Genomic DNA, 144,179 nt, shown 5'->3' with positions numbered 1-144,179 from the left:
CTGTGACCCATTAAAAGGCTGTTATTATCATTACTTAACAATGGTAGTAAAGTAAATGTAGCCTATGTATAATGGCATAGTGTTCCAGTCATAGGTCAGGTGTGTTCAGGTGGGCTGTCTGTGTAGGGGAGACCGGGGGAAATTTGTATATATTTTGTTGTATTTTACTCTATTGCTCCATGTGAACTAAGCCAGTCATTTTTTATATAAGAAACTTACAGTGGTCTCCTAATCATTCATACTATTTATATGTCTGTACATAAGACATTTGGATCACAATATAGATTTTTTGAAAAGTTCAGATGTTCCAATTGGGAAATTGTAACATTAGCTGTGGTCAAAAGTAACACCGAAAATATAAACCAAATAAACTCACTTAATTCATAAATTTGAATGTTTTTGAAGTTATCATATTATCATAGACATATGTAATGATTTTGCAAGAAATATAAGTATGTTTTTGAACGCAACCAATATTTAATGTAACACCCCTGTTTGTGCATAGCCATTCGGTTCCTCTCAGAACATCTTCAATGATCTGATGGTACCCAGAACATATCTGTTTACAACTTCTTTGGTGCTCTACAGGACCCCAAAGCTATTTAAAGTTAGTATTTGTATAATTAATGTTTCATTCATACCATCTTAAAGTTAAAATCACTTGTTTTCTTAATTTGGCTGCTTGGCTCAGAGTAATTCGAACACTGCGTTACAATTGCCCCCAACCCTAGCAGCCATGACAAAACCTCATGTGCTTAGCAAGAGACAACAATAGTGACACATGTCAATGTTTAGCCAATAATTATAAATAACAATAATATGCCATTTAGCAGACGCTTTTATCCAAAGCGACTTACAGTCATGCGTGCATACATTTATTTTGTGTATGGGTGGTCCTGGGGATCGAACCCACTACCTTGGCGTTACAAGCGCCGTGCTCTACCAGCTGAGCTACAGAGGACCAACATATAGTGGTGACAATTATGCTAGTTTGAATTATTGGACATTAATGCTCGGGACAGTATAAAAAATATACAGTCTGTGGAAAAAACGACTCTCAGCCCCATAAAATGCAAATAGTGAGATATTTGGCTTAATCGTTTCAAGCTAAGAGAGAACCTAAGTGGGCATTTACTGAGTGAGTTTCATCACTAGTTTCTGTTTGGAGAAATTCAAGGTGCTACAATTGCCCCCGGTCTGAATGTTGGTGAGTTGAATATCCGGTTGTATAATGTTAAAATGGTTCTTGCATGGCTCTGTATAACAGTGGATAATGACCTGTTGTGCTGGAGCTAGAGTACCTGCCTGTACACTCTTAGAAAAAAGGGTTCCGAAAGGGTTCTTCGGCTGTCCCCATAGTAAAACCCTTTTTGGTTCCAGGTAGAACCCTTTTTGGTTCCAGGTAGAACCCTTTTTGTTCCAGGTAGAACCCTTTTGGGTTCCATGTAGAACCCTCGGTGGAAAGGGTTCTACATGGAACCCAAAAGGGTTATTCAAAGGGTTCTCCTATGAGGACAGCTGAAGAACCCTTTTAGGTTCTAGATCACACCTTTATTTCTATGAGTGTACAACCAAGGGTGTACAATAAACCAGAGATTCGTGCCAGTTATAGTACGTTGTCGTGTGCTACTCTACGTCTCCTGTGAGTATTAATGAGAATGGGATGCTAGCTACTGTATAGCCCAGGCTAGCCTACAAGCAAGCTAATAGCTCAACATAACTCTACAGTAAAAGCATGACACTATGCTTTAGGTTATCCTATACAGAGTCATTATAGGGGCTATGATTTCTTTGTTTCACCAGATGGATTGAGGCCTGCTACTCAGATGCTCACTTCAAGATAAACAGTTCTTCAAGTCATTTGACAGGAATGTCCGGAATTCCTATAATTATATCTAAAATGTAGGCCGTCTACCCCTTGAAAGAGACAATCATATCCTAAGGGGGAATATCAGACATTATTTTGTACAAGTCACATCAGATGTTGTTGTTGTGGCAAGACAAAACCATAGCCATAAGAAGTGACTTTCTGTTCACTTTGTCTGATACAGTGTTTTATGACCTATTTCTGTGTTGTGTGTGTTGAGAGTTTTCTGGAAGGCACCTTTTCATAGATGGGTGGCCATTGGCCAGTTTTTCTCCCTAAAGCATTGATATTTGATGTATCTTGGATGAAATGGAACTGATAGCTCATTTGACAGACAAAACCACTTTTCCGTCAATTTGTCACTTTCTCCTCAATCTGTCAATGTAGGACCCAATCTAAATGTATGTATATCTACCAGTCATCACAATACATGTGTTGCTAATGTATGTGGTTAGGAATGTGTTGGGTAGACATATTTAGTTTGTTATTAAGCCTATATGCCACTTTTATTTCTCACAGGCCTCAGTGTGACCCATTCTACTGTGACACAGTAGGCTATCTTCGTTACTCACCACAGCCCCCATATGTGATCTACACATTGTTGTTGTTCCATTTATTATTTCTAAACATCCTCTCAAAAAGAGCTGAATACAGGTAGGGGTCCCTACATGTACAGTATTCTGGACATGGTAAATTGCTATTGTATGTATTATGTTGAGTGTGACGTACAGTGTTTATTAGTATACAGTCGTGGTCAAAAGTTTTGAGAATGACACAAGTATTGTTCTTCACAAAGTTTGCTGCTTCAGTGTTTTTAGATATCTTTGTCAGATGTTACTATGGTATACTGAAGTATAATTACAAGCATTCCATAAGTGTCAAAGGCTTTTATTGACAATTCCATTAAGTTTATGCTGTCAATTAACTTCTGGGCCACATCCTGACTGATGGCAGCCCATTCTTGCATAATCAATGCTTGGAGTTTGTCAGAATTTATGGGTTTTTGTTTGTCCACCCGCCTCTTGAGGATTGACCACAAGTTCTCAATGGGATTAAGGTCTGGGGAGTTTCCTGGCCATGGACCCAAAATGTCAATGTTTTGTTCCCTGCGCCACTTAGTTATCACTTTTGCCTTATGGCAAGGTGCTCCATCATGCTGGAAAAGGCATTGTTCGTCACCAAACTGTTCTTGGATGGTTGGGAGAAGTTGTTCTCTGAGGATGTGTTGGTACCATTCTTTATTCATGGCTGTGTTCTTAGGCAAAATTGTGAGTGAGCCCACTCCCTTGGCTGAGAAGCAACCCCACACATGAATGGTCTCAGGATGCTTTACTGTTGGCATGACACAGGACTGACAAGCTTTTTTCCGGATGCCCCAAACAATCGGAAAGGGGATTCATCAAAGAAAATGACTTTACCCCAGTCCTCAGCAGTCCAATCCCTGTACCTTTTGCAGAATATCAGTCTGTCCCTGATGTTTTTCCTGGAGAGAAGTGGCTTCCTCGCTGCCCTTCTTGACACCAGGCAATTCTCCAAAAGTCTTCGCCTCACTGTGCGTGCAGATGCACTCACATCTGCCTGCTGCCATTCCTGAACAAGTTCTGCACTGGTGGTGCCCTGATCCCACAGCTGAATCAACTTTAGGAGACGGTCCTGGCACTTGCTGGACTTTCTTGGGCGCCCTGAAGCCTTCTTCACAACAATTGAACCTCTCTCCTTGAAGTTCTTGATGATCTGATAAATGGTTGAGTTACGTGCAATCTTACTAGCAGCAATATCCTTGCCTGTGAAGCCCATTTTGTGCAAAGCAATGATGACGGAACGTGTTTCCTTGCAGGTAACCATGGTTAACAGAGGAAGAACAATGATTTCAAGCACCACCCTCCTTTTAAAGCTTCCAGTCTGTTATTCTAACTCAATCAGCATGACAGAGTGATCACCAGCCTTGTCCTCGTCAACACTCTCACCTGTGTTAACGAGAGAATCACTGACATGATGGCAGCTGGTCTGGCACCGGTCAGCTGCTCCACTCCGGAGCCAGAGCAGTCCGCTCCACCGGTGCCTGATCCAGTTCCGGTCAGCTGTTCCACTCCGGAGCCAGAGCAGTCCGCTCCACCGGTGCCCAGTCCAGCTCTGGTCAGCGGCTCCAGTCCAGACCATGATGTCAGCCCCTCTCCAGGTTCGGGGTCTCCCACACCAGGGTCCAGACAGGGCCTGGCGTATCGTGGGAGGAAGGAGAGGGGAAGCAGCGTGCCGAGGTCCAGACCAGACCAGGGGCGCAACAGGGAGGCGGAGAGTGAGAGGTTGTCACGCCCTGAGCCGGATCCGCCTCCGAGGCGGAATGCCCACCCGGCCCCTACCCTGTTATGTTTATGTTGTGCGGTCGGAGGCGGATTCATTTTTGTCCTCTTTAATGGACATTGGCTTTTGGTCCATATCTCTAAAGCCATACATCCCACTGTGTTAAGTCCTGTTGTACCTTTGAGAGGATATTCTGGGCTTTTCAATGACATCAATGATGTGTGGGGTGAGATCGTAATAAGTTTATCTTCCTGGTTTTTCAAAGATGGCTGCCATCTCAATTGGCACATTTTATGGAAAGAAGAAGAACCCTACCACCAATGTTCCCACCAAGATGCACGCGTGCTGTTGGCGGTAAGTGCACCTGATACAGCTGCCCTGCGCGCCGTGTAGGCAAACTGTTGCCATTTTGAACCATTTCATGTGTCTGAAGGTACAAACTCTGCCTTCCCGGCAGGCCCAGAGAGCAAATCAAGTGTACTACCGCTGACCAATCGGATGGCTCAGATGACCATGTCTGCAGTAAGGTAGCAGGCATAAAAGAAAGCTACAGCAAAGTTGATACTGTGAGATTTCAAAACGTTTAAAACCATGACTAGAGAGAGACTGTCAATGAATACAGCAAAGAGCTGCTGTTTTTATGAGTGAGTTCATGTTTAAGTTCTTACTCAGCACTGTCAACACTTTGTATTCAACACTTTAATAAGCCATAAAATGTGCGTTCTTCCTATTTCCACTCAGCGCTACAACAAGCACTGCAGCAGTAATGAATGAGTAGGAAAGTATCTATAGGCTTGAGTTGTTATTATTAGTGGCTTGGGTCTTTTTTAATATTGAGGAATATTTCACTTTCTCTGTTCATGAATTTGTGCATGAGACAGAAATAATGCGGTGCGACTTGAGTTTCACCATCAGCTGGAAGACGGTGTCCCTTTTAGGTCAGTGTCAGCGGAGGAAAGGGAGTGCGGAGGGATGTTGAGCGGCGGACCCTCAGTCTGCTGCTCTCTCCCTCCGCTGAGATTGACCATCAGATGCAGGCACCATCAGCCCAGTAAAATACAAATAAAAAGCAAATTATTAAAATGTATGCTCACTCAGCTGTGCTTCACAAGTAATACAACAACGTATCTATTACCGGTGTGATCATATAGCCTACTGTCACGCTCTGGCTCCGGGACTGTGTAGTTTGAGCCAGGGTGTATTCATTTGGTTGTGTTGGGTATAGGGTGTGTTCATTTGGTTGTGTTTGGTTTTGGTTGTAGTGTCTTGTCTCGTCATGTGACTCCCAATCGGAGGTAACGAGTGTCAGCTGTCGGCTCGTTATCTCTGATTGGGAGCCATATTTATACTGTCAGTGTTCACCTTAGGGTTGTGGGTTTTTGTTCCATGTTTCAGTCTGTGTACTGAGGACTTCACTATCCGTCATTGTTTATTGTTTTCTCGTTCGTGCACTTTAACTTTAATAAAGTCATGTTCGCTACAAACGCTGCGCTTTGGTCCACTCCTTCCGTAGACGGCCGTGACAGAAAAACCCACCAAAAAAGGACCAAGCAGCGTATCCAGGAGCAAGGAGACTGGACATGGGAGGAAGCGCCGGGTAAGGAGATCGAGAGGCTGGCGATGGCCCAGGTGGGCAAATCGTGGTCCTGGGAGGACATGCTCGGGGGCAAGGGACCTTGGGGGAGGATCAAGGCCCTGGCGAGAGAGGAGCAACGGCGTCAGCAGGGCCATCGTCGGAAGGACGAGAGGCAACCCCAAAAAGTTTTTTGGGGGGGGCACATGGCTTGGGCGGCTGGGCAGCAGGAGGCTGCCACAGGGAGACGTGGAGAGAAGGCTACCGGATTACGGGAGCCATTGGCGAGTAGAGGGAGGGAAGTAGTGGAGGCACGGCGTGAGAGACTGAGGTGTGTTACCAGTCCGGTCCGGCCCGTTCCTGATCCCCGGTTAAGGCCAGTGGTGTGTGTTCCCAGTATGGACCGGCCTGTTCCTGCTCCACGCACAAAGCCTACGGTGTGCGTCGACAGCCCTGTCCGGCCTGTTCCTGCTCCACGTACCAGACCTACGGTGTGCGTCGCCAGCCCAGCCCGGCCTGTTCCTGCTCCACGCACTAAACCTACGGTGTGCGTCGCCAGCCCAGCCCGGCCTGTTCCTGCTCCACGCACTAAACCTACGGTGTGCGTCGCCAGCCCAGCCCGGCCTGTTCCTGCTCCACGTACCAGACCTACGGTGTGCGTCGCCAGCCCAGCCCGGCCTGTTCCTGCTCCACGCACTAAACCTACGGTGTGCGTCGCCAGCCCAGCCCGGCCTGTTCCTGCTCCACGTACCAGACCTACGGTGTGCGTGCCAGCCCAGCCCGGCCTGTTCCTGCTCCACGCACTAAACCTACGGTGTGCGTCGCCAGCCCAGCCCGGCCTGTTCCTGCTCCACGTACCAGACCTACGGTGTGCGTCGCCAGCCCAGCCCGGCCTGTTCCTGCTCCACGCACTAAACCTACGGTGTGCGTCGCCAGCCCAGCCCGGCCTGTTCCTGCTCCACGCACTAAACCTACGGTGTGCGTCGCCAGCCCAGCCCGGCCTGTTCCTGCCACCCGCACCAAGTCTACGGTGCGCGTCGCCAGCCCGACCCGGCCTGTTCCTGCCACCCGCACCAAGTGTACGGTGTGCGTCGCCAGCCCGACCCGGCCTGTTCCTGCCACTCGCACCAAACCTACGGTGCGCGTCGCCAGCCCGGTCCGGCCTGTTCCTGCCACCCGCACCAAGTCTACGGTGCGCGTCGCCAGCCCGACCCGGCCTGTTCCTGCCACTCGCACCAAACCTACGGTGCGCGTCGCCAGCCCGGTCCGGCCTGTTCCTGCCACTCGCACCAAGCCAAGGGTGCGAGTCGTCAGCCTGGTCCAGCCCGTTCCTGCTACTCGCACCAAGCCAGGGGTACGAGTCGTCGGCCTAGTCCAGCCCGTTCCTGCTACTCGCACCAAGCCAAGGGTGCGAGTCGTCAGCCTGGTTCAGCTCGTCCCTGCTACTCGCACCAAGCCAAGGGTGCGAGCCGTCAGCCTGATCCAGCCCATTCCTGCTACTCGCACCAAGCCAGGGATGCGAGTCTTCAGCCTGGTGAGGCCTGTTCCGGCTCCACGCACCAGGCAAAGGGTGCGTATCGTCTGCCAGTTCCGGTCCATTCCTACCTCACGCGCCAAGCCAGGGGTGCGCGTCGGAGGTCCTGATCCAGCAAGCTGGGTCAGATCGGACCGGGGGCACTACGGGGGGAGTGAAGTGGGGTGGTGGTCAAGCCCGGAGCCGGAGCCGCCTCCGAGGAGCAACACCCACCCAGCCCTCCCCTATTTTGGGGTGTAGGCGCGGTCGGAGTCCGCGCCTTTAGGGGGGGGTATTGTCACGCTCTGGCTCCGGGACTGTGTAGTTTGAGCCAGGGTGTATTCATTTGGTTGTGTTGGGTATAGGGTGTGTTCATTTGGTTGTGTTTGGTTTTGGTTGTAGTGTCTTGTCTCGTCATGTGACTCCCAATCGGAGGTAACGAGTGTCAGCTGTCGGCTCGTTATCTCTGATTGGGAGCCATATTTATACTGTCAGTGTTCACCTTAGGGTTGTGGGTTTTTGTTCCATGTTTCAGTCTGTGTACTGAGGACTTCACTATCCGTCATTGTTTATTGTTTTCTCGTTCGTGCACTTTAACTTTAATAAAGTCATGTTCGCTACAAACGCTGCGCTTTGGTCCACTCCTTCCGTAGACGGCCGTGACACCTACCTCAGATCTTGAAATATATTTTTTTTAGATGGCCCAAACAACAATTCCAATGCAATTCAAGCAAAGCCAATATGTAGCGACAATGTATTGGGCCATTGCACAAACCTCATTGCTACAGTACTGTTTTTAATTGGTTAATGTTGCATAGGCTTACGTTTTTTACATTTGTACAAAAGAATCTGAGCGGTAGATCTCGGCTTGCATTTTGACTCAAAGTGATCTTGACTCAGAAAAGGTTAATGACTGTCACGGTTTCGGCCGAGGCTGCCTCTCTTCCTTGCTCGGGCAGGCTTCGGCGTTCGTCGTCTCCGGAATACTAGCTGCCACCGTTGCATGTTTCTATGTTCGTTTGCTTTTGTCTGATTGTTGTCACACCTGTTATCATTTAGTGTCATTAGTGTCCTATTTAGTTCTCGTTGTGTTTGTCAGGTGTTGTGTGTGATTGTTTTACTGTCGTGCCGGTAGGCTGGATATTTACTGTTTGCTCGGTTGAGCTAGTTTGCTCCTTAGTTTTGGAGTATTTTGTCGCACCTGTTTGTGCGCTTGTGTTTACGCCTACGTGCGGAGCTTTTGCCTCAGGGCATTTATTTCGTGTTTGTTTTGCTGTGCCTCACTAAAGTCTGTTGGACTAACGTACTGCGTCCTGCGCCTGATTCCACCCACACCCACCTACATCTACCTTGACAATGACCACTGTTCTAGAGTTTTCCCTGTTAATACTATCAAGGTTTCTCTTTACTGTGGCAATTGTAATCAAATCAACGCAATATTAGCCACTTTCAATGCAACATACAGAAACAAAACGAACAATGCAAGAGTATTGTTGTAGGCAGAACGCATTAGAGTAGGATTCTATTGCATGGACAGCACTACTCAGCCTGTACTGTGCGGCATAAACAATCAGAGCTGCAGTAGGCCTGTATGCAAATAGACCATTGCCATATATGGATCTGTGCCGTTTACTTTTAACTGGACTGTGTTTACAGCATGAGCAGTCGTGAGTAGATGCGCTTGTTTTGAGATCAAAGTGAAAGCTGCATGGAGCCACGTGTGCACATTTTGTTCATATCCTTTGCTAGTTACTGAGTTATTAGCCCAGTTATAGATCATTTGTAGTCAGCAATAGGGGAGTGATTGCTTCCTACAAGAGCACAAAACGTATACATTTCTAGACATCTTTGAAAAGCCAGTCAGGTAAAGAGCTTCTTTTTTTTTCTTAAAGGGGCAGTGTTGTATTTTGAGACAAGCTTGAATAAGCTAAGTAGCCAATAGGCAGAGGGTAGCATAATTTGTCTGATTCTCTGTAATAATGGTATGGGAATAATAATGCATTTTATTTTGTAAAGTGGTTTCTTGCATCAAACAACACAACAACATTTTCAGGCACCTCCTTGTCTGAAGGAATAGTGGATAAACAGGTTAATGTCAAGCCCTGCCAGTTTTTTTTCAAAAGTCTCATGGAATGTAGGCTTACATTGAACACCACACATTGGCTGCTACTATAGGCTGAATGATAGAACAGCTATTTCCATGTAAACATTTTATGGGATGCATTTTCTCCATTGTTTTTGATGGTGGGGCCACTCTGGTAGGCCTACATTATGATCAAATAGCCACAGTAGCCTACATGGCCACTGTTAAAACTGTAACTTAAAGCGGGTACAGCCTCAGTGTTCACAGTAAACACGCACTGGAAGTTGCACAGAATGTTCACAACATTCAAAAATTAGAGGGAACATTGCCTACCGCTGATCGGATTGAATCCTGTCACACGTCCGCATTGTCTCTGTGCTGCTGTGCTGTTTGTTGCTAATTGGCTACCTGCCAAACATTCTCGGCTTTTACTTTTAATAACTGTTTAATAAAACTCTGTATTTAACAAGTTTACCAACGTCTTAGTTTTTTCCTCACTCAACTTTTTTCATTAAACTTTTTCACTCCGGACGCTTTATCTGGCATGGATCTGCAGGACCTATTCCAGCCGAAAAAAGCTAAATAACATTATGCCTTCTCTTTGCAGTCGCTGTACTCATAATATACAGTGGTGGAAAGTACTTAAGTACAAATACTTTAAAGTACTACTTAAGTCGTTTTTTGGGGTATATGTACTCTACTTTACTATTTATATTTTTGACAAATTTTACTTCACTACATTCCTAAAGAAAAAATGATGTACTCGTCACATTTTGAATGCAGGACAGGAAAATGGTCCAATTCACGCACTTATCAAGAGAACATCGCTAGTCATCCCTACTGCCTTTGATCTGGTGGACTCACTAAACACACATGCTTAGTTTGTAAATGATGTCTGAGTGTTGGAGTGTGCCCTGGCTATACGTAAAATAAAATAAAACAAAAAAATTGTGCCGTCTGGTTCGCTTAATATAAGGAATTTGAAATGATTTATACTTTTACTTTTTATTAGGGCTGTCAAATGATTAAAATTTTTAATCAAATTAATCAGAATTTTCAGTGGATTAATCATGATTAATCACTATTTGCAATTACACCTGAATCCTAACCATTTTTTTTCTGAAATGCATACCAAAAGATAAATAACAGGACACAGATACATAATTTTCATATTATGTCTGTTTATTAACACAGCCAAATAATGGTGTTTTAAATCAAGCTGAAACATACTACACACCATAATATTTGTCTTTGTAATGTTCCATCACTTCCTCTTTGGCATTCCTCTTAACCAGGATGTACAATTTACAGTATTCAATTGAACAGAAAGCAATAAATGTAGTCAAATCATAAGTGACCTACCACATTTTTGCACAATTTGAGTCATCTGTGGAAAAAAACATTTTCAATAAAACTTTTAAATCAAACCAAAGAACAATCTTTTACCTTTTCCTCCATTCTTTAATCCAGTTGCTCAAAAATCCAGTTGCTAACTACTATAACATGTTGCACTGAAACTGGTCTTTTTGTTTGAACATCACCTTTCAAATCTACTGAGCTTCATCATCTTTCAGCCAGTTGCTGAGGCAAACTAACTTGTTCACATTTTCTGAAAGTAAAGCTGACCTTTTCTTGTTCACAATGTGACCTGCAACTGAGAAAAGTCGTTCACAGGGAACAGTGGTTGCAGGAGTGGCTAGATATTTGTGAGCTAGTGAGGCCAGCTTCTCATGGGCTCCTGAATGAGATGCCCACCACCTCAAGGGGCAGTCCTCCAATTTAATGGTGGGCTCTGCTCTGTACCTCTGTATGGCAGGTTGGACCTCTTCATCTTCTGATTCTGAATCTGAGCCCATTTGCAGAAGGCTGATTTTCTTCCTGGGTGGCCCATCATCATGTGTCTGTGAAGACCTTCTGGGTGATTCTTGTTGCAGCATCCCTTCAAGTGTGGTCCACACCTCTTCCCTGTCTGTCTTGGGCAGGCATTTCAAGTCTTTGAAACGAGGATCCAAAACTGTAGCAATCTGGAGCCATGCATTGTTGAGCTGTTCTTGACGGGATGCTAGGTCCTCCTTGAACTTGGTCTTGAATCTCACCACATATGCAGGGTCCTCATCACAGGCTTCCATCTTGAGACGCAAGTGGCAGAGAGAAGGTAGTACCACAGAACAGGAGACATAGGCCTCTCCACCCAGGAGCTCAGTTACATACCTACGCACACAAACACACACATGCACACAGAGACAGTGTATTATTAGAACAGTGGTTATCAACATATTATTATTATTATTATTATTATTATTATCATCATCATCATTATTTTTTACATAGATACATGTTATTGATATTTGACTTGGTTTAATTCATTCCAGAAAATAATCAAAGCGATGTTATTTGATAAGTTACAGACTGATTTACCTGCATGGCTCTAGAAGTGTCTCCAGCCTCTGCAGTTTATCCCACTCTGCTGCGGTCGGCAAAACGAGTTTGTGCTCCTGATTGTCCAGGGCTGCGATGACAGCCTCTTTATTTCTGCTCACGCGCTTGACCATTTCCAGCGTCGAATTCCAACGTGTTGGAACATCCTGGATCAATGGCTCTTGCTTCTTTCCCAGGCTGACTTGTTGTGCTTGAAGCTCCGCAGCATTTGCTGGGCTGTGCTTAAAATGACCGACAACTTTGCGAGCCTTGGCCAAAGCATTTACAAAGCCGCTGTCAGCAAGACTCACTGTGACACTTCTCTGCACCATGTGAGCGACACAGTTCATGTGTTCATAGCGTGTAAGTCGAATTGCGGCAACCATGTTGCGTGCACTGTCAATCCCAATGGTTGTAGTCTTGCCCTCGATGTCCCACTCACGTGCAACAGACAGGAACTGTTCTTTACAAGCCTCCGCAAAATGACGCTCCTCAGTTTTTAATATAGTCAGCGCAAAAGACTTCAGTTCCCACGTGTCACTGATTAAATGTGCAGTTACTCCGAGGTAATTGTTGTTACTCACTGATGTCCAATGGTCTCCTGTCAGGGCGATATGATTTACTTGAGCCAAGACCTCTTTCCTTTTTTCTTTTTCGTTTTCATAGAGCTCGTGGATTTTCTTCATAACTGTGGCTCTTGACGGTGGCTTATAGAATGAGTCTTGAGACGCCACTTGCAAAACATCAAGGAAACCTGAGTCTTCTACAATGCTAATGGGTCTACAATCCTTTGCAATCCATTTTGCTATTGTGTTGGTCAAATTATCTGAGGTTGATTTTGTTAATTGCCTGCAAACATTCAGCGTGGTCTGGCGCAAACCACTTGCTGAATCTGACGGCCCAGCAAACGCATGTTTGGCGTTGACATGGTACTTCAAGCTTGAACAGCTCCGGTGAAATTGAAACTCCTTCTTACAAATCTTGCAAATAACCTTGTACTTGTTAACTGTACCATCATCATTCTTTTTATATTTGAATCCGTCAATAGGCCCACTTTGCTCACCTTGCTCCATCTCGCCTCTAGCTCCCAACCACTTTCCTGACCTGAATAATTTGTCACACTGCGCATGCGTGAAATGCGTTAAAAAAATTGACGTAATTAACAGCAAACAACTAATTAACGTCGTTAACGCGCTATTTTTGACAGCCCTACTTTTTATACTTAAGTACATTTTAGCAATGCCATTTACTTTTGATACTTAAGTATATTTAAAACCAAATAATTTTAGACTTTTACTCAAGTAGTATTTTACTGGGTGACTTTCATTTTTACTTGAGTCATTTTTTTATTAAGGTATCTTTAATTTAACTCAAGTATGACAATTGGGTACTTTTTCCACCACTGATAATATATAGGAGATCTAAGGTGAGAATAGCCGAGTTGCAAGCCCGGCTTCAGACGCAAGGGCAATTAAGTGTAGGAAAAGATGAAACAGCGTCTATGCCACCAGTAAATACAGGTAGTAGTGTTAATCCCCCTGCACAGTCTCTGCAACCGGACAATTTTCTCATGGCTTCTGGAAAGAAATGCTGTTGGCATGCTCAACCGGTGTCGCTCATTTAGCCAATATAAACTTTCAACCGGTTTCCCCACTAAGCAAGGAGTTGGAGTCAGAGCCCGAGCCTACCCAGGTGTCTCCTCCACCCGTTATGGGGGGTCTGAGCAGCCGAAGCCTTCCACCATTAAAAACCCTAGTCGTTGGCGACGCCATTACCCGCAATATTAGACTTAAAAAGAATGATCCAGCGATCATACATTGTTTACCAGGGGGCAGGGTTACCGACGTAAAGGCTAACCTGAAGATGGTGCTGGCTGAGGCTGAAACTGTAGAGTGTAGATGGTATAGGGATATTGTTATCCACGTCGGCACCAACGATGTTAGGATGAAACAGTCAGAGGTCACCAAGCGCAACATAGCTTCAGCATGTAATTTTTTTAGAAAGATGCGTTGGCATCGAGTAATTGTCTCTGGCCCCCTCCCAGTTAGAGGGAGTGATGAGCCCTACAGCAGACTAGCACAACTCAATCGCTGGTTGAAAACTGTTTTCTGTCCCTCCCAAAAGATAGAATGTGTAAATAACTGGCCCTCTTTCTGGGACTCACCCACAAACAGGACCAAGCCTGGCCTGCTGAGGAGTGACGGACTCCATCCTAGCTGGAGGGGTTCTCCCATCTTATCTATCAACATAGAGCCCTGTTTAACTCCTCTAGCTTCAAAATGAGATAGGGTGCAGGCCAGGCAGCAGGCTGTTAGCCAGCTTGCCAGCTTAGTGGAGTCGGCCCTAGTTTTCCCCATTGAGACCGTGTATGTGTCTCGATCTAGGTCTGGAAAAAACAAACGTGGTGGTGTTCGCCTTAGAAATCTCACTGGAATAAAGACCTCCATTCCTGTCATTATTGAAAGAGATTGTGATAATACCTCACGTCTCAAAATAGGACTACTTAATGTTAGATCCCTCACTTCCAAGGCAGTCATAGTCAATTAATTAATCACTGATCATAAACTTGATGTGAATGGCCTGACTGAAACATGGCTCAAGCCTGATGAATTTACTGCGTTAAATGAGGCCTCTCCTCCTAGATACACTAGTGACCATATCCCCCCGCACATCCCGCAAAGGCAGAGGTACATTTATGACAGCAAATGTCAATTTATGAGAAAGAAAATGACTGCGTTTTCGTCTTTTGAGGTTCTAGTCATGAAATCTATGCAGCCTACTCAAACACTTTTTATAGCTACTGTTTACAGGCCTCCTGGACCATATACAGTGCTCCTCAATGAGTTCCCTGAATCACTATCAGACCTTGTAGTCACCTCAACATTCAAATGGAGAAGTCCACAGACCCACTCCAAAAGGCTTTCGGAGACATCATCGACTCAGTGGGTTTAGCCCAACATGTCTCGGGACCTATGCATTGCCACAGTCATCTAGTTTTGTCCCGTGGAATAGATATTGTGGATCTAAATGTTTTTTCTCATAATCCTGGACTACCAGACCACCATTTTATTATGTTTGCTATCGCAACAAATTATTTGCTCAGACCCCAACCAAAGATTATCAAGAGCATGAATTCTCAGACAAGAAAAGATTCCTAGATGCCCTTCCAGACTCCCTCCACCTACCCAAGGATGTCGGAGTACAAAAATCAGTTAACCACCTAACCGAGGATCTAAACTTAACTTTGCGTAATACCCTAGATGCAGAAAACACAAGAAACTAGCACCCTGGTATACAGAAAATACCAGAGCCCTGAAACAAGATTCCAGAAAATTGGAACGGAAATGGCTCTCCACCAAATTGGAAGTCTTCCGACTAGCTTGGAAAGACAGTGTAATGAATACTCAGGGAGAAAAAGGTGTAGATTCACGCGCTGAGCGCGGCAGGTGTTTATTTTGCCTTCGTAGGTGAAATCAATGAACAGAAATGAAAGACAGGGCTACGTTCAAGAACACAAGGTTGACTAAGAAAATAAATACAGAACCTTACAGTAATAATGCAAGAGGAAGGAAGAATGGGTGTAGGGTCTGAGTTACTGGTCGGAAGGTCAAACTGGTGGGAGAGAGCATCAGCTTTTACGTTTTTCTTTCCAGGGATGTAAGTAACATGAAAATGGAAGTGTGTGAAGAAGAGAGCCCAGCGGGCATGTCTGGAGTTTAACCTCTTGGCTCGCTGATATATTCCAGGTTACGATGATCTGTTAGGACGAGAAAGGGATGTTGTGCGCCCTCCAACCAGTGGCGCCACTCCTCGAGGCCAGCTTGATGGCGAGAAGTTCTGTATTCCCCACATCGTAATTCCTCTCAGCGTCGGATAACTTTCTGGAGAAGAAGGCACAGAGATGTGATTTTGGAGGTGTTCCCAACCGCTGAGAGAGTATGGCTCCTACTCCTACTTCGGAGGCATCCACCTCCAGGGTGAAAGGAAGGGTCGGATCAGGTTGGCTAAGGACAGGAGCTGAGGTGAAGAGGTGTTTCAAGTTGTTGAAAGCAGTCAGGGCGGTATCAGTCCATTGAAGGGTCTGGGTCTTTTGTCTGGTAATGGCAGTGAGGGGAGCAGCAGTAGAACTGAAGTTCCGAATGAACCGGCGATAGAAGTTGGAGAACCCAATGAAACGTTGGAGTTCCTTAACGGTGGTGACTTTGTTCTCATCCATGCTGACCCCTCCAGGAGTCAGTACGAAACCGAGGAAGTTTACCGAAGTTACATGGAAGGTGCTCTTTTCAGTCTTCACATAAAGGTTATGGTCAAGGAGCCGTTGAAGAACCCTTTGTACATGCTGTATGTGTTCCTTCAGGGAGTGGGAGTAAATCAGGATGTCATCAATGTAGACGATGAGAAAGCGGTTGATCAAATCCTGGAAAACCTTGTACATAAAGGATTGGAAGATGGCGGGGGCGTTAGTAATGCCGTAGGGCATGACCAGGTATTCGTAGTGCCCTCGTGCGATGATAAAGGCCGTCTTCCATTCGTCGCCCTCACGTATGCGGACAAGGTTATATGCACTTTGCAGGTCGAGTTTTGTATAGATGTTGGCGCGGCCCACTTGTTCAAGGGTCGCTGGGATCAGAGGAAGAGGGAAACGGTTCTTGACTGTGACGTCATTCAGGGAACGGTAATCAATACATGGACGGAGACAACGTCCTTTTTTCCAACGAAGAAGAAGCTGGACGCAGCCGGGGAAGAAGAAGGACGAATGAAACCGTTTGAGTGCTTCATCAATGTAGTTCTCCATTGCCTCATTTTCCGGGATAGATAGGGGGTAAACACGGCCCTTCGGTGGGGACACTCCAGGGAGTAAGTCAATAGCACAGTCCCCTGGGCGATGTGGTGGTAGAGTGGAGGCCTTGATTTTGCTGAAAACATTGCTATACTGGGCGTATTCAGATGGTATGGTGTGTGGCACTGCAGAGGCAGAGTCCTGAATGGTGGTGGCTCTGCAGGGTAGGCTGAGACAACTGGTGAAGCAGGTAGAAGACCAGGACAGTAGTTCACGTTGTCGCCACAAGATGGCAGGGTCGTGACGACAAAGCCAGGGGTGTCCGAGGATGAGTGGCTGTTTGGGGGATGAGAGTTCCATGAGTTGAATGGTTTCGGTGTGGAAGACTCCAATTTGGAGGGTGACGCTCTGTGTCAGGTGCGTAATGAAGCATGTGCCCAATGGCTGCCTGTCCAGGGCGATAATCTTTAAGGGAGGGGTGACAGGTGTTAGATCAATGTCAAGCTCTTGTACTAGCTGGTGATTGATAAAATTACCTGCTGCTCCTGAATCTATCAAGCCCTCTACATACTTAGTAACCCCCTTCGCGGTTATCAATACTGGGATGGAGAATTGCTTCTGGGAGATATTTAGAAATAAGGACACGCCTACCTGCATGGCAGCGGAGGGACCCTTCTCATCTCTCCGTGGGGGGCGAACAGGACAATGGCTGAGTAGATGATCTTTCCCTCCACAGTATAGGCAGAGCCCTTCTTGAATCCGCCTTTGACGTTCGATACACGGGAGAGGAGCATGGCCCAAATGCATTGGCTCTGGAAGACCCGGACGGGATGACGGAATCATGGAAAGAGAAGATTTCAGGTTCCTGGGTGGCAGAGTTCTTCGACGGTCGGCGATGAGGTGGTTGATGGAGATGGACATACGAATGTATTGATTTAAATCCTGATGGTCACCTCTACAGGCCAGCTCCGCTTGCAATTCCCTGTTGAGCCCTCTTCGGTAGACGGTAAGTAAAGCAGTCTCACTCCATCCACTCCCTGCAGCCATGGTGCGGAACTCGAGGGCATACTTAGCAGCTGAATTGCGTCCTTGTTGAAGTTCTATGATGAGGTCTCCAATAGGATGACCGGAAGGAGAGTGATTGAATACCTCTTTGAAGAGGGTGTGGAAATGGGTCTCGGATCCGAGTTCTGTGCTGTTGGGAGTCCATATGGCGGTGGCCCAATCCAGGGCTTTGCCTGGGAGTAGAGACACAACAAAATCCACCCTGCTCTTGTCGGTGGCGAAGTTAGTGGGGTTGTGCTCAATGTATTTGCTGCATTGCATCAGAAATCCCTGACATTTCCCAGGTGAACCATCATATTTTCCAGGCATGGATATGAATGAAGGAGGGCTATGGGTTACGATACCTGGCATCGGAGGAGTAGGGATAGGCTGGCCGATTAGATGGCCGATTATCTCCATACGCTCCTCTTGCCGGGTTAGGCGCCTCTGTAGCTCCGCTGAATCCATTCCGTTTTTTGGGTGAGGTATTCTGTAATGAATACTCAGGGAGAAAAAGGTGTAGATTCACGCGCAGAGTGCGGCAGGTGTTTATTTCGCCTTCGCAGAAGGCAGGAATCGTGGTCAAAGGCAGGCAATGGTCATACACAGGTAGGCAAACAGGCAGGAGAATCAAAAACTAGGACTGAAGGCTATAACTGGTTCTCACAAACGAGCTAGGAAAAGGCTTAGTAGAGTCAAAACGAACAATACCTCACAAGGCACAAACAGAAAGAACTGAACTAAATAAGGAGCTGATGAGACCAGGTGAGTAACTAACACAGGTGAAATCAATGAACAAAAATGACAGGGCTACGTTCAAGAACACAAAGAAACAGGGCTACGTTCAAGAACACAAGGTTGACTAAGACCTTACAGACAGTACCGTGCAATATCGAAAAAGCCCTCTGCTACCCGATCAGCCTACTTTTCCAACCTGATTGAGGAGAATAAAAGCAATCCAAAATTTATTTTTTATACTGTTGCAAAGCTAACTAAAAAGCAGCGTTCCCCAAGTGAGGATGACCTTCACTTCAGCAGTGATGATTTCATGAACTTCTTCTTCGACGAAAAGATCATGATCATTAGAAAGAAAATTACTCTTTGAATGTGTATTTCTCCAAAACTCAGTTTAAAAAAAAGCTGTTGCTCAGCAACTCACTGCCCTCCTGAAGACAAAAATGATGTATATGAAACGCTCCAGTCTGATTTTAGACCCCATCATAGTATTGAGACCGCACTCGTGAAGTTGGTAAATTACCTTTTAATGGTGTCAGACCAAGGCTATGCGTCAGTCCTTGTGCTCCTAGACCTTAGTGCTGCTTTTGACACCAATCGATCACCACATTCTTTTGGAGAGATTGGAAACCCAAATTGGTCTACGTGGACAAGTTCTTGCCTGGTTTAGATCTTATCTGTCAGACAGATATCAGTTTGTCTCTGTGGATGGTTTGTCCTCTGACAAATAAGTGGTAAGTTTCGGTGTTCCTCAAGGTTCCGTTTTAGGACCACTATTGTTTTCATTATATATGGTACTTCTTTGTGATGTCATTTAGAAACACAATGTCAACTTTCACTGCTATGCAGACAACACACAGCTGTACATTTCGATAAAATATGGTGAAGCCCCAAAATTGCCTAACCTGGAAGCCTGTGTTTCAGACATAAGGAAGTGGATGGCGGCAAATGTTTTACTTTTAAACTCGGATAAAACAGAGATGCTAGTTCTAGGTCCGAAGAAACAAAGAGATCTGCTGTTTGATCTGACATTTAATCTCAATGGTTGTACAGTCGTCTCAAATAAAACTGTGAAGGACCTCGGCATTACTCTCGACTCTGATCTCTCTTTTGACAAACATATAACAAATATTTAAAGAGCAGCTTTTTTCCACCTTCGTAACATTGCAAAAATCTGTTTCTATGGGTGTTCTATGAGTGTCCCCAGAGCCAGGGCGTGACAGGGAGTGCTCCTAATCTCAGTTTGTTACCTGTATAAAAGACACCTGTCCACAGAAGCAATCAATCAATCACATTACAAACTCTCCACCATGGCCAAGACCAAAGAGCTCTCCAAGGATGTCAGGGACAAGATTGTAGACCTACGCAAGGCTGGAATGGGCTACAAGACCATCGCCAAGCAGCTTGGTGAGAAGGTGACAACAGTTGGTGCGATTATTCGCAAATGGAAGAAACACAAAATAACTGTCAATCTCCCTCGGCCTGGGGCTCCATGCAAGATCTCACCTCGTGGAGTTGCAATGATCATGAGAACGGTGAGGAATCAGCCCAGAACTACACGGGAGGATCTTGTCAATGATCTCAAGGTAGCTGGGACCATAGTCACCAAGAAAAAAAATGGTAACACACTACGCCGTGAAGGACTGAAATCCTGCAGCGCCCACAAGGTCCCCCTGCTCAAGAAAGCACATATACATGCCCGTCTGAAGTTTGCTAATAAACATCTGAATGATTCAGAGGAGAACTGGGTGAAAGTGTTGTGGTCAGATGAGACCAAATTGGAGCTCTTTGGCATCAACTCAACTCGCTGTGTTTGGAGGAGGAGGAATGCTGCCTATGACCCCAAGAACACCATCCCCACCGTCAAACATGGAGGTGGAAACATTATGCTTTGGGGGTGTTTTTCTGCTAAGGGGACAGGACAACTTCACCTCATCAAAGGGACGATGGACGGGCCATGTACCGTCAAATCTTGGGTGAGAACCTCCTTCCCTCAGCCAGGGCATTGAAAATGGGTCGTGGATGGGTATTCCAGCATGACAATGACCCAAAACACACGGCCAAGGCAACAAAGGAGTGGCTCAAGAAGAAGCACATTAAGGTCCTGGAGTGACCTAGCCAGTCTCCAGACCTTAATCCCATAGAAAATCTGTGGAGGGAGCTGAAGGTTCGAGTTGCCAAACGTCAGCCTCGAAACCTTAATGACTTGGAGAAGATCTGCAAAGAGGAGTGGGACAAAATCCCTCCTGAGATGTGTGCAAACCTGGTGGCCAACTACAAGAAACGTCTGACCTCTGTGATTGCCAACAAGGGTTTTGCCTCCAAGTACTAAGTCATGTTTTGCAGAGGGGTCAAATACTTATTTCCCTCATTAAAATGCAAATCAATTTATAACGTTTTTGACATGCGTTTTTCTTGATTTTTGTTGTTGTTATTCTGTCTCTCACTGTTCAAATAAACCTACCATTAAAATTATAGACCGATCATTTATTTGTCAGTGGGCAAACGTACAAAATCAGCAGGGGATCAAATACTTTTTTCCCTCACTGTATGTGTGTAGGGATCAGGTTTGACACTGTGGGGGTACAGCACTTAAAGACTTCCACTTGCACTACTGGATGTCTTGGACCATAGTTTCCCCCAGAACAGAAACCAGATCAGGCTTCAGTACACACACCACGAAGGGAGGGAGCAGTTAACATAATGGTGTCCTGTCACCTTACGGTGGCTCACACCGGCTCCGCTAAAGAAGGTCCAACTGACGGAACCAAGGAGGTAACAGACACCTCAAGGCCACAGGGCAGTTTCATACCTCTGTGAGAACACATGGACAGTATCAGTGTGATAGCTGTGAAGGTTATGTTTTATGAATTAGGGGCTGAGCTGGATCAGACCTTGGTTGAAATACTTGAAAAATCATTTCAAATACTTTTGAGTGTTTGCTTGAGTCTGCCTGTAATGCCAGATGGGCTGGGTTTGCAGTTGTATGACTTTTCTATTGGTTTATTAAGCCTGGCAAGCTCAAACAGGCACAAGCCTGTTCATCTTAACACACACAGGCCTCTCGAATAAGGGGGGACATTTTGCAACATAACGATGTTATCATTTCAAACATATGAAATTGACAAAATAACTAATGGGACCAAATGGTTATAAATAATGTAATTCAAAATAAATGATCAGATTCAGTCAAATTTCTCAAATACATCCATTTTCCAAAAACACATTCAAAGGTTTTTCTAATTGTAAACTGAAGGTTTAATTATGTTTAGCTTTGGGTTGGAAGTTGCCTCAGCGCTTATCCATGAGTTAGTATTATAGTATTATTAAGAAATATATGAAAAATCCCTGCTAAATTCACTGGTTAGCTAATCCTGGACCAGCCCTATAGTAGCAGCAGTATCTCCAGTATGTCAATTAGGGTTTTATGAGCCAGTATTGCTACTCCCTGTCAGTGGGTGAAGGCCGTGTAACTTCCTGTACAGTTCAACCTTGGCAAGGTCAGCTGACAAGCTCTTGGCCATCCTATCAGTGGTCCTCTTCATACTGCGGGCAGCCTCGATAGCCCTGTCCAATGTCCTGTTGATGTCCTCATCCTAACACAAACAACATCAGTTTAGGGTTACGCTTGTACAGTTGAAGTCAGAAGTTTACATACACCTTAGCCAAATACATTTAAACTCAGTTTTTCACAATTCCTGACATTTAATCCTTGTAAAAATTCCCTGTCTTAGGTCAGTTAGGATCACCACTTTATTTTAAGAATGTGAAATGTCAGAATAATAGTAGAGATAATTATTTATTTATTTCATCACATTCCCAGTGGGTCAGAAGTTTACATACACTCAATTACTATTTGGTAGCATTGCCTTTAAATTGTTTAACTTGGGTCAACGTTTCGGGTAGCCTTACACAAGCTTCCCACAATAAGTTGGGTGAATTTTGGCCCATTCCTCCTGACAGAGCTGGTGTAACTGAGTCAGGTTTGTAGGCCTCCTTGCTCGCACACGCTTTTTCAGTTCTGCCCACACATTTTCTATAGGATTGAGGTCAGGACTTTGTGATGGCCACTCCAATACCTTGACTTTGTTGTCCTTAAGCCATTTTGCCACAACTTTGGAAGTATGCTTGGGGTCATTGTCCATTTGGAAGACCCATTTGCGACCAAGCTTTAACTTCCTGACTGATGTCTTGAGATGTTGCTTCAATATATCCACATAATTTTCCTTCCTCATGATGCCATCTATTTTGTGAAGTGCACCAGTCCCTCCTGCAGCAAAGCATCCCCGCAGCATGATGCTGCCACCCCCGTGCTTCACGGTTGGGATGGTGTTCTTCGGCTTGCAAGCAACCTCCTTTTTCCTCCAAACATAACGATGGTCATTATGGCCAAACAATTCTATTTTTGTTTCATCAGACCAGAGGACATTTTGCAAAAAAGTACAATCTTTGTCCCCATGTGCAGTTGCAAACCGTAGTCTGGCTTTTTTATGGCGGTTTTGGAGCAGTGGCTTCTTCCTTGCTGAGCGGCCTTTCAGGTTATGTCGATATATAGGACTCGTTTTACTGTGGATATAGATACTTTTGTACCTGTTTCCTCCAGCATCTTCACAAGGTCCTTTGCTGTTGTTCTGGGATTGATTTGCACTTTTTGCACCAAAGTACGTTCATCTCTAGGAGACAGAATACGTCTCCTTCCTGAGCGTTATAACGGCTGCGTGGTCCCATGGTGTTTATACTTGCGTACTATTGTTTGACAGATGAACGTGGTACCTTCAGGCGTTTGGAAATTGCTCCCAAGGATGAACCAGACTTGTGGAGGTCTACAATTGTTTTTCTGAGGTCTTGGCTGATTTATTTTGATTTTCCCATGATGTCAAGCAAAGAGGCACTGAGTTTGAAGGTAGGCCTTGAAATACATCCACAGGTACACCTCCAATTGACTCAAATGATGTCAATTAGCCTATCAGAAGCTTCTAAAGCCATGACATCATTTTCTGGAATTGTCCAAGCTGTTTAAAGGCACAGTCAACTTAGTGTATGTAAACTTCTGACCCACTGGAATTGTGATACAGTGAATTATAAGTGAAATAATCTGTATGTAAACAATTGTTAGAAAAATTACTTGTGTCATGCACAAAGTAGATGTCCTAACCAACTTGCCAAAACTATAGTTTGTTAACAAGAAATTTGTAGAGTGGTTGAAAAACGGGTTTTAATGACTCCAACCTAAGTGTATGTAAACTTCCGACTTCAACTGTATCTCACAGTCCGCTACTTACCTTTTATTTACTTACAAAAGGCATAGAAAACGGTTATGACATGAAAATATAATAACCTACAAAAAGCTCATTGGTTCCTTTAGGATTACAATTCTTTGTAAAAGAAAATCTAACAAAAAAATCAGTACAGCACAAGTACCAGCTGTGTTAAATTCTTACAAGTTAACAGTCCCACTTGTTACATCACAATTTCTCAGTAAATACAAGTAGAAAATGACTGGCACCCATTGATATGAAAGAATGTTCTCCATGTGGCCAGCCTCACCTTGCTGGCTTTGTGCCTGCTGGCTCTGCCCCCAGTCCTGGGGGGGCTGAGAGCTGGTTGAAAGGTCCGCTGAAAGTACACGTTGCTGGGCAGTAGAGCTGAGTCTGACTGGGTAGAGCGCCTCCGGTGGTGGGAGACAGACTGCTGCTCTTGCACTTTGAAACTATTGAGACCACGGAGAAGAGAGAGAGCATGAGTACAGTAGTGTAGGAGTAGGCAACCCTGGGAAGCATCTCAGGTCTTCTCTTTCACCTTCACTGATTAAGGTTCAAGCAATATGGAGGATAAATATGGATTCAAATAAGGCAAATAGATTATGGCAATAAATGATGAAACTATATCTTACCCAGCAGGTAAACTGCAGGAGGAGCCATAGTTGACTTGCAACAGAAGCTTCTGTAGAGGCTGAGAGGGGAGAGGATACCTGCCCTTAGAGTAGACATTCTCCATGTCACCTGGTGGTGCTACAATGAAAAAAGACAGAATCAACATCACAACCCCAATGAATCTGTTCAGTGTTATAATGAAATGGGTAGAGTAGTCATAATGGTACACAGTCATGGCAGTGTCACAGGGGTAGGAGTGGGCTGGTTGCTGGTCCTTACGTGGAGATCTGTAGCTGGAGTTCTTGTATGAGTGCCAGAGTGCTGGAGGACTGGGATGGGTGAGATTGGAGGTTTCCAGAGAACGGTTCTCCTCTGATGCTAAGAGGGAATTTAGTATTTAGTATTTTATTAGGATCCCCATTAGCTACAGCACTCTTCCTGGGGTCCACATAAAACATTACATAATACATAACACCAACAGACAATTACATGTAGAAACACACACAACTACCTTTATGACCACCAAAGATAACGTTAAGGCTAATTCTGCAAGCTGAAGGGCCAAAATCTAACTCAGCAACTAATTTAATATTTTGTTAAATATAATGTAAAAATCACTCTTGTTTTTCCAATTGTTCCTTTTATTTTACACCCATAAGCAGAAAGTCAATACCAGCACCACCAACCTGTATTCAAGTGTTGTTTGCTCTGGGGTTTCCCTGGTCCATCTGAGCAGGAGTAGGGCTTGCTGCTCCCTCTCCTGCCACCTAGTGGTGTCCTGTGGAATGGTAGCATGATCCCAGACCGGTCCGACTCCACACTGTCTGTACCTAGAGAAAACGACCACATACAGAGGGATTGTACGTTTTACACAAGTAGTGTACGACATTAAAAGCACATTATATGTATAACATGGAAAGCACATTATACATATACAATGACTTACATATATACATACTATTATCATCAATATTACAACTGACAATACTAACTGCTATCTACTACTGCAGGGGTCCCCCATTACATTCAGCCATCGGCCGATTTTTCCTTGAGCCGATGGTCGGGGGGCCTGAAAATAGTTATAAATAAGTAGTACACTCCAAATTTCAAACCTTGATTACATTGGGATACGATCACATATGCCTCTCTATTTATGTGTGGGAATACTTGGGAACAGATTTCCTAAGTTAAAATCACTTGGAACTGATTTCCCGGTGATTTTACAGTCTTATTTAAAAATATGTATCTCTATTTTTTGTTCATGTTCAGAAAATTTGGAGGGGGCAAATCAAATCTGCTGCCTATTTGGGAACCCTGTACTACTGCATTAGACATAGCAGGCATCAACCCTGAAGCAAAATAACGTTGTTGTTAACAACTTGGTTTTGATTACACTCCCAATATATTACCCCGGGTAGTAATGTACCTTTGCTCTTGCTGGGGTCTATATCTGAGGAGATCCAGTCTTCTATCTTGGAGTTGGTGTTGGTCAGACTCTGTCTGCTCCCTGCTGGTTTGTGGTGTGTCCTGGACCGGGTCTTGGGCCTTCTGTCTCTGTTCTGCCTGCATCTGGAGGTCAGGTAATCCATCCTCTGGGAGAGTTGTGGCAGCTTGACCAGACCCTCCTCCAGGTCTCTCTTCAGCTGGCACACCTCCGACTGCAGGGACTGGATGGCCTCACTGGAGAGAGAGAGAGAGGGGTTGGCCAACTCAAAAACAATAGGTTTTGGCCACTATGAGGTATTACCTGGCAGCCTGACCTGGTTACCAATTTCATATGATAAAGTTTACTCTTGAGTTGAATACTCTGTGCTTTTAGACTAACCTGTGACAGGAACAGGTGTGGGAGTGGCAGTCTCTCTGTGGCATATCCATGGTGATGCTATGGGAGGTTTTTAATTGGCGGTCAGGGCCGTGATGACTGAGCTGACTGGGAGTGTGGGATTCACCCTCTGTGTGTACATAAGAGCATTTAGTTCAGTGTTTGTCCTGCTGTACTGTCTACTGAATAACGTCTATACTTTCACTACGACCACAGCAGGCACTGTGATTCCTCATCACTCACCATGCAGTCCGGCAGGTGCACTCTGAGTAGTGCTGGTCACCCAGTGGTCCACTGCAGCGCTGCAAAGCTGCAGCTGAGCAGGTGTCTGTAGGCTGGGTCTCCTCTCTCCAATATCCCCAGTCAGATGGACAGTAGACTGCAGGCTAGGTGTCCTTTTTCCTGTCAGCCCAGCCGAATGGACATTTATCTGCGGGTTGGGTCTCCTCTCTCCCAACTGTACAGGGTGATGCATGGTGGTCTGCAGGTTGGCGCTGGAGCCTTCACTGTCACTCATACTGATAGGACTGGAGTTCCCATCAGGCTGGAGCTGGAGCCTGAGGTTGGGTCGTAACAATGTAATAAACATACATGAAACATTGACTTTGTCAGTTAGCCTGTTGTATGGATGTGTGTGCCTGTACCTTTCTGTGTGGAGTTTTGGTTGAGATAGTCCTGTGGCTGGGAGACTCAAGTCAGAGCTCCCAAACCCACTGTCTGTCTCTGGACTCACTATTCTCTGCAACAACAAAAATATATCCATGTAGCTACGCTTCTACTGTACAATATTACAATAATCTATGGTAGTGGCTAGGGAGTTAGAGTAAATACAGAAATAAAGAAATAAACATGGGACAGCTAATATAAGTCATAGAAGATGACGTTAACATAGAGGCGAAAGAAACGCACACCTATTTAGGCGAGGTGCTGGCTAACGGAGTAGAACACTTGAAAAAGAAAAGGAGAGCCGCACACTCTAGGAGCTCAGATGCAATCATTTAATATCCTAATAACCAACGCTTCGACAGACAAGCTGTCTTCATCAGGGTATAATGACAAACACTGCGGGTCACTAGTTTATATAGTGTCAAAGGACACACGTGTGTGTCTGTAATCATGGCCGGGTGTGGCCTAATAGCATTGGTTAATTCACAGATATACAGAACATACAAAAAACATGGATAGCATACGATCATAGATACAACTTGGCTACATAGGTCCACAAACATTTACAATGAATAGCAAAATCACAATCACAAGAATGGCTTCAAATCAAAGTCAACGTTGAGACCGAAGGGAGCAAGGGTCTTTAAATTAAAGATCCAGGCAGCCTCTCGTTTTAACAATAAATTGTCGAGGTCACCCCCTCTCCTAGGGAGGGTGACATGTTCGATGCCGATATAACGTAGGGACAAAATCGAGTGGTTCGCTTCCAAAAAGTGGGCAGCGACTGGGTATGTCGAGTTTTTGCACCTAATGCTACGATGCTCCGAGATTCGTACTTTTAATTCACGCTTTGTTTTACCCACATAATGTTTACCACAAGGACAAGTTATAAGATAAATAACTGCCTTAGTGGAGCACGTAATAACACCTTTGATTGGGATCTGTTTCCCTGTTTGGGGGTGTTTAAAGGATCTACATTTGTAAGTGCCATTGCATTGAGCGCAGCCGTTACACTTGTAGTTTCCATCCGGTAGAGGCGCAAATAGACGTTGTGCAGGGATATTTAGGGGTGGTAAATCAGAGTTTACCAATTGATCTCTGAGGTTTCTGCCCCGCGAGAATACAACCAAGGGAGGGTCCGAAAACACATTACCAATACTGTCATCGGATCTTAGAATGTGCCAATGTTTGTGAACGATTCCCTTAATTTGTTCAGAGCACTTTGAATAGCGTGTAGTTAGAACGCAATAATGTTTCTTTTTGCGAGACTGTCCCTGAAAGAGGTCAAGTCTCGATTTGTTTTGAATTTTCTCAATGGCAGTATTAATTTGACCATTTTTGTACCCCCTCTCCTTAAATGTTCTTTGCGTCGCAGCCATATTTCGGTTGAAATCTGATTGTTTTTTACAAATTATTTTGATTAGACAGAATTGGCTGTAGGGCAAACTGTTTTTCAAGGGAAGCGGGTGACAACTATCAGCCCTCAACAAACAGTTACGATAGGTTTCCTATAAAGATCAGTGTATAGAACATTATCCTCAATACAAAATCAGAAGATCAAGGAAACTGATTTGACGTGTGTCAAATTGCATAGTAAATCTCAGGTGCTCAGAACAAGAGAAAAGCATGGAATGCCTGGAGCTGTTTTAAATCACCCCTCCATAGAACAAAAATATCATCAATGTACCGTTTCCAAATAATAATGTTAGGCAAGAAAACATTTTTGAGAGGATTGAAAATGGACTGTTTCTCAATGTAACCCACATACAAATGAGCATAGTTAGGAGCCATAGGGGATCCCATAGCAGTACCCTTCGTCTGAATAGAGAAATCATTTAGAAACAGGAAGTAGTTGTGTGTGAGTACTATTTCAGCCAATAGAAGATGACGTTACCTGAGAAGTGGTGAGAGTGTGGTCTGTGATGCTCTGGGACTGGGTCTTCAGATCATAGGAGCAGGAAACCTCTCCAGCCAGACTCGCACTCCCACCCAGGTCACAGTCTGGGCTCAGGGGACTCTGCTGCAGGCTACAGTAACAACAACAACAATACATGGTCAAAATAAAAATATGAAGTTTCATTGGTAAATACTTGTCCCACATACCTTTCATGAATGTTTGGCATGTCAGTTTTGCATTATGAGACAGTACACATTTACATACATTTACATTTTAGTCATCTATTTTATTTCTGAAATCACCACATCAAATAACCACAACTGTATCAATTACACTATAGAGTGGGGATTAGTTGTGTGGTCCATACATTATGCAGATGTGATACATTATAGAGAAAAGAGGGAAGTGTTGAGGTGAATATTGAATTGGTTAGCTTGTTTACTTAGCTAGTACAGTACACTCAAATGCCAAAACACTAACCTTTCAGGTGTCCACAGTCTGTCTCGCAATCCCGGGTTCTGGAGAGCCAAATACTCCAGAACCCTATCATGAGCTATCCCCTCAAATAGGCCCGAGCAGGTCGAGCTCCTCTCCTCACCTTCTTCTTCCTCCTCCTCTTCCTCTGTGTTGGTGATGTCCAGTGTCTCCAGGGAGTCCTGTGAGAGCCTCCGGGGGAACAGACAAAAACACAGAGACTAAAACAAACTGTTCCTACTCCTAATGGAATCCAACACCACCTCTGTGCCTGGATGTAACATTATCCCCCATGGGAGGGCCGGAAGCGTGCCTGCTATCAGCACACATGAACATGTGCACACACACACACGCGCATGGATAGGGGCATACAAGCATGCACGCACGCACATACTATCCACTTACAGCATCCATCAACAGTCTACATGATTATCTGAATATCTGAATCGAAAGGCATTCATGCACCACAGGTACAGTAACTTGCCATTGATGTCAATGTCATGGAAAATACAGAAAATATCACTCCCCAAGATAGGATTTCTACTTGGGGTCATAAGGCATAAAAACACAAGTACTGTATGTAAATGGTACACAGTCTAGTATTGCAGGAATGTAGATGGTACACATTGAAGAAACCCATGAATTTACAGGCCTATGGAGCAGCTCAGAGATGTGTGATGTGTACCGTAGACTGACACTGCTGTGTCCTGTGCTGTTCAGTTGGGAGTCAGCAGGTGTGAGATCACAGCTCTGGTCTAAACCATCATGTCCAGGGACCTCACTGGCCTCTTCCTCATACTCCTTTTCCTCCCTCTCCACTGTCTCATAACCCCCAGTGGAAAAACAGGGGCCTGGAACCTGTAATGTGAGACCCTGTCCACAGAGAGGTTGACAAGAGGAGAACACACACATTTTGAGTAGCTAATGTGTCCTCACTGTGAAACATGAGCGACGTTGGAAATTATTGTCACTCAATGAGAGCGCTGGACACGCCTCCACTTACAAAACAAGGACCTGGGCTGCATTTCATTCTAAGAAGTTGTCCCCTCCCCAGATCTATGGCGATAAGGTATAGTTCCTCCTACACCATATCACTTTCAACTACTCAGTACTTTCAGATCTGTGAGGGGGAATGAACAGGGGCAGAGGCAAGGACGCAACTTTTGGGAATTAAATGTAGCCCTGTTCATCAGGACTACTGCTGCACAGAACACGTGTTGCGGTCAACATCCACAGCTCATGTTGCTCACACAAACACCTCTCACATGCATGCATGTAAGATGAAGGAAACGTAGATGGTGCAATTAGTCTCTTAAGGCTTAGTTGATCACACCTAACATTACAGAGGCTTATACCAGTGTAACTAACAGTGCAATAATCTATATAACTACTCGGTAAACGGCTTGTAAGTACATGCATTTATGCAGTAATCATTAAGGTATTTGAGTGAGTGAGTAAGTGAGAGAGCGAGCGAGTGAAAGAGTGAGCAAGCAAATAAATAGCAAAGCAGCGAATGAACAGCTATGCTAGGAGTAAGTGAGTGTGTTACCTCATGCAGGGGTGGTGGAAGTGAGGGGGTGAGCAGACCAGGGAGACTGGGACCCCCACACATTGACAGGAGTGTGGAGGATGAGTGAGGTGGGGAGAGCTGCTGCTCACACACATTCCTGTCAATCAGCTCTTTAATGTCCTCTAGATGCATCCCTATCCTGAATATCTCCCCCTCCACCTGCCTTCACACACACACAAATAACCAATAATGTGCATTAAATACCCCTCACATCATGCTGAATTCTACACAAACCTAGCCTGGGTGTCAGTCTGTTTCTGGTTTTAAAGTGGTTCACACACACTTTAGGGCCAAACTGTGCCAAGCCAAGCTGTAGGCTACTGAGCTGACCTAGTTACGCATCTACCATTTTTGCTGGAACCGTGCTGGAATGGTCTATGTGAAAAGAAAATAGCCGAGTCAGCACAGTACAGTTCTGGGTGGCCCTATAGTGTGAGTCAGGCAGATATACTGTATAACTCAAACTCCTCACACACAATAAAATATATCAGTTGACCTCTAACCTTTCGGGGTCGAACTGGCCTGTGTTCCTGGCCAGGCCCAAGTAGTTCTGCATCTCCAGAGTTCTGTGCTCCTCCTTCTTACTGATGTACCTCCTCTCCAGCTGGTCCTGGGAATCCATCATACTCTTAAACACCTGGAAAACAACACAACGTTATGAATTACATAACAATACACTCTGCTTATAGAATAAAGGAAATGAGAATCAACTGTTATTATAAGTTACAATTGTTACAACTGCTTTATAATCACATCACAGTCCTGAACAGAAAAATAATTTTTAAGCAATGAAGATCCATTTACCATTTCTTGCTCTTCAATAGTAATTGACATGGTGGTCAGACACGTTTTGAATTCATCCACCTGTAAAAAAATAAGTGTTTATAATTCAGTATCATTGAAATTATGGGTGATAACGCACCACTATAGAGCTTTGGTATGTTTTCCAGGTTACCTTCTGCAAAAACTGACTGATAATATCCCTCAACTCCCTGGTCATCCTTTCCCCTTCACTCGGACTCTGTTGGTCAGTCTGGGTCGGAGAAGTGCTAGGCTGTTTAGAGTGGTTTTGTTGGTTTGGATCCTCAATAAATTGTCCTGCAAACACAACAAAAGCTGAGACGATGCAGATCCAACATATGTTATGGCCTAAATTCTACAGCATTGAAAATGGAAAGTATCTTATTTGTAATTGTGTGATTTTTACTAATGTCATTGATTGAGTTGCATCATCTCATGTAAACTGGTTGTGTAATACATTTGGCTAGTTGTGACTTTGAGTGTAACCGGAATCTTATGTCATCCGACCCCATTTGTCACTAAGGAAACCGGTGGCTCTTGGCCAGGTAATTTGTAACAGAGAGAAGACCCGTCATAATATCAGATGTCAGAGACAGCATCTTGCCTGATGGAGATGGGGCGTTGGGGAAGAGCGTAGATCCAAAATGGCTTCCACCAGGACACGGAAGGCCTTGTTGGTCACCACAGTCAAACTCCAGGGTAAGGTCAGAGGGCGCTTGATTCTAATTTGTTGACACATTTTGAGATAAATTCAGTCCAAATTGACAATAATAAAAAGGCTGTCTAAAGGCTATATTTAATGAGATGAAATAACAGAAAGACCATAGAGAAAGAAGTGTTTAAAAAGAGAAAACGTTCTAAAGACTTACTTTTGTTCCCAGTCTCATCTGATCAATGAGGTTCTCAGCCTCTGCATATTTAGTGAGCAGTTTATCATATTCAGCCTGAAAGAGAGATGCCTTATGCATGAAGGATGTATGATGCATTTGTATAGAGGTGTGCGAGCTATACTACTGAACATGATGACCCACCTGAAGATGATGCACCAATCCTGGGGAGGTTTCTGTCTGTTTGTCCTGGTCTCTGAACACATAGGGTCTCTCTGAGGGCTGAATAGAGTCCTCCATCACTCTGTTGATCACCTCCAAAGCAGAGGACTTACCCAGCATGCCTGGTGAGGACTGAGCTCTGAGGAAGGTGGGAGACTGGCTAAAAGGTCTCACCGTAACACTGGTACTCTTCGGGATTTTCACTTTAGGAGCCACCTTGGAGAAGTCAGGGAGTGGGTAGTGGACTTGGCCCTGTCCATACTTTAATTCGCTGAAAGACCTGGTTCTGACCAGGGGAACTCCACAGATTTGGTCTTCCTCCTCATTTTCATCATCCTCTTTGGTTAGGTCTGAACCATTGCTACCATTACTGTCCTGTTCAGGGACTTCACTTTTACTGTTTGATATGTCACTATTTTGAGGAGAGTTGACGTCACTGTTGTAAGACTCATCAGCACTTTGTGTGTTCTTTCCCTCTGACGCAGTTGGACTATCACCACTCCTTTTTCCATTTTTCTCCTCTAGGTTTTTTCTTGGACTCATTTGAACACTCTTCCCTTCATCTTCTTCCTGTAGGCTCTGACTCCTCTCACTCTCGCTGCTGGCTCCCCCTGCGCTGCTGCGTCGTGGGGCTGCTCCACTATTATTATTATTGGGTCTCCCTGTGCTACTGCGTAAGGGGCCCCTGCTCAGCACTGTCTCGTCCATGCTCTCCAGAAGGGACACCTCCGGCAGGGTCTCTGCCTCGATCAGACTGCCTGAGCAGAACAGCTCGTCCTGGGAGAAGTGACGGAGCAGCAGCTGGGTGATGTCTGGGTGTGGGGCTTCACGGACAGGACTACTGCATGTGGGGACAGCCCCTGGTTTTGTAGAGTCAATAAAAGCTCCTTTACCCTCTCCCTCAGGTGGAGTTATAGATACATGGTTCATAGTGTTGACTTCTATTTGCATGTGACCTTGTATGATATTGACCTCCCCAACCATTGCTGGCAAATCAAAATTATCTCTAACATTGTGTCTTGAATGCAATGCTCCAGCTTGGTCTTTTGACAGAACATCAGCTATTTTGCAATTCTCCTTAGACTTGTGACTGTCATTGGTTGTGGGGTTAATGTACTGGCTTCCCAGGTCCCCGTCATATGGAAGGTCCTCCTGTTCTTCATCGGAGGTGTCTCCTGGGTTCTCATCCTCCCAGATGGTCTGCTCCTGCTCAGTGTTGGGTCTCTGGGCAGACACCCGCTTCACACTGCTCTTGGTCTTACCCTCCACCACTCTCTCACTCTGGCCACTGACACAGCTACTGCTCTCGGTGGAGGACTCCCCAGAGTCAGACACTGACAGCTCTACATTCTCTATGAATGACAGAGAGTAAGAAGTTGTGAAGTATTCATAGGAACAATATTTGCTACAGTCATTTTATGGATTGGCATGATGTTGTTACATAGCCTACGGCTGTTATAATATTTTTTACAATGCAATTGCTAAAGTATAACAATGGTGTTGCTAGAGTAAATACAGAGTTAAATCAAATCAAATGTTATTTGTCACATGCGCCGAATACAACAGGTGTTGCTTACTTACAAGCCCTTAACCAACAATGCAGTTTTAAGAAAGAATACCAAAAAAAAAGTAACAAATAATTAAAGAGCAGCAGTAAATATAACAATAGCGAGGCTATATACAGGTTACTAGACAGGTATGAGAGCAAGTTAACAGCGTAAGTCTTACCACTGAGATGGATGCTGTTCCCTGAGCCAGCCGACTCTGCCTGAGAGAGATGCACCGTGAAGGAGCCCTCCAGGTCACTGAAGTGGAGACTCTCATTCTCACTCAGGTCCACAAAGATACTCTGCCGGATACACTTCTCCCACAGCACAGAGGACTGAGGGGAAGAGGCTCTCCTCTGGGCTTCAGAATCCTCCTCTTGATCTTGGGGATCCCCTTCCATGTGCTCCTCACTCAGATCTATCCTGGTGCTGTGCTAGCCCACGGCTTCAAAACTTCCCCAATGTTTACCTCCTCCCTCAAAACTGTCCCCTCCTTAAAAGGAGCCCCTTCTCTGACCCAGTTTTCCACCGATGCCTTGACTCTAGTCGCCCGGGTCCCGTCTGCCTCGGTCTGCAGATAGAGAGAGGGAATAGGGAAGAGGAGGACAATGGCCCTGTTCATTCCTTAGCAATGCAGACAGGTGAACCGACAACAATGGATCAAGATGTATTAATCTCAATTATTCAAGCATCTGTATGCATTGTGTAGGCGTGAGTGATGTGTGTGTGTGTTTGAGGGTAGGTTTGTGTGTGAGTATGAGAGTATCTGTGCATATGAGTGAGAGAGTAGCCTAACCTACATTATGTGTGTGTGTGTTTGAGGGTAGGTTTGTGTGTGAGTATGAGAGTATCTGTGCATATGAGTGAGAGAGTAGCCTAACCTACATTATGTGTGTGTGTGTGCGTGTATGAGTGATGTGAGAGACTATATAAACTTGCTCTTCAACATAACAAGTGTGTGAAGGTGCAGTGCCATAAGTTCAAAAGCACAGACTAAGCCATATGCAGTCGGTATAAGTAGAATTCTATTAGGATAACTAATCTCTCTCTCACGTCTCATACAGTCGGTGCAACCTCTTAAAACAACCTCTACCCTATAAATAGTATGCCAAATTCAGGATGTTAATAGTAAACGTTCACATTTGGATATAGCCTTTTTTTATTTATGTAATGAATAAAAAAGACAATATCCAAATGTAAATGTTTATTACTAGGCTAATATCATGAATTTGGCGTACTACCTCTACCCCTGCTGCTAAATTTAAGTTATCAGCATATGCCTGTCCTGTACCTACTGAAACTCACCTGACCTGGCCCTTAGCAGTCCAACTTCAGCTTTGACAATCTCATCTGTTTAGAATGTGTTCTATCCTACACAGAATTGCTTCTTATGTGATCTTTAAGTTCTGACATAACACACCAGTTACAATTTCGTATGTGACATTATTTCAAGCTCTAGGGCAGGCTAATACCTGTGGCTTCATCAATAATGTACATTGTATCGCTGAACGTCTGGACTTGGCGCGAGGGGAGGAGTTTGGTTGCTTCGGTAACTCCTGAAACCTTCTATAAAAAAGCATGGCGGAGCAGCGAGCTCACTTCACTCCTCTTCTGACAAACGCAGAGCTTTTGAAAACACTTGTGTGTTTTGACCACCTCTCAATTTATGCAAACAATACTAACTTAGCTTGTTAGTTTGCTAGCAGCTAGCCTCAACATTATAAGCCAGCTAACGTTACTGGTTAACTTTCTTCAATAGTGCAACTAACGTTAGCTAAAGAGGCTCAGTAATATTTTTTCAGGCAGTCGATGCTGGTTAGCTTACTTACTAATTTCCAACCTCAAAACTGAGATGTTTGCATTAGAAAATGCCGTTACAGTAAAAAACGACTATCACAACTTATCTTTGTTTTAGTTTGCTGATGATAGCATCATTTTTGCTGACCCATTTGACATTTCGCAGCTGCATGAAGATGACATGAATGACTCATCTACAGTTAAAACATTCATTTTTCAAATGTCATTGGTCCAGCGCAATGACTGTACGGTCCAGAGACGGTTATTTTGGGCGTGGCTATCTTTGAATCTGCTCCGCTGATTGGCTATTGGACTAACAATGCACTCATCGAAGTTAGCTAGCCAAAAGTTTATTGCTAGCTAGGTTAGCAAAGTGCCGAATTTATAGCTAATAAATATAAAGTTGTAGAATAAAACTGGACTTTTATTTACCGTCGATGTATCGAAAAGGGGAGTAAAACCATTGTTCGAACTGGACCGCCTAACGTAAGTGGACTGCTAGCCTACCCAGTTAGCTAATTACAGTAGCTAGCTTGCTAACAGGTTGTAAAGGTTATCTGGTTGTGTACCCATAGCGTAGCGCTTTAGTTATAATATAAATACAAAATATAGCTATGGTTTTGGTTGTAGCTTGTAAGATTGTTAGAACTGGCTTGTTAGCTACCTAACTGTTAACGTTAGTTAGTTTTCTCACTTGATTTGCTGATCAAATCTGTCAGATGATGATTGAAGTTTTAAAAATAACTGAGTTCACCATTTGGGGAACGCCTTATGTTCGTCAAAATAAATATTTTCTATGTCATTATTTGTTAATCAAAGAGAATGAGAACGTTATATATGAGGAAATCCACGGTAACAGTGAGAGAGATGCTGAGGCTCAGATTTTTCACTTAATGTGATTTTTTGTATTTTAGGTAAAGTTTGTTAACAGAATGACAGAACAAACAGCACAAACCGTTATTCTGTTACCAAACTTTGCATAAAAAAGCGATTTGCACTGTTCAAGGAAATTCGTTTTTGTAAAATGATCAGTGGAAATTGTTAAAAGTAGTCCTCGTGCATAGAGTATGGTATGTTTAACTTTGCAATCATTGATTTTTGTTTGACATTCGTTTTAAATCATTCTCAGCATCATTCTGTTATCGTGGAATTGCCCATATGTCTCGTGTACAAAATATCTACAGTTTACTAAGTTAGTTACTGTAAAAGTAAAATTTCTATTTTTTGTCGAACTACAATAATATATATTTTCTGGGAAATCATGGTATGACTTAATTTCATCTTGGAAACGAATGAGGACACTAGGCTAGCTAGATATGACTAAAATGACATAGTAGAACTAGAAGAACATTCAACTATTGAAATTAATCTAGATATATAATTTTTTTAAACCAGGTTTCTCAGAGTCCCAATCCCTGCACTGAATAATTTCAGGTGAGGAGTGTTTCTCTTTCTAGATCTGTCCCTTTTGTTTTGATGGTGATTTCCCCCTGCTATCATGCATTATGCTTCTTTGGTGTTTCCATGTTTGCTTGCCTAATAAGAGGATGTGGACACAAAGAGAATAGATCACCCTGTGAGTACATTAAAGATGAGGTCATGGTGACAGTCCAGTGTGTGATGTGGGAGCCTCCTGTGAAGCTGGCCTTTCAAATTACTGCTTTTGTTGCCACAGCTGCGCTGTATTAGTAGATCACTTGGCCTTTTAAGCACTACTTCATACAGAGTGCAGCTTTGTCACCAGCTCTGACACACACACACACATACAATAAACATACAATACACACCCATTTGGCGCACACTACTGGAAAAGGCCTCACACACACTGGCAGCCATTGATTGCTAATTATATGCATATGTACGGGCATGTACTGTACGTAGTACGGCACAGACTCCCCAAGCACAAGCAGGTTCCACTTTGGATTCAAATAGTTCACATTCACCTGGCCGCTAAACAGCAGAGCAGAGCTCACCTAGTTCTCATAGCTTTGTTCTCCAAGATTTGGGGATCAATGATTTATGCAACTCCCCCAAATAGATGCAATGATACAGTGCCTTGCAAAAGTATTAATCCCCCTTGGTGTTTTTCAAAATTGTTTGCATTACAACCTGTAATTTAAATTGATTTTTATTTGGATTTCATATAATGGACATACACAAAATAGTCCAAATTGGTGAAGTGAAATGAAAAAAATAACTTGTTTCAAAGAATTCTAAAAAATAAATAACGGAAAAGTGGTGCGTGCATATGTATTCACCCCCTTTGCTATGAAGCCCCTAAATAGGACCTGGTGCAACCAATTACCTTCAGAAGTCAAATAATTAGTTAAATAAAGTCCACCTGTGTGCAATCTAAGTGTCACATGATCTGTAACATGATCTCAGTATATATACACCTGTTCTGAAAGGCCCCAGAGTCTGCAAGACCACTAAGCAAGGGGCACCACCAAGCAAGCGGCACCATGAAGACCAAGGAGCTCTCCAAACAGGTCAGGGACAAAGTTGTGGAGAAGTACAGATCAGGGTTCGGTTATAAAACAATATCTGAAACTTTGAACATCCCACGGAGCACCATTAAATCCATTATAAAAAAAATGGAAAGGATATGGCACCACAACAAACCTACCAAGAGAGGGCCGCCCACCAAAACTCACGGACCAGGCAAGGAGGGCATTAATTAGAGAGGCAACAAAGAGACCAAAGATAACCCTGAAGGAGCTGCAAAGCTCCACAGCGGAGATTGGAGTATCTGTCCATAGGACCACTTTAAGCCGTACACTCCACAGAGCTGGGCTTTACAGAAGAGTGGCCAGAAAAAAGCCATTGCTTAAAGAAAAAAATAAGCAAACACGTTTGGTGTTCGCCAAAAGTCATGTGGGAGACTCCACAAACATATGGAAGAAGGTACTCTGGTCCGATGAGACTAAAATTGAGCTTTTTGGCAATCAAGGAAAACGCTATGTCTGGCGCAAACCCAACACCTCTCATCACCCCGGAAACACCATCAAACACTATTTTTCATTGGCAGGGACTGGGAAACTGGTCAGAATTGAAGGAATGATGGATGGTGCTAAATACAGGGATATTCTGGAGGGAAACCTGTTTCAGTCTTCCAGAGATTTGAGACTGGGACGGAGGTTCACCTTCCAGCAGGACAATGACCCTAAGCATAATGCTAAAGCAACACTCGAGTGGTTTAAGGGGAAACATTTAAATGTCTTGGAATGGCCTAGTCAAAGCCCAGACCTCAATCCAATTGAGAATCTGTGGTATGACTTAGAAATTGCTGTATACCAGCGGAACCCATCCAACTTGAAGGAGCTGGAGCAGTTTTGCCTTGAAGAATGGGCAAAAATCCCAGTGGCTAGATGTGCCAAGCTTATAGAGACATACCCCAAGAGACTTGCAGCTGTAATTGCTGCAAAAGGTGGCTCTACAAAGTATTGACTTTGGTGGGGTGAATAGTTATGGACACTCAAGTTTTCTGTTTTTTTGTCTTATATCTTGTTTGTTTCACCCCAAAAAATATTTTGCATCTTCAAAGTGGTAGGCATGTAGTGTAATTCAAATGATACAAACCTCCCAAAAATCCATTTGAATTCCAGGTTGTAAGGCAACAAAATAGGAAAAATGCCAAGGGGGGTGAATACTTTCGCAAGCCACTGTAAGCTTGCTACAAATAGTTGCTCCAAAGATAAGCAGTCTACAATGTTCCCAAAATTAGGTTTTCTGTATACTCATTGTGGCTACAATATGGGATTGTGGAGTGAAATATAAAACTTTGCTGAAATAACCGCCATCTTGGCGTGGCTGTAAGATTCTGGCCTCACCCTGATGTGATAACCAGCGCTTTTTGGTTACAGTTCTGCTCCGTGGTGTGGATGGATGGCCTCCGGCCGGTCCCTGAATTTAGGTTGTCAACAAAGAGAGCTCACAAACACACTTTCCGCAGGTCATCATGTAGGCTAGGCCCTAACTGCAAATGTTCCATTGGATCTATCACTGTTAAAGAGGGCTCAGAAGTACCCCAAAGTTATGTTACTCACTGTAATCAAAAGTGATCTAAAGTCAAGCTGCCAAACTCATTTCTATCCCGACATCACTTGCGTAAATCCTGCATACACCAGGAGGCATCTGTTCAAGCCTCAATCCCTAATGAAAGGGAAGGATTGGCGCTATATAATTCCATCTAATTACATGAGATTTGTGTGCACCAGAAGAAGTAGCCTAATGTGTGTAAGAGGTTTTTACTGATCACAGTAAAGTCTTTCTCATGTCTGCTCTGCTGCCCGCCGGGGTTCTAGTGGTGAGGGGTTAAATTGAGGATGGTGGTTTTCTGGAGTGAATTCAATGCCCTGCTGCTCTCTGTGACCTCTGATCTTCATGTAACCACTGAGTCTTTCAATTTAGCTTCAAAGTGAGATGATGCATTGGTTTTATTAAGCTGTATCCACAACCCAACGAGCAGATCAACAAAGAGGAGGTTTATGGTGGACCATCCCCAACCAGGTTGAAAGTAGATTACTCCTGGATTAGGAAAGTGATGATTGACTCACAAGTCTTTCAATAATCTTTGTGAATATCATTTGGTTACAAGTTGTTGTGATACTATTTTTGCTAATCTACTATCAGAATATTCCTCTCTATTATCCACCGATAAATGACCGATTTAAAATTCATCAATTAATATGCACCTGCATTATACATTTGAATACCGGTTACTGTCTGTCCTTTACATTTGTAATGATTATGCTCTTGATGCTTAGTAGTAGCTTAAATTGGTGTTTGGGAAAACCTGTTTACTACTCTCTTTACTACTAAAACGTGTGCGTAGGCAAAGAGGGGGCCTACTTGACCTCATGTGGGAACGAGGTGGCGGTTGGTCTTGCTCTGGTGCTATACCTTACCTACTAGACTTGCTTATCACTGTACTTCCAATGGAATTTCCACACAGGTCTTCGCTGTACAGGACTTGTTTCAAGTCTGCAGCCAGGCTACTTTCCCTACTTCTCACTAAATAATAACAAGTTCAATCGATCTACTAGTAGGTTTAATTATCTTTGCTGTGGTGGATACATGTTCTCTTACGATTTGCATACAGTATTAAATGTATCTGTTGTGATTGGTGAAAATCCTTCCCTGCTTGCCTAGGTTAGCTGTATCCTCACACGCACCCTTCGGTAGATCCTAGCACACCTCCGAGCACTCATGGTTGAGTCATTGATTGACAGCTTGCATGTGGTGTGGCTGCCACTGACCCAATCCATCCATCGCCTATTCACTCCTCTCTTACACCCCCTACCTGCGCTGCTTGTGCATGCTGTTTAGTGGGTGTTGCCATGGCATCGTGTGGTCAGAATGAGGCTTTACACACAGCAACTTGTGTTTTCTTCACAGAGGGCTGCTGAGGAGTGCCGTGCCGGCGCTGCCAAGCCAAGCTCAAACTGTAGCCTCACGGACTGACGGACAACACTGTCTGAGGATCTCTCTCTGTCATTCCTGGGGCTATGTGTCGGCTTTAGAGCAGTCGAAGGTCAATCAGTCAAAGGCGAGCACAATTTTACTGTAAAGGTGAATTTTAGGATTTTGTTCTCAAGACTATTTCTCCTGGACCATCAGATGTTTTTCACTTTTTGTTTTTCATCGTCACAATTTTTCAGATTTAAACTGGGATCGTCCCACTTATAAATCTTCAATGGATTCCATTGGCTCTTTGGTTAGCATTCGAGATGAGGACCAGTCCTATCATGTCCGCTACAGGTAGGCATGAACCTACTCATACCCCCATGCATTATACTGTCACTGTCTCAATCTTTGGTCAACATATTTCGTTTCAAATACAACCTAGAACGGGTGCTTTAAACTTTCCTTCATACTAGTGAAAAAAGGTGTTTCAACAGATGGAACAAGAATTTAACAGAACTGATGTGTAGGATTTTACACATGTAGACAAAGTAGCCTAGATCTCATACTGGTGTCTCCATAAGTCTGTCGCATGGGATGAGATCAGCTTTTCCATGTAGCTTTCAGGTGTGAATTTGTAGGCTAGATTTCCCACTTCCATTTAACAGAAGTTGTTAAATGAGATGGGTGGTAGTGGGTATGGCCAATGGAACGGTTTGTAGAGGCTCTCTTGGCCGCAGAATATTTTTTTCCTGCAATTCTACACATTTTCCCATGGGGCTCTGAGAATTTTCAATTTTAAAGCTAATACTTTATAGCTGGCTTTAGTCGTTTTTAAGTTTACACTCAAAATGTTTAACCATCCCCAAAATTATTACATCACAACTATGAAATAATACATATGGAATCATGTAGTAACCAAAAAAGTGTTAAACAAATCAAAATATATTTTATATTTGAGATTCTACAAATAGCCACCCTTTGCCTTGATGACAGCTTTGCACACTCTTGGCATTCTCTCAACCAGCTTCATGAGGTAGTCACTTGGAATGCATTTCAATTAACAGGTGTGCCTTCTTAAAAGTTAATTTGTGGAATTTCTTTCCTTCTTAATGCGTTTGAGCCAGTCAGTTGTGTTGTGACAAGGTAGGGGGGGTATACAGAAGATAGCCCTATTTGGTAAAAGACCAAGTCCATATTATGGCAAGAACAGCTCAAATAAGCAAAGAGAAATGACAGTCCATCATTACTTTAAGACATGAAGGTCAGTCAATACAGAACATTTCATGAACTTTGAAAGTTTCTTCAGGTGCAGTCGCAAAAACCATCAAGTGTTATGATGAAACTGGCTCTCATGAGGACTGCGACAGGAATGGAAGACCCAGAGTTAACTCTGCTGCAGAGGATATGTTCATCAGAGTTACCAGCCTCAGAAATTGCATACCAAATAAATGCTTCACAGAGTTCAAGTCACAGACACATCTCAACATCAACTGTTCAGAGGGGACTGTGTGAATCATGCCTTCATGGTCGAATTGCTGCAAATAAACCACTACTAAAGGACACCAATAATAAGAAGAGACCTGCTTGGGCCAAGAAACACAAGCAATGGACATTATGTCAAAATTTGAGATTTTTGGTGTGGGTGAACGGATGATCTCCGCATGTGTATTTCCCACCGTAAAGCATGGAGGAGGTGTTATGGTGTGGGGGTGTTTTGCTGGTGACACTGTCTGTGATTTATTTAGAATTCAAGGCACACTTAACCAGCATGGCTACCACAGCATTCTGCAGCGATACGCCATCCCATCTGGTTTGGGCTTAGTGGGACTATCATTTGTTTTTCAACAGGACAATGACCCAACACACCTCCAGGCTGTGTAAGGGCTATTTTACCAAGAAGGAGAGTGATGGAGTGCTGCATCAGATGACCTGGCCGCCACAATCCCCCGACCTCAACCCAATTGAGATGGTTTGGGAAGAGTTGGACCGCAGAGTGAAGGAAAAGCAGCCAACAAGTGATCAATATATGTGGGAACTCCTTCAAGACTGTTGGAAAGCATTCCAGGTGAAGCTGGTTGAGAGAATGCCAAGAGTGTGCAAAGCTGTCATCAAGGCAAAGGGAGCCTACTTTGAAGAATCCAAAATCCAAAATATATTTTGATTTGTTTAACACTTTTTTGGTTACTACATGATTCCATATATGTGTTATTTCATAGTTTTGATGTCTTCACTACTTTTCTACAATGTAGAAAATAGCAAAAATAAAGAAAAACCCTTGAATGAGTAGGTGTGTCCAAACTTTTGACTGGTAATGTAACTGTTGATTGTTTTGCTGAATATCAATGTTCTAACCCTTTTTATCTATACTGAACAAAAATATAAACGTAACATGCAACAATTTCAAAGATTTTACTGAGTTACAGTTCATAGATGGAAATCAGTCAATTGAAATAAATAAATTAGGCCCTAATATATGGATTTCACATAACTGGGCAGGGGCGCAGCCATGGGTGGGACTGTGAGTGCGTAGGCCCATCCACTGGGCTTTATTAAGGACATAAATATTCCTCAGCACCCCTCCTCAGACGATCCCGCAGGTGAAGAAGCCGGCTGTGGAGGTCCTGGGCTGGCGTGGTTACACGTGGTCTGCGGTTGTGAGACCGGATGGGATGTACTGCCAAATTCTCTAAAACGACGTTGGAGGTGGCTTATGGTTGAGAAATGAACATCCACTTTTCTGGCAACAGCTCTGTTGGGCATTCCTGCAGTCAGCATGCCAATTGCACGCTCCCTCAACTTGAGACATCTGTGGCATTATGTTGTGTGACAAAACTGCACGTTTTAGAGTGGCCTTTTATTGTCCCCAGCACAAGGTGCACCTGTGTAATGATCATTCTGTTTAATCAGCTTCTTGATATGCCACACCTGTCAGGTGGATGGATTATCTTGGCAAAGAAGAAATTCTCACAGAGATTAAACAAATTTGTAGACAACATTTGAGAGAAATAAGCTTTTTGTGCGTATGGAACATTTCTGGGATCTTTTATTTTAGCTCATGAAAAATGTGACCAACACTTTACATGTTGCATTTATATTTTTGTTCAGTGTATATAAAGTTTCATAATGCATAACATGATTTTAGTAGGCTATGTCTAATGCCAATATTATTTGAGAGCTTTCTGTGCATTTTTGCTGTAGGACACAAAAAGATGTCAAAGAGGGCGTAACAATCAAAGCCAGGCTGCATGAATATGACTGTTAATACACCCGTCCCTGTAAATACTCCCCTGTGGATACTCCTCTTTGACCCTATCTGGGGTTAAAGTGACCAGGGGTAGGCTATGTTCAGGGTGAAACATCCAGAACGTTTCAGATAGAAATGTAATCGTACAGCTTGCACAATCCCAATTCTACACAGCAGACAATTATGTCTGAAGACAATACATTTCTGTCTGAATGTTCTGTAAACATTGAAGCCAACTGAATAGCCTAGTCCTCAGAAGAGCAGTCAGAGAGATCTGTGTATTGTACTGTAGAGACCACGTCGATAGGAAGTTAGCCCTACCATAACAAACAAACCCTAATAAACCAAGGCTATATTTCTCAGGAGGTGGAAGGAAGTAGCCAAACAAACTCCACATTCACAGTCAGATGGAGTGAGAGGGATGCTAGTCCTGGGTTTGCAGACGGGGTAAAACATAGTAGAAGATGTTCCGTTTTTCTTCAGCTTCTATAACTTGAACACTTAGGTTAATGTGTGGTTTTGGTTTCTAGTTTATTTAAACTGTGGCCACTTTGGAATGTTAAGACTAAATAAACTTGTAGTTATTTGAGTGTTAGTGGAAGGGGCAAGAGGTTGTTTTGGACCAGAATTTTTTTTCCTGTCTGTGCCTACTGAGCATCTTGGATCAACAAGAGGAGACCTCTATTCCTAACCTATCTTCTACCTAAACCGCTTCTGCTGCCCCCTGTAGGATGGAGGCGTCCTGCCTGGAGCTGGCCCTGGAGGGGGAGCGGCTCTGTAAGGTGGGCGACTACCACGCTGGGGTGTCCTTCTTCGAGGCAGCCATCCAGGTTGGCACAGAGGACCTGCAGGTGTTGAGTGCCATCTACAGCCAGCTGGGCAACACATACTTCCATCTGCACGACTACGCCAAGGCGTTGGAGTTCCACCACCACGACCTCACCTTGACCAGGTAGGAAGGAACACACCTATGACCAGGGCTCATATTCATAATGTTTCTCCGAGTAGTACCATTGTCCCCTCTTATCAGCATTACCTCACCACACAACTAACCTGTCTGTAGTGTTTTCCCTATGCGCCGGCCTTCATTCATATATTTATAAATACGTCCCCGATTTTTGCGAAACGCTTAGATAAACATCTTAGTATATATTTTTTTACGTCAACTAGCCGCTGTTATGGTTATGTATCAATGTTTGATTGCTACTTCCTCTCTTTTTATATTTGTCCCACTAAAATATATTTTGACCACTTGAAAAAATGAACGGCTACTTTTAACTTAAAAGTTTCAATTTGATAGTCAGAAAAGTCAGTCTAGACCTCTTCCGCTAGAATGAACGATATGAATCTTCTAGCGATCTATTGATAGGACAGGCGCATGTCAGTCATACAGCGAGCGATGACAGAAAAACACTGCTGGTTTGACAGTATGCTGTCTGTCCCACCTGCTGTACCTGTGGGATTTGTGTGCGCTGTTGTTGGTTGCAGTCAAATGTCTTTACACGGAGGGAGAGCGCATGATGCTCCTTCAGTCGTCTCTGTGAGTGAATCTGCACATCCCATGTAATGGAAGTGGTAACGATGAGTCAAAATCCACTTAGCCTTTTTATTGTTTTCTGGCACATTCATTTATTTTCTTTTTGCGTGTTTCCTATAGCCAGCCACAGAGCCAAGGCGCATAGGTTATTTACTGTGCTTTGATTGACAATATAACAGCATGTGTTGATTAGTTATAAAAGGTGTCAAATTAACTGAATAAAGTCGATCTCCTATATCCCTTTGCCATTTATAAACCGTACACCGTAGTTAGAAGTCCATGGTATCGCACCGGGACAAGTAAACCAAAGATCACGTTTGTATTTTCCTAGGATATGAAGCCCATTTCGGGACTTAACCGACAGTGACGTTTCAGTGAGTGACTCGTCGGTGTAGCCAACCGAATCGCATTGGTGAGAGCTGTTCATTTGGCTCCCTAATTTGCATATTGGTAGGCTTTTTGCCGATTATCTGCAGATAAATTATGAAAATATACGATGAAGATGGTGAATCCTCACTGCAGGAACAATAGGTAGTTGAGAGAGAGACTCATTCTGGTCCAAATATGATAACGATCATTTTAAATACATTTCTGTCAAATCAGAAATATATAATACTTAAGACTGATATAACCCTTTTAATTTTTTCAATTTAACCTTTTTATTTGTTGTTGAAGATCATGTGGGCTATTTACTTCATTTTTCTGTTGTAATAAAAAATAAACATAATTTGAAGAACAAACATCATTGTGCCAATTCATATCTTGCAGTAAAACTGTAAATTAGACTTTAATTTCGAAGGCAGGTTTAATGTTCTCCACTTAAAGTATTCAATAATTTCACTCAGTGTTTCGGATGGAATCAAGACACTAGAATGTACCAGAGGCCACCAAAATAGAGCTTGTTCTGCAAATTACCGTCTCGACCCGGGGAGGCCTGGCTGGCTACTCTATGTACTTTGGGAAAACACTTTGTCTGGACGGAAGCATTTTGCAGTTTTAAGTTAGGTGAACATTCAATCCCATTTAATTATGTTTTATGGTCCCATTCTCAGGACCATCGGGGACCAGCTGGGAGAGGCTAAATCCAGCGGTAACCTAGGCAACACATTGAAGGTGTTGGGTAGGTTTGATGAGGCTGTGGTCTGCTGTCAGAGGCACATCGACATTGCCATGGACCTGCACGACAAGGTGAGATTGATTAATTCATTATGGTTATTGGGCCTCCTGCAACTCATTTGCTGTTTATTCTGGTGTTTAAATGCTTTTTTCAATGTTTCGGAGTTGACATTTTCCCTGTTTTTTTGTCTCTGTTAGGTGGGGCAGGCGAGGGCACTGTATAACATTGGGAACGTGTATCATGCAAAAGGCAAGAGCATCTGCTGGAGCGGGGCGGAGCCAGGAGAGTTCCCCGAGGAGGTCACGACTGCACTTAGGAAAGCAGCGGAATACTATGAGTAAGTTAATGTGTTTGTGTGCAAGCATTTCGTTCATGTGTGTTTGGTACGTGTCGCACCTTGTAAGTCAGATACCATAGAGTAGACATAAAAGTACATACTGTAATACTATATATACACTACCAGTCAAAAGTTTGGGCACACCTACTCATTCAAGAGTTTTTCTTTATTTGTACTACTTTTTACATTGTAAAATAATAGTGAAGACATCAAAACTATGAAATAACACATGGAATCATGTAGTACATTTTTATTTTTTCAACAAATCAAAATATATTTTATATTTGAGAATCTTCAAATAGCCACCCTTTGCCTTGATGACAGCTTTGCACACTCTTGGCATTCTCTCAACCAGCTTTATCTGGAATGCTTTTCCAACAGTCTTGAAGGAGTTCTCACATATGCTGAGCAGTTGTTGGCGGATTTTCCTTCACTCTGCAGTCCGACTCATCCCAAACCATCTCAATCGGGTTGAGGTCGGGGGATTGTGGAGGCCAGGTCATCTGATGCAGCACTCCATCACTCTCCTTCTTGGTAAAATAGCCCTTATACAGCCTGGAGATGTGTTGGGTCATTGTCCTGTTGAAAAACAAATGATAGTCCCAATAAGCCCAAACCAGATGGGATGGCGTATCGCTGTAGAATGCTGTGGTAGCCATGCTGGTTAAGTGTGCCTTGAATTCTAAATAAATCACAGACCGTGTCACCAGCAAAGCACCCCCACACCATAACACCTCCTCCTCCATGCTTTACGGTGGGAAATACACATGCGGAGATCATCCGTTCACCCACACCGCGTCTCACAAAGAGATGGCGGTTGGAACCAAAAATCTCCAATTTGGACTCCAGACCAAAGGACACATTTCCACCAGTCTAATGTCCATTGCTCGTGTTTCTTGGCCCAAGCAGGTCACTTCTTCTTATTGGTGTCCTTTAGTAGTTTGTAGTTGGTTTCTTTACAGCAATTCGACCATGAAGGCCTGATTCACACAGTCCCCTCTGAACAGTTGATGTTGAGATGTGTCTGTTACTTGAACTCTGTGAAGCATTTATTTGGGCTGCAATATCTGAGGCTGGTAACTCTAATGAACTTATCCTCTGCAGCAGAGTTAACTCTGGGTCTTCCATTCCTGTCGCGGTCCTCATGAGAGCCAGTTTCATCATAGCGCTTGATGGTTTTTGCGACTGCACTTTAAGAAACTTTCAAAGTTCTTAAAATGTTCTGTATTGACTGACCTTCATGTCTTAAAGTAATGATGGACTGTCATTTCTCTTTGCTTATCTGAGCTGTTCTTGCCATAATATGGACTTGGTCTTTTACCAAATAGGGCTATCTGCTGTATACCCCCCCTACCTTGTCACAACACAACTGACTGGCTCAAACGCATTAAGAAGGAAAGAAATTCCACAAATTAACTTTTAAGAAGGCACACCTGTTAATTGAAATGCATTCCAGGTGACTACATCATGAAGCTGGTTGAGAGAATGCCAAGAGTGTGCAAAGCTGTCATCATGGGAAATGGTGGCTATTTGAAGAATCTCAAATATAAAATATATTTTGATTTGTTTAACACTTTTTTGGTTACTACATGATTCCATATACAGTGGGGAGAACAAGTATTTGATACACTGCCGATTTTGCAGGTTTTCCTACTTACAAAGCATGTAGAGGTCTGTCATTTTTATCATAGGTACACTTCAACTGTGAGAGACGGAATCTAAAACAAAAATCCAGAAAATCACATTGTATGATTTTTAAGTAATTAATTTGCATTTTATTGCATGACATAAGTATTTGATACATCAGAAAAGCAGAACTTAATATTTGGTACAGAAACATTTGTTTGCAATTACAGAGATCATACGTTTCCTGTAGGTCTTGACCAGGTTTGCACACACTGCAGCAGGGATTTTGGCCCACTCCTCCACACAGACCTTCTCCAGATCCTTCAGGTTTCGGGGCTGTCGCTGGGCAATACAGACTTTCAGCTCCCTCCAAAGATTTTCTATTGGGTTCAGGTCTGGAGACTGGCTAGCCCACTCCAGGACCTTGAGATGCTTCTTACGGAGCCACTCCTTAGTTGCCCTGGCTGTGTGTTTCGGGTCGTTGTCATGCTGGAAGACCCAGCCATGACCCATCTTCAATGCTCTTACTGAGGGAAGGAGGTTGTTGGCCAAGATCTCGCGATACATGGCCCCATCCATCCTCCCCTCAATATGGTGCAGTCGTCCTGTCCCCTTTGCAGAAAAGCATCCCCAAAGAATGATGTTTCCACCTCCATGCTTCACGGTTGGGATGGTGTTCTTGGGGTTGTACTCATCCTTCTTCTTCCTCCAAACACGGCGAGTGGAGTTTAGACCAAAAAGCTATTTTTTTGTCTCATCAGACCACATTACCTTCTCCCATTCCTCCTCTGGATCATCCAGATGGTCATTGGCAAACTTCAGATGGGCCTGGACATGCGCTGGCTTGAGCAGGGGGACCTTGCGTGCGCTGCAGGATTTTAATCCATGACGGCATAGTGTGTTACTAATGGTTTTCTTTGAGACTGTGGTCCCAGCTCTCTTCAGGTCATTGACCAGGTCCTGCCGTGTAGTTCTGGGCTGATCCCTCACCTTCCTCATGATCATTGATGCCCCACGAGGTGAGATCTTGCATGGAGCCCCAGACCGAGGGTGATTGACCGTCATCTTGAACTTCTTCCATTTTCTAATAATTGCGCCAACAGTTGTTTCCTTCTTACCAAGCTGCTTGCCTATTGTCCTGTAGCCCATCCCAGCCTTGTGCAGGTCTACAATTTTATCCCTGATGTCCTTACACAGCTCTCTGGTCTTGGCCATTGTGGAGAGGTTGGAGTCTGTTTGATTGAGTGTGTGGACAGGTGTCTTTTATACAGGTAACGAGTTCAAACAGGTGCAGTTAATACAGGTAATGAGTGGAGAACAGGAGGGCTTCTTAAAGAAAAACGAACAGGTCTGTGAGAGCCGGAATTCTTACTGGTTGGTAGGTGATCAAATACTTATGTCATGCAATAAAATGCAAATTAATTACTTAAAAATCATACAATGTGATTTTCTGGATTTTTGTTTTATATTCCGTCTCTCACAGTTGAAGTGTACCTATGATAAAAATTACAGACCTCTACATGCTTTGTAAGTAGGAAAACCTGCAAAATCGGCAGTGTATCAAATACTTGTTCTCCCCACTGTATGTTATTTCATAGTTTTGATGTCTTCACTAATATTCTACAATGTAGAAAATTGTAAAAATATAGAAAAACCCTTGAATGAGTAGGTGTGTCCAAACCTTTGACTGGTACTGTATATATATATATATATATATATATATATATATATATATATTTATTTATTTTAATTTTTTTTAAACAAAAAACTCTTTTTCAATGTTTTGTCTATATTCAGAGCAAACTTATCCATAGTGAAGGAGCTTGCAGACCGGGCCGCCCAGGGCCGAACATATGGTAACCTTGGCAACACACACTACCTGTTAGGAAACTTCCGGAATGCAGTGGCATCACATGAACAGGTAATGAAAATCTTATCAAAGTTTATAACATGACATTTAGCGCTTGATTCAATAAAAACTGCACTGCTGTAGCATGTAAAACGCACCATTTTTATCCTATGACCAAATGGAATAGCATAGTGGTTTTCGTACTATAGTAGAAATACCAGTTAGACTCACTTCACTGGAAGATTAATATTAGCTTGTACACAAAGAAACTGCATAAACATTGCTGAGGCAAGTTTGATTAAATCCAGCCAGTTAGTCTTTTGTCAGCTAGATTTCCTTTTTCAATGGTTCTCTGTAGTTAATTATAATGTCCTGTACTGCTCATTACAGTCCACAGAAAGACTATAGATAAACACGACATAATGGAAGACTAGAGTCACTGGCTGGCTGTACCGAGACCAAGCTGTTGAAATTTGTATGTTCGTCCATTTGTTTTCCTTTCCCAGCGCCTCCAGATTGCCAAGGAGTTTGGCGACCGCTCAGCAGAGAGAAGGGCCTACTGCAACCTGGGGAACGCGTATATATTCCTGGGGGAATTTGAAGTGGCAGCCGAGCATTACAAGTGAGCCAAACCCCCAGCCCAGCCCAGCCATTCATTTTCTCTTAATGAAGTTCACTGCCTCTGTCTTGGAGTCCATCTGAGAAAACAACACTTATTTCTGTCTGGACTCTGGAGGGTTTAACACAGTTAAGAGGCTGTAGGGATTTTCAGGAGAGAGATGGCAGGCGCTATGCCTCAAAGGACTATAATGTCAAGAGGGCTAGCAAACTGATTTAGTGTGTGTGTGCATTCATAAACTAAACTTAATTTCAGGACCAGAGTAGCCTTTGTGTGTCACTATGAATGAGAGCCAGTGATCTAATGTGGTTGTAATGTGGTTGTCAGGAGGACTCTGCAGCTGGCCAGACAGCTGAAGGACCGGGCTGTGGAGGCTCAGGCCTGTTACAGTCTGGGCAACACCTACACACTCCTCCAGGACTACGAGAGGGCCATAGACTACCACCTCAAACACCTGATCATAGCACAGGACCTCAACGACAGGATTGGTGAGGGCCGGGCTTGCTGGAGTTTAGGGAACGCTCACACCGCCCTGGGGAACCATGACCAGGCCATGCACTTTGCTGAGAAACACCTGGAGATCTCCAAAGAGGTACCACATCCCCTATCCCCTATAGATATACAGTTCAGTACACAGCCTTCAAGAGCCTGTCCATTATAAAGAGGAGTTGATCTGTAAATGCAGCATGGTCAATCCCAGTTTTGTGTGCATCTTCCAGACTGGTGACCGGAGCGGGGAGCTGACGGCCCGTATGAACGTGTCAGACCTGCAGATGGTGCTGGGGCTGAGCTACAGCACCAACAACTCCACCCTGTCTGAGAACCCCATCAAGGACATAGACTACAACCTGCACGGAGCCAGGCCCAGGATGGGACGGAGACACAGCATGGAAAACCTGGAGCTCATGAAACTCACCCCAGACAAGATCAATGTAAGTTACTGGGTTTAACGGTGCAATCTGGAACTTTCTCTTCCCTAGGCCTAGTGGCAATTCAAAGTGCACCATTGACCTGAAATTAGTGAGATTAATTACACATTGCACCTTTTAAAATGTATTGTTTTGTCTTTAAAACATAACCAAAGATTGGTTTGACGTGTGTGTGTCCTCTCCCTCTTGTCTCCAGGCTCAGAAGTGGATCAGTAACATCCTGACCAAGCAGTCTAAACCCACCCTGGCTAAGAGCTCCTCCAAGCTGTTCTTCGTCAGCCGTCTGCGGGGGAAGAAGCACAGGGCTGGGGGCTCCAGTAAAGTCCTGCAGGACACCAGTAACACCCGCCAGACCCATGCACAGGGACCACAGAAGGTTAGAGGGAAACCTGCATTTCAGATATCCACCTAGCGTGTGCTTTTGTATGTGTTTTGTGTGTCTGTGTATGCATGAGAGGGAGAGCGTGAGATTGACGTGACCTCTTGTACTTATTTCATTGTGGATTGGAATAAAGTATTCAAATCAGTGGTGGTTGGTGCCGTTTAAGATCAGGGAGGACAATGTTTTTTTTTATGGGCCTTATTTCTATTACATCATATTGGACTACTGTCATTCGTATTCCATTCACCCAGCTCAGTGTAACAGCAATGGGTTTAGGCTACTACATGATACTCTAATTGGCCCTATACCCATCATGACGTTGCTACAACCTAGCCTACAAATGAAAGTTTATAACGTAGGTGCACAAGTCAAGAGACAAATTGGAGGAATCAAGGTGACAGACACTGACACATTCAATACAGCCTTGCACACTCTTGCCTACATCTAGCAGATCTCGGGTGTAATCATTAGTCCAAAAACAAGTTTCTATTGGAAAAATTGAGGTCTCTCCCTGTTTCGTTCTGTTTTCTTCTGTTTAGGAAACATTTTGCAACAGAATTTGCGGAATGAATACACCCCTGATCACCTGCACACACAGTTATTTTTCATAGCAGCCACATACAGCATCATCACTTTGCTTATTGTATGATTCCTTCTTGCATCTACGCGCTCTCCTCCTCTCACCTTTTCCCATCGATTGTGGACTTCAGTGCACAAAAAAAAAAATCTGTGACACAGGAGGTTGGTGTCACCTTTATTGGGGAGGACGGGCTCGTGGTAATGGCTGGAGTGGAATGGTATCAAATACATCAGACCCATGGTTTGCATGTGTTTGATGCCAAATCTATTACTCTGTTCCAGCCATTATTATGAGCCATCCTCCCCTCAGCAGCCTCCACTGGTCTGTGACCAGGTGCAATAACCTCTCCAAGCTAAACCTTCATACCATAACTGCTAACCGCTACACAGCCTACATCGTTGTCACCATATTAACGTTATAGTCAACAAACTAGAACTAACACTTTAGTAAACCCACAATCCAATCCATGTGTACAGTCACGCAGTACAGTGTAAAGCAAGCAGTTTAGTAGTTACACTGGGGCCCTGGTGGCAATAAATTAATCAAATCAAAAGCTTACATTGACTTGGAAGAGTTGCTGTGTTGGATAGCCTTAGCCAGCTAGCTAACATAAATAGCATTTCTCTCTGTTTAAGTCAGGTTGTTGAGGTGGCTAAATTAGCTCCATTAGCTAAGTAAGTGAAAGGTAAACTAAGAAAAAAATAATACAATGAAATATAGCTAGCTCTCTCTCTCTCTCTGCTGCTTCTCCTTAATTTTTGAAGAAATTAATTTGTTAAAAACCGTTCAGCTATTGTCTTTCTCTCTTTAATTCAACTACTCACCACATTTAATGCACTGCAGTGCTAGCTAGCTGTAGTTTATACTTTCAGTACTAGATTAATTCTCTGATCCTTTGATTGAATGGACAACATGTCAGTTCATACTGCAAGAGCTCTGATAGGTTGGAGGACAACCTACACAGTCATAATTACTGTGTAAGTGTATGGAAGGGGGTGAGAACCATGAGCCTCCTAGGTTTTGTATTGAAGTCAATGTAGCCAGAGGACGGAAAATAGCTGTCCTCAGGCTACACCATCGTGTTATCCTAGAGGGTGCTGTTGAGGCTACTGTAGACCTTCATTGCAAAACAGTGTGTTTAATCAGTTATTTGGTGGCGTGAATATATTTAGTATAGTTTATCTAAACAAATTAATTGTTTCATGTTTCGTATTTACATTTTTATGAAATTCACTGAGTAGGATGGTCCTCCCCTTCCTCCTCTGAGGAGCCTCCACTGATTCAAATATGTCTCTCTCTCTCACTCACTCAGAGGGCCAGTCCAGACATGCTCGGGGACGAGGGCTTCTTTGACCTGCTGAGTCGTTTCCAGAGTAACCGGATGGACGACCAGCGCTGTTCCATACTGTCAGTCAGTACCAGCTCTGACTCTCCACCCAGAGCCATGAGGAAATGTGAGTACACACACCAACATTTCTCTGTGACCTCCATGATCTCTCGCTCTGACCTCTCTCCCTCTCCTTCAGCAATGTCAGAGGCGGCCGCAGAAGCAGGCCTGGGCTCTGGGTCTGGTGCCCAGGGTTGCCGGTTGGAGGAAGGTGGAGGTCCTAGGGGTAGTTTGCCCGGCCTTCGGCTCAACCAGCACAGCAGCCAGGCTGTCCTCAGCCACCTGATGGCTAACGCAGACAACACTGAGCCTGACGACGACTTCTTTGACATGCTCGTCAAATGCCAGGTGTGAGGAGTAAATAGACTCAACTTTTCACTAGGGTGGTGTTCAGTAGGGCACAACCTAGCAAAAAGTTGTGCTAGATCTCAGTGCTTTATATTGAAAGGGGGTAAAAATCTTCCTTTTCATATTGGTAACTGTTCCACTTTTTACCTCCTATTCCCTCCTCCCTCAGGGTTCCCGTCTGGATGACCAGCGCTGCGCCCCTCCCCCGGCCCGTGGCCCCACCGTCCCAGACGAGGACTTCTTCAGCCTCATCATGAGGTCCCAGGCCAAACGCATGGATGAGCAGCGGGTCACCCTGCCCTCCGCAGCAGGCTCTGCAGCACGCCCCTGCTCCAACTGAGCCTTGCCCAGGGAGAGGACCCCAACAGCGGGGTGAAAACCCAGGAGACGGGGCTTCTGGAGGAAAACAGTGTGGAAGTTTCGTCCGCTTGTGGAGATGAAGACATTGATACTGTACTCAACAGTGGATGGGGCTATTTTACATAGACTATACATGGTTGTTGGTGGGATTCAGAAGCCTCATTTCCCAGTTGAAAGCACTGCCAGCATTAATGTAGTAGCCTATAGGGAACAATGCAACATTCAAAAATTCTAAAGGAACCCACTGATGGTTCTAGACTATGGAACCAGCTGTCTCCATTTTTCCTAATGACTAAGATTCTACCTTGTACTCTTCTTTCTGGAACTGTACTAGACATGTAAAACTGCACAAACGAACATGAACTAACATATCAGACGAGTAGGTTCAGGGCACTACTGTTTTTAATAATTGTAATTTTTGTATAATTATGTACTCTATAGAATATATCTTTAGATACATGCGTCATGACTGCAGTTTTGTTTGTATTTATTGTACCTTTTTTTTCAGAATGATTTTGTTTTATTTAGCTCTTGCATACTGCCGTTTCACTTCCCCTTGTGGCTTGATGTGGTTGGTTTGATTTTACACCAGATTTTTCTGATGTAGACTAGACTTAAAGACGGGTACAGCACTATATTTCATGTGTTTTTGAATTGTCTATATGTGTATATTAGAAGTTGTGGTTATGAATGGAGGGTGGGTGGGGATACCTCATTTAGGTAAACAAAAAAAAGCTCTTTCAGCCTAAACCATCTTTGATAAAAGAATGAATTCACCAATGAGTGTGTACAGTCCCTGATGCTCTTTTGTACTTCCTATATTTTTTATGAGATCAGAGGAATAAAGCCTCATTTATTTAGTATATAAATCATTATTCAAAAACTCTTGTAGTGTGTTTTCTTATTCCACTGTTCTCATCTGCAAAACAGCATGAAGCAAGAGTGCTTTCTTTATATTCAGTACAGCTTGACACATGGAGATGGCACACCAAATCAAAGCATAGAAGGATCGGCTACTGGAATTAAATGAAGAATGACTGCCCAAAGTAGAGTTCGATGGTGAGGTGTTGTTGATGGCCTATGCTCCTCATGGAGTGATGGGCTTAAGTATGATACAAAATACCTTATTAGTCCTTATGAGATGCTGTTTATCGAACTCCAGGCTTTGCTATGGTCAGATGACATGAAAATAGAGCTTCCTGGCTACGCACACAGTGATGGGTTTTGTCTTGAAAAACAACCATATGCAGAAAATTACCTCATATCTACAGTGAAATATGGTGGTGGATCTTTGATGTTATGGGGGTATTTTGCTTTCACTGGTCCTGGAAGCAAAATAGGTCAACGGCATCATGAACTTTACCAAGTACCAGGACATTTTAGGCAAAAACCTGGTTGCCTCTGCCAGGAGGCTGACACTTGGCCGCAAGTGGATCTTCCAGCAAGACAATAACCCCAAGCACTAATCAAAATCCACAAAGAAATTGTTAATTGACCACAAAATCCACATTTTGCAATGGCCATCTCAGTCTCTGGACATGAACCCCATTGAAAACCTGTAGTTTGAAATGAAGAGGGCAGTCCATAAGAGCAAACGAATGATATCAAGGATCTGGGAAGATTCTGTATGGAGGAATGGCCCAAGCTCCCTCCCACTGTGTTCTCCAACTCATAAAACATTTTATAAAAAGGCCCTGTGTTGTTATCCTCACAAGGGGAGGGTGCTCGAGTATTGAAAACGGGTGGCAATAAATTTGACCAATCTTTCAGATGTAAGCGTCTCTTTCTCTGAAAGAGAATAAAATAATATATTTTTTTAGCATACAACAGAGCTCAGTATTTGTATTTATTTTATACAGGCTTTTTTGCTCATCTTTATCAAGGCTGCCAATAATTATTGACCTGACCGTATACACAAACACACATTAGGTTGAAGGCTGGAGCAGAGGGCAATAAGTACAGTTTTACACAATCGCCTAACGTACAGTAACATGCTAGAAGCACAGTGGTGTGTTATTGAACTATAACAAACAGATGTAAGCGTCAGTTCTTGAATAATACATTTCAAACTTCAGAACTTAGTACACACTTTCACTAGTCCTATGCCATTGCATATTTTAGGGGGTAGATCAGCTTTAATATTGCAGATAGATTGTAGCTTCCATCAATATAATTGTCTACATCATATCCGATCCCCCATATTTTTTTGTAAATATATATATAATATATATATTTTATATTTTCCTTTATTATTTTTCCGAACCCTACCACCCCTCTCCTAATTGGAGTAATCTACTTCCATGTTATACATACGATATACATTTTACAGACACAATGTATTTTACAATAGTTATCTTTAGTTTGTTTTTAATCCAATCCTTCAGCTACCCTCAACCCCTCTCAGCTATCTCTGAAGACCATCCAGTTTGATTTCTATTTGCCATATATTTCTAACTGTGCTATTTCACAAAGGTTCTGAACCTACAGTGCCTTCGGAAAGTATTCAGACCCCTTGACTTTTTCCACATTTTGTTACGTTACAGCCTTATTCTAAAATGTTATTTTTGTTTTTAATGCTCAGCAATCTACACACAATACCCCATAATGACGAAGCGAAAACAGGTTTTTAGAAATTTTTGCAAATTTACTTATTTACATAAGTATTCAAATCCTTTGCTATGAGACTTGAAATTGAGCTCAGGTGCATCCTGTTTCCATTCATCATTCTTGAGATGTTTCTACAACTTGATTGGAGCCCACCTGTGGTAAATTCAATTGATTGGACATGATTAGGAAAGGCACACACCTGTCTATATAAGGTCCCACAGTTGACAGTGCATGTCAGAGCAAAAACCAAGCCATGAGGTCGTAGGAATTGTCCATAGATCTCTGAGGCAGGATTGTGTCGAGGCACAGATCTGGGGAAGGGTACCGCAAAATGTCTGCAGCATTGAAGGTCCCCAAGAACATCATTCTAAAATGAAAGAAGTTTGGAACCACCAAGACTCTTCCTAGAGCTGGCCACCCGGCCAAACTGAGCAATCGGGGGAGATGGTCATTCTGACAGAGCTCTAGAGTTCCTCTGTGGAGATAGGAGAACCTTCCAGAAGGACAACCATCTCTGCAGCACCCACCAATCATGCCTTTATGGTAGAGTGGCCAGACGGAAGCCACTCCTCAGTAAAAGGCACATGACCGCCCGCTTGGAGTTTGCCAACAGGTACCTAAAGGGCTCTCAGACCATGAGAAACAAGATTCTCTGGTCTGATGAAACCAAGATTGAACTCTTTGGCCTGAATGCCAAGCGTCACGTCTGGAGGAAACCTGGCACCATCCCTACGGTGAAGCATGGTGGTGGCAGCATCATGCTGCGGTGATGTTTTTAGCGGCAGGGACTGGGAGACTGGGAGGTTCTCCCCCAAGATTTGACGGTACATGGCCCCGTCCATCGTCCCTTTGATGCGGTGAAGTTGTCCTGTCCCCTTAGCAGAAAAACACCCCCAAAGCATAATGTTTCCACCTCCATGTTTGACGGTGGGGATGGTGTTCTTGGGGTCATAGGCAGCATTACTCCTCCTCCAAACACGGTGAGTTGAGTTGATGCCAAAGAGCTCGATTTTGGTCTCATCTGACCACAACACTTTCACCCAGTTCTCCTCTGAATCATTCAGATGTTCATTGGCAAACTTCAGACGGCCCTGTATATGTGCTTTCTTGAGCAGGGGGACCTTGCGGGCGCTGCAGGATTTTAGTCCTTCACAGCGTAGTGTGTTACCAATTGTTTTCTGGGTGACTATGGTCCCAGCTGCCTTGAGATCATTGACAAGATCCTCCCCTGTAGTTCTGGGCTGATTCCTCACCGTTCTCATGATCATTGCAACTCCACAAGGTGAGATCTTGCATGGAGCCCCAGGCCGAGGGAGATTGACAGTTATTTAGTGTTTCTTCCATTTGCGAATAATCGCACCAACTGTTGTCACCTTCTCACCAAGCTGCTTGGCAATGGTCTTGTAGCCCATTCCAGCCTTGTGTAGGTCTACAATCTTGACCCTGACATCCTTGGAGAGCTCTTTGTTCTTGGCCATGGTGGAGAGTTTGGAATCTGATTGATTGCTTCTGTGGACAGGTGTCTTTTATACAGGTAACAAACTGAGATTAGGAGCACTCCCTTTAAGAGTGTGCTCCTAATCTCAGCTCGTTATCTGTATAAAAGACACCTGGGAGCCAGAAATCTTTCTGATTGAGATGGGGTCAAATACTTATTTCCCTCATTAAAATGCAAATCAATTTATAACATTTTTAAAATGCGTTTTTCTGGATTTTGTTGTTGTTATTCTGTCTCTCACTGTTCAAATAAACCTACCATTAAAATTATAGACTGATCATTTCTTTGTCAGTGGGCAAACGTACAAAATCAGCAGGGGATCAAATACTTTTTTCCCTCACTGTATGTATGTGTGTGTGTATATATATATATATATATATATATATTTTTTTTTTTTTTTTTGTTAGAAAAAAAAACATATGGGGGATTGGAAGTGATGCAGACAATTACATTGATGGAAGTTACAATCTATCTGCAATATCAAAGCTGATCTACCCCCTAAAATATAAAAAATATGCAATGGCATAGGACTGTAGTGAAAGTGTGTACTAAGTTCTGAAGTTTGAAATGTATTATTCAAGAACTGACACTTACATCTGTTTGTTATAGTTCAATTACACACCACTGTGCTTCTAGCATGTTACTGTACGTTAGGCGATTGTGTAAAACTGTACTTATTGCCCTCTGCTCCAGCCTTCAACCTAATGTGTGTTTGTGTATACGGTCAGGGCAATAATTATTGGCACCCTTGATAAAGATGAGCAAAAAAGCCTGTATAAAATAAATACAAATACTGAGCTCTATTGTATGCTAAAAAAATATATATATTATTTTATACTCTTTCAGAGAAAGAGATTAAGTAATAAAAAAAAATCTCAAAGATTGGTCAAATTTATTGCCACCTGTTTTCAATACTCCAGCATCCTCCCCTTGCGAGGATAATAACACGGGGTCTTTTTATAAAATGTTTTATGAGTTGGAGAACACAGTGGGAGGGAGCTTGGGCCATTCCTCCATACAGAATCTTCCCAGATCCTTAATATCCTTTGTTTGCTCTTATGGACTGTCCTCTTCAATTCAAACTACAGGTTTTCAATGGGGTTCATGTCCAGAGACTGAGATGGCCATTGCAAAATGTGGATTTTGTGGTCAATTAACAATTTCTTTGTGGATTTTGATTAGTGCTTGGGGTTATTGTCTTGCTGGAAGATCCACTTGCGGCCAAGTGTCAGCCTCCTGGCAGAGGCAACCTGGTACTTGGTCAAGTTGCTGATGCCGTTGACCTATTTTGCTTCCACAAATGGACAGGTATTGTCCTTTCCATGGTAGCAAGATCTCACCTATTTTTGCTAACTTTCTATTAAAATGTATTGTAGTGAAAGCATTTATTTCTTTTGGAATATGAATACCGAGTATGTCCAAATCAGCGTACAATGACACCTTTGTTTTTAAACCCTGGATTTCTAGCCCCTTGATATTATTGTTGGATCTGATTTCAATAGCTAACATTTCGATGGCCATAATAAATAGATATGCTGATAGTGGACAACCTTGTTTTACTCCTCGACAGTTTAATACTTTCTGAGAAGTAGCCATTATTTACTATTTTACACCTAGGGTTACTACACATAACTTTAACCCATTGTATAAGAGATTCTCCAAAATTGAAATATTCCAGGCATTTATATATAAATTCCAGTCGTACTTTATCAAAAGCATTTTCAAAGTCAGCTATGAATACCAGGCCTGTTTTCCCAGATTTTTCATAGTGTTCTATTGTTTCCAGTGCTTGTCTTATATTATCTCCAATGTATCTTCCATGTAAAAAAAACCTGTCTGATTAGGATGAATAATATCCGACAATACCTTTATAATTCTATGCACTATGCATTTTGCTAGAATTTTTGCATCACAACACTGAAGTGTAAGGGGCCTCTGAGTACATCAAAAAAGGTTTGGTATACATCAACTGTTATGCCATTCAGCTCTGGAGATTTCCCAGACTTGAAGGCTTTAATTGCATTAGTATGCCATTGCATATTATTTGATATTATGATTTCGCTGTATTATGAAGGACATCACAGATCACACAAGTTCAGTCTGAAGTGTCAAAGAGGCTTTTATTTAGATACCACAGCAGTGATCACACTTTCAATAAGCTCTATTCATTTCTCTTAGTCACTTAAAACAAGGTTTAGAAAAGCTACATACCGGAACCACTATTTAATTTCATATCAACAGAAAAGGATGACTATATATTACAATAACATTTTAAAAGAATAAAAGATAAATAAATACATCTATTTATTAGTTTGGCCTTTTAATTTAAAATGAGAAACTGTACACAAAGAACAAAGCCTAAAACTCAAGCCTGCATTTTGATAAGTCAAACAAGTTATTAATGGAGTGTCTAGTGACAAAGTGCAAAATACAGAAACTGAAAGTAACAAACGCAAAACACCCTTAATACGGGTTTATCAATTGTGTTGTAGAACAATGCCATGCTTTTTCTAAGATATTGTGCATAAGCTACTCCCTTTTGAAATGGGCAGAGACTGCCATTTTGGTAGCAACCAGTAACATTGCAGATTAAAATAAAGGTATACTACAGTGAGTGTTGCTTAACTGTACGCTGAAGCTGGCCAAGCCAAAAAGTAGATCTGTAATTCCCTTCCATGTCGATATTAAAACAAGTATTTTATTTTTTCCATTTGCAGGCAAGCCATAGCAAGAGACACCATAACAACTGCCTGAAGACAGCATTTTGCACCAAACACTGATTCAACATTAAAAACGTACAAGCAAATGTACACATTTTTGTCTCCAATATTTACAAAGCCTAAAGCAGAAATGCGGTGGGCAGTAACAGTAACGTTAGACATCTCCCACAGTAGTGCTATAGTAGTAGTATTGACAACAGCTAAGCAACCGATAGCTAATTGATCGATCAATGCAACAGATTCAACTCCGCAAGGAGCACCTGATTTACTGAACCACACACTGACATATTGTCAGCATTTTAGATCACAACATCCATTTCTTGGTTTCTTCTCAAATAATAGCAGCATAGTAACACATGCTGTAACAAAAACACTGACAGTGCAAACGAATGAGGAATGTACATTTGTTCTTGAAAGATCTCACAGATAACTTAAACTTTTGACCTGAAATGGAGAGGACCCACATGGGTTTCTGTATTGATTAAGCTTTCCTAGTGGAGACTGGATAACTCAAGGCACCATATCAAACAATGCACTATAGCAAAACATCTCTCTCCTTATTGAAAACATAATGGAGTAGATGCAAGTGTAGGGAGTCTGCTGTGTCATTTGTAAATGAAAATGTTGAAGAGTCATTGGGATGAGTGGAGGAATGGAGTGACAGAGCAAAGGGAAGGGTCAGTTGGTGCACTTTTTCCACTTTCCCCATTTTACACACACACACACATACACACACACACACACACACACACACACAACTAGAGGATGTGAGAGTTGCTCACAGAAGCAGCGATGTTGAGGGGAGCTGAGCATGATATGAAATCAAACCGAAATACAGCTAAAAGATACTCACAGACAGCCACACAACCAAATGTACAGAGGGATAAACTGTCCTGTTTGTTGAAAGTGGTAAAAGAGTGTGAGGAAAAGGGTGTGTCCAGGTTGTGTATTAAGGGTTATGCATGTCTACTGTGTGTTTTAGGGGTTGTGTTGAGTGAGTATGTGCCTGTTAGGTGTTGTGTGTCCAGAGTGTGACGGTACGGTCAGCGGAGGAGGAGAGGAAGGACAGGTCGTGTGTGTGCCACCTGCACTGGATCACCTTGTCACCGTGCTCCCCTACCAGAGTCAGGGGCAATGGCTTCGTTAAGTCACCTACAGAGACAAACACACATTTCAATATATTGTGAGTGCAAAGGGCCCAAATACACATGCTTGGACTTGTGAGTCCAATTCATTGATTGCAGCTTAAACAAATAAATACTTAATTAGCTTCTTTGTGCTTTGGTAAGACTACTAACGCGCATTTACACAACTAACAGTTACACAGTTGAACAACACACCCGTCATTAGAGACCATTTAGTGACTAGCGGAAGATCTCAATTGCATACTCCTCGCGCCCTCTTTGTCTCCTTCTCACAACCCATTGGATGAGAACGCCAGCGGTCCCTCCCCTCTGTCCTTCTCCTCCAATGGGTTTTGAGATGGAAACGAGGAGTGAGGACGCGAAGAGTATGCAATTGAGATCTTCCCTATATGTCTTACTTACCTTGCAGGTTGCTGATCATGACCTTGGTGTCGTAGGAACCAGTGAGCAGGTAGTGTGCCTCGGGGGAGAACCTAACGGAGCGCACGTCGCTGGAGTGGGGCCGGTACGTCTGCACCACGCGTCCTCCTCTGATGTCATAGAGCATACAGCTGCTGTCCTCCTGTCCCGTCGCTAGGAGACGACCGCTAGGGTCCACCGCTACCGAGGCAACAGGACTGCCTGAGAGGGAGAGAGAGAGAGAAAGAGTTAGAAAGGAGAGAGACCAACAAGTAGGTCCCATAAATGTGTGTCTGTTTGTTTGTGTGTGTGTGTGGAAGCAATACCAACCTGATCCATGGAAGGCAGTGCCCACCACTCTAACACAAGTGGGTATTCTCAGGTCCCAGAACCTCACAGTCTTGTCCTGAGAGCCTGACGCTATCATCCACCCTCCCCACGTATAGAGAGACAGAACATGACCTGAGGATAAACACACAGACCATCAGTCTCACATCACTCTCACGTGGAAGCCTTTATTTTCCATACAGGAATGACGATGATAAACTAAGTAGTACACGAGTGTGTGTGAATGAGTCCTGCGAAGCAAATGAGTGTTTGTGTGCGTGTGTGTACCTGTGTGTCCACTGAGAGCGTGTAAGCCCTGTCCTCTCTGACAGTCAGTGGTGTAGATGTTACAGTCACCGGCCCCAGCGCTGATCAGAATGGCCCCTCCACTCTCTGGTCCCTCCATGAACGCCAGGTCTCTGATGGTCCCATCATGCATACTGAACTCAAGGTCTGGACCTGAGAGAGAGACAGAGATAGCGAAGAGATAGAGGGTGGGGGGTGTGAGACTCAAACTTAAACGGAAAGAGTGTGTGTACCGAACTGAAATCAAGAGAACTGTAACTTTCATTGTCAGGTGTATATTGAGTAAATTCCTATTTAATTCAGTCATTTCAGGAGATCAATTACATTTTTAAGGATTTAAACAACCCGTGTTTAGAGTGGATTTAAATGTAATAGATTCCCAACGTTTGAATCGAACTGATTTCTAATGGAATTGAAACTCCGTATTGAGTTTACCTGTGGCATTGCAGGTCTCGGCACTGAAGGGCAAGACTTTGACATATTTGTCATTGGAGCCGGTGGCTAGTAGCTTTCCACAGTGACTCCAGGCCACACAGTAGATAGAACCTTTATGGTGTTTATTCCTCTTAAAACGAACCTCCGGCTGCTTGGTCATACCTGACACCCCACTGAGGGAAGGAAAAGGGGTGAGAGAGCGAGCGCGAGAGCAGAGAGATAAAGCTTAGTCTCATTACAGCAGAATACCTCGCAAAGGAATTGAACAGTAGATATCAACAATTTCAGGAATGATTAGTTATTAGGCTCTGTGTGTGTGTTACCTGGTGTCCAGCGGCGCGTCTGGGTAGGCACACACGCGTAGTGTCTTAGAGTTGGAACCGACAGCGTATAGCGCCCCCGTGGGGTGGAAGGCAACAGCGCGCACCGCCTGAGTGTCCTCCAGGGTGTTCACAGCTACAAATAGGGCCTTGGGCTTGTCCTCCTGCAACACACACACACAAAACAAACATTCGGGATGAGAATGAAGATATCCCACTAGCCCCAGGGAGCTACTTGTTAGCCCGTCAGCAGAGTTAAGAAGAAACACTTCTTACAATGTCTCTCATACACACAGAACTGCCCGCACACATACAGGGGCAATGGGTTTAACATAATTACCAGTATAATCTGAGTTGATCTTCTATGTCTTACGCTATCCATTATTCTGAAATAGAGCCAACAGCTCATGCCAACATGGAATACCCTTTATCGCTGCTGCTCGAACTCGAATCTGATGGATTCAATCTCCACTCATCACATTGCATAATCCAGGATTACTGTGCATGACCTCAGTGGGTACACTGAACTGATACTCATTGCCTCTCACTCCTAAAGAGTTCTACTAAGCCTACAGTGGGAGGTTAGACAGACTCTGTGTGTGTGTGTGTGTGTGTGTGTGTGTGTGTGTGTGTGTGTGTGTGTGTGTGAGAGAGAGAGAGAGAGAGGAGAGGGGGATAGGAACCTACCTCCTTACTTCGGGTTAGGGCTCCTGGTGAGTGGTCTAATCCGGAAGGCTGTCCAGCTACTTTCTGAGGACTAGACCACACACAGATACAACACATTAGTACATTACTCTGTGTATGTCCACAAAGACAAAAACATAAACAAATCTGCAATACAGACATATTTGTTTGTATCACACGCACTCACACACCCCTCACACGCACCCCTAGCTCACCTCTGGGAGACTACGGGGGATTCGTTCAGTGGGGGTACCCCCCGACCCGCTGTGGTGCATTGTGGGGTGCTGCTGACCAACCCTCCTCCATGGGGCTGGCCCTGCTTGGGGGTCAGGGTCACGGCGGGGTCAGGGGTCAAGCCTACGGGGTCACCGATGTTGTTGTTCTCGGGAGAGGGGCCCGTGCCATTACACTGCTGGGCCAGAGACTGGACATCCTCCCCTAGACTCTCCATCCCCACGTTCAACTCCTCTAGCTTCTGAATAGACCTGGGTAGAAAGAACACACAGGTTAATACACACACAGACAGACAGACAGGACAGAGAGACAGACAGACACGCCTCTGCCAGGCATTCGCCATGTCTCTTTAATAGTGTCAGTCATTTAAATATGACCGATGTCTGCTCTGCATAATTAGATTGTGACAGTCGGAGTCTGGCTCTGCTCCAGAGACATACAGAGCAGGTACCACAGGAGCAGCTGGTGCTCAGGGCATTAATGACAGTTCATAAAGAACAGAGAGGAGCAGCAGTGTTAATTTAAAGTGTGTGTGTGGGAGTAGGCAACCTTTTTATGCTTACATTAGAAATGTGCTATTTTTCATGGTTTTTCTTTTTTTTTTTTATGTTTTACTGAAAGATCCATGATTTGGTGCACATGAGGTGTGTATAATGATAAATGATGGGGTGTATAGTGGAGCTGAGTGTGGTACCCCAGATGGTTGGGTTGGGGGAGAGACAATGATGGGTCCCTTGTGGCTTCCTCCACCCCCACCCCCACGCCCAACCCAACCCCCAGGCACATGCTGCTCCATCTGGGGTACCACACTCAGCTCCACCATACATCATTACACACACCTCATATGCACCAAACCATAGACGCCCACCCGCAACACCACCACTATGAGCACCTCCCCCCCAACACACACACAAACCAACCTCCCCTTTCAGACCCTGTTACTGAAAAAGTAACGTGTGTCTCTCTAAGCATTAGTCAGCAGTTGTCATCTTGTCCAACAGGACACTCCAACTGTCCCATCTAGGCTTTGAACCATCCAGGCTGAGGCTAGATACTATAGTCGAGATGTCATCATAGGGTCAGGCCATGCTCTCTAGTGATGGGCATTCCAAATATTTTCTGTGAGCTGGATCTTTTAGTAGTTCATTTTTTAAAATGAAAAACCATGAAAAATAGCACATTTCTAATGTAAGCATAAAAAGGTTGCCTACTATTATGTCAGATTGTATATGTGAGTTCAAATACATTTTACCTGACGAAATTACATCTCTTGCAAAACAAAAGGACCATTTTTTTTTTTAACACACCGCAAACATTTTGCATGGACCAGAATGAGGCTCTCACCTCTACCTACTGTTCCTGCAGTGAGGAATAACCATCTTCAGACATGTTTTTATAACTTATCTACAGATCATCGTTGTTTGGAACTCAAAAAGCAGTAATAGCAGTAGGTAAATCAGGGAGCCAAATGAACGTCTCTTTCACAGATGCGATTCGGTTCCAGACGTTCACCAAAAAGATCTGTTCAAAAAGAGCCGTTTGTACGCGAACGACCCATCACTAATGCTCTCCCTTCTAGACTGCTATGTGCATCAGAAGGCCAAATCTCTTTTGATCTCTCCCCCCCCCCCCTCCCTGCATTATTTATAAGGTTTTATAATGACATCCTTAGTGGACCTTTCTTTGTCCTTTCCGATTTGTGATTTTAACTAGATTCAAAATGTTCCCATATTTTTTTATCATACTGAACCAACACTGTCCTGAATTTTTTGGATTTAACGTGTCTTTCCATTGCATCGTGTTAGGTCGAAGCCATGGGCTGTACAGGGAGGGGTATGTGTGTTCTAAATCGGCCAGGTTTGATTTAAACAATATGTTTAGCAACAACCCTTATTCCAAACCATTATTCCATCCATCACATGAAGTAACAACTAACTACATTACATAATGTAACATCTGACAGAACGTGGTCTGCCACAGATAGACCAGTCCAAGAGGAGAGTCATTACAAGGTTTAAGACAAAACGGCAACTCATCAAACCACAGAAAAGCAAGGCAACCTCACGTTTGTCATATTGGTTTCAGACTTTGTGCTGTGCAGTGATGGGTGAACAACTGCCCTATTGAGGAACTCAAGTCCTGTGCTGTGTGTGTCAGTGTGTTTACACGTGGGCGTACAGGCCAGTGTCCACATTACAATCTCTAACCTGTTGAGGAACGTCTCAGTGAGGCTGTGCTGCGTGGCGTCTGTCCCGGGGACTGGCTGGTCAGTGTGTTGCACGCCTCCCTCCAGCAGCATCTGCTGGTAGAGTTGTCTCTGCTGCTGCTTCTGCTCCAGGTGCTGCTGTACTCTCAGACGCTGGCGGTAAAACTCCTCATACTTCTCTGTGGAGTCACGCAGCTGAGGTAAAACACACACACAGTGAACATTACGTCATACATACAACCTGTTTTCGCTTTGTCATTATGGGGTATTGTGTGTAGATTGATGAGGACAAAACATGTATTTAATCCCATTTTAGAATAAGGCTGTACCGTAACAAAATGTGGAAAACGTCAAGGGGTCTGAATACTTTCCGAATGCAGTGTAAATACACCGACATGCACTGCTGGTAAAATCCTTCCAACCTCTCAGTAGTCACACACACCATATTCAAATAAACCAAATTCATAATTGTTTGAAGTACAGCCAACTTCATACATAGTGCCATTCACATTCAAAGCCAGCTTTGTCCCCACACCCCTTCCCTCTGTAATTTCAGGGAGAGAGGAAAAAGACTGAGTGTCAAAGGTCTGAGGACAGACAACTTCCCCTACTGTGGCCTCTGCAGGTCCATCTGATAGGCATGAACTTCCACACCGACCAGGGGCCAGGCGGGCAGCATGCCAAAGACGAGAGAGAGAGGGCTGGAAGAAATAAGCTGTTCATGACATGCATTGCCATCCCGCACCCTCGTTGACACAGGGACCACAACCAGTGTGAAATCCAATAACCTCACACACACACACACACACACACACACACACACACACAACACACAGTGTGGCAGAGGGAGCCATAAACCAGGGTCTCATCTGAAGGTGAAATCACACAGTCTAATTTCCAATTCTGCTCCTGGTCTGTTGATCGGTCTCCAAGGTGACAGGCATGGCAGAGCAGGGCTGTTAATTCACACAGTCTGACTAACGGCTAGACAGGACAGCAGTGGCAGGGTAGAGCAGAGTAGAGAGCAGTCTGATCTCCTCTAAGGCAAGGCTAGAGTTGAAGTGGAGTCAGGGGACTAGAGTCCTTTGGGCTGTACTGTGAGAGGACAAGAGACAGAGAGAGAAAGAGAGCGAGCGAGAGAAAGAGAGCAGGTGACAGGTCTCTTGGCTGTAACTCAGGCCCTGTACGCCCCAGACGAGTCTCACACACACACCAGACACACATTCATCTCTAAGTCCGCCCTATATTTAGACTGAGGGAGAAGGCCACCATCTTTGAAAGTAATCCTCTCCACAGGCCACAATCCCAATCATCACACATCAGACTCCAGGGTTTATATAAACTGGGTAAAAATTGTTGCCACCTCATGCACTTATTTTCTAGAAATCTGTATCTTTTGCAAGACAGACCTGGTTACATCTCATCTTCCTCTCCTCCATCAGGTATTTTACCTCATTCCTCTCTGCAGAGCCTGGTGACGGGGCGTCCTCTCCAGGGGCGGAGGCGGGGCGCAGGGTGCCTGAACTCATCATTTTATCCACGGGCGTGTCAGTCCTGGAGCTAGGAACAAGAACCAGAGAGACTACATTAACTACTACTCTAATGCACTACCAGACTAGCCTGAGTCCCACATATGTCTGTGTTGTCTTGCCAACACCAATCACAGCAATGGAGTTAGCAAGACATCAAATCAAATCCTAGTTTACTCATCACGTGCACAGCAGGTGTAAACGGTACAGTGAAATGCAAGTGCAGAGAGAGGGTTGCAGGGTACAAACAGATCTAGGGCTCAATCTAATACAGTACCAGACAACTCAGATATTCCCTACTGTCACACAGCTACTCCCTACTGTCACAGTGTTCGCATAAGTGGATGTTGTTGAGCAGTAGAAAACGTCAAGATAATCACTGAGCTTCTCCTTCAACAGTAGTCTCCAGTGTTTTTCTACCCCGCAGGCTAATCAACAGTCTACTTCAGTGGCTAGGCTAAATCAAACAGGTTCAATCATGTAATTACTTGGCCTACTTAGCCAATGTTTGGGGATTATTCTAGAGGGGAAAATGACTAGGTAGAGTGCATCATCCTGGTGGGTACTACACATTAATGGTAGAGGAGTTAAATTCCCCACTTACAATGTAAAACACATTCTAGACCTTGATGTTGAAAAGCGCTACCTGAATCCAACCCATCCTGCTCTCACCTCTCAGGCGACTCCTCAAAGATGCTGTGGCAGTCGGAGCTCTCCAGCATCAGACTCCTGCTCAAACTCTGGCCCCCTGTGTGGTAGTTAGCGAAGGAATGAGACATGGGGGACACCCCCTTCCCCCCCGCCGTGTCCCCCCCCGGGCCCCTCTTCTCCTGGCCAGACAGCCCGTACGACAGCCCGTCCAGGGCCGGGTTCAGGGAGCGGGACATGTAGGTGTCGGCGGACTGGGGACGGCGGAGAGGCGAGGAGGGGTAGGGGGACAGCTTGCTGATGAGCGGGGTGAGGAGGTCTGCGTAGCCGGCCTTGGCGGGCTTGACCAGGCGGTCCACGTGGATCTGGAGCAGCTTCTGCTCGAAGGCGCAGGAGAAGACACTGTGGGACAGGTTCTGCATCCAGGAGAGTAAAGAAAGGTCCAGGTCATCACAGCCGTTCCCACACAGCATGTCCACCCCCAGGAGCACCTCGCCCTCCGTGATCTCCTCGCCTGTCGCCTTGCTCTGGAGACAGAGGTAGTCAATCCGTCAAACTATCAGCCAATCAATATATCAATCAAGCACTCATGCATTGAATGAATCAATTATTCATTCATTCATTCATTTAATCAAGCAAGCAATGAAATCATAACATCATATTAAACTAAAACAGTAATATCAAGTGATGGATAGAATCTTATAGGTACTTTGTAAGTACCTGGCAGAACTCGACACAGCACTCGTACAGAACTCCTTTAATGAGGAGCTGGAAGAGGCGGTTCCCTGAGGCTCTGAACCCCGCTTCGCTCAGCTTCCTGTCTGCAGGGATGAACTCTGCCACCATGGTGCACGCCTCCTCAAAACACTGCACCCGCGCCGTGCTGGGGTTCCAGTCCTGGAGGGGAAACACTATACTGTTTAGTCATTTAGCTAAAACCCAAAACATGATGACACCTTTAAAATGTCTCAGTGTTATCTCATAGCGATCCATTTTGAGATAGTTGGAAAACTGCCACATTGATATACATCAGATACAGCATTATGAGATAATAAGTGCTATCTCAAAATGTAATAAAGTGCTCATACATGCTTATAATAATTTAATAATGGCTTTTGATACCTGCTTTCAGTAAACTGTTACCAAACCTTCTTCAAAGTAAGTATTAGAATCAATCACTGTGCTAGAATAACAGAGTACGATTCAAAAGGTCAGATGCTATATAATAATAATCATAATAATATATATTATTATAATATGATATATTATGCCATACATATACAAATGTGTCATGCCTTGAACTCAGCGTGGTTGGTGAGACGAGGCAGGGTGAGGAGCAGACATAGCTTGCTGTAGTCATCCTTAGAGGGACAGAACTCCTCCAGAGCATGAAGACACTTCACCGCCTCCTGCATGGTGAACTCCAACTGAGGGAGAGAGGGATGAAGGGAGGAGAGAGAGAGGTAGAGGGCAGAGGGAGAAAGAAAGAGAGAGTGGATTTTGGCCCACATCAGATTCACTCATTTTACGCTCACATGTAGCAGGACTTTGATTCAGTCTAGAAGGTTTGCAATAAAAAAAAAAAAAAAGGGCTTTGATCATATTTATTCATTTCTAGAGGCAATGTAACACTATCATCCCCAGTCCCTCCCCTCTAGACTCAACATTCCCGCAGAGACAGAGAGAGGGGGGATGAAAAATGATGTTTTGAACATCTAAACCCAGAATGTCTGTAGATCTTGTAGAAGAGCAGCTACCTGTTATCGCTCTCTGAGGCTTAGATTCTAAATATCAGGGTAGAAGGGCTTAGATCTCTATCATGTCCAAGGAGAAACCTCAGAAAGAAGAAAATGTCAGTGTTTCTTTGACCTGCTTCGAATAAATGTGTAAAAGAGATTTCACGAGATCTAACTTAGACCTAACACAATAAACACGTAGAAACGTGTTAAATCAGACTCACATGTCACACACAGTTCCACACTAACTCATGAAGAGCTGGGCTGACAATCTGACACACTTATACACACAGACACAGCTGGCTTGAGGAGCCCAGACTAATCCAGTCAGGCTACACAAGCTGGATTCAGATCTATACTGTCTGTGACTAAGCTAATATAGGACGATGGGTAGAGAAAGCTCAATGAATGTGTGTGGGCTAGGAGAAAATGAGGCAGAGTGACAGAAATAGAAAAGAGGTAGATGGAAAAAGAATTGATTCGTTGCTATTTTGTTTGCTCATTCAGAAGGAGACAGAGGAAAGGAGCCAGAAACAAAGACAGGGAGATGGAATATGTAAAGGCAGAAAGACACTAGAACAACGTGGAGAAGTGCGAGAGCGAACCTATTCTTTGCTTGTTGACTCACATGTTGTGGCTCGTCCTCAGCAGACATGGCATTGTTCACACACAGGGCCTCCAGAAACTTCTGCTTCAGGACGATGTAACGGAACCTATGACAAGACAACACAGCTCGACACAACAATAAAATATAGCCCCAGAGCTGGGTTGTCTCATCCTACAGTATCTATGTGTCAGTAAAGTAATTCAAACCCAGTATCTGCCTGAACATTCTAGCCTGGGTGTCAGTTTGCTAACGTGTTGTTGTTTGACAAGGCAATAATAGCACTGCTAACTGCAGAAATTGTCAGGTATAGTCAGACTACGTACATTCATTTCTGACCACAGAATTAGTGTTGTATCAATGCCTCACCTTTTCCTGTCAAACGTGTCCATGCACTCCAACGGCTGAATGAACTGGAGAACCTCGTCCCACTGCCCATCCAGCACCAGTTGTCTGGACAGAGATAAACAATACACAAACAAGTTAGTTATAGGGCCGGGTCGATACCAGTATCGCAATATTTTTTCCATGCCAAAAATGAAAACATGAAGCAGGCCAAACTCTTTGGTCCTTTAAAAAACTGCTGTATGTACAATATTGGGTACTATAGCTTGGAAAATAAATACATGTGACTCTGGATGACAACATTATGGCTGTTTTCCTAAAGAAGTTAAATCGGCTTCGTGTTTTGTTTCCTTGCCACGATACTAACGAGTATCGCGATAATGGTAATTGTCCCTGCCCCTAGTAGTTCATAAATCTGATGTAAAATGCTAAATAAAGTGTATGATCTTTGTGACACATTATGCGGCACCTATTACGTGCTCTGAGCCTATTCACACTAGCCAGATAATTTCAGTAAAAACAAAACAGAATAAAAATAAACTAAACATGTCAACAAAGGGTTCTCTAGTGGGGCCCTCTGTGTGAAAGTTGATGAAAATGCTTTGGAAAGCTGAACAGCAACAATCTCGTCTAATTAGTCTGTCAACTGTTGTATCGCAGCACACACTTATGGAGGTGTCCTGATATGCTATGGGTGAGCCAGACCTTTGTCATTCCAAACCTAGCCATGTAGTAAGACCCAAACAGTAATGTCAGGGTCATATTCAGTAGGGCACACCGTAGCAAAACATTTTGCAACTGAAAATGAAAAGTTCCTTATTGGATAAGTCCAGGTAGTCCCTCCCTGTTTTAATCTTCTTTTTTTGTTGTTGGTGCCTAATGAATACGACCCAGGTGTACCTGAGGAAGAGCATATCGTCAGAGTATAGTCCGTTGATGACTCCGCTCTCTTTCTCCAGGGCCAGCATGCTGATGTGAAGCTTCCTGGAGTTGAGGAAGTCCAGGATCACCTTGATGATCTCCACCTCCTTCACATTGATGATCTCTTCTGCTGTCATGGCGATGACGGGCTGACACACACACAACAAAACTCATGGTGAGTATACAAACTGAGGCTCTCTTGTTGATCGTAGGCAGCCTAGTATCTGTCTGGTTAACTAAACATAGCAGGCGTAAAATAAATGCCTGAGCGGGTCCCTGCATCCGGTTTTCAGAGGAAAAGGAAGCTAGGTTGAACATACTGTATCCATGAAAACCGGATATTTTTATCTGACCCTGTTGAGGTTGCTGTCTGGTAAACAATCAATTCCTAATGTAACACAATGTCACTTTATTGCCACACTGTGTTCAACCAATTATTTTTTTGTTCCAGATATTTACTTGGCCAACAACTGTTACAACTGACCTTGCTTTTGAATTTCAAGAAGTCTAGTCGAATTTATTTCAATTCCTACCTACAAACAAGCACAGGAAATCTAGGACCTTCTCTGTGCACCTACTTAATGTGGACAAAATGAGGAAAGCCTCAATTGCACCTAATGGAATCAAGCCCCAACTCTCTGGCTACTGTGATTAGCAGAAGGTCAGTGTCAGTACAAAGTCTGCAGCAGAGAGTAAATCCAATCACCCACACAGCTGTGTTATTAATTATGCAGTAACAGACAGTAACACATTATGGACTAGGATTGCATTAATGAATTGGGGGGTGCCACCGGAATGCTGACTAAGGATTTCGATAGCTAGTTAGCCTATGTCAATAGTCCTGCTATCTTGGTGTTGCACTGCAACCTGCATTGTTGACAAGGTGTCCAAGCAAGTGGTTGCTCAAAACATACTGATACATGCTACATCCTTTGACTTTTAAATTGATTTAGTTTAGGAATACACTTACGTGCAGTCAACAAATAATATTGCTAGATATCTGACAATGAACTGTACAGGCCATTCAGAAGAGAAAAAGAACAACCAAGCTGCATGCAGATCATGCCAGATGCACTGCTGGTGACAATGACAGCAGCAGTGGCAACAATTTAGCAGCAAGGAAACTATGCGTATCTCCTAAACATAAAGGATGAGCTAAGTATTACTTGTCGGGAAGGGTTCCAATAAACATCTATTTACAATATATAACTAGCTAGCTAGTTAGCTAGCCATGTAGCTAGGCACTGCAGCTATGGGTGGGGTTCAAACACAAATTAGCTAGCTAACTGCTAGATAAGTAGCTACAGTAGCTAGCTACTTCACACCAATCTGTTCTTGTCCAATGTTATAAAATAAACGACAACACAAGCTATGTGTCAGAAATATTAGCAAGCTAACTAGCTAGCTAGCAGCCAATGTTAGCTGGTAGCTACATACCACCAAGAGTACTGTTGTCAGGAACGCACACCCAAAACCGCTAACAGATTTAGATCATGACAAGCAGCCAGCCAACAAGAGAATGGCTAACCAGGGTGCATTCATTACGCCGATTCTATTGCAAAACGTTTTGCAACAGAAACCGTTTACTCCAAACGCTCTTCAACGTCATGTAAAAGCTGTTGGGTTCATAAATGGAAGTTGTAGCTAGCTAGTTAATTTAAATGTTATTGTTCCACGATTTGCATTCCAATCTGAATTGTCTGCGAAGTGTTTGGCACGAACTGCACATCTATTAATGATCGATTCTTCCATGCTCTAAAGTGAAGTGAAGTCAGCGGGATTCCAACTTTTTCCAGACGCTTATTTCTTTTGAAGAGAGACACCACTGAACTACAACTTCCGTTTAAGAACAAAACAGAACTCAACAGCGTTTGGAGTAAACGTTTTGCAACAGAATTGGCGTAATGAATACACCCCAGGCCAATCGCTAGAAGTGAATCATCCGCAAGCAGCACAGGCGGGATGGGTGGGGAGCGAGGCTTCCCACGCATAACTAACAAACACGCTCCCAAATGCGATTTAAAGCGCACCTTGGTCTAAAAATACATGGGCTGAAAACACGCTCCTAAATTTGTTTCTATGTTGTTGAAAAAGCGTAGCTGTCACGGCGATCCTGCTTCGATGAATTTCTCCTTCCTTTCTCTGTTATCTTCTCGGTTCTGCTGCTGCTACCCAGCCCCTTCGGTTGTCAAGCGCACCGCTTCGTCTACCAATCAGATCCCAGCATTTTCACAAGGGCGCTCCCAAGCATCTCTTGTCTAGCAAGTCAAAACCACACAGCTTTTGGCTACGAATCAACATTCCTGGCTACTACTATCCATCGAGCATGCGCATCAAGTATAAGCGGTGTCGTCAAAGTCCAATTATGCCACTTTCAATGAGATAATAACTTGTAAGGGTGTGTCACTTCCAAGACAATATTTGATGGTGGATGGATAGGACTAATGCCTCGATCACACCGACAGTGTAATGCATTTTGGTACACCCGAAGTACATTCATTTCCAATGGAGCGCTGCGTTTGCCTTGCAGCATTGCGTTGCAGAGGCAATTGTAGTGCGTTCTGTGTGGTGCATACGTTGGATTTATCGATGTATGTGTCAAACTGTATGTGTAGACAGCTTGAAGCTTTGATCACACCGACAGCATTTTTGCGCAAAATGTTATGCAGCATCATCTGGATATGTGTGCAACAAAAGTTAAACATTCACCTTCTGCTACCATTTCTGTCAAGCCGTCTATGCATACAGTTTGAAGCATACATTCGAACGTATGCACCACACAGAACGCACTGCAACTGCCTCTGCAACGCAATGCTGCAAAGCAAACTCAGCTTTCATTGGAAATTAATGTACTTCTAGTGTACCTAAATGCAATGACCGAGGCATAATCCTCATGCCTTCACTGCCCAGACTAGATGGTGTGTTCCATTTGCTTGTAGGCTAATAGCAGAATCACAGTGGAAAGTTCAAAAGTGATTAAATGCTTGAAGAACATGGCCCCCTGAAACGGCTTTAAAAGGATTAAGACAGACAGTGATAAGAAGTAAATCTGGTTGGTAGACTATTATTCTTAACCGATAGCTTTCAGGTTGCTCTTGAATGCAAGAGAGGAAGACTAGTGCATTACTTCTCAATCATTAGGTGACACCTAGTGGTATTAACAAAGGTGTATTCAAAGGACTATACTTTTTATGAGAAATGATGTAACAAAATGACAAATGGTTTATCTTGATATTTTACCACTGGTATGTTCTCCCTGTATGTAAGCCTATGCCTCTTCCATGAGGTTTTGACCTTTATGGCACAGAACCTGCGTTTGTTTCCCCTGTGGCCTCGGGTTGCAGGTTCAAGACCCACTTGTTCTGTAATGAAGTAACTGGATATTGTGCTGTAGGAAATGTGAACATTTAGCACAACAAAGAATCCAAATCTGAGCTAGCCCAAAATGAGATTCAAGTGGATAACCCGGCTTCAAAAACATCAATCACAAGTGTTGATGAACATTTGCATTTTAATATTGTTCAAAGGAATATATAAAAATAACAAATACATGAACATATTGACAGGGTTAAAATAAAACTAATTTGGATGGGGGAAAATACAGAATGGCATCTCACACATATCTGATTATCCACTACAATAGAGTATGCAGTGGAAACAGTTTGCAGTTAGTTTTCTCTCCGTTTCCTGTCCGTCACTCATCCAAAACATATTGTACCCTCTCATGGTTTACATTTCCTTTTGCAACAGATATGCTGCTCATATGAAACCTCAATATGGTAAATGGTTTACAAAAAATACTTTATACGACAAAATATATGTACAGCGTAAACACTGCTTTGCTCCAAAATAAAATTAAAATAAATGTCAGTTTCCTTTCATAGGTTAGAACAATGTAACATGTTGAAGCATAATGTAACAGAAGTTTTGAAAGTCCTGAAGAAATATGTTTCATGTTTTTGTGATCTGTATTTTACTTTATTTACGTAAGTACGCAGTTAATTTAACTACAAATACGGCAATCTACGGTGGGAAAGCGTCATGAAATTCTATTCATGAATTACTCTCTACTGAATATGTACACATGCATATTGTGGACAACTTTAAGTGTAATCGGAATTCAACAGTAAAGATACTATCCACAATAAAGTAAAATGCTTCAGAATATCTGAGGTCCAAACATATATGCCAACAAGGATTTTTATAAGATATTTTTTCAGAATTGCACAGGCTCATGACACAATGTGTAACTTGCTTCTATTCTAAAGCTTGACATATTCCTGCCAGTGACATTGAAAAGTGATTACACACTTGCATTTTTGAAACTATAGAAGGCCCCATATATATTACGTTTATATACGTCCATATTAAATGATAAATGCTAGTTTCACTCATTCATTTTGAATGGAATAGCCATTATATACAAACTCAATTAACTTATACAGTATATATTGTCTTAAAGTACGTTACGCACCTCTGTTGATGAAACTTTAAAAGCCTTTAAAGCCCCAGTGCAGTCAAAAATGTAATTTTCCTGTGTTTTATATATATTTCCACACTATGAGGTTGGAATAATACTGTGAAATTGTGAAAATGATGGTAATGCCCTTCTAGTGTAAGAGCTGTTTGAAAAGACCGTCCTGAAATTTCAGCCTGTTTTGTTGAGAGGGAGTTTTGGCCTTCCATGGTGACATCACCATGCAGTAAATTAGTTACTAGACCAATAAGAAAGAGCTCCAAACCTCTCTGTCAATAACAGCTAATTTTGTTTTCCCCTCCTCACTCAAACCCCTCACAGACTGTCCTAGCAACATTATTGCTTGAGAAATTGCTCATTGCTAATAAGCTATTTTTGTTAATTTTTGACCATTTTAATTGAAAACAATCACAATATGGTACTTAATTGTTACCCAGAAATTATTTGATTTTGAGATAAAAACATCTGCATTGGACCTTTAAAAGACTTCCAAAGCCTTATCAAAAACATAAATAAATTAACAGTCAGTTGCTGACATTCCTGTGAAGTAGATGATCCTTAATCAATGATTTTACCATCTAGTTCTTATCGGAAGTTACGACAACCTACTTCTGAGCTATTCTCCTCACTCAATCTTGGGACTTTAACTATTGACACATTATGTAAACCCAACTCCTCAGTCTCATCTTTCAGCCACAAAGAAAAGCAAGCCTCACACACAGCCAAACTATCAACAAGCTCTCATATATACGTATCATCCTGTACTCACAAAAACATGACCTAATCACTGCGCTTTCACAAAACAAGCATAAGGCCACACCTGATGAACATAGGGAACTCAAACTCGGTCTATTTCGAAAGGAATGACATTCAGTGCTTTAGAGGTCCGATTCAGTAAGGCTTTCATCAGCCCCCTTTTTTTGTGGGCACACAAGAACAGGGGCACCCACGCATGCTGACGAACAGAAACACGTGTGCACCATTAGAATGACTCTGGGTCCCACACACACACACACACACACACACACACACACACACACACAGTCTTGCATAACAACAACAATGTCCCTTGAGGCTTGTGTTGATGTTTTTCCCCCTACATTCCAGTTGTGCATAAAGTCAACAGTGTCCTGTTTAGAATTAAACCACCTACCACATATTCATCCAATTAAACTGTACATCAGATATCAGATACAGATGAATGCCAAGTGTAAGTGTTCGTTAAATATCTTAATGGGAAAGAAGGACTCTTTAGCACCGTTCATACCAAACCAGACCCTGCAATATCCCAGGTAATTTGGCCGTTCCTGGGTCAGATAACCGGCAAAGCCTCCCCTCAGTCCTCAACTATAACCCAGGACACCAAGCAACAATATCCTGGGTTTGGTATGAAAGGGGTTGTTGCTGTGACTACTTGAGACTACCCAGTTTCTTGGGCGTGCCCTGTTTCTTGGTCTGCCACAGGTGGGGGGCGATGGTGATGGCGTCTACACTAGCCGACATTGTCTTGGCAGGGATGTGGCTGAACTGCTTCCTGTCTGAGTTATATTTGTACAGGCCCTCGATCATCTTGGCCGTGATGCTCTTGGGCCCGATGCCCGCCAGCTTGGTGATTTCCTCCGTCTCAGGGCAGTAGGTGTACACCGAGCGGAACTGGCAACCTGTGTCTCGGAACATCACCAGGAAGTTGTTGGCCTCCGACCTCTCCATTTCCTGAAAGAGATAGTGGAGGAGAAGAAAGGAACAAACATGAGGTAAAAGAGTAAAGTAAAATGAAAGAGATAGAAACATAGTGTGTACAGCAAATTGCCTACATCTATTATCTTATTCTTCTGTCCTTCGTTGACCTTGCCCGCAAGGCAGCAGTGGGCCAGGGCGTTCTGGATGATATGCTTGTTGGACTTGGCACTGGGCTCCTTGTACAGCTTTGGCCCTGAGGGAAGAAGCGAATACCAGCATAAGTAATGCAGTGACAAACCAACAGAAACTCACAACCCAGCCTGTTCTACACATGGACTACATAGCTCCGGTATGCTGCAATAGTTTGGTCTTCTTTTGAAAGCAGAATACCGTGATTGTAGTGGAGCGGTCCGTACCTGTGTACTCTTGGTTGGAGGGAGTGGAGGAGGTTGTGGACTCGTTCTCCCAGTCCTTCTCTCCGTTACGAGACGGGCAGGACGACAGATTGCCCTCCGCAGAGTCTGGCCTAGCAGAGTCTGGCCTAGCAGAGTCTGGCCTAGCAGAGTCAGGCCTGGGGATGCACACACACACACACACACACATATACAGTACGAGTGACACATACAAATACACATGTACGGACACACACACAATAACAGATACACATTCACAAAAAACACAGACATATCCATATACACCACGTATACACAGACACAGAGACACACAGAGAAACAGGGTCAGACACAGACACAGTTCTCCCAGGCAGCCTTCCCTGTTCTCTCATATTACATCATCCACAGTGATCACTGTGTGTCTGGGATCAGATCAGAGGCATGTGCAGTGGAGCAAAGCAAAGCGATAGTACAGTCCAATCATTATGGCTGCTAGGATATGGAGAAGAGACACTGCAGTATGCAACAGGCTTTGGCAACTGTACAGTGACAAGACAGAATACCACTGCAGCAGCCACACTCATGTCCCAGGCCCAGGCTCATTCATGTCCTAATTGGGGTTAGCATTAGTGTGTACCCTAGCTTGAAGTCTCTGCATACAAAACAAAAGACCTGTGATCCATGTGATGTGATTCTGGACATCAGCTAGAGCCAGCATGGCTGTGGAAGTTACCGTGCCTGGGACGGGAGAGCGCCTGTCTGCTGCAGCTTGGATGGCTCTGGCACTGGGTCTAGTCTAGAGGTAACAACCACAGACAGCAGCTTAACGTAGAGCAGCTAGCATGGAGCAGCTAGCATGGAGCAGCTAGCATGGAGCAGCTAGCATGGAGCAGCCTCGGAGCAGAGAAAGGGCAGAGTCGGTGAGGCAGGAGTGGAGGCAGGAGGCTGGGTATGTATGAAATGAGGCAGAAGCAGCTGTCCCAGCTAACAAGGAACGTAACTGAGACATTTGTAACATTCCCCTTAAGTCTTCCAGAGGTACTGAATGTCATAGCCCGTTTGGGACATTATAGGCACATTCATAACGTTTCTAATAAGTATTATAGAGGTTATAAATATCAGGTCGCTATACAGACATCATGGGAACATTTAAAACGTTCCTTGGTAGTCCATAAAAGGTTCTGAATATCATGTTATTTTGGAGATATCGTAGGAATATTTCATAATGTCACATTTAGAGCTATGGTTTGTCTTCATATAACGTTAAAATCAGAATGATAGAAATACATTTTGGAACATCGTCTGTAAGTTTCACAATAACGTTATCATGACTTATGTGGGGACTCAAATAACTTTGTGGTCACGTCCGTCCTGGAACGTAATTTTGTTAGCTGGAGTGGTACTGAGCAGAATGTTTCTTCTGTTTTAAAGGAGGTAATTGGCCAACATTTAACTGATACAGCATGAATGTGAAATAACACATCCAGTTCATACTCAGTATGAATGTTGGTGTACTGTATGTGGCTTGCTCAAACATTATTCATAAATACAGTACCAGTCAAAGGTTTGGACACACCTACTCATTCAAGGGTTTTTCCTTTATCTTTACTATTTTTTACATTGTAGAATAATAGTGAAGATATCAAAACTATGAAATAACACATATGGAATCATGTATTAACCAAAAAAGTGTTAAACAAATCTAAATATATTTTAGATTTGAGATTCTTCCAAGTAGGCTCCCTTTGCCTTGATAACAGCTTTGCACACTCTTGGCATTCACTCAACCAGCTTCACCTGAAATGCTTTCCAACAGTCTTGAAGGAGTTCACACATACAGTGGGGGAAAAAAGTATTTAGTCAGCCACCAATTGTGCAAGTTCTCCCACTTAAAAAGATGAGAGAGGCCTGTAATTTTCATCATAGGTACACGTCAACTATGACAGACAAAATGAGAAAAAAAAATCTAGAAAATCACATTGTAGGATTTTTAATGAATTTATTGGCATATGATGGTGGAAAATAAGTATTTGGTCAATAACAAAAGTTTCTCAATACTTTGTTATATACCCTTTGTTGGCAATGACACAGGTCAAACGTTTTCTGTAAGTCTTCACAAGGTTTTCACACACTGTTGCTGGTATTTTGGCCCATTCCTCCATGCAGATCTCCTCTAGAGCAGTGATGTTTTGGGGCTGTCACTGGGCAACACAGACTTTCAACTCCCTCCAAAGATTTTCTATGGGGTTGAGATCTGGAGACTGGCTAGGCCACTCCAGGACCTTGAAATGCTTCTTACGAAGCCACTCCTTCGTTGCCCGGGCGGTGTGTTTGGGATCATTGTCATGCTGAAAGACCCAGCCACGTTTCATCTTCAATGCCCTGGCTGATGGAAGGAGGGTTTCACTCAAAATCTCACGATACATGGCCCCATTCATTCTTTCCTTTACACGGATCAGTCGTCCTGGTCCCTTTGCAGAAAAACAGCCCCAAAGCATGATGTTTCCACCCCCATGCTTCACAGTAGGTATGTCCTCCAAACACGACGAGTTGAGTTTTTACCAAAAAGTTATATTTTGGTTTCATCTGAGCATATGACATTCTCCCAATCCTCTTCTGGATCATCCAAATGCACTCTAGCAAACTTCAGACGGGCCTGGACATGTACTGGCTTAAGCAAGGGGACACGTCTGGCACTACAGGATTTGAGTCCCTGGCGTCGTAGTGTGTTACTGATGGTAGGCTTTGTTACTTTGGTCCCAGCTCTCTGCAGGTCATTCACTAGGTCCCCCCGTGTGGTTCTGGGATTTTTGCTCACCGTTCTTGTGATCATTTTGACCCCACGGGGTGAGATCTTGCGTTTGAGCCCCAGATCGAGGGAGATTATCAGTGGTCTTGTATGTCTTCCATTTCCTAATAATTGCTCCCACAGTTGATTTCTTCAAACCAAGCTGCTTACCTATTGCAGATTCAGTCTTCCCAGCCTGGTGCAGGTCTACAATTTTGTTTCTGGTGTCCTTTGACAGCTCTTTGGTCTTGGCCATAGTGGAGTTTGGAGTGTGACTGTTTGAGGTTGTGGACAGGTGTCTTTTATACTGATAACAAGTTCAAACAGGTGCCATTAATACAGGTAACGAGTGGAGGACAGAGGAGCCTCTTAAAGAAGAAGTTACAGGTCTGTGAGAGCCAGAAATCTTGCTTGTTTGTAGGTGACCAAATACTTATTTCCACCATAATTTGCAAATAAATTCATTAAAAATCCTACAATGTGATTTTCTGTTAAAAAAAAATCTCAATTTGTCTGTCATAGTTGACGTGTACCTATGATGAAAATTACAGGCCTCTCTCCTCTTTTTAAGTGAGAGAACTTGCACAATTGGTGGCTGACTAAATACTTTTTTCCCCCACTGTATATTGAGGTCGGGTGATTGTGGAGGCCAGGTTATCTGATGCAGCACTCCATCACTGTCCTTCTTGGTCAAATAGCCCTTACACAGCCTGGAGATGTGTTGGGTGATTTTCCTGTTGAAAAACAAATGATAGTCCCACTAAGCGCAAACCAAATGGGATGGCGTATCGCTGCAGAATGCTGTGATAGCCATGCTGGTTAAGTGTGCCTTTGAATTCTAAATACATCACCGACAGTGTCACCGGCAAAGCACCTCCACACCTCCTCTTCCATGCTTCATGGTGGGAACCACACATGCGCAGATCATCCGTTTACCTACTCTGCGTCTCACAAAGACACGGCATTTTGGAACCAAAACTCTCAAAAATCATCAGACCAAAGGACAGATTTCCACCGGTCTAATGTCCATTGCTCGTGTTTCTTTGCCCAAGCAAGTCTCTTCTTATTATTGGTGTCCTTTAGTAGTGGTTTCTTTGCAGCAATTCGACCATGAAGTCCTGATTCACGCATTCTCCTATGAAGAGTCAATGTTGAGATGTATCTGTTACTTGAACTCTGTGAAGCATTTATTTGGGCTGCAATTTCTGGCTGGTAACTCTAATGAACTTATCCTCTGCAGCAGAGGTAACTCTGGGTCTTCCTTTCCTGTGGCGGTCCTCATGAGAGCCAGTTTCATCATAACACTTGATGTTTTTTGCGACTGCACTTGAAGAAACTTCTTGAAGTTATCCAGATTGACTGACATTCATGTCTTAAAGTAATGATGGACTGTCGTTTCTCTTTGCTTATTTGAGCTGTTCTTGCCATAATATGGACTTGGTCTTTTACCAAATAGGGTTATCTTCTATATACCAACCCTACCTTGTCACAACACAACTGATTGGCTCAAATGCATTAAGAAGGAAAGAAATTCCACAAATTAACTTTTAACAAGGCACACCTGTTAATTGAAATGCATTCCAGGTGACTACCTCATTAAGCTGGTTGAGAGAATTCCAAGAGTGTGCAAAGCTGTCATCAAGGCAAATGGTGGCTACTTTGAAGAATCTCAAATATAAAATATATTTTGATTTGTTTAACACTTTTTTGGTTACTATATGATTCCATATATGTTATTTCATAGTTTTGATGTCTTCACTATTATTCTACAATGTCGAAAATAGTAAAAATAAAGAAAAACCCTGGAATGAGTAGGTGTGTCCAAACTTTTGACTGGTACTTTATATGTGAGTGTGAACATGGGTTATTTAGATAGATTCTGTTAGGTATGGCTACATGGAATTTTTCTCAAAGATATTACCTCAAGTAAAAGCGGATTAATTGATCAATCTGGACTGTGATGCACTGAGATGAAAGTCTAGATGAAAGTCTAGATGAAAGTCTAGAAGAAAGTCTAGATGAAAGTCTAGGCCCTAGGCTGGTCTAGGGAGGGACCTTACTAACCTTCCCTTTCTCTCTTTGGGAGAGCTTAAAAAGAAAGAGATATGGCCTCTCACAGTGCCTAGTTTACTGCTTCTGGGAGGTCCGTGCAAAACAGAGGGAAAAAACAGAGAGCGAGGAGGGAGAGAGAAGATCAAGAGAGGGAAAAAACATTTTGGTTGCATTACCTAGACAAGTCATAAGACACATTAATGTCCTCTTGTAGAAGTATTCATGCTTTTGATGCTCTGTAAGGTATTTTTTGTCTCGTCGCCAGCCTGGGTGCCAGTCTGTTTGTGCTTTAGTCAACTCTTTTGACTTTGCCATGCTAAAGGAGTTGGCTAAACTGTATGGTCTTTTTACAGTTTTTCTCAATCGCGTACAAGCATTTTTTTGGAACAATGTTGTCGATTTTCAAAACAGAGTCCACAAGACACAGAACTCTGTGGCCTTTTGAAAAACATTAAATGGGTTTTCAAAACATAGTTATCTTCTCAAAACATAGCTACATTCATCAAAACTATATTATACCGTCAAAATTGCAAATACATTCAACAATAGAACACGACTGCCTGCAAAAAGATTAACACAACCATACGTATCTCTTGAGTCCAAGCAGAAAAAATGCCTTTTAAAAGTCCAAGTAGATCAATACACCACTGGGCAAAAACAGGCTGAATCAACATTGGTTCCACGTAATTTCAACAAAAACATTAGATGTAATAACGTTGAATCAACGTGGAAAACTGATTGGATTTGCAAAAAGTAATCAAAGGAAGGGAATTTTGTCCTTTTCACCTAAATTCAATGACATTGTGACATTTTCTGTTGAATTCACATTAGTTGACAACTCAATCAAATGTAAATCAAAACTAGACGTTGAACTGACGTCTGTGCCCAGTGGGATTTTCTTTGCAGTCACTGTATCATGATGATCAAAATTGGAAGTACAACTATCCAAAGGTGCAGAATTTTGGGCAATTACTGTCCCTTTGTGCCTATTTCACCAAACAATTTCATACACATCAAATTACATATATATATATAAAAAGCATACAAAATAATTGTGCAGGATTCATTCATCGGTATCATCACAATCCATATCCATGTATTCAATACATAGGCTGGTTTGCTCATAGTTTTGTAGACTTTCCATTGGTGCACAAACACAATCCAGAATATAAATAAGGAAAGGTGAATAAAATGGAGGAACACAACTGGTCCCGTGTGGCTCAGTTGGTAGAGCATGGCGCTCGCAGTGCCAGGGTTGTGGGTTTGATTCCCATGGGGGACCTGTACGAAAATGTATGCACTCACTAATATAAATGACTCAAATGTAAATATTAATATATAGGTCTCCAACCACACCAAAGCTCTTAAATGTAGGTCACAATGTTGGAGATGATGACTTAGCAGTAACCCAACTATTCTCTGCCTGTCCGAAACATTTGACAGTTCCCATTGCCTAGATCTTTCCCTATATTGTACATGTATGACACTGATGGGATGATTTAAAATGTTGTGCAGTAGTATGAAAACAATGTGTTAATACAGTGGGGAAAAAAAGTATTTAGTCAGCCACCAATTGTGCAAGTTCTCCCACTTAAAAAGATGAGAGAGGCCTGTAATTTTCATCATAGGTACACGTCAATATTGACAGACAAATTGAGAAAACAAAATCCAGAAAATCACATTGTAGGATTTTTAATGAATTTATTTGCAAATTATGGTGGAAAATAAGTATTTGGTCACCTACAAACAAGCAAGATATCTGGCTCTCACAGACCTGTAACTTCTTCTTTAAGAGGCTCCTCTGTCCTCCACTCATTACCTGTATTAATGGCACCTGTTTGAACTTGTTATCAGTATAAAAGACACCTGTCCACAACCTCAAACAGTCACACTCCAAACTCCACTATCGCCAAGAACAAAGAGCAGTCAAAGGACACCAGAAACAAAATTGTAGACCTGCACCAGGCTGGGAAGACTGAATCTGCAATAGGTAAGCAGCTTGGTTTGAAGAAATCAAATGTGGGAGCAATTATTAAGAAATGGAAGACATACAAGACCACTGATAATCTCCCTCGATCTGGGGCTCAACGCAAGATCTCACCCCGTGGGGTCAAAATTATCACAAGAACGGTGAGCAAAAATCCCAGAACCACACGGGGGGACCTAGTGAATGACCTGCAGAGAGCTGGGACCAAAGTAACAAAGCCTACCATCAGTAACACACTACGCCGCCAGGGACTCAAATCCTGCAGTGCAAGACGTGTCCCCCTGCTTAAGCCAGTACATGTCCAGGCCCGTCTGAAGTTTGCTAGAGTGCATTTGGATGATCCAGAAGAGGATTGGGAGAATGTCATATGGTCAGATGAAACCAAAATAGAACTTTTTGGTAAAAACTCAACTCGTCGTGTTTGGAGGACAAAGAATGCTGAGTTGCATCCAAAGAACACCATACCTACTGTGAAGCATGGGGGTGGAAACATCATGCTTTGTGGCTGTTTTTCTGCAAAGGGACCAGGACGACTGATCCGTGTAAAGGAAAGAATGAATGGGGCCATGTATCGTGAGATTTTGAGTGAAAACCTCCTTCCATCAGCAAGGGCATTGAAGATGAAACGTGGCTGGGTCTTTCAGCATGACAATGATCCCAAATACACCGCCCGGGCAACGAAGGAGTGGCTTCGTAAGAAGCATTTCAAGGTCCTGGAGTGGCCTAGCCAGTCTCCAGATCTCAACCCCATAGAAAATCTTTGGAGGGAGTTGAAAGTCTGTGTTGCCCAGCGACAGCCCCAAAACATCACTGCTCTAGAGGAGATCTGCATGGAGGAATGGGCCAAAATACCAGCAACAGTGTGTGTAAACCTTGTGAAGACTTACAGAAAACGTTTGACCTGTGTCATTGCCAACAAAGGGTATATTACAAAGTATTGAGAAACTTTTGTTATTGACCAAATACTTATTTTCCACCATAATTTGCAAATAAATTCATAAAAAATCCTACAATGTGATTTTCTGGATTTTGTTTTCTCATTTTGTCTGTCATAGTTGACGTGTACCTATGATGAAAATTACAGGCCTCTCTCATCTTTTTAAGTGGGAGAACTTGCACAATTGGTGGCTGACTAAATACTTTTTTTCCCCACTGTATTCTGTGAACAAAACACTTAACAGTGAATTTGATATTTTATACGTTTTGCAAAAGGTGGTCTAAGATATGCAAGTCAGGTACAAAGGCAAAAAAATTTCAGAAGTTCTTTAAATGTATTTAAGCATTTGATCATCGCTGTTCTGCTATAGATACATTTCAACACAGACCCCAAAATTGCTTGTACGCGATTGAGAAAAACTGTAATCAGGCAATTACTGGCCTCACCTGGGGATCCTCTTATCTCCGGCGTTGCTGTCGTTGTCAGCCAGGTTGAGGGAGGCCAAGGACATGCTGGAGACTGAGAACCCACGCGGTCGAGTACCTGGACAAGGTAAACACAGAAGACATGTTTGAGTGTGTGTGTGAATATATGTGTGTACTAAATACACATATGTCACAGGAGGTTGGTGGCACTTTAATTGGGGAGGACGGGCTCGCGGTAATGTCTGGAGCGGAATAGGTGGAATGGTATCAAATACATCAGACACATGGTTTCCAGGTGTTTGATGCCATTCCATTCACTCCAGCCATTATTATGAGCTGTCCTCCCCTCAGCAGCCCCCACTGATATACGTGTAAAGTGTGTGTGTATGCGTTTGTGTCTATCTATAGTGTGTGTGGGGGTGTGTGTGTTTAAGAGTGTGTGTGTTACCTGTGGCTCTGGCGGGGGGCTTGGGTGACTCCATGACATCCCTGTGCATGGATTTGGGGCGGGGCTTCTTTTTGAGACTTCCATGGCGGGGCCTGACATCCATATCCTCCACCTGCTTCAAATGTTTCCTCCTCATGTACTCGTTCTTTATGTAATCTTTCCTCTGCTTTTCGTCCTCTCTCTTCTGCTGCTCCTCCTCCGCTTTCAGCCTAGGGAAGAGGGACAGGAGAGACGAGAAGCTTCAATCCTTATTACCCAATTAAAGAGAAGTTACTAAGAGGCACATTTTCACTTAGTCACCCATTGACAACAATGCATGACTAAATCTGAAGTGTTAGTTAGGATTCGCCACTCACTGAATGAAATCGAAGTAGCTTGGATCTGAAAACAACCCCTAATGGTAGTTTTCAGACCAAGCATAACAGTGGAAAAGGTACAGGGCCCTTGAGGTCCACACTGACCGTGCTTCCTCCTTCTTCTGCTCCTGCTCCAGCTCCTGTTGCTGTTTCTTCTCCTGCGTCTCCTTCTCTCTCCTCAGCCTCTTCTCCAGCAGTGCAGCTCTCTTCAGTGCCATGTCCTCCTCTCCCTTCCCATCATCCTGGAGGGGTGTGGGGTGGAGACAGAGTCGGATATATATAAATAGGTTGGCAAACTGTGTTTTTGACATTTAGAATTTGAATGGCTGCCACCTTGACATCAAAATTCTACTTTGAGTGGAAATTGTAATCTTGTTGTCATGGAACATTTTGTGCCAACATGAAGGGTAGTTTGCAGAACCTAAGTTATTTTTAGCGCCAGAGACAAAATTAGATTAGACAGCATTGTCACATCCTCTCACTTCAAAAATCAACACTCATCCTCAGCTCTGATTGGTCAAATGCATGTCAGAGGGAATTCAGGCATACATTTCCATCATGGCAGATGAGTGTACAAAACATTAAGAACACCTGCTCTTACCATTACATAGACTGACCAGGTGAATCCAGGTGAAAGCTATGATCCCTTATTGATGCCACTTATTAAATCCACTTCAATCAGTGTAGATGAAGGGGAGGAGACAGGTTAAAGAATTATTTTTAAGCCTTGAGACAATTGAGACATGGATTGTGTATGTGTGCCATTCAGAGGGTGAATGGGCAAGACAAAATATTTAAGTGCCTTTGAACGGTGTATGGTAGTAGGTGCCAGGCACACCGGTTTGTGTCAAGAACTGCAACACTGCTGGGTTTTCCACGCTCAACAGTTTCCCTATGGAACGCTTTCGACACCTTGTGCAACTGAATATTAGGAAGGTGTTCCTAATGTTTGGTATACTCAGTGTATATGACCCATTTTAATCAGTAAAAGAGCATGTTGTACAATGTTGGCTTTATTTCCAGATATTTTCTGACTGGGATAATAACATTTGTGTCTTTTGAAGTTGAAAGCAGTTTTTTGCAGTTAGCTATCCCTTCTGTAGCAGCATACAGGAGCTCTGTCGGCTCCATTCTCCTAGCATAGCTCAGAAGTCTACTGCTCTAGCATTAGTATGTGAGCTGTCTCACCCTTTGGCCTAGATACTGTACACACAATTACTGTCCCTGACCCAGATGAAGTCATAGTTTATGAGTCATTGCATACTTCATGTTGTGCTGTTACAGTAGTTACGCTGTACACTTAACTTTAATATTTTACGATATCAAAAACAGATCAATGAAAACATTGTCGTAACATGCTACATACAGTACTTTTACCGTCATCTCACAATTCTGAAAATTACAGTGTAGCCCATTCTTACCTTGTAGAAGAACCCACAGCACATTTTCTGGTCCTCTCCGTACAGCTCTCCTCTGTTCTCCCCCTCTCCACTTTCTAGACCCTGTCCATCCAAAGACTTCAGCAATGACGGCGGCACCTCCATCAGGTCTCTCACAGGCTGAGACAGCACCTCTGCCAACTTCTCCGTTCTCCCTTCATCTCTCCTCTCCTCCTCTCTCTCCTTGGCTGGCTCTTTAGTGGGCGAGGAGGGATGAGCGCCTGCACTCCTTATCCCCGCCACCGCTACCTCTGTCTCAGGTGGTTTGGTTTGGTTTTGGGGCTCCTCTGCTCCCCCTGTGGCCCCAGGACCTTCATCATGTCCCAGGTAGGCAAAGGAGGTGACCTGGGTCTGGCTGGGTGAGAAGCGTCTCAGCCTAGGAAGACTGTCCACGGATGGTAGGGTGTTGAGCATCCGTCTAAAGGGGGTTACCTTGAGCTCGGTGGGGCGTGGGGTGCGTTGGGTGTGAGGGGTGCTGGCATGGAAGGAGGCCGGTCGGCGCTTGAGGCCGCCGGGGGAACGGTGGGCGGCGCGGGGGGAACCACCGGCTGAGGACAAGATGGGGGACAAGGATCCCACGGACCCCCGGCCGGTTACACTGTTGCTGCGGAGCTCCCGGAGCTGCCTGTAGAGAGCGTTTACATTTGCAATGATAACTAACTAAGCAATAATAGTATTGTGATAACTGCTTTTATCACGATAAATGATGGATAATAGTATGATGATACATGGTTTTAGTTGAAATATCTTAACTTCATCAGATATTATACATACCTATTTTTAGTCTGCAATATCAATTATCATGCCAGTCTTGGGTACCATTTATGTGATATCGATGACCATACCTGTGCGGTGAGGGTGCTGGAGGAGGTATGACCCAGGCCTGTTGCTGTTCCCTCATAGCCATGATCCTGTCCTGCTGCTGGGCCAGCCGCTGCATCTCCGTCTGCAGGAACCCCAGGGACGTGTTCAGCCTCTCGATGGAGCGAGTGTACTCACCCAGGTCCACCTCTCCACCCCCGACACCTGCAGCAAGACACAGCGGACACCTCTAGTTCATAAGGTGGGTATTACACATGCATAAAACAGTACGCGTAAAACAGTACACATGCTCCCTAGCCTGGCCCTCTATCATTTTTGTGCTGTCTTGCCAATTGGTCATTGTCAAGCCAACGTTGGCAACACAGCACAGAACTGGGACCAGTCTTTTTGCTCCAAAAAGTAGAAAACGAAAGTAGAAAACAAGGATTGGTTTCATCAGAAGCTATAGTGGTGAACTACCTCCACCCTCCTCACAGGGGGACTTGGGAGCGGCTCCGTCGGGCTTGCACCTCTCCGCCTGACCGAGGCTGCCAGAAAGGGTGAGGAAGGGATCTGGGGAGGGTTTGTCCAGGTCTGGGCCCCCAGGGATGGGGCTGGTGGGGGAGGGGGTGACCCCTTTCCTTCGCACCACGTTGAGGAAGGCTGTCTGACCCATCTTCTGACGATGACGGGTGAACGCTGCCTCAACCTGAAACAGAGGAAAAATGTCTTATTTTTCAGCAATTTTTTTTGATAACCAATGAACATACCAAATTATCCAACAAGATGAAGTGAACTCGCATCATTTGATTGGACTGCTCTTTTAGAAAACCTGTAGTAGTGCTTGAGGACCAGAGTTTTGTTCTTTTTCCTACATTTTGGATTGTACATTGAGGGTGCGTCTGATATGGCACCCAATTCCCTACACAGTGCACTACTTCTGACCAGAGCCCTATGGAAATAGAGAACAGGAATCCCTAGGGAATAGGATGCCATTTCAGACGCAGCAAAAGACAAGAAGCTCTATGAAGCGTTATAAGCCTATACCTTCTTCTTCTGGGCCTCGATGGCTCTGCGTTTCTCCTCCAGCTTCATCTTCAGGTGCACCATATCTGACGACAACAGGTGGGTGTGGTCTCTGGGAGAGGGCATGGCCGGGGTCTGGCCTGGGTGGGTGGGGCTGGAGATCTGAGAAGGAGAGAGAGAGAGAAGTTGAGAGGGTGAGAGGTACGAGAGGGGTAAGAGAAAAGCAAAAGAGAAATACGGAGTAGGAAAAGGGAGTTGAGAGAGAAAAAGAGTGACAGAGTAATAGATCAATGGAGAGAGAGAGCGAGAGTCCAAGACAGCAACATAGTAACACAGAGAGAAAGAGAGGTAGAGTTTCTCTACTGACCTCGAGCGTGGCAGTTCGTAAGGGGGGCGTGTTGGGAACGTTGAGCTCAGCACTCTCGGGGGTGGTCCCTCCGCTGCTCCGCCCCTCCAGCTTACGGAACTTCTGCTCGGCGAAGCTGGTCATGCGAACCACTCCGCCGCCAGAACCACCCGAGGACGAGGCAGGGCTGGGAGCATGAGACAGAGGGGCTGGAGACACCGAGCTGGGGTATGGGCTGCTCCTCTCGCCCCTTTCTCCATTCCCCTCTGGTAAGGGACAGGATCGGGTCATAGCCTCATAGTCAGGGTCCATATCAGAGTAGTCCCTGATAGAAGAGTTGTCCTCGTCCAAACTCTCCTGGATGTCCTCCGTCCTCACGTGGATCCCCGTGTCGACTTCCTCCGTAGAGGCTGAGTAGGGGTCTGCCTCGTCTGCCCGGGCCTTAGCCGATCCTGGGTAGTCATCAGGGTCGTCCCCTGGGTCTGAAGGTTCAACTCCATCGTGGAGGAAGAAGCCGTTGGCCCCGGGCCGCAGACTGCCGTGGGGCCTCTCTGTGTCGTGGATGATCTTCAGAGCCTCCTCGATGCTAGGGGGGGTCGACGGGCTGACGGGGCCGCTGCCGCCATTGCCGTTCTCTTGGAGAACGCCATTGGAATATCTAGATTGACAGACCGGTATGATAATTTATTAAACATTTTAATCCATAGAAACTAACAGTTAGAAACATATTTAGATTCAGTATATGTGTCCTACCATCAATAACTCGGATGTCCTACCATCAGAGCTATCATAAGTACCTGTTCCGGTTCTTGTGTGGCTGAGTCTGCCCGCGCCCCAGTGCTTTGTGGGAGTCTGGTGAGTCCCTGTTGTAGTCCTCCTCAGGTATGTGTCCGGCGGTGCTGCTCTGGCCGTTGACGCTGACCGGCTGAAAGGAGAGGTGGCGCCTCATGTCCCCCTGGTGTGCGTGATGAACTTTGAACCCACCCAGGCCCTCGGTGCTGGCAGAGCGGGTAATGCCCCGGAGGGAGGGACCCCCACAGGGAGGGACGCTAGGATCCCCGTCCAAAGGAATCTCAAAGGAGATGCCCCTAGACCGTCTCTCCTTAGGCCATGTCCCCACACAGCCATCCACATAGGACATGGATGCTGACCTCTTTATCACACCTGCCCGAAACACGGAAAAAAGAGACTAAATCAAAGAGAACCAGTAGTAGTTCAGAGTCTTCAGACAATGTTTGTGATTCTGAGGGAAGGGGTAGTTCCTGTGTTCTTACCTGAAGCAGAGTCTGGTTGAAGCCTGAGAGAGAGCGAGAGAGAGAGAGAGCGAGAGAGAGCGAGAGAGAGCGAGAGAGAGAGAGAGAGAGAGAGAGAGAGAGAGAGAGAGAGAGAGAGAGAGAGAGAGAGAGAGAGAGAGAGAGAGAGAGAGAGAGAGAGAGAGAGAGAGAGAGTATTACGATAAAGTTCAAATGCATACCTCCTGTCACTGCCAAGTTGAACTACGCTCAACCTATCACAAGCTTGTTCAATAAGGGAAAATTAAATAACTACAGGTTATTACATTTGTCCACTCAATATTAAAATCATACCTTTTGTGTTCTGGGCTGTCCCCAAAGTCCTGTTTGGCTGGGCTACAGATAGGAGCCATAGTCCTTGCTGACGGGGCTAGATCACAGACTGCTGACAAACAAACACCAATCAGTCAGGATACTCAAGTCAATAAAGGTATTTGACGTGATCTGAATTCTGGTGAAAACTGAAATATACTGTGATATGTCAATGCAGTTGATTATCTTCATTATCTTTTCATCATCATCATCATCATCATCATCATCATCATCATAATCTTCAGCGTCATCCTTTTTGGCTTTCCCACACCAATATCCTTACCTTGTGGGTCAAAGACTCTGGGCTGTACAAACGAAGGCTTCACCACTTCAAACCACCAGAACAGCTCTGCCATAAACACCAGGTAGTTATTCTGCAACAGGGCAAAACACACACAAGTTAGTTACGGGCAAAGACAATGTAATACAACCAAATACCTGCATTTGTCCACATGGTGCCTCTGTTAAGACAAGTCACATAGGAGGCAAAATACAGAAAGTATTCACACCCCTTGACTTTTCCCACATTTTGTTGTATTACAGCCTGAATTTTAAATTGATTAAATTGAGATGTTGTGTCACTGGCCTACACACAATACCCCATAATGTCAAAGTGGAATTATGTTTTTAGAAATGTTTGCAAATTAATAAGAAATGAAAAGCTGAAATGTCTTGAGTCAACAGTATTCGACCCCTTTGTTATGGCAAGCCTAAATAAGTTAATGAGTACAAATTTGCTTAACAAGTCATATAATAAGTTGCATGGACTCACTCTGTGTGCAATAATAGTGTTTAACATGATTTTTGAATGACTACCTCATCTCTGTACCCCACACATACAATTATCTGTAAGGTCCTTCAGTCGAGCAGTGAATTTCTAACACAGATTCAACCACAAAGACCAGGGAGGTTTTCCAATGCATCGCCAAGAAGGGCACCTATTGGTAGACGGGTAAAAATAAAAAAATCAGACAGAATATTCCTTTGAGCATGGTGAAGTTATTAACTACACTTTGGATGATGTATCAATACACCCAGTAACTACAAAGTTACAGGCGTCCTTCCTAACACAGTTGCCGGAGAGGAAGGAAACCACTCATATTTCATCAATTTTGAATTCAGGCTGTAACACAACAAAATGTGAAATAAGTCAAGGGGTATGAATACTTTCTGAAGGTACAGTGACAGGTCAGGGATAGCAGGTACAGCTGCCTCTGAGCTGCCTTTGTTGCTAGGTACAGTGAGGGAAAAAAGTATTTGATCCCCTGCTGATTTTGTACGTTTGCCCACTGACAAAGAAATGATCAGTCTATAATTTTAATGGTAGGTTTATTTGAACAGTGAGAGACAGAATAACAACAAAAAAATCCAGAAAAACGCATGTCAAAAATGTTATAAATTGATTTGCATTTTAATGAGGGAAATAAGTATTTGACCCCCTCTCAATCAGAAAGATTTCTGGCGCCCAGGTGTCTTTTATACAGGTAACGAGCTGAGATTAGGAGCACACTCTTAAAGGGAGTGCTCCTAATCTCAGTTTGTTACCTGTATAAAAGACACCTGTCCACAGAAGCAATCAATCAATCAGATTCCAAACTCTCCACCATGGCCAAGACCAAAGAGCTCTCCAAGGATGTCAGGGACAAGATTGTAGACCTACACAAGGCTGGAATGGGCTACAAGACCATCTCCAAGCAGCTTGGTGAGAAGGTGACAACAGTTGGTGCGATTATTCGCAAATGGAAGAAACACAAAATAACTGTCAATCTCCCTCAGCCTGGGGCTCCATGCAAGATCTCACCTCGTGGAGTTGCAATGATCATGAGAACGGTGAGGAATCAGCCCAGAACTACACTGGATGATCTTGTCAATGATCAAGGCAGCTGGGACCATAGTCACCAAGAAAACAATTGGTAACACACTACGCCGTGAAGGACTGAAATCCTGCAGCGCCCGCAAGGTCCCCCTGCTCAAGAAAGCACATATACAGGGCCATCTGAAGTTTGCCAATGAACATCTGAATGATTCAGAGGAGAACTGGGTGAAAGTGTTGTGGTCAGATGAGACCAAAATCGAGCTCTTTGGCATCAACTCAACTCGCCGTGTTTGGAGGAGGAGGAATCCTGCCTATGACCCCAAGAACACCATCCCCACTGTCAAACATGGAGGTGGAAACATTATGCTTTGGGGGTGTTTTTCTGCTAAGAGGACAGGACAACTTCACCGCATCAAAGGGACGATGGACGGGACCATGTACCATCAAATCTTGGGTGAGAACCTCCTTCCCTCAGCCAGGGCATTGAAAATGGGTTGTGGATGGGTATTCCAGCATGACAATGACCCATAACACACGGCCAAGGCAACAAAGGAGTGGCTCAAGAAGAAGCACATTAAGGTCCTGGAGTGGCCTAGCCAGTCTCCAGACCTTAATCCCATAGAAAATCCGTGGAGGGAGCTGAAGGTTCGAGTTGCCAAACGTCAGGCTCAAAACCTTAATGATTTGGAGAAGATCTGCAAAGAGGAGTGGGACAAAATCCCTCCTGAGATGTGTGCAAACCTGGTGGCCAACTACAAGAAACATCTGACCTCTGTGATTGCCAACAAGGGTTTTGCCACCAAGTACTAAGTCATGTTTTGCAGAGGGGTCAAATACTTATTTCCCTCATTAAAATGCAAATCAATTTATAACATTTTTGATGTCTTTTTCTGGATTTCTTTGTTGTTATTCTGTCTCTCACTGTTCAAATAAACCTACCATTAAATGTATAGACTGATCATGTCTTTGTCAGTGGGCAAACGTACAAAATCAGCAGGGGATCAAATACTTTTTTCCCTCACTGTAACTGATTGTGTGTATGTGTGTGTGTGTGTATGTGTATGTGTGTGTGTGTGTGTGTGTGTGTGGGTGTGTGTGTGTGTGCATGTGTAATTGGCAGCCTCATATTGCTATGTTACCTCAACTTCTAGTGTATAGTGGGAGAAGTGACGAAATACCATCTGGTATAGTTTAGTGTGCCATACACACCACATAGGGTGTAACCCAAATATGGTTTTATGCTTTTACTGATTTAATGGTAGAAACAGACTCTGGATACCTCCATAGAAGAGTCATTCACTTGTTGAGAGCCTTTTAAACCACATATTTAGACTGAGCCTCTCTCTCTACGGAAAAGAGCATCTCCATTGACCACAAAACTAAGACTGGACTTTAGATTCCAAAACATGGTTGCTTGGATATTCTCTTTGTATTGTTATAGCTCTTGGACATCAAATCGAGTTTTGAGTCTAGAACACACTCCTCCACAAATAACGGGTGTGAACAGTGTCCCTTTTCACACACACACACACACACTTTGGCTGGTTGGTTAGGGGTTCTGGAGGTTTGGCCAGTTGGGAGTTGGCTCTATGCCAGATGTTGGCTGCTCTTCAGGACCCGTTCTCTCACTCTCTGCCCCTGCCTGAGACACTCACTTGTAGCACTGTGTCCACTCTATACACACCCAGCAGTGCATGGTGTGTGTGTGTGTGTGTGTGTGTGCGCAAGCAACAAGCAGTCTATGGAAAAGACACAGTGTGCCAACGGTCAGGGGCAGGACCAGAATCCTAACTGTTTCTGACTAATGTTCCTATACCAGTGGAGGCTGCTGAGGGGAGGACGGCTCTTAATAATGTCTGGAATGGAGTCAATGGAATGGTATCAACCACATGGAAACCGCGTGTTTGATACCATTCCAGCTGTCCTCCCCTCAGCAGCCTCCACTGTCCTATACCTCATGTTATGCATTCTGGGGGTCTATAACCAGATTACATGGTTACATTACATGGTTTTCTATCAGTTTTCCTCTGTCCTGCCTCACATTGAAAACATCTCAGTTAAGTGATCAATTCTGTATGTATGATTAGTAAATCAGAACACATTCAGTAGTCTTTGTAGCACATAAAGAATCAACAGTTCTGCCATGTCAAATGAGAGTATGAGTCACTGTGTGTGTGTGTATGTGTATGTGTGTGTGTGTGTGTGGGGCTATTCCAGAACAGAAGGGCCAAAGTGGGCCAAAGACTCCCCCTCAGACAAACAGAGGCTGCTTAGAGAGAAGTGTCATTCTACTTTCTCTGTGCCTGCCTCTCCCTGCCTCTCTTGTTCTGTTGTTTTGCCATTTTCTATCAAAGGAAGACAGAACTGTCTGTAAGGAACAGTCAGTGTGGCAAAATTGACCCCTCCTACACAAACACGCACACCCAAATCTCCTCCACCCACACAGAGTACAGTACACTAATACAGTGGTTCCCAACCTTTTTTGAACCATCGCACACCTTGATGGGATATAAAATTCTGCGGCACATTGACAATTTCCTATTAATTTATTTAGTGATAATGACCGCCATCTCATCTGGTCCATACTGCAAACCATCTATTTTCTATTAGATTAAATAGGTTTTTACTAATTTGTGTGTACCCCTTTAAAAGCGTCCCGCGAATCTGCACCAGAAAAAAGAAAATGTAGCTCCGGTAAAATAGGTATTTAGTTTTGAACGCTGTGGAACGCTTTCGACACCTTGTAGAGTCCATGCCCGACGAATTGAGGCTATTCTGAGGGCAAAATGATAGGGGGTGCAACTCAATATTAGGAAGGTGTTCTTAATGTTTTGTACACTCAGTGAATATATATACTCTACCTCCAATGTCAACACCCGATTTCCCTCCCTACCCAACTAACCCAGTCTTGGCCCCTCCCATGTCCCCCCAGCCACCCCTCTGCACCCCCAACCCTCTGTCCTGTCCGCCCAGACCTCTTCCCCTGTCCCACACAACCTCCATGTCCCCCCAGACCTCTTCCCCTGTCCCACACAACCTCCATCCCTTCCTGTCCCCCCATCCCCCTACCCTGTCCCCCCCAGCCCCCCTTCTGTTCCCCATGGTCCTACCTTGATGGAAGAGTGGGCATAGAGCATGTCCTCCAGGGAGAAGTGGCAGCAGTGGTTGAGGCTGTCCCTGCAGAACTCCTGCACCAGCTGCAGGTTGTACAGACTGTCAGCCAGCGACAGGGTCTCCTTCAGACAGATATCTGGAGGGGCGGGGAGAGGAGAGAGCATAGGGGCGGGGTTAGTGTTTTTATCTTCAGAGGTTGGATTCGCATAGATTTGAAAAACTTCAGCAGTGCATCAATGGCTTTACTGTTCTTTACGCAGTATCTATTGAAAGTGCACTGGTCAGATTTATTTGTTAATTTTTTATGATTGTTATTTTATTATAAATGTTCCTTTTATATAGTACTTAGTATTATTTGTAGTGTTTGGCCAGAATAATGGTCAGAGGAGGCAGGGTTTGAAGGCAGGGGCGAGAACACAGAGGAACAGAGATGGTGATGTCATGATGGGGATAGCCCACGCAGACTAGAACAATCTGAAGAAGGATTGGACAGTGATGTCATCAGTCTACCAGATTCTTCAGGAAGTACAGTATTTCCACACTGGGAGCCAAATGGAACTTTAATTGAAATGGAACTGAATGAAACGATTGTTACAGCTGGGTCACATGTACTGTTAAAAATGGTTGTGTTATAGAATATTCACTCACTACCCAATCCTTCTTTACAGTATCTCATTCTAGCACACAGACATCTACATATGACTGGGCACTCACAGAAGGGGAGTGGTAATGTTTATCTTTCAAATAACAGTCAACGGTTCTCCTCTGTCTAAAGGACTGTGCTGCTGTCCTACTACTGACCAATCACATCTTAGCCTGGCCCTGGGGCATTTTTAGAACAGTGGGTGGAGGCTGGCTCACTGACTACTGTCTCAACTGACTCCTTCTCTCTCTCATGTTATGTAAATCACTCAGGTTTAATGATTTCATAATAATATATGCCATTTAGCAGACACTTTTATCCAAAGCTGGGGCCACCCCATACGTATATTTTTACATATGGGTGGCCCCAGCAGGATTCAAAACCCACAACCCTTGGCGTCCTCTATTGACACCGTTACCATTGAATAACATGTGTCATTGAATAAATCTGAACCTTATGGACCCTTTGACGGTATTGACGAAATTGTAAACATTGACTTCATCACTAGGGGCTAATCTTCTTTCCAACAGGATTCTTCCGTATCATATCTACTGGGCAGGATAGTGGATAAGCTATTCTCTGTGTGTGTGTGTGTTAACTATTCTGTGTTGGAGCTAGTCTAAGCGAGTCTGTTAGACTATGGTTATGGTGATAAGGGGTAAAACAATATAGCTATTGATGCTACTGGTAACTTTTTCAATTTACTATTATTTCTTGAGCCCTAAGATGATTCTGTGCCCAAAGAGTCCCTCTGTAATACTTCAACAGCTGTTGTATGCATAATGTAACCTTGTAGCTATCATGTTTCTAGAAAATATATAGTTTGCTGTGAATGAATGCCCCTTTTTTTCTAATTCAATTCAGAATTCTGGCCTTATGCTCATCTGGTCAATCACTTGCGTAACGGCAGCCTAATGCACTTACCGTTCTGAGTGAGTGTGAGCTATAACTGATGCTGTTACTGTAACCTATTAGTATAAAGTAGGCCAACCAGAGAAGGCTACAGGTATGAAGTGATATGATAACCCTCTTGTACCTTCCAGTTTGACAGACGTTGGGCAGTAGAAGTGGACGAGTGCGGCCAGGGCACAGCCGTCTGTGTTGTCCTTCAGCAGATTGTCCACCAGGGGGAGTGACGGAGCTGACCTCTGCTTAGCATGCTCCCTCCTGTAGCGGGCCTGCAGCCATGGCAACAACAGAGAGCGATGACAGGTCAGTGATATACAGTTAACCTATGGAATCAGAGCACGGAGAGGGACGTATGGGGATGTATATATAGGCTCCTCACACACAAATGTACACAAGCGGTCTTTGTCACGCACAGATGCGCACACACACACACACACACACACCCCCTACAGTAGTTTAGTCTGGGGTTATTCAAGCATTGGAGGGTTCAGACTCAATTAAACAGGTAGTAGGGTGTCGCTGCATGCAAAGAAAACAGACTGTGGAGACTGACGGATCAACCAATGCCATCTTTGTAGGCTACTTGACATTGTCCTCTACGGCAAAGATCCTGTATCGTTGTTGAATGCAAAAACAGTCAGGCACCAAGGCTACACTTCCACTGGGTCTAAACTTGGATGAGTTAGTGTACTGTAATTACACTTAGGTGTGACTGAATCTGAATGTCCCTATTTCATCTATTGATTTATACTAGTCTCATGTTCCTACATGAATCGTTACGACCAGATCAATCTACTGTACTACAGTATCCAACAGGTATAAATCTCCTGTACTATGGTGTCCTGCAGTGTTGACTGGATGGAGGTAAGATTAAGTTCGCTGATCTGATCCATGGTCAGTTTGTGCTTTCCCCTCTTAATGATTCAGGTAAGGATAAGGGCAGGGTGATGATTTACAGTTTAATAAGCTGTTCTGACAGAGGGAATATGTTATATTTGAAGATTTGTCTCTCTCAGAGCCTATAAAACACACTGGTACCGCACCAGTACATCAACTGGTTCCCCTCTCTGCTCCCAGTCTGACCATTAATACAAAGGAACAGGCCGGGCATCCATTACTTTACTAGAGGAAAGAGTGGAAAAATCACACCAGCTCTTATTGCTTGATTTTCAAGAAGAGAGGAGCGCTATGGGCGTTGTGTTGCGTTTTGTGTGATATAGTGGGTTGCTTACTATTGTTGTGCTGTACTAGCATTGAGGTGCAGTATGAGCATCTCTATCCAGATGTTATACAGTAGATCTAACAAACAACATGGGAGGTAAGAGGGAAGGAATAGGGCGGAACATAATTGGAGGGTAGGGGAGACAGGGCTGCAGGTGGGATAGGGTAGGGGTAAGGGGCCAGGAGAAAGGGAGGGGGGGATCTGGGGGAGAAGGGCTGCAGGTGGGATAGGGTAGGGGTAAGGGGCCAGGAGAAAGGGAGGGGGGGATCTGGGGGAGAAGGGCTGCAGGTGGGATAGGGTAGGGGTAAGGGGCCAGGAGAAAGGGAGGGGGGGATCTGGGGGAGAAGGGCTGCAGGTGGGATAGGGTAGGGGTAAGGGGCCAGGAGAAAGGGAGGGGGGGATCTGGGGGAGAAGGGCTGCAGGTGGGATAGGGTAGGGGTAAGGGGCCAGGAGAAAGGGAGGGGGGGATCTGGGGGAGAAGGGCTGCAGGTGGGATAGGGTAGGGGTAAGGGGCCAGGAGAAAGGGAGGGGGGGATCTGGGGGAGAAGGGCTGCAGGTGGGATAGGGTAGGGGTAAGGGGCCAGGAGAAAGGGAGGGGGGGATCTGGGGGAGAAGGGCTGCAGGTGGGATAGGGTAGGGGTAAGGGGCCAGGAGAAAGGGAGGGGGGATCTGGGGGAGAGGGAGAGGCTGATAGATTGACTTACAGGTACCAGTCTCCAATACCATTTGTCTGGAGCCTTGAGATAACAATGGACATGATGACAACAAGAGGAAGAGAGGGGAGAATCATTAGGCCTAGGAAGGCTCAGGACTACTGTATCCACACACATCATCCTGTGGGACATTTTGTATGTATTTTTGATGTTGTTTAAAAAAAATCATTGGTTCATGTATCAATTAATTTCACACAGTGGCCACAGGGACTCTTCCCCCCCCCACCAATCGCATCACAACACACACTCTGTCATCAGATCAAGTTCAAAGACTCTTCACAGTCATACACACAACCCTTAAATCGAGACGGTCTGAGGCTTTCCTCTGAGAAAGGGATTGTTTGTATTCAAGCAGTGACACTGCGTCCCAAATGGCACCCTATTCCCTATTTATTGCACTACTTTTGACCAGGGCTCATAGGGCTCAGGTCAAAAGTAGTCCTCTATGTAGTGGGATGTTGACCTCTTTACAGTGTGGCCTATCCAGTGACTAGACAACCCTGTCTGTGTTGACCCTGATAAAGGCAGTGATAGAGAGAGTTGGTTCTGACAGAGCATGTGCTACAGCAGCTAATTCGGAGCGTACAGCTCGTCTCTGGCTGAGGCTAACAAGCACGTCAAGGCCTCCCTTTATTCCCAGCAGGAACTCCTTGTTTTCTTACTTTAAAAAGGCTAGTATGTGTGGGAAGGAAGGGATCGGTGTGTGTGTGCGTGCGTGTGATAAGATCTCTCTCTTATTATATGCTGATTGACTGAAAGCTGTGGTATATCAGACTGTATACCATGGGTATGACACAACATATTTTTTTTACTCTTCTGATTACGTTGGTTACCAGTTTATAATAGCAATAAGGCACCTCGGGGGTTTGTGGTATATGGCCAATATATCACGGCTAAGGGCTCCGCGTTGCGTCGTGCATTAGAACAGCCCCTAGCCGTGGTATATTGGCCATATACCACACCCCCTCTGGCCTTATTGCTTAATTAGATCATAGACATAGAGAGGACAGTTAGAGTAGGCAGAGTAGTAACTTTGTGATGAAGGATAAAAGGTCTTCTGATGTGATTTAGTTCCTGATGTAATTGTGTGGCTTCTCAATAGTTCCCCAGCTAACAGAGTTAAGCTCTGATCACAAGATACTTACAACATTTGCCAAAGGATACAGTCAAAGGAAACTTATTGTTTGTTTACCCTTTATTTAGCCAGGTAAGTCAAATATCTTTTACAGGGAAGTTCCCAGGTAACACAAAGTTCTGAGAACCATATGTTTCTTTGAGCTTGTTTAGGGCAGTGCTTAATTTGTAAATCGGGAGGTGCCAGAACAAAAAGTGAGCGCCAGAGGGTGTGACCTGGGGAGCTCTGAGGTACCGGAACGCATAAAATAAAAATCACCTTTATAATAAAGCATTGCATGCATATAATCACATTTGCATAGTGGCATAGAGCAGTAAGAGGCACTTACAAAAGTTGCACACATGGGGACCATTTTTAATAGCCTAGGGTCAGGGGAAAATTTGGCTTTTTTAAAAACGCATTTCACGCAATTCTGCTTCATTTTACATGACTGGAGACTTTGGCAGAATCTTTAATACCGCAAAAATGATCGAAATGACAGGTGACTTTGTAAAAAAAACGACCTTGTCTTGTGGAGGCTAAAGGCCTATCTTACTCTTGTTTTACTTTGTAAAACAATATTTGGAAGTATTTTGGTAGCCTACAGCAGACAGATTAGTCTTCTCTTTTCAACAGGAGCCATTTGCTTTCCAACCTGTGGTTTCCCGCAATTGTATTTGAAATATTGGGAAAGGCCTGTTTAGTCTGCATGCTGTTCACTGACAGATTTGCAGTGCGTTCCCGACTGTAGGCTATAACTTGTTATTGGGCTACACACAATCCACAGCTAAATTATAGGCCTTCTCATGGTGTAGTAGGCTATTGGGAATTATTTAATTTCTTTCTGAACAGACAGCAGTAATTCTATAGCTTTAGCAAATTTATTTCAATTTATCAGAGGTGCTGAAGCTCCTCCAGAACCCTTCGCGCTGCTATGATTCTATAAGGAAATAAATGATCAAGTGCAATGCTGGAGCGATGAGAGTTGCAGGGAAAAGGAGAGAGATCATAGAAAGTGAATCTCATTCTAGTTCTGTGAGAGATACAGGTGTGACGAGGTATGAAAGAAGGAGTCAGGCGCAGGAGGTAAAATACTGAAGTCCAGAGTTTAATCCGTTTACATAAATCAAACGCCCCAAGCCTCAAACGAAACTATACAAGGGAAAACATCCACCTTGGCAATAACACAGTGAAACGTAGCTCAACCGAGCTACACGCTCTCACAACAAACAATCATTCACAAAGACAAGGGGAACAGAGGGAACACTTATACACATACTAATTAGGGGAATGAGCACCAGGTGTGTGTGATTGACAAGACATGACAAGTGGAGTGATGAGAATGGGATCGGCAGTAGCTAGTACTCCGGTGACGACGAATGCCGAAGCCTGTCCGAACCAGGAGGGGGGGCAGCCTCGGCGGAAGTCTCCTCCGCGCGCCGAAACCAGTCATCCACCGCGGGAGCCTCGGTCTGGCTCTGGTGCCACGGTGCCAGGACCGGTTGGTAACCCAAAACACATTGGAAGGGTGTTAGGTTAGTGGAGGAGTGGCGGAGAGAGTTCTGAGCATATTCTGCCCATGGCAGGAACACCGACCACTCCCCCGGCCGGTCCTGACAGTAGGACCGCAGGAACCTACCCACATCTTGATTCACCCTTTCCACCTGCCCATTGCTCTCGGGGTGAAAACCAGAGGTCACGCTGACCTAGACCCCCAGACGTTCCATGAACACCTTCCAGACTCTAGACGTGAACTGGGGACCTTGGTCGGACACTATATCCTCTGTTACCCTGTAGTGCCGGAAGACGTGAGTAAACAGAGCCTCCGCAGTTTGTAGGGCCATGGGGAGACCGGGCAGAGGAAGGAGGCGGCAGGACTTTAAAAAGCGGTCCACAACAACCAGGATAGTGGAGTTACCTTGGGAGGGGGGAAGATCAGTGAGAAAATCAATACTTAGGTGAGACCATGGTCGTTGTGGAACTGGCAAAGGTTGTAGCTTACCCGCTGGGAGGTGCCTAGGTGCCTTACTCTGGGCGCACACTGAGCATGAGGAAACATACACCCTCACGTCCTTTGCCAAGGTAGGCCACCAGTACTTCTCGGTCAGGCAGCGCATTGTACGACCGATACCTGGATGACCAGAGGAGGGTGACGTGTGTGCACAGTAGATCAGACGATCATGGATAAGCGCAGGCACGTACTGCAGCCCAACTGGTCACTGCGGTGGAGATGGATCTGTGCGTAATGCCTGCGCTATATCTGCGTCCATCGCACATACTACTGGCGCCACAATGCTTGAGGCCGGAAGTATGGGGGTGTTGTCTCTGGGCCTCTCCTCTGTGTCATACAGCCGAGACAGTGCGTCTGCCTTCATGTTCTTCGTACCCGGAATGTATGAGAGTGTGAAATCAAACCGGGTGAAGAAGAGTGCCCACCTGGCCTGGCGAGGATTCACCCTTCAACAAGGAGGTAACGGGAGCTGCGACCTTGCCAAAACCCTGAATAAACCTTTGATAGTAGTTGGCAAAGCCAAGGAAGCGCTGCACCTCCTTTACCGTGGTTGGAGTCGGCCAATTACGCACGGCTGCAATGCGGTCTACCTCCATCTCCACACCTGTGGTGGTAATGCGATATCCGAAGAAGGAGATTGACTGCTGGAAAAACTCACACTTCTCTGCCTTGGCATAAAGATCATTTTCCAGCAGTCGGACCAGTACTCTGCGAACCAGGGACAAATGCTGGGCGCGCGTAGCGGAATACACCAGGATGTCATCGATGTAGACCACCACACCGCGACCAAGCATGTCCCGAAACACCTCGTTCACAAAGGACTGGAAAACGGATGGAGCATTCATCAAACCGTAGGTCATCACCAGGTATTCATAATGCCCCGAGGTTGTGCTGAATGCTGTTTTCCACCCATCCCCTTCCCGAATACGCACCAGGTTGTAGGCACTCCTGAGGTCTAATTTGGTGAAAAAACTAAATTGTACTGTCACATTATTCAGTGGTCAATAATCAATGCACGTGTGTAAACCGGCATCTTTCTTCTTCACAAAGAAGAAACTCGAGGAGGCAGGTGAAGTGGAGGGACGTATATACCCCCGGCGCAGGGACTCGGTGACGTATATTTCCATAGCCTCCGTTTCAGCCTGCGACAGGGGATACACATGACTCCTGGGAGGTACAGCGTCTACCCAAAGGTTTATCGCGCAATCCCCCTCCCGATGAGGTGGTAATTTAGTCGCTTGCGTCTTGGAAAACGCGAGTGCCAGATCATGGTATTCGGGGGGAATGCGCACGGTGGGGGTACCGTCTGGACTTTCCACCGTGGTCGCACCAACGGAAACACCTAGACACCTACCCGGACACTCACGCGACCACCCCGTAAGAACCCTCTGCGGCCATGAGAAATGGGGTTGTGAAGGGCTAACCACGGGATACCCAAGACTACAGGGTAAGCAGGAGACTCAATAATCATAAAGGTGATCTGCTCAACATGCGTCTCCTGCGTAATCATGGTGACTGGTACCATAACTTCCTTAACCAACCCGGACCCTAATGGTCGACTATCAAGTGCTCTGATGGGGAGTGGAATGGTTAGGGGAACCAATGAAATGCCTTGACGGTGTGCAAATGCCCTGTCCATAAAATTCCCAGTTGCGCCTGAATCGACTAGCGCCTTACACTGGGAACCTACCAAGTGATCAGGAAAGGAGATAGATAAAGTACAGTGCGCCGCAAAGGGCTCTGAACACGTTTGGGTGTTCGTTACCTTGGGTGATGCGTGAGTACCCTGCCTACCGCCTCCAGACCCAAAAGAAAGTTCACTGCGACGTGAGGTGGATTGTTCCTTTGTGCCACTAGAGAGTGGCACTGTCGCTGTCCTCCTGCGCTCTCTCGACCGGCGGCTTCCCCCAGCTCCATCTGCTTTGGGTCAGAGTCGTCCAGAGTGGGAACGGGCAGACCCCTATCAGGACGTCCTCTGGATGCTAGCAGATTGTCCAGCCGGATGGCCATGTCCACCAGTTGGGAGAACGATAGCATGGCATCCCGGCAGGCTAGCTCCCGTCGGACGTCCTCCCTTAGGTGGCACTGGAAATGGTCGATCAGGGCCCGCTCGTTCCACCCGGACCCCGCTGCCAGCGTCCGGAACTCCAGCGCGTAGTCCTGAGCGGTCCTCGTCCCCTGCCTCAGATGAACCAGTCGTTCGCACGCCTCTTGACCCTCAGGCGGGTGATCAAAAACAGCCAGAAAGAGGCGAGCAAACTCCCCGTTGTTCTCCAATTGTTCTCAAATTGTTCCAAGAACGTTAAGAAACAACTTTCTTCTGTGGGAATTTCAGTACTTCACCATAACATTTTGTACAGGTTTTCTCATGGTTTTATTCAATGTCATGTTCTCAAATTGTTCAGAGAATGTTAAGAACATTTTCCATAAAAACGTTAAAGTTCAGAGAATGTTATTTAAAAACATACATTTAGTTCTCAGAATATGAAGAAAACTTTCCACAAAACCCACAACAAAACTTTAGTCACGTTCGGAGAATGTTCTAAGAATGTTATTTAAAAACATATACATTCCGTTCTCAGCATCAACAAAACGTTCTATCCTCTATCTTGTTAAGTGTATTCAGGTGTGTTGACCGCGCCCACTAATTGGCCACATCTGATGTTAATGAATGCTTGTTTCCTTTGAAATGGGGTCTGTTTGAATAGACTAAAACAGCTTTGTATGTGTAAAAAAAACATGGCATGGACTGATTCCATGGATACAGAACAGAAATTGGATAAAATCCCACTGATGCGTGTCACAAAAGCAAAATGTGTTTGCATGTGTCCTATCTGTGCTTGGAGTTCAACAAAGTTAACCCAAAATAAGATAGCAGTGTTATCGAAACTTTCAGTGAAAGTTTTAAGGAAGTTATTAAAAAAACTCAAAATAACCTAAAGCGTTATTAACGTTCCCAGAGTGTTAATAAAACCTTGCAGGAAAACTTTAAAGGAACAAGAGTAAAACGTTCTCAGAACCTCCCTGCAAACTAAAAATAAAAGTTCCCAGAACATGTTCACTTCTGTTGTCAGAACATTTTAAAAACGTTCAGTTTTACCAGTCAGGAAACGTGCTAGCTGGGTTACCACCTTTTTGTGATTATATTCTTTGTTATCACAGTGAGTTGACTGTTTTTCAATGAGGAGATTTGATCTGGCCACTAAAGAGCATTTTAGGTTTGATCTTTGACCTCTCAGACAGGGTCGTGACCTGACACAGGTCACTGTGGGTGAGATGAGGACTCTCGTGTCTCTTTGTACTGTCAGCAGTAGAGACCAGAGGGATGACTCAGACTGTCACATAGGCCTTACATAACTACTGTCCCTGCAGTGCAGTCTGTCAAGCTCGCTTTATCTCTCTCTCTCTCACTCTCTGTTGCCCTCTCTCTTTCTCACTCTGTCTTTCTCTCTGTGGCCCTCCTTTTCTCTCTCTGTCTGTCTGATGCTCTCTCTGTCTTGCCCCCGCTCTTGATCTGTTCCACTCTTTTTTCACCATCTCTCACTATTTGTTTCCCTCTATTTTGCTCTCTCTCCACCCGTTCTCTCTCTCGCTTGCTCTGGTTTGTGTGTGTGTCTCTGCTGCTCTCTCTCTCTCTAACAGTAGTGCAGCAGCCGATATCTCTATACAGCTGACATGACACTGAGCTCATCAGTTCTTCTGTTAGCATGGGACATATGTGTGCAGAATGTGCGTGTGTGTTTGTGTGTGTCAAAGAGAAAAAGAAAGAGAGGAGTGAAAGTGGCGAGAGAGAGAGACGGAAAGAAAACAATTGTGTGCTTCTGTGTGGTCAGTTCGTACTAGTGGAATCGGAGAGGTTGGAGAGGGGCCCTTGCTGTTGAGCCTGGGAGACCCTGTCTAGACTGTTATATCAGACCATGTCAACAGAGGGCAATGAGGGAGAGAAGTCAGAGCGTGTGTGTCAGTGTGTGTGTGCTTGTCAGTACTCACCCTCTGTGATGCAGTAGCTGTGCTCTCAGAGCAGGAGCTCTCTCTCAACCTCTGCTCCTCCACCAGAATCTCCCTGAGGTGCTCATTCACCTAGTGAGAGAGAGAGAGAGAGACAGACACAGACACAGATAGAGAGATTGGAGAAAGAGAAGGGATATTATTGAGGGTCACATTCCCAATAAGGGGGACTGAATAGAGAGGTTTTGTTTTTGTGTGTGTTTGTGAGAGAGAAAGAGACCGACTACAGTCTCTCGTGACAGACTAAACATTCTGGGTGGCAAGACTAACTTTACCATAATGTAGTTAAAAAAACAGTACTATGACTTCATCATTCAGCTCATGAATACATTGCAACCTCTCATAACCTCATAAATGATGCACTCTAGCTCTAAGCCTTGTTGTGAAGTTGTATGTGTACAACAAATATAAACAAAACTTAATGAGGGAAATAAAATGAATTCCAGTGCCAGTGATGTAACATTGGCTTTAGGACGCACGTGAACACACACACACACACACACACTTCTCTCCTACAGATTGGCTAGCTATCCTGAGACTGGCAATTGCACGCTATGCCTGCAAGCTGTGTGTGTGTCTGTGTGTGTGAGAGTCCATCCACGTCTGACTGATCATGTGTGTATCTTTGTCTTTCCTGAGTATAGAGATGTCTATCTTAATTTGATCACTCTGTTGTCGCAGAACATTTTCCTGCGCCGCATGAAATTCAAAAGAGCCTCATGATTTACATCAATTCAGTGAAAACCTGTAGTGCTCTTACTCTCACTAGATCTCACACCTAAACTATAGCCTACTGAAGCCTATCAAAACAAATGTATAGTAAAAAAAATCACATCAACAAAAAAAAGGTCCCACATCTGTGTGCGTGTGTATTTATGTCAATGTTCGTGTTCATCCATCCTCATTTGTCTGCATGAGTGTGCATTTTTCCATGACTATATTTGTAAGCACGTGAATCTGTGTGTGAAGCGTGTGTGTGTGTGTGTGTGTGTGTGTACATGCGTGCCTGCATGTGTGTATCCGTCTGGCCTTGTCCTGCAGCAGGGAGGAAAAAGCACATGGGCTTCTGCAGGGAGGAATGTAAACAAGCCCAGCTGGGAGCCAACAACACGGAGCCAGAGTGTGTGCTCTTTAGGACATTACTGATGCTGGGACATTATTAGGAACGCTAGCAACATTAGCATCAATACTAATGGTGTGTGTGTGTGGGCGCGCGGGTGTGTACCCTACCTTGTTGATCCAGGTGGTGACTGCATCCTCAGTGTCGTAGGGCAGGTCCCTGATGTGTCCGTCAGGGTGGGAGGAGAGGTCATTGGGAGAGGAGGAGTAGCGGTGGATGCAGGCCATCACTCGCTCCACACTCACCATCTCCACCGTGTACGCCATCATCAGAGTGTCTATTAGGGCCAGATGGGAACTCTGGGGAAGGGAGACGGTGTTAGAATGGTCCACGTTGGTCCATGTTCTCTCAGAGATGGGTGATAGAATGGTTGCTCCGAGAGGACACCGTCATCAATGTTTCACAGAGAATATTAGATCCCCGTTCCCTCTTCCAGTCACCTCAAAATGAAAAGGTCATAGATACCCATCTAAGGTCAAATGTAGGTCACATAAAAACCCTGGGCATGTTTGGTACAAAACATACGTTTCAGTACTTATGAAAACATTAATGGATGTCACTTGGGTTCTAAATGGGGAACCGTGTAAATGTGTCTGAGTGTGTGTTTGTCTGACTAGAACAGTACAAAGCATGACATTCTGCTGGCCTTTCCAATCCCATTCCAGGGTGGCTAGCAGCTCTCCCTCCCCTTCCTCTTCTCGCCTCACTAGAGGTCTAGTCCACTCTAACATCTTCTAGTGTGTGTGTTTACTACAAGGAAACCTTGCAGTGAACTTACTTTGTTATTCCAACAATACTATGCTTTAAAACTACTGACGCAAAACCAACAGCACCGAGCAACAAAACAGAATAAACACAAAAACACAAACAGCAACGTATTGGCAGAACTTGGCTCACAGACCTCTATTCATGACCCCATAGAGATGCTTATATAAGAGACTGTTTACACATGGTGTGGCCGTGTGTTTCCCAAAGAAGAGAGAGAGAGAGAGAAGGAGAAAGAGAGAGGGAGAGAGAGAGAGGGGGGAGACAGACCAACACAGACAGAAGGAGAGAGAGAAACCGAGAGAGAGACTGACAGAGACAGAGAAAGAAAGAGCGAGAGAGACCAACTAACCAACTTTTCTGTGCTTTGTCTCCCAGTTCTTTAAAGCCCATCCCAGTTCTTTAAAGCCCAATGTCAGCAAATATAGTAGGTTTGTACAGTGTCAATACAGACTACAGACCAAGTCCTCATGGAACATTACACATTCAACATAGAGCTAGGATTTGGTGAAAGCTATAAATTAAATAGATATTCTAATGACTATTTTATAGGTTTCAGTATATCAAATTATCCAAGATTGTATGCATTTTCTAACATCACACTTTCAAGAATGAAGAACTGCTTAATCTGATACACCATATTACAGTGCCTTCAGAAAGTATTCACACCCCTTGACTTATTCCACATTTTGTTGTGTTACAGCCGGAATGTAAAATGGATTCGTTTTTTTCCCCCACTGGCCTGCACAAAATACCCTATAATGGCAAAGTGGAATTATGTTTTTCAAATGTATTACAAATTAAAAATGAAAAGCTGAAATGTCTTGAGTCAATAAGTATTCAACCCCTTTGTTATGGCGAGCCTAAATAAGTTCAGGAGTAAAAATTTGCTTAACAAGTCACAATAAGTTGCATGGACTCACTCAGTGTGCAATAATAGTGTTTAACATGATTTTTGAATGACTACCTCATCTCTGTACCCCAAACATACATTATCTGTAAAGGTCCACTCAGTCGAGCAGTGAATTTCAAACACAGATTCAACCACAAAGACCAGAGAGCTTTTCCAATGCCTCGCAAAGAAGGGCACCTATTGGTAGATGAAAAAAAAAGACTGAGCATGTTGAAGTTATTAATTACACTATCAATACACCCAGTCACTACAAAGATACAGGCGTCCGTCCTAACTCAGTTGCCGGAGAGGAAGGAAACCGCTCAGGGATTTCACCATGAGGCCAATGGTGACTTTAAAACAGTTAAAGAGTTTAACGGCTGTGATAGGAGAAAACTGAGGATGGACCAACAACATTATAGTTACTCCACAATACTAACCTAATTGACAGAGTGAAAAGAGGAGGCCTGTACAGAATACAAATATTCCAAAACATGCATCCTGCATTAAATTTGGCAAAGCAATTAACTTTTCGTCCTGAATGCAAAGTGTTATGTTTGGGGCAAATCCAATATAACACGTTACTGAGTATCACTCTCCATATTTTCAAGCATAGTGGTGGCTGCATCATGTTATGGGTATTCTGGAAATCTTGAAAATCTATGGCAGGACCTGAAAATGGTTTTATAGCAATGATCAACAACCAATTTGACAGAGCATGAAGAATTTGTTTAAGAATAATGGGCAAATGTTGCACAATCCAGGTGTGGAAAGCTCTTAGAGACTTACCCAAAGGTGCTTCTACAAAGTATTGACTCAGGGGTGTGAATACTTATGTAAATGAGATATCTGTATTTCATTTTCAATAAATATGTAGGAAAAAAAATACAAATGCTTTCACAGATGGGTGAGAAAAAAATCTGTTTAATACAACAAAATGTGGAATAATTCAAGGGCTATGAATACTTTTTGAAGGCACTGTAGGTGTGAATCAGACATATGAAATGATGACCAGTAGGGCTGGGAATTGCCAGGGACCTCCCGATACAATATTATCATGATACTTAGGTGCCGATACGATATGTATTGAGATTCTCACGATTCTCACGATTCTCACGATTCTATATGTATTGTGATTCGATACTGTGATTTAATTTAATTTCAAACAAGAAAATGCTCATCCAGAAGCAGCGCTCCTAGTGTCCGGGGACTTTAATGCAGCCAAACTTAAATCCGTTGTACCTCATTTCTACCAGCATGTCACATGTGCACCCAGAGGAAAAAAAAACCTCTAGGCCACCTTTACTACACACACAGAGATGCATACAAAGCTCTCCCTCACCCTCCCTTCGGCAAATCTGACCATAATTCTATCCTCCTGATTCCTGCTTACAGGCAAAAACTAAAGCAGGAAGTACCAGTGACTCTCTCAATACAGAAGTGGTCAAATGACGCGGATGCTACGCTACAGGACTGTTTTGCTAGCACAGACTGGACTATGTTCCGGGATTCATCCAATGGCATTGAGGAGTATACCACCTCAGTCACCGGCTTCATCAATAAGTGCATCGACGGCGTCGTCCCCACAGTGACCGTACGTACAGTGGGGAGAACAAGTATTTGATACACTGCCGATTTTGCAGGTTTTCCTACTTACAAAGCATGTAGAGGTCTGTAATTTTTTATCATAGGTACACTTCAACTGTGAGAGACGGAATCTAAAACAAAAATCCAGAAAATCACATTGTATGATTTTTAAGTAATTAATTTGCATTTTATTGCATGACATAAGTATTTGATCACCTACCAACCAGTAAGAATTCCGGGTCTCACAGACCTGTTCGTTTTTCTTGAAGAAGCCCTCCTGTTCTCCACTCATTACCTGTATTAACTGCACCTGTTTGAACTCGTTACCTGTATAAAAGACACCTGTCCACACACTCAATCAAACAGACATCCAACCTCTCCACAATGGCCAAGACCAGAGAGCTGTGTAAGGACATCAGGGATAAAATTGTAGACCTGCACAAGGCTGGGTTGGGCTACAGGACAATAGGCAAGCAGCTTGGTGAGAAGGCAACAACTGTTGGCGCAATTATTAGAAAATGGAAGAAGTTCAAGATGACGGTCAATCACCCTCGGTCTGGGGCTCCATGCAAGATCTCACCTCGTGGGGCATCAATGATCATGAGGAAGGTGAGGATTCAGCCCAGAACTACACGGCAGGACCTGGTCAATGACCTGAAGAGAGCTGGGACCACAGTCTCAAAGAAAACCATTAGTAACACACTACGCCGTCATGGATTAAAATCCTGCAGCGCACGCAAGGTCCCCCTGCTCAAGCAAGCGCATGTCCAGGCCCGTCTGAAGTTTGCCAATGACCATCTGGATGATCCAGAGGAGGAATGGGAGAAGGTCATGTGGTCTGATGAGACAAAAATAGAGCTTTTTGGTCTAAACTCCACTCGCCGTGTTTGGAGGAAGAAGAAGGATGAGTGCAACCCCAAGAACACCATCCCAACCGTGAAGCATGGAGGTGGAAACATCATTCTTTGGGGATGCTTTTCTGCAAAGGGGACAGGACGACTGCACCGTATTGAGGGGAGGATGGATGAGGCCATGTATCGCGAGATCTTGGCCAACAACCTCCTTCCCACAGTAAGAGCATTGAAGATGGGTCGTGGCTGGGTCTTCCAGCATGACAACGACCCGAAACACACAGCCAGGGCAACTAAGGAGTGGCTCCGTAAGAAACATCTCAAGGTCCTGGAGTGGCCTAGCCAGTCTCCAGACCTGAACCCAATAGAAAATCTTTGGAGGGAGCTGAAAGTCCGTATTGCCCATCGACAGCCACGAAACCTGAAGGTACTGGAGAAGGTCTGTATGGAGGAGTGGGCCAAAATCCCTGCTGCAGTGTGTGCAAACCTGGTCAAGACCTACAGGAAACGTATGATCTCGTAATTGCAAAAAAAGGTTTCTGTACCAAATATTAAGTTCTGCTTTTCTGATGTATCAAATACTTATGTCATGCAATAAAATGCAAATTAATTACTTAAAAATCATACAATGTGATTTTCTGGATTTTTGTTTTAGATTCCGTCTCTCACAGTTGAAGTGTACCTATGATAAAAATTACAGACCTCTACATGCTTTGTAAGTAGGAAAACCTGCAAAATCGGCAGTGTATCAAATACTTGTTCTCCCCACTGTACATATCCCAAAAAAGAAGCCATGGATTACAGGCAACATCCGCACCGAGCTAAAGGCTAGAGCTGCCGCTTTCAAAGAGCAGGATACTAATCCGGATGTTAGAAATCCCGCTATGCCCTCAGACGAACCATCAAACAGGCAAAGCGTCAATACAGGACTAAGATTGAATCCTACTACACCGCCTCTGACGCTCGTTGGATGTGGCAGGGCTTGCAAACTATTACGGACTACAAAGGGAAACCCAGCCGCGAGCTGGCCAGTGATGCGAGCCTACCAGACGAGCTAAATGCCTTTTATACTGGCTTTGAGGCAAGCAACACTGAAACGAAGGTAACCTGCCTAAATGACTACCGCCCCGTAGCACTCACGTTGGTTACCATGAAGTGCTTTGAAAGGCTGGTCATGGCTTACATCAACACCATCATCCTGGAAACCCTAGACCCACTCCAATTCGCATACTGCCCCAACAGATCCACAGATGACGCAATCTCAATCGCACTCCACACTGCCCTTTCCCACCTGGACAAAAGGAACACCTATGTGAGAATGCTGTTAATTGACTACAACTCAGTGTTCAACACCATAGTGCCCACAAAGCTCATCACTAAGCTAAGGACCCTGGGACTCAACACCTCCCTCTGCAACTGGATCCTGAACTTCCTGACAGGCCGCCCCCAGGTGGTAAGGGTAGGCAACAACACATCTGCCACGCTGATCCTCAACACGGGGGACCCTAAGGGGTGCGTGCTTAGTCCCCTCCTGTACTCCCTGTTCACCCACGACTGCGTGGCCAAGCACGACTCCAACACCATTATTACGTTTGCTGACGACACAACAGTGGTAGGCCTGATCACCGACAACGATGAGACAGCCTATAGGGAGGAGGTCAGAGACCTGGCAGTGTGGTGCCAGGACAACAACCTTTCCCTCAACGTGAGCAAGACAAAGGAACTGATCGTGGACTACAGGAAAAGGAGGGCCGAACACGCCACCATTCACATCGATGGGGCTGTAGTGGAGCGGGTTGAGAGGCTCAAGTTCCTTGGTGTCCACATCACCAACGAACTATCATGGTCCAAACACACCAAGACAGTCGTGAAGAGGGCACAACAACACCTTTTCCCCCTCAGGAGACTGAAAAGATTTGGCATGGGTCCCCAGATCCTCAAAAAGTTATACAGCTGCACCATCGAGAGCATCCTGACCGGTTGCATCACCCCCTGGTATGGCAACTGCTCGGCTTCCGACCGTAAGGCGCTACAGAGGGTAGTGCGTACGGCTAAGTACATCACTGGGGCCAAATTTCCTGCCATCCAGGACCTATATTCTAGCCAGGGTCAGAGGATGGCCCAAAAAATTGTCAAAGACTCCATTCACCCAAGTCATAGACTGCTCTCTCTGCTACCGCACGGCAAGCGGTACCGGAGCGCCAAGTCTAGGTCAAAAAGGCTCCTTAACAGATTCTACCCCCAAGCCATTAGACTGCTGAACAATTAATCAAATGGCCACCCGGACTATTTACATTGACTCCCCCTTTGTTTTTACACTGCTGCTACTCGCTGTTTATTATCTATGGATAGTCACTTTACCCCTACCTACATGTACAAATTACCTCGACTAACCTGTACCCCCGCACGTTGACTCGGTACCGGTACCCCCTGTATATAGCCTTGTTATTGTTATTTTATTGTGTTATTTTGATTTAATTTTTTACTTTAGTTTATTTAGTAAATATTTTCTTAACTCTATTTCTTGAACTGCATTGTTGGTTAAGGGCTTGTAAGTGAGCATTTCAAGGTAAAGTCTACACCTGTTGTATTCGGCGCATGTGACAAATAAAATGTGATTTGATTTCGATGTTCACCATACAGTGAGGGAAAAAAGTATTTGATCCCCTGCTAATTTTGTACGTTTGCCCACTGACAAAGAAATGATCAGTCTATAATTTTAATGGTAGATTTATTTGAACAGTGAGAGACAGAATAACAACAACAAAATCCAGAAAACGCATGTCAAAAATGTTATAAATTGATTTGCATTTTAATGAGGGAAATAAGTATTTGACCCCTCTGCAAAACATGACTTAGTACTTGGTGGCAAAACCCTTGTTGGCAATCACAGAGGTCAGACATTTCTTGTAGTTGGCCACCAGGTTTGCACACATCTCAGGAGGGATTTTGTCCCACTCCTCTTTGCAGATCTTCTCCAAGTCATTAAGGTTTCGAGGCTGACGTTTGGCAACTTCCATTTTGCGAATAATCGCACCAACTGTTGTCACCTTCTCACCAAGCTGCTTGGCGATGGTCTTGTAGCCCATTCCAGCCTTGTGTAGGTCTACAATCTTGTCCCTGACATCCTTGGAGAGCTCTTTGGTCTTGGCCATGGTGGAGAGTTTGGAATCTGATTGATTGATTGCTTCTATGGACAGGTGTCTTTTATACAGATAACAAGCTGAGATTAGGAGCACTCCCTTTAAGAGTGTGCTCCTAATCTCAGCTCGTTACCTGTATAAAAGACACCTGGTAGTCAGAAATCTTTCTGATTGAGAGGGGGTCAAATACTTATTTCCCTCATTAAAATGCAAATCAATTTATAACATTTTTGACATGATTTTTTCTGGATTTCTTTGTTGTTATTCTGTCTCTCACTGTTCAAATAAACCTACCATTAAAATTATAGAGTGATCATTTCTTTGTCAGTGGACAAACGTACAAAATCAGCAGGGGATCAAATACTTTTTTCCCTCACTGTATGTTTGTTGCAGAGGGACAACAGAGAGCCATGAGGCTTACTGTACACTGGACTTTACCATCCAGAAATCCACTCTGGATTTAAACCAATAGCCTTACAGCTGAACATGCAGCTATGAGATTTAGTCCTAGTCCCTTCTGAACCCACTGACTTTATTTACATAAACCCACTAATCTTAAATGTTTTTAAGATGTTCTTTAGCTGGCAGTAGTATAATAACTTTGAGGCATGTTGTTGGGCTTATGGGAGTAAACATTTTTCAATTCAATTACTGTTTTTTTTTATCACTTTGGCGCAATTTTCACAAGTATTTGGTATATTTTCACAACTCTTAGCACAAAATTCAAAACATATCATCAAAAAGGCAGTTGTTTCAAAACTCTAAGCACATTTTCAATTGAATAAGTACAATACACAAAATCATACAGTCACTTTTCACCAAACTTAATCAGTGTTTGATCTAGAAATACATGTTTCACGTTGCAATACATGTTTATATAAAGTAATTGCATTTCACAATGCAATGCTTACATTACTTTTGATATGAATCTCTTCTCTTTTGTTAAAAGACATTTGACTATTACTTAATACGACTGAGCCACGTACAGGACAACTACAATACATAAGTAGAATACAATACCGGAAAATACAATACACGATTACAATATAGGTGGAAGATGTATGATTGCCGTCCCCATGAGCGTATCACCCTCCTTCAGGCCATGGATGAGGCATGCAATGATTTCAATCATGTGTCAGGCTTGGATTCGCCATGCCAAAAGGTTTTCCCCCAGGCGCATGAAAAATTAGGATATATACTGTGATTTCAATGAGAACCTACAGCCAAATGCTCAAGACAGGCTTGATGCAAACTAGTGCCTGCTAAACACTGTTTGTTTCATTTATTTCATCTGATTACATTGTGAAAGATGTCTTCAATGATCACACCTTTGATCACACATGGGACAGAAATTATGGAAATGTGATGTTCAGTCAATATTAAATGGGTAGTGCAAGTGTATTGCCTAATTTGAAAACAGTGTAATGCACTGTAATTTACAGTACTCTAGCATTCTACATTCAAAGGGACATTTTGAAACATGTACATTGCCTTCTGAAAGTATTAATACCCCTTGACGTATTCCAAATTAAATGTGTACCTTCAGAAAGTATTCATACCCTTAACTTATTTCACATTTTGTTGTGTTACAGCCTGAATTCAAAATGGATTAAATAGATTTTTTCTCTCTCACCCATCTACACACAATACCCAATAATGACAAAGTCAAAACGTTTTTACGGATACAGAAATATCTAATTTACATAAGTATTCACACCCCTGAGTCAATACAGTGGCTTGTGAAAGTATTCACCCCCCTTGGCATTTTTCCTATTTTGTTGCCTTACAACCTGGAATTAAAATGGATTTTTGGGGGGTTTGTATAATTTGATTTACACAACATGCCTACCACTTTGAAGATGCAAAATATATTTTATTGTGAAACAAACAAGAAATAAGACCAAAAAACTGAAAACTTGAGCGTGCATAACTATTCACCCCACCAAAGTCAATACTTTGTAGAGCCACCTTTTGCAGCAATTACAGCTGCAAGTCTCTTGGGGTATGTCTCTATAAGCTTGGCACATCTAGCCACTGGGATTTTTGCCCATTCTTCAAGGCAAAACTGCTCTAGCTCCTTCAAGTTGGATGGGTTCCGCTGGTGTACAGCAATCTTTAAGTCATACCACAGATTCTCAATTGGATTGAGGTCTGGACTTTGACTAGGTCATTCCAAGACATGTTAAACCACTTGAGTGTTGCTTTAGCAATATGCTTAGGGTCATTGTCCTGCTGGAAGGTGAACCTCCGTCCCAGTCTCAAATCTCTGGAAGACTGAAACAGGTTTCCCTCCAGAATTTCCCTGTATTTAGCACCATCCATCATTCCTTCAATTCTGACCAGTTTCCCAGTCCCTGCCGATGGAAAAACATCCCCACAGCATGATGCTGCCACCACCATGCTTCACTGTGGGGATGGTGTTCTCGGGGTGATGAGAGGTGTTGGGTTTGCGCCAGACATTGTTTTTCTTGATGGCCAAAAAGCTCAATTTTAGTCTCATCTGACCAGAGTACCTTCTTCCATATGTTTGGGGAGTCTCCCACATGCCTTTTGGCGAACAACAAACGTGTTTGCTTTTATTTTTATTTTAAGCAATGGCTTTTTTCTGGCCACTCTTCCGTAAAGCCCAGCTCTGTGGAGTGTACGGCTTAAAGTTGTCCTATGGACAGATACTCTAATCTCCGCTGTGGAGCTCAGCCTCTCTGATTAATGCCCTCCTTGCCTGGTCCGTGAGTTTTGGTGGGCGGCCCTCTCTTGGCAGGTTTGTTGTGGTGCCATATTATTTCAATTTTTTAATAATGGATTTAATGGTGCTCCGTGGGATGTTCGAAGTTTAGGATATTTTTTTAGAACCCAACCCTGATCTGTACTTCTCCACAACTTTGTCCCTGACTTGTTTGGAGAGCTCCTTGGTCTTCATGGTGCCGCTTGCTTGGTGGTGCCCCTTGCTTAGTGGTGTTGCAGACTCTGGGGCCTTTCAGAACAGGTGTATATATACTGAGATCATGTGACAGATCATGTGACACTTAGATTGCACACAGGTAGACTTTATTTAACTAATTATGTGACTTCTGAAGGTAATTGGTTGCACCAAATCTTATTTAGGGGCTTCATAGCAAAGGGGTTGAATACATATGCATGCACCACTTTTCCGTTATTAATTGTTTAGAATTTTTTGAAACAAGTTATTTTTTTCATTTCACTTCACCAATTTGGACTATTTTGTGTATGGCCATTACATAAAATCCAAATAAAAATCAATTTTAAATTACATGTTGTAATGCAACAAAATAGGAAAAACGCCAAGGGGGATGAATATTTTTGCAAGGCACTGTACATGTTAGAACCACCTTTGGCAGCGATTACAGCTGGGAGTCTTTTTGGGTAAGTCTCTTAGCGCTTTCCACACCTGGATTGTACTATACTGTATTTGCCCATTATTCAAAATTCTTCAAGCTCTGTCAAATTGGTCGTTGATCATTGCTAGACAACTATTTTCAAGTCTTGCCATAAATTCTCAAGCAGATTTAAGTCAGAACTGTAACTCAGCCACTCAGGAACATTCATTGTCTTCTTGGTAAGCAACTTCAGTGTAGATCTGGCCTTGTGTTTTAAGTTACTGTCATGCTGAAAGGTGAATTCATCTCCCAGTGTCTGGTAGAAAGCAGACTGAACCAGGTTTTCCTCTAGGATTTAGCCTGTGCTTAGCTCCATTCTGTTTATTTTTTATCCTGAAAAACTCCCCAGTCCTTAATGATTACAAGCATACCCATAACATGATGCAGCCACCACTATGCTTGAAAATATGGAGAGTGGTACTCAGTAATGTGTTGTATTGGATTTGCCCCAGCATTACACTTTGTATTCAGGATAAAAAGTTAATTGTTTTGCCACATTTTGTGCAATTATACTTTAGTGCCTTGTTGCATGTTTTGAAATATTTTTATTTTGTACAGATCTTTCACTCTGTCAATTAGATTATTATTGTGGAGTAACTACAATGTTGTTGATCCATCCTCAGTTTTCTCCTATCATTTTTTTTTACATTTTACATTTTAGTAATTTAGCGGACGCTCTTATCCAGAGCGACTTACAGTTAGTGAGTGCATACATTATTTTTTTTCATACTGGTCCCCCGTGGGAATCAAACCCACAACCCTGGCGTTGCAAGCGCCATGCTCTACCAACTGAGCTACACGGGATTATCACAGCCATTAAATTCTGTAACTGTTTTAAAGTCACCATTGGCCTCATGGTGAAATCCCTGAGCGGTTTCCTTCCTCTCCGGGAACTGAGTTAGGAAGGACGCCTGTATCTTTGTGGTGACTGGGTGTGTATGCATCCAAAGTGCAATTAATAACTTCACCATGCTCAAAGGGATATTCAATGTCTGCTTGAAAAAAAAAAGTACCCATCTACCAATAGGTGCCCTTCTTTGCGATGCGTTGGAAAACCTCCCTGGTCTTTGTGGTTGAATTTGTGTTTGAAATTCATTGCTCGACTGACAGATAATTGTATGTGTGATACAGAGATGAGGTAGTCATTCAAAAATCATGTTAAACACTATTATTGCACACAGAATGAGTCCATACAACTTATTATGTGACTTGTTAAGCACATTTTTACTGCTGAACTTACTTAGGCTTTCCATAACAAAGGGGTTGAATACTTATTGACTCAAGACATTTCAGCTTTTCATTTTTAATTAATTTGTAACAATTTCGAAAAACATAATTCCACTTTGGCATTATGGGGTATTGTGTGTAGGCCAGTGACATCTCAATTTAATTCATTTTAAGGCAACAACATTTGGAAAAAGTCAAGGGGTGTGAATACTTTCTGAAGGCACTCTGACTTTTTTGCTATTGGATTAACTGGTTGTTAAAATAACTACATTGAGAAGATATCATTATGTTGTATTTTGGTGATAAAACCAATGTTCTCATTATATTTAACTGTAAACTTATATTTTGGATTAATGGTTGTGTGGTGAAAGATGTGTACAAACAAAATGAATGCACAATGAAAGGTTTTGAATGTAAGACTGGCTGCATTACAAGTGTTACCAGTTTGTAGTTTTGTACAAAGAGTCTTTTTTTTTTTTTTTACCACATACTTGTGAAAATAGTACCAAAGTGATGAATTAAAACTGTAAATGTGACATGAAATACATACACAAATATGACTAAAACAGAGGATTATTTTGATACTGTATTACAATCCCAGCGGCACTCTGTGATGTCATAGCAGGGACATCCCTTTCGGACAGAGATTCCTTGTTGAAAAAAGTTGTATGATAATATTACAGTAAAAGCATTATCATATTTTACCTTTCTGTACTACTGAATCACAATTTCAAAAGGTTGTTTTCAAGGTTTTACATTGTTGCTGGGGAATGATACTGTCATGCTAGATAGCTGAGATGAGCTTTAGCTGTGGGTATTAGGCTGTTTACAGTAGCTGTGATCTCCTCTGAAATAAAAACAGTGCTGGTGTTGATAGTAAAGCATGGATTTAAAAGCCATGCCCTGACTGTCTTTAATCCCCTCATGAAGAGATCTGCCGTGTGCCCGCGCGTGTGTGTATGTATGTCTTCAGAGCCAGCTCTAATGGCACTAAACCATTGACTGGTGACACTAGCACCTAAAAAGGCTTCGGTTTTACCAGACTCAGATATGACTGGTCATAGCGAGAGCTGTACTCCTCTCATCTCGTAGTGAAAACATTGTCATTGCATGAGGAGAACACATATTTACATTGAGAAGATTGACATCCCCATTGCAGCAAGACAATGATCCAAAACACACAATCAAGTCTACATGAAAATAGCTAAAAAGCAACAAATTGGAAGTTTTGGAATGGCCTAGTCAAAGTCCAGACCTAATCCCAATTGAGATGTTGTGGCAGGACTTGAAACGAGCAGTTCATGCTTGAAAAGCCACACGTCACTGAGTTAAAGCAGTTCTGCATGGAAGAGTGAGCCAAAATTCCTCCACAGCGACGTGAGAGACTGATCAACAACTGCAGGAAGCATTTGGTTGGAGTCATTGCAGCTAAAGGTGGCACAACCAGTTATTGAGTGTAAGGGGGCAATTACTTTTTCACACAGGGGAATTGGGTGTTGCATAACTTTGTTTATGAAATAAATATGTAATTGTTGTGTTATTTGTCCAATTATGTTCCCTTTATCTAATATTAGGTTTTGGTTGAAGATCTGATAACATTCAGTATCACAAATATGCAAAAGTAGAGAAAATTAGAAAGGGGGCAAATACTTTTTCATAGCACTGTACGTGCCTAGACTTGGTCTGAGTCCCCACCCTCTATGGTACTGCAGTGGAGCACCAACACATATTTCCCTTCTCCACTCTTCCATCCCCTTTACACTATCCTCTCTTCTACTCTACAACCCTCTATTCTCCTCTCCTCAACAAGCCTGTCATACTGTCTTTCCTCTCTTTCTTTGGTGCAGACATATTCCCCCTCTCCTCACCCATCCTCCCATCACAGATGGTCACATACCCATTCCCCATTTCCTCTCCTTCTCTGGAGCACAGATGTAATCCCCTCTCCTATCTACTTCCTACACACTGTCATACTCGACTTGTCCTCTCATCCCCCTATACACAGATATATTATATCCTCTGATGCCATAATATTCCCTCTCCTCTCGACTCCTCCTCCCTCCCTCTCTCCTCTACCTGGAGCTTAACCAAGTAGTAGCCCTTACTCCTCCTCCCTCCCTCTCTCCTCTACCTGGAGCTTAACCAACTAGTAGCCCTTACTCCTCCTCCCTCCCTCTCTCCTCTACCTGGAGCTTAACCAAGTAGTAGCCCTTACTCCTCCTCCCTCCCTCTCTCCTCTACCTGGAGCTTAACCAAGTAGTAGCCCTTACTCCTCCTCCCTCCCTCTCTCCTCTACCTGGAGCTTAACCAAGTAGTAGCCCTTACTCCTCCTCCCTCCCTCTCTCCTCTACCTGGAGCTTAACCAAGTAGTAGCCCTTACTCCTCCTATCTCCCTCTCTCCTCTACCTGGAGCTTAACCAAGTAGTAGCCCTTACTCCTCCTCCCTCCCTCTCTCCTCTACCTGGAGCTTAACCAAGTAGTAGCCCTTACTCCTCCTCCCTCCCTCTCTCCTCTACCTGGAGCTTAACCAAGTAGTAGCCCTTACTCCTCAACTCCACTCCTCTTTTCCTTTCATCCTCTGACAGACCTCCACAATCCGCCTTCCTCTCCCTCGCTCTTCAAGCACAGTCTTTCCCTCCTTCCTCCCTGGAGCCCAGCCAAGAGGCAGCCCCTCTACCTCTCCATTCCTTCACTCCCCCGCTCTATTCATCCTCTGACAGTCTGCCACGCTCCCCCTCTCCACTCCTCCTCCTGCTGTCCTTCTCTTTGACACACTGTCATCCCGGCTTCCGAACTGGACCTGTGCCAAGTAGCGGTGCGTGAAAAAACGGTGAGGTCATCATTCCTCCTCATATGCGCTATAAACTATTCTCTGGGCGAATGTATCTGCACTAAACTTCACAAACTGCTGAGTCTGCACATACACACTCTCAACTCCTATGGGGATCTCACCTATACTGAAGAGGTTGTGCATGTGTAACGGACAATGGGGGTGTGGTGGTGTATACGGTATACTGTATCTGTGTGTGTGTGTGTGTCAGTCTGTGTGTCCGTGCAAGTAAATTAACTGGCTGTGGGCTTTGTTGCCGATGAAGGTCAATTCCCTGTTTACATCCTCATTACACATATAGGCTCCATTTGTCTGCTTAAACATATCGACTAAAGCTGCCTGCTTAATCAGATCACCACCTAGACACACACGCAAGCACACTCACACACAGAGAGCCCCACCCTGTCCTTGGATAGTATAGAGGACGGGAGGACTGCCCCCCCCCCCCCTCCATCTCACCCCCTCATCACACTTGAGTGACTACTTCAATTGATCAAATCTTCAACATACTGAACTAGTGACTTTGTGTTATCGTCTAGACGTGTCAGAGACAGAGGCCGTGTCTACACTTGCGACTTCTGCTATCAGAATACGAATATCGCATTGAAAAGACGGGTCTAGGCACAAAAGTTGCATTGTGGTCTGATTGTGTTCAAATCAGGCTGACCACCACAGAAGGTGGTCAGGGGCGCATTGTGTGCGGATTTCTCCTCAGTCTGGACGCAATTAGGCTATCAAAAGCTCATACAGTGGGCGATGTCATCAGCACTCCGCCAACAAGTCTCCGGAAAACGTGTGTTTTGGGACCAAGAGGCACATTTTCATTAAAACGTTGGAGGAAATACCAACTACCGTGTGGGGAACGTGTTTGCTGGCCTCATAAAAGCTAGCCATCTAGCTAATAGTTGGAAAAACAATGTTTGGTTTAGCTAGAGTTACGCTAACCCGTTTGCAATCCCTTTAGATTTGCTTGCTAGCTTGCTGGCTAGCTAAAGAGGTTAGCTGGCTAGTTAACTATAGGGTTGGGCAATATAACGATAGTATCGGATATCGAAGATGATTGACTGCCATCGTCGATGGTGACGACATCGTGATGTGACAGATGATGTATAGCCTATTTCAACTTGACTGGCACCACGCAGTAAAGAGCTGACCGGGCCATGCCAAGTGGCTTATTTCTTCGCTATAGCCTGCATAACCTATTTCAATAAATATGTTATAAACAATGTACAGAATGCAAGAGAACAATGTAGACAGAGCTAAGATTTCTACCAAAGCAGCGCAAAATGTCTAGTCAGAAATATATAATAAAAATTCTCTCTCAAAGTCGTATACAGTGCCTTGCAAAAGTATTCATCCCCCTTGGCGTTTCTCCTATTTTGTTGCATTACAACCTGTAATTTCAATTAATTTTTATTTGGGATTTCATGTAATGGACATACACAGAATAGTACAAATTGGTGAAATGAAAAAAATAACTTGTTTCAAAAAATGCTAAAAAATACATAACGGAAAAGTGGTGCGTGCATATGTATTCACCCCCTTTGCTATGAAGCCCCTAAATAAGATCTGGTGCAACCAATTATCTTCAGAAGTCACATAATTAGTTAAATAAAGTCCACCTGTGTGCAATCTAAGTGTCACATGATCTCAGTATATATACACCTGTTCTGAAAGGCCCCAGAGTCTGCAACACCACTAAGCAAGGGGCACCACCAAGCAAGCGGCACCATGAAGACCAAGGAGCTCTCCAAACAGGTCAGGGACAAAGTTGTGGAGAAGTACAGATCAGGGTTGGGTTATAAAAAAATATCCGAAAACTTTGAACATCCCACGGAGCACCATTAAATCCATTATAAAAAAATGGAAAGAATATGGCACCACAACAAACCTGCATGGTGGTGGCAACATCATGCTGTGGGGATGTTTTTCCATCGGCAGGGACTGGGAAACTGGTCAGAATTGAAGAAATGATGGATGGTGCTAAATACAGGGAAATTCTGGAGGGAAACCTGTTTCAGTCTTCCAGAGATTTGAGACTGGGACGGAGGTTCACCTTCCAGCAGGACAATGACCCTAAGCATATTGCTAAAGCAACACTCGAGTGGTTTAAGGGGAAACATTTAAATGTCTTGGAATGACCTAGTCAAAGTCCAGACCTCAATCCAATTGAGCATCTGTGGTATGACTTAAAGATTGCTGTACACCAGCGGAACCCATCCAACTTGAAGGAGCTGGAGCAGTTTTGCCTTGAAGAATGGGCAAATATCCCAGTGGCTAGATGTGCCAAGCTTATAGAGACATATCCCAAGAGACTTGCAGCTGTAATTGCTGCAAAAGGTGGCTCTACAAAGTATTGACTTTGGTGGGGTGAATAGTTATGCAAGGTATTTTTTTGGTCTTATTTCTTGTTTGTTTCACAATAAATAATATTTTGCATCTTCAAAGTGTTGTGTAAATCAAATTATACAAACCCCCAAAAAATCCATTTTAATTCCAGGTTGTAAGACAACAAAATAGGAAAAATGCCAATGGGGGTGAATACTTTCGCAAGCCACTATATTGACTCAAGGGTGTGAATACTTATGGAAATTAGATGTTTTATGGGTACTTATTTTTTTTAAACATTTTTTGTAATTTAGCAGACGCTCTTATCCAGAGCGACTTACAGTTAGTGAGTGCATACATTATTATTTATTTATTTTTATACTGGCCCCTGTGGGAATCTAACCCACAAACCTGGCGTTGCAAACGCCATGCTCTACCAACTGAGCTACATCCCTGCCGGCCATTCCCTCCCATACCCTGGACAATTGTGCGCCGCCCCATGGGTCTCCCGGTCACGGCCGGCTACGACAGAGCCTGGATTCGAACCAGGATCTCTAATGGCACAGCTAGCCTTAGACCACTGCGCCACTCGGGAGGCACCCACTCGGGAGGATTAATCATGATAGGACTCAGGTTGACATCACCCAACCCTAGTTAGCTACAGTAGTTAGCTACTGCCATCAAGTTGTTGTTGTGTGAATATCATATTCTGCCTATTCCACCGTTTGTAGGATGCATACTGGTATTTGAACATAGCACGGGAAAAGGGAAAAGGGCACAATGTGGACATGGTGGACACATTTAAAATGTAGGTGTAGACCAGCGGTATTCAAAATCAACTGCAATGGGGTTGCCAAAATAAAACGATCAATCATTTTAAAAAGAGTACCGATTATTGTATGGGATCAATATACAAATGTTTATAAGAGAAAGATAACTTGAAGAATACAATTTGACTGAGTAAATGTATTTATTGGTTTATTTTAATTTTGATAAGAGATGAAAATGCAATGAATTTAAGGTTATTTATTGATGTAAAAATACAAATAAAAAAGTAGCGATTTTAAGGTTGTGTCATTAGATTTGGGGTGGGGTCACAATAAATTATTTTGGAAAAAAATGGGTGTAGACACATGATGTATTCGGAATTCTATGATCAGAACTTCATGATCATAATACAAAAACTGCATTAACTGTCAAGTCTAGACACGGCCAGAGAGAGGGAGACAGAGAGGGGGGAGAGAAAAGAGAGAGAAAGAATGAAAGACCAAGGGAGGGAGCGAGAAAGCGCTGCTGAAGAGATAGAGAGAAAAGAAGAGAGATTGAGAAAGACAGAAAGAACTGATGAGGAGATATGGAGGGAAGGAGAGAGAGATTAGGGAGGGAAAGAGTCTGTGTGCCACAGCAGATAGGGCAATTGCAATTCTCCCAGAAAGAGAGAGACAGAGATAGAGAGAGAACTGCAACGCATGTTCCCATTTCGTCAGCAGTTATGTTCAGGCTCTGAACTCATGATCCTCAGCCACACAGTATCAGATTAGAATAACTATTTCATAACTGTTGACGCATTCCCTCACGGGAAGCTCACGGCATTCCCCTCATATCTAGCTATAATACATTCTTCAATGGATGATCAATTGAAAAGGACTGTAGATTTAAAAGAGCTGACTTTTAAGACTTTCCTTTGCACATCAAAACAACTTTTCTGAAGAAAGGCATTTTTACCTGTGTGACATAACAGTACCGTATGTCTTTCTGTCTTTCTGTAAGTGGTTTATACTGGAAACTTGTCATTAGGCTTGTTTTTGTCCTTTCAAGAGACACAGCTGAGAATACCGTACTCACAGAGCCCTACCTTAGAGCACACACAAAGAGACAGAGGATGAGTGAGTGTGTGAGAGAAGAAGGAAGAGAAGGTAGGTTAAAATGGGATGAGACCCAACAAAACCCACCCAAACCCTAATATTCCACTCTTTACCATATCTATGTGTGTGTACGTGTACGTGTACACTACCGTTCAAAAGTTTGGGGTCACTTAGAAATGTCCTTGTTTTTAAAATAACATCAAATTGATCAGAAATACAGTGTAGACATTGTTCATATTGTAAATGGCTATTGTAGCTGGAAACGGCTGATTTTTTATGGAATATCTACGTAGGCGTTCTCGCATAGAATAGCCTTAATTTCTCAGAACAAGAATAGACTGACGAGTTTCAGAAGAAAGTTATTTGTTTCTGGCCATTTTGAGCCTGTAATTGAACCCACAATTGCTGATGCTCCAGATACTCAACTAGTCTCAAGAAGGCCAGTTTTATTGCTTCTTTAATCAGCACAACAGTTTTCAGCTGTGCTAACATAATTGCAAAAGGTTTTTCTAATGATCAATTAGCCTTTTAAAATGATAAACTTGGATTAGCAAACACAACGTGCCATTGGAACACAGGACTGATGGTTGCTGATAATGGGCCTCTGTACGCCTATGTAGATATTCCATAAAAAAATCAGCCATTTCCAGCTACAATAGCCATTTACAACATTAACAATGTCTACACTGTATTTCGGATCAATTTGATGTTATTTTAATGGACAAAACATTGCTTTTCTTTCGAAAACAAGGACATTTCTAAGTGACCCCAAACTTTTGAACGGTAGTGTATGTGTGTGTGTGTGTGTGTGTGTGTGTATATGTATGTGTGTATGTGTAAGAGTGTGTGTGTGTACAGACAGCTCTCCATCCTCACCATGTGTATAGGTGTGCTGGTCAGGTCCCTCTCTGTGACAAGTCGGTCCTGGTCAGTGACGTACAGTCCCTTCTGTGCCAGGGCCTGGATGATGGCGTTGTGTCCCAGCAGAGGTTTGACGGCATCGCTGCGGAGGATGAGGCTCCCCGCCCGGCAGTAGAGCTCTGCAGACAGCAGCAGGCATGCCACGGGGGGCTTCAGGTGCTCCTGGTTGTACTGGTCCCTGTAGAAGGGGTCCGCCAGCTCTTCTGGGACCGCATCTGTGGAGGGAGAGATGAGGGGTTAGTGTGGTGATACGATTAACATAGTTTCTCTGAAAGAGGGAGCCGGATTAGTTTGGGGATATGATAACTGTCATCTGGGGATGTGTCTGTGGAGAGAGTGGGTACGGGTAGACCTGTGACGATAAACCCTAAATTATCGACACTTACCATACCGATCTCTTATCACAGGCATTATAGCCTATACTAGAGAAATGTGAAGTTTGAAATAAGTTAGTATGGGTGATTGTTAATGGGACAATTTGATAGCTACAACCATCAAAACTAGTAGTAGTAGTTTAAAGGATACTTTTTTAAAACTGTGGTGCACATTAATGTTATAAACTTATCGTTCTATTTATCATTATCGCATCAATTCAGGCAATTTATCGCAATATGGATTTTTGTCCATTACGCCCAGCTCTAGGTATGGGTTAGTGTGTAGATTTCATAAACAGAGTAAAAGCACCCGTTTCTCTGGAGGGCATCTGTGGAGGATGTAAGGATACATTACAGTCAGCTCAATTTGGGTTGTGTCTGTGGAGAGAGGGGGAACAGGCTAGTTTGGTGATACAATAACTGACAACACAGTCATGACTGTACTGGCCCCTGCAGAATGGGTCCACTGTGATGGCAACAGGCGTGCCTGTGCGAGCCCCACTCTCCCATTGCACACATGCTTCTCTCACACACAGATCTTAGACCTTCTCCACTGACGGTGTGTTTAAGAGTGTGTGTGCATGTGTTAGGCTTGGGCGGTATATAAATTATCTCCAGCTCAGGAATCCAGCTATGCATTTGATTTTCTAACTTACTAGCTAAGTGGCTAGCTTGCAAGACTAAGCTTCTTTGTAAAGGAATAGCACCCCTTGTGTGCACTGACGGTAATATTGTTACACCGGTATGGTACCGCCCAACCCTAGTGTGTGTGTGTGTGTGTGTGTGTGTGTGTGTGCGAGTGAGTGAGTGAGACAGAGAGAGGCTATTCTTTGTCTGTTGTCTGTTGACTCACATGCTACATCTGATTTACTTTATCTTTAAAATAGCCAGATACACACACACAATAGACTGGTCTGCACTCAAACTCTGGGGCAAAAAGTACACCACTTTTTGCTCTTCTCTCGTGTGTGCCATCACATGATGAGTCAAGAGTTCCCGAGAGTGTTTTTGAGGCAGAGAAAGGGGCGGAGCGGGTTGAAAGTAGGGCTGGGAATTGCCAGGGACCTCACGATACGATATTGTCACGACACTTGGGTGCCGATACGATATGTATTGCGATCCTCACAATTCTATATGTATTACGATTCGATACTGCAATTTTATTGTGATTTGATGTTCCAAACACATTGCTCTGTATATGTCTGCTGCAGAGAGACAAGAGAGCATGAGAAAATGTGTTTTGATTAGTCATGGAAATAAAAGTGCTGAAAACATGCTCACTATTTAAAGTGGAACAGACAGCATTTTAGCTAAATAAAATCTTATTAAAATCTGTTCATATACACCCCCAGAAAGAATATGACTTTTTTTTTTTTTTTACATTTTCTGTCATGCGAGTACTTACTATATTGTCATTTTCACATTTTCATAAATTCTTAGAATGTTTGGGAATTACGTATACTAAGGCATTTGTGAAAATTCTATAGCAATATAGAGTGGGAAAGCGGCCGTGCGTTTGGACAATTAACTGCAGTAAATAAAACCATCTGTCTCATCCAGAGTCGACGCAGACCAGTGCGCCATAGCCAATCAGCGCTACAGTAGGCCTTTATTTGCCACACAGGCCTGCCATCATTCACTTTGAATTGGACTGTGTGTTTACAGGCAGTTGCAACAGTGCGACTTTGGATCATTAGAACACACTCGCCAAAAGCCACAAAATAGACCTGAATGGATTTCTGCAAATATGTCAATACCACTTGGGAGTCCTCTTACATTTGGGAACTTTACAGTCCTATTGATCAAACAACCATGAAAAGGTGGGCTCTCTCTCCCTCAGTTATGCACATCAACGACAAAAAGATCAACAAGTAATGCTAGCCAGAGAAAGATGAGCTAAAATCTAATGAAGGAACATTAGATAAACCCTCTCAAACTTTTTCAGTTAGTTGGCCGTCAAAATTGCACTGATAAACGATGTTGAATTGTATCCTACTCGTCCTTCTGCAGCTTGCCTGCCAACAATGCATGCTCGTCCCAACCAAGCACCCAAGCTAACAGGCTAAAGTCGGCTAGCTAGCTACTTCCAGACACAAATGAGAGAACACCTTACTCTGATCATTTTACTCGCCCTAGCAGAGCTGGTTAGGCTGTTTACATGTTATCTAGAGCATTTGTGACTAACTATTACTTTCTTTGCCTATGTTTACTGACACCGGTCAGTTATATTCAGTGGGTGTTGCGTTAGTAAATTCATCAGTTATTCTGCGCTCTGGCACACTGAGATGAGAGTGCTCTGAAATTGGAGTAGATAGCTAGAGTGAATTTGTGAACGCAAGCGATATACTAACTGGATAACAGTCATTCTTGCTAGCTAACCAAATGATACCTGCATCTCAAGCTGTGTGAAGTATTTTTTTACTAATCCATATAATATTGTCCAAAATAATATTGTGACATGTAACTGTATCGATTTCCCCCAATCCCTAGTTGAAAGGGTGTGTATGGGGTAATGAGGGTGTTTGTGGTGTGTGTGTGTGTGTGTGTTCCTGGTGTGCGTGGGGTCATTTCCTCTCGCCATGGCTGTGAATCACAGGTGCAAACAGGGGGAAACAGGAGACAGCGCAGGCATCTTAACCCTTTGACGCGTACGATCACATATTTGTGACCATTCTTGAGTGGTCCCTGCAGCGTACCATCGCAAATATGTAATTGTAACAGTAGTAACAGAACGTATGATGTAACAAACACGTCTAAACAGCATTGTTGTCTGAAAAGCACCTAAAATAAAAGGACTTCACAACTTCATTTCTAAATGTCACCTTTTATTGTAAAGGATAAATGCGAACTTCATCATCATATTTTGAAATTGACAAGTTGAAACATAGCCTATAGATAATTGGCAGGCAGCATGCCTTGGTTTGAGGCAGTGTGGGTTAACTGTCCTGTTGCTTAACAATCACATTTTGGAACAGTGAGTGTATTCTGACATTACGTGCATAAGAAAACTCACGCTGGGGGCGACCGTTAGAGATATTTGGAACTCACACGTGAAAAGGTTAAAGGTACAGCCCTCCTTTCCATTATCCTCCATCCAATAGTCCTTAATCCGTCCAATAGGCTTAATTTATTTTCGCCCGATTGAAAATCTATTCTTGAACCTACCCTAGACAAGGTCTACTCGGCCTGGATGGTAGACTGGCGAGAAGAAACAGGGATGTGCAGTGGACACTGTAGCCTACTTGTATGAAAGGCAGAGACGTGTACGCCTACAACAGATTTTTTACAGGGGGTAAAAAAATAAAAAATAATAGCCTAATTTTGATATTTTTCTGTGTATAATTTCCGACATAAGTGAGGACTCTTCATCCCCTACTCTGCCTATCAGTAAATTACATTTCTTCCAAGGAGGGTTCAGAAGCTAATTTCTAAGGTGTGTTTTTACCCAGAGAGATGAAGTGGGCTATTTAAGACAATGACGGGTGTTTACCACTCCAACAACCACTTAACAGCCAGTCACTTCAGCAGCTAGTCACAACAACTGTCTGTCCCCACTATAAAGTCCCCATACTGTCCCCACTCCCCACTATAAAACCACCTCATAACCCTGAGAGGGTGGACAAAAGCTCCTATGACCTCACATAGCCTCCTAAAACAGCAACAATACCAAATACAGTCGTAACACATTCTACTACACATCTTTCTCTGGACGGTACATTACGCTTTACAATGTTAACAGACTCTTGCAATATAAGTGCTGCTAGAAGAAATAGTGCTATAAAGAACCAAACAGGGGTGCTATGGCTTGGTTCATATGGCCCTCAAATATTTTCTAGAAGATCAACAAAACACCCTTATTTTTAACAGTGTGGAGTGCAGATGCAACCTTTACAGAGTAAGCAGGTATTAGTTTTCCACAAGTTCATCAAAAGCTGCCGCGTCAAGGAAAACCTAGCTCCTTTGTGTCGACCATCAAACAGGAAATAGACAGGAAGTAGCTGTCACAGGAAGTCCAAACACGGGACCTGGAATATATCGACCGTTATCGTGCCGACCACAGGAAGTCGTCCAATTGGAGCACAGCACAGGGAGGGAACATTAAAGAATGTACACCAGTCAGCAACATTACTTTTCTGTTACTATGCAGTTATTACTTTCTTAGAAACCTTTGTAGCCTATATTGGCAGTTGATAATGTCTGATTCAAAACGTGGGCTACTTCGCTGAGAAATAACTTGATATATTTTAGCAGTGGCTTTCAGAGGTAATATTTTTGTTCAGTTGCTCACTATGTAAATTAATGTTGGACTACTTATTTTCCAATGCAGTACGAACATCAATTAAGTCAGACCAAAGCAGACCAGAGCTGTTGTCACTCACATTGATTGTGGCTGATGAATTCACACGTTATTAGACTAATGAGTGTTAGTGCCCAGAGCCAGTATGTAAAGCTGAAGCATCTTCTGTTGGTCCTTCCCTCGGGCCCAGTCCCCAGCCTGGAGGCCCCTGCATTGTGATGTAACTGAGACAAATGTTGTCACTCTGACTGGGTCTCTACCATGTCAACACACCACAGATGTTACAGAGATAGGAGAAGAGTAGGGTCTGTGGAGAGCACCATCTATAACAGCCGCTCACAAAGCATTTTAGACACATGCATGCACACATTTTATTTTATTTTATGTTTTAACCCTATCCCAAACCTTAACCCTAATCTACTTTCACTTCACCCATAGACGAGAAAGAGAGAGAGAGCGCGAGAGAGAGCATTGGGACCTAGTCAGTGATCCTGTACAGACAGGAAAGCAGAAAACACAGATGCCTTTGGTCAAAATTAGTCATATTAGAGGAAAATATTTAGTGAGTGTGTATGTGTCCGTACATGCTCTTGTGATCACGCTTATAGTCCTTACCTGTGTGTAGGCTATATTTCAGTTGATCTACATCAGTGATCAGTATGCATTTTGAATGGGAGAGATTGTTTTTAATTTTCTGCATTACGTGGGTCAAACTACTGTCAGAACCATAGTAACTAGACCCAACGTGGCTGTGTGTGTAAACTAAGTCTTGGTTGATGAATTGGGCCACAGTTCTCATGGTGCTGGAAGGGAGCAGTAATGTGTGTCACCAGGAGGGACAGGAAAAAACAACCCAGTCCTGGTATGCTAATAGCCTGTAGTCCTCTACGGCAGAGTGGTGAGACGAGGGGAGCAGTTGACAGGGCTTTCCACCATAGAGAGCGCTTTCCACCATTTTATACACTTGAGAAAAGCTTACAAACGACATGCTGGAAACTATAGGAGGGGCTAGCTAGTCTATGTGCAGCAGGCTATAGCATAGTGTCGTGTGGCCATTGAAAGTGAGAATCCTTGGCTCCCAAGGCTAGCTATAGCATAACCCCTCTCTTGCTCTCTCTCTGTCCATTATTACTGTACACAGACTGAGCGGATGGTAGTGAAACGTCATTAGAGAGCTGGAGTCAGTCAACCTGAGCCACTGAGCCAGCCAGCTAGAATGACTGACTTTATAGGGCTGCTGCTGCCTACTGCCTCCTGGCCAAGGCCAAGCCTTTTTCCCCAACTACACTGGAGCTACCCTGGTAGCAGCCTCTAATATAGGCCAAGTGTTGCCCGTCATCCAGAAACAACTGGAAATGGTCCTCTGAATGTTTTCTGTTCAGAATAGATTCTATTCTAATTTCAACCACCCAGTGAAGTAACAACTGTGTTATTGTCAATGGTCAAATCACATGGATTGATCTAATTAAGCAATAAGGCCCGAGGTGGTGTGGTATATGGCCAATATACCAGAGCTAAGGGCTGTTCTTATGCACGACGCAACACAGAGTGCCTGGATACAGCCCTTAGCCATGGTATATTGGCCATATACCACAAACCCTGAGGTGCCTTATCACTATTATAAACTGGTTACCAACGTATTTAGAAGAGTAAAAAGTATTTGTTTGTCATACTCATGGTATACAGTCTGATATACCATGGCTTTCAGCCAATCAGCATTCAGGGATCAAACCACCCAGATCATAGTACTGTAGATGGTCCAACAACCTGTATAGGGCCATGTGGCCATTACTGTGAACATCAGGGACCAGCTGCAGTAGCTGATCAATCAAATGTCACAGACATCAATGCAGATGGGCGAATAAGTACATGATCAACAACAGCAACAGCGTCCTCTGCCGTGTTCATAACAGACACATCTGAGATATTGGACAAATGCGCAACAGTTAGTCTGCCCATCACCTGCACTTCTCCTCAGACACAGACCGTCAATTACAGCGCCCAAGTGTGACTAATTCAATTACTAATTAGCATGTTTAATTATCGCTCGTGGTGAAGATGATGTTTCAACAAGGCTATTGAGGTCAAATATCACATTTTTAACACAGATAAGACATGCTCTCTTGGACCATCGGGAGTATCGAGGTTAATTATGATAAGCCCTCTGAAGATGTGCGCACTGACACAATTTGTCAAAATGTTGCATCAAATTTGACACATTTCCACCCCAATATTCAGAAAAATAAAAAAGGCGCCACCTACCTGAGCCGAAGGCTTTGGCCACAAGCCATGTCAAGCTACTGTATATTTTGGCCCTTGTGAAATCATAGTGATCAAAAGCCTTGATCGAGGGGACGATAAAGGTTCGCCTCAACCCCTTGGTATCTGCCGCATTACTCATCTTCACGCCTGGCTCGCTCGGCCTCCGTTACCGAGAGGGAGATGGTCAGTTAGCTCGTGGAATTCTACCGGCGGCAGATGACATCCCGTCCAAAGGAATTCGATGCAGCAAAAATGTTCTTTCCGTTCAAACTTTAAATGCGTTATCTAGCCGAATACCGACTGGACACCGATATAATTCCTCACACCCAGATGTGTTGTGGCTCCTTCCCACGGTCCTTACAAGTTAACCGTTTTTATTTCCATGTGTCGGATACTCTCAGTACGAGACGAGAATTCCAGCCAGGCAACTGCAGTAGTTTGGGGAATTTTCATCCATTGATTCCCTGACATTATCTTCAGGTTGCCAAGCATACAGTGGATATGTCTATCTACGAAACGGGTCGCGCATTTGCCCGACTTCTATTCGCAGGAATAGTTAAATTATAAGTTATAAGTTAACGGAAAAGGTTGTCCTTGTCCGGAATTGTTCTTCTTTATAACTGTTTTTATTTTTTCCTCTCCCTCAATCTCGGCGGCGTCTCCCCTGCGCTTTTCCTGCCGCACTCCTCAAAGGCGAGCGCCCCCAGTGCGCATGCGCGGTCCACCCAGCAGTTCCACAGACACTGCTGGATACAGCGTATCAAGTATCCAGTGAAATTCCCGCAGCACGCGTTTCCTTCGCACTTGGAATGCCAGTAGCCCTACACTCATTATCCCCCAAAATCTCTATAAATCTAAGTCTACTACAACAATTACTTTTGATGTAGTTATGCTGCGTTGAAGGAAACTTGTTTGCCAACATGGTTACTTTTGGTCATATAGCCCATGTGATTAGGAGCTTGGATTATTTACATTAACTGTGATGACCTAAAGAGGACGTATAGGGTGGTATACTGTATTAATCAACGCAATGTGAATCCCAGTGCTGTGAAATTATATAATATAATCTTTATTTAACCTTTCGGTTCTATAATTATAATATATGCCATTTAGAAGACAATTTTATCCCAAGCGACCTACAGTCATGCCTGCATACATTTTGTTAGTCTCATCACGATAACATATATTTTTCAAAATCCCTGGGAATAGGACTGGAGAATCTCAATGGAGATGTAGCTGCTGATCCCACATCAGTTGTAGCAAGCAGAACACGAGAGACTTGAGGTAAAGGCAGGGATGAGGTGTTCTGATCCTGAATCAGTGGTTTGGGTTTAGGGCAGAGAAGGCTTTGGGTGAAGACAGTTAAAACAATAAGGCATTTCAGACAGGAAGTGGTGGGGTTGCTGGCCGCCCATGCTGTTGCGTATCTACCCCAGGGGCTGCTGGGTAATGAATGCACCACCCTCTTTCTTATAAGACCAATCACACTGCCTTTTAAATTCAAGTTTGTTTAGTTGTTATATACATATGATTTCCATGGAGTAAGTACACAGTTCAACGAAATGCGTACTTGCAGGTTCACCGCTCGACAATGCAACAACAATAGGAAAGTAAGTGAATAAAAGAGTAATAGCAATAAAAGATCAATGAATGAAAATAGGATACAAATTAGGCAAACATTTTATTCAGAGAAGACTGACGCCTGGCGTACAGTCCCCTGTAGCTCAGTTGGTAGAGCAAGGCGCTTGCAACGCTAGGGTTGTGGGTTCGTTTCCCACAGGGGGCCAGTATGAAAATGTATGCACTCACTAACTGTATGAACATGTATGCACTCACTAACTGTAAGGCGCTCTGGATAAGAGCGTTTGCTAAATGACTAAAATGTAAAAATGCGTACAGCTCTCCTCCCTCTCTTTCTCTCTCGTTCTGTCTTTCTTTCTCGTTCTATGGCTCCTCCTCTTTCAGACACAAATGGAAGTAATTTACTCTGCTTCCCATAAAGGCTCCTCCCACTCTTTACACACACACACACACAAAAGTAACCTAGCGGTTAGAGCATTGGGCCAGTAATTGAAAGGTCGCTAGTTTGAATCCCAGAGCCGACGATGTGAAAAATCTGTCGATGTGCCCGTGAGCAAGGCACTTAACCCTAATCGCTCCACGCTGCTGATAATGGCTGACTCTGCCGTGACCTCACTCTCTGAGGCTGTCTCAGGGGAAAATGGGATATGCATAAAACACATTTTGAAATAAGCACCTGCCAAATTCTTCTAAAGACACACATTGTGTTATGTTTTATTTTTCTGATCTTATTATTTCAATACTACAGTGAAGAATATTGTGCAAAGCATGTAGAATATATGTCACGTGGGCCTATTAACTGCAGCCTTGTCCACCATAGAGAGTCAATTTTAGTCATTTAGCAGACGCTCTGTTCCAGAGCAATTTACAGTATTGAGTGGACACATTTTCGTACTGGTCCCCCGTGGGAATCCAACCCACAACCCTGGCATTGCAAGAGCCATGCTCTACCAACTGAGCCACACAGGACCACTATAGAGGGGTTACCTGGATGATTGTGCAGTTTGCAGTGCATTTCAGCAAAACTCACACACTGACATGTTACACCATTGCCTCCCAGTGGTCAGTGTTGGTACATACAGCGTTTAACTTTGATGGGACGTTTTTATTCAATGCCCAGTAGATGGCAGTCCATAGCTACTTATTACATCAAAACTTCCACATCAGTTATCCCACTGAACCCAGTTTGGATATCTGTTCCAGAATGCTTCAACAACGCCAAAGGGAATGGCGTATTCTGTTGAAAATGGGGCATTTACAGAACAATATGTGTATGTTGATTTGATTTGATGTATATTGTGTTGTGGTGCGTGAAGTATTTTGAGAAAATGAGGTGTGGTTAGCGCCTGCTTTAGTGTGTTTTAATCTCTGGGCTTTGTACTGTTTAACTGTAGGCCTATACTATTTTACACCAAATATAAATCATATCAATCTTAACACACACACACACACACACACATTTACAATAGGACTACAGCTTCAGGATCCTCCTCACACTCATACGGCCTTAAAGAACTTGCCAACTCATCAGTTCTTATTAGGGTCAGTCCCTTTACAAAGTGACACATTCTCCTAACAGATGTATTACTCAGCCTTGCAGTCAGATGGCCTTAAGCCTGAGGCTCAATACTGTAGCTCTACAGCATAAACAGGCAACAAATGCCGCTTCTGCAGTTTCACAACCTTTTCTGCAGCCATTTCAGCATCGTATGGCTTAGGCTATAACAGGTCATCTTAGTTTATAATAATAATAATATGGCATTTAACAGACGCTTTTATCCAAAGCGACTTACAGTCATGTGCGCATACATTTTTACGTATGGGTGGTCCCAGGGATCGAACCCACTACCCTGGCGTTACAAGCGCCATGCTCTACCAATTGAGCTACAGAGGACCACGGTTTAGGCCAATAACAGGCTATTATATGCAATACCACTATTATTACATTAACTATCAGTCCACACACATACACACAATGGACATACAATGCACCCACACCATGCACTTGATTGAAAATACAATCAGCGAATAATCAATAACACTTTTTGAATTAGTCAAACTTGTATAGCATTCTCATTGTCATTTGTATGTAATAACATATTACATGTTAATACCTTGCTAAAATGCTAAAATGACCAATTCAAGCCTACATTGTCTTACATAGTATATTATTGTGACATTGTGGTGTATGTTGTGTATGTTCTGAGCGTGGGAGAGAGACCTGGGGGGGGGGGGGGGCAGCTAGGGGTCACGTATAAGAGGCTTTGGTGGAGACGTGAAAAGGGGGCCCTTTTCTTGGTAAGAGAATTAGGATAAAAGAGGTATGATGGGGATACTCTCTTTCTTAATCTGTCTCGCTCACTCTCTCCATCTCTCCCACAGTCACTGCATCATCCCACTTCAACACGAGATAGAGGGAAAGAAAGATACAAAGACAGACGTAGATATAGAGCGAGAGAAAGGGATACAAAGACAGTCAAGAAAGATAGGTAAAATCGATATTTTGCCTCTTTAGAATGCAGCATAAGAAATAGGCCACAGAGGAGCCTGCTCTTTCTCAGGTCCTCATTCATCACACATGCTAAGAAAATTTAACACACTCACTCCTGACAGGCCAACACACCATCACATACACACCATCATACACACATACTCAGACAAGCACACACACACACACACCATCATACACACGCACACACAAGCTCATGTATTCACACGCATATACAGTACCAGTCAAAAGTTTGGACACACCTACTCATTCAAGGGTTATTCTTTATTTTTTACTATTTTCTACATTGTAGAATAATAGTGAAGACATCAAAATATGAAATAACCCTAAGGAATCATGTAGTAACCAAAAAAGTGTTAAACAAATCAAAATATATTTTAGATTCTTCAAAGTAGCCACCCTTTGCCTTGATGACAGCTTTGCACACTCTTGGCATTCTCTCAACCAGCTTCATGAGGAATGCTTTTCCAACAGTCTTGAAGGAGTTCCCACATATGTTGAGCACTTGTTGGCTGCTTTTCCTTCATTCTGCGGTCCAACTCATCCCAAACCATCTCAATTGGGTGGAGGTCGGGTGATTGTGGAGGCCAGGTCATCTGATGCAGCACTCCATCACTCTCCTTCTTGGTCAAATAGCCCTTACACAGCCTGGAGGTGTGTTTTGGGTCACTGTCCTGTTGAAAAACAAATGATAGTCCCACTAAGCTCAAACCAGATGGCGTATCGCTGCAGAATGCTGGGTAAGTGTGCTTTGAATTCTAAATAAATCACTAACAGTGTCACCAGCAAAGCACCCCCACACCATCACACCTCCTCCTCCATGCTTCACGGAGGGAACCACACATGCGGAGATCATCCGTTCACAAAAGACACAGCGGTTGGAACCAAAAATCTCAAATCTCTATGTTTCTTGGCCAAAGCAAGTCTTTTCTTTTTATTGGTGTCCTTAAGTAGTGGTTTCTTTGCAGCAATTCAACCATGAAGGCCTGATTCACGCAGTCTCCTCTGAACAGTTGATGTTGAGATGTGTCTGTTACTTGAACTCTGTGAAGCATTTATTTGGCTGCAATCTGAGTTGCAGTTAACTCTAATGAACTTATCCTCTGCAGCAGAGGTAACTCTGGGTCTTCCTTTCCTGTGGCGGTCCTCATGAGAGACAGTTTCATCATAGCGCTTGATGTTTTTTGCGACTGCACTTGAAGAAACTTTCAAAGTTCTTAAAATTTTCCGGATTGACCGACCTTCATGTCTTAAAGTAATGATGGACTGTCGTTTCTCTTTGCTTATTTGAGCTGTTCTTGCCATAATATGGACTTGGTCTTTTACCAAATAGGGCTATCTTCTGTATACCACCGCTACCTTGTCACAACACAACTGATTGGCTCAAACGCATTAGGAAGGAAAGAAATTCCACAAATTAACTTTTAAAAACACACACCTGTTAATTGAAATGCATTCCAGGTGACTACCTCATGAAGCTGGTTGAGAGAATGCGAAGAGTGTGCAAAGCTGTCATCAAGTCAAAGGGTGTTTAACACTTCTGTTTAACACTTTTTTGGTTACTACATGATTCCAAGCAAGAGAGCCAAAGATTAATAATTTAATGAAGGAGAAGATAGCTAGTGATTACGGCACGCTAAAATGCCCCATTACTGTAATTAACTATTGATTGTTACTGAAATACAAAACAAATGCTATTGTGAACGACTTTTAAGCTTGTATTCTA

The 144,179-nt window shown here is 43.7% G+C and overlaps 4 protein-coding genes across 5 annotated transcripts; 1 reads left to right on the top strand and 3 right to left on the bottom strand.

Annotated features, from left to right (window-relative positions):
* Window positions 1-10,887: 10,887 nt before the first annotated feature.
* Window positions 10,888-12,149, bottom strand: LOC311146934 (E3 SUMO-protein ligase ZBED1-like; the record flags this gene model as incomplete). Its single annotated transcript, XM_084183551.1, has 2 exons — window positions 11,756-12,149; window positions 10,888-11,548 (listed from the first exon to the last, which is right to left on the bottom strand). Exons 1-2 carry the CDS (start codon window positions 12,139-12,141, stop codon window positions 10,888-10,890), a joined length of 1,047 nt encoding a protein of 348 aa, XP_084039677.1. The 5' UTR covers window positions 12,142-12,149.
* Window positions 12,150-36,120: 23,971 nt separating this feature from the next.
* LOC311146634 (G-protein-signaling modulator 2-like) lies at window positions 36,121-56,409 on the top strand. 2 transcript variants are annotated; one of them, XM_084183165.1, is made up of 14 exons: window positions 36,121-36,296; window positions 37,206-37,244; window positions 41,208-41,570; window positions 45,191-45,412; window positions 47,050-47,185; window positions 47,312-47,451; window positions 50,875-50,998; window positions 51,433-51,548; window positions 51,873-52,137; window positions 52,265-52,477; window positions 52,671-52,850; window positions 54,749-54,890; window positions 54,963-55,171; window positions 55,341-56,409. In XM_084183165.1, the coding sequence occupies exons 3-14, from the start codon at window positions 41,506-41,508 to the stop codon at window positions 55,509-55,511; spliced, it is 1,983 nt and encodes a 660-aa protein (XP_084039291.1). In that variant the 5' UTR covers window positions 36,121-36,296; window positions 37,206-37,244; window positions 41,208-41,505; the 3' UTR covers window positions 55,512-56,409. The 2 variants fall into 2 exon arrangements, with proteins under 2 accessions (XP_084039291.1, XP_084039290.1); XM_084183164.1 differs by lacking the exons at window positions 36,121-36,296; window positions 37,206-37,244 and having other exon boundaries at window positions 41,447-41,570; window positions 54,749-55,171.
* Window positions 56,410-61,742: 5,333 nt separating this feature from the next.
* wdr47a (WD repeat domain 47a) lies at window positions 61,743-76,297 on the bottom strand. Its single transcript, XM_084182847.1, has 17 exons — window positions 76,226-76,297; window positions 74,175-74,344; window positions 73,299-73,382; window positions 72,954-73,038; window positions 71,885-72,016; window positions 71,310-71,486; window positions 70,614-71,116; window positions 69,864-69,972; window positions 68,414-68,607; window positions 66,188-66,457; window positions 65,976-66,045; window positions 65,292-65,452; window positions 64,969-65,141; window positions 64,516-64,686; window positions 64,231-64,362; window positions 63,904-64,122; window positions 61,743-63,508 (listed from the first exon to the last, which is right to left on the bottom strand). The coding sequence occupies exons 2-17, from the start codon at window positions 74,330-74,332 to the stop codon at window positions 63,366-63,368; spliced, it is 2,781 nt and encodes a 926-aa protein (XP_084038973.1). The 5' UTR covers window positions 74,333-74,344; window positions 76,226-76,297; the 3' UTR covers window positions 61,743-63,365.
* Window positions 76,298-77,696: 1,399 nt separating this feature from the next.
* On the bottom strand, window positions 77,697-138,502 carry camsap2b (calmodulin regulated spectrin-associated protein family, member 2b; the record flags this gene model as incomplete). Its single annotated transcript, XM_084183193.1, has 21 exons — window positions 77,697-80,385; window positions 80,487-80,605; window positions 80,769-80,923; window positions 88,955-89,051; window positions 89,382-89,590; window positions 89,843-89,979; window positions 91,159-91,801; window positions 92,022-92,202; window positions 92,458-92,686; window positions 93,025-93,165; window positions 93,371-94,007; window positions 94,147-94,513; window positions 94,624-94,646; window positions 94,936-95,023; window positions 95,237-95,327; window positions 99,880-100,019; window positions 101,563-101,704; window positions 110,486-110,575; window positions 111,734-111,922; window positions 131,386-131,645; window positions 138,364-138,502. The coding sequence occupies 21 exons, from the start codon at window positions 138,500-138,502 to the stop codon at window positions 80,083-80,085; spliced, it is 4,380 nt and encodes a 1,459-aa protein (XP_084039319.1). The 3' UTR covers window positions 77,697-80,082.
* Between the last annotated feature and the right edge of the window lie 5,677 nt (window positions 138,503-144,179).

Source organism: Coregonus lavaretus (assembly GCF_964263955.1).
Source record: "Coregonus lavaretus genome assembly, chromosome: 19".
NCBI classification, from domain to species: Eukaryota; Metazoa; Chordata; class Actinopteri; order Salmoniformes; family Salmonidae; genus Coregonus; species Coregonus lavaretus.
This window is presented reverse-complemented; position numbering and strand designations above follow the sequence as displayed.

Excerpts from the sequence above, each read along its gene's own strand:
- LOC311146634 (XM_084183164.1), top strand. The coding sequence starts at position 41,506 with ATGGATTCCATTGGCTCTTTGGTTAGCATTCGAGATGAGGACCAGTCC. Across the intron at positions 51,549-51,872 it reads GTGGCAGCCGAGCATTACAA|GAGGACTCTGCAGCTGGCCA; the intron begins GTGAGCCAAACC and ends TGTGGTTGTCAG. Across the intron at positions 52,851-54,748 it reads ATGCACAGGGACCACAGAAG|AGGGCCAGTCCAGACATGCT; the intron begins GTTAGAGGGAAA and ends TCACTCACTCAG.
- wdr47a (XM_084182847.1), bottom strand. The coding sequence starts at position 74,332 with ATGACAGCAGAAGAGATCATCAATGTGAAGGAGGTGGAGATCATCAAG. Across the intron at positions 65,142-65,291 it reads GACGCGCCGCTGGACACCAG|TGGGGTGTCAGGTATGACCA; the intron begins GTAACACACACA and ends TCCTTCCCTCAG. Across the intron at positions 64,363-64,515 it reads CGCTCTCAGTGGACACACAG|GTCATGTTCTGTCTCTCTAT; the intron begins GTACACACACGC and ends GTTTATCCTCAG.